Source organism: Amblyraja radiata, chromosome 2 (assembly GCF_010909765.2).
Source record: "Amblyraja radiata isolate CabotCenter1 chromosome 2, sAmbRad1.1.pri, whole genome shotgun sequence".
In the NCBI taxonomy this organism is placed as follows: Eukaryota; Metazoa; Chordata; class Chondrichthyes; order Rajiformes; family Rajidae; genus Amblyraja; species Amblyraja radiata.
The window spans coordinates 91,178,277-91,302,810 of record NC_045957.1 but is presented as its reverse complement, the minus strand read 5'-3'; the positions used below and the strand labels follow the sequence as shown (position 1 = coordinate 91,302,810).

The following is a 124,534-nucleotide window of genomic DNA, read 5'->3' as shown; positions in this document are numbered from 1 at the left end:
TGTGTCTTTTCTCATATTTTGTTAAAACTGGAGGCTCATTGCAGCTATGAGTAGCAATGTTACAACATTTTGAGATTTAAAAAATCAAGTCTGTAATTTATCCCATCAGATAAAGCATAAAAAGAAGTTTAATTTGACACCTAATTCACTTTCATATCTCAAGTGTTTAAAAAGTTATGGCCATTTTCATACTCGGAAATGAGCTTCTTGTTCCCTATTGATTTTCTATGGACATAACAAAAAAGCTGTGATCGTGGACAGTCAAAAGCCCATAACCTTCTTAAAAATTAAGAGAACTGAATGAAATTTTCAGTTATCGTAGATTGAACCATTCTGAAACAAATATAAAATAATCTTACTTGGATGACCTGAAATTAAAGCATATAATTAGTTAGTTACCCAAGTGTAGCTAATTTCAAACTTCAATTACTAGATCTAAACATCTATCCATTTCTTAATAAATGATTAACATTTTTAAATAGCCTAAGTGTCCAAATAATATTCATAAATAATTCACAATAAAACATGATTTTAAAATCTCATTTACATTAATTTATAGGCCAAATGGAAGGAATTTAGTGTTCAATTGCTGCAAATTAAAGTCCATTTTAAATCAGCTTTCTAGTGGGTTCCTGTGAACGCGCTGGTTTAGAACGTTCACATTGCGCTAGATTTGTGCCCTCAAATGCCCAGAAAAATACTGCGGGATATAATGGGCCCAAAATGAGCTACTCGCAATATTAAACTTTGTATAAAGGGATCTTAAGAAGCCCTTTTTAATGTAAAAATAAGCAGCTACCTTCAGTTGTTTGCTCTGAGACCCTGACAGCTGCTGGTGGTCGCGGGTTTAGAGATTGATTTTTAAACTATTATAACTATTATACAAGGCCTTTAAAACTAATAATAGCTTTTGCGACGGGGTCTTCCAGCGATTTTTCGTTAATAATTATCTAGGCTGAACATCTTCGATTGGAACAGCCTAGAGAAAATCGCGTTTTAAACCCGCCCCCCTCTAAATGGCGCCAAAATCGCGCACACCCGCAGCGACAGATTTTCAGCGACGCTTCAGGTAGGCTTTGCAACATACCTACTATGAGGAGAAATACTTGATTCCTGACTTTCCAGGCACAATTTCTGGAAAAAGGGAAATGTTACCTGAAACATAGAAAATAGGTGCAGGAGTAGGCCATTCGGCCCTTCGAGCCTGCACCGCCATTCAATATGATCATGGCTGATCATCCAACTCGGTATCCTGTACCTGCCTTCTCTACATACCCACTGATCCCTTTAGCCACAAGGGCCACATCTAACTCCCTCTTAAATATAGCAATGAACTGGCCTCAACTACCTTCTGTAGCAGAGAATTCCAGAGATACCTTGTAGCGGCGCCTGCTGGCGTACGCAGGGATCAAACCCGGTGTTCGGAAGCCGCGGTCACGTGACTCAGGGTCGCTTGTTTTTGTACGGTTTTTGCTTGCGCACGTTAGTTCAGCGCTGACCACCGTTGTGGGCAGACGTGTCTAAAGAACCTGTATATTTGCTTACTGACCATCGTGGACATGTTTACCAGGTGGGCGGAGGCAATACCGTTAACGGATACCTCCGCTGAGGCATGCGCGAGGGCCATTGTCTCCAATTGGATCGCTCGTTTCTGGGTCCCCTCAGATATCACTACTGATTGTGGGGCCCAGTTCATGTCCTCCATGTGGTGTGGTATGGCGCAGCTGTATGGCGCGAAGCTGCATCAGACTACCGCTTATCACCCAGAGTCCAACGGGTTGGTTGAGTGTTTCCACAGGCACCTCAAGTCGGCATTGAAAACTCGACTCACCAGCCCAGATTGGGTCGACCAGTTACCTTGGGTCCTCCTAGGCATCAGAACAACGCCTAAGGAGGACCTCAAAGCCTCCTCGGCCGAGTTGGTTTATGGCTCGGTTTTGCGAGTTCCCGGGGATTTCTTGCCTGTCCCCCAGGATCAAGAGGTCCCGGTTTCAGCGTGTTAGCGGACCTTCGCGAGCGGGCACGCGCTTTGGTCCCAGTTCCCACTTCCCGGCATGGTTCGTCTTCGGTGCATGTGCCTACTGTGTTACGGGATTGTGCTTATGTTTTTCTCCGTAGAGATACTCATCGCTCGCCGTTACAGCGGGTGTACGAGGGTCCGTACAAGGTGCTCAGTACTGGTGTCACGATGTTCACATTGGACATGGGTGGCAAGGAGGAGTTCGTCCCCGTGAGCCGCCTTAAGCCAGCACACGTCGACGAGGATAGCCCAGTGACAGTGGCTACTCATCGGCGTAGAGGACGTTCACCAGCCGTTTTACCGCCCTCTGCACCTGTTACCCCCGGTCATGTTTCTCCGGTCCCCTTTGTTACGCCCGTCCCTCGTTCACGTTTTTCACGACCCTCCGGTCCTGTTCTGCCGGTCCCTACTGTTACGCTCGTCCCGTGACCTCGGACTACACGTTCCGGTCGAACCGTCCGTTTACCCGTGTGTTTCCATACCACGGATTCTGGGGGGGGGATTCTAGCGTCGCCTGCTGGCGTACGCAGAGATTGAATCCGGCGTTTGGAAGCCGCGGTCACGTGACTCGGGAGGGGCCGCTTGTTTTCGCGCGGTTTTTGCTTGCGAGGGTTAGTTCAGCGCTGACCACCGTTGTCGGCAGACGTGTCTAAAGAACCTGTATACTGGAAATTGAACTTTTGAATAAAGATCTGTTGGAAACCCCAGTTGTCGTTCTTCAGACCGCCAAAACCTATTAATTTTCCCTTAAGATGCTGCCTGACCCGCTGAGTTACTCCAACGTTTTGTGTCTATTTCCAGACACATCAATACAAGAATAGATTAAAATGCAATTGCTGTATAGGGGGGTTGCACATAAGGTCATCGGGTCAAAGGGCGTGACGCACAGAGCAGCTCAATCCGTCTGGAGGACATGGCACCTTCCGGCATACACGGTTAACACACGAAACACATAATTTCTTACCTGTTAAAAACCGCTGAAATGGTCAATTTTTGCGCTGTAAATAATTGTGGAGGGTGACTGAGCGCTCTGAACCAAATGCTCAGATATCTTTGCTCTAAACCCGAGCACCAAGATGTAAGCGGCTGAAGGAGCGCATCCCTCGGGACAGCCCCCACTCTCCCTCCGGGGTCAGCGTTGTCCGGCCACGGCCACCCTCCACCCAGTCTCTCCCTGTGCGGCCGCACTGTCATGGGCTGTGAGTCGGCAGCGCCCATGCACGGGGCCGGATGGAGCAGGGCCACAGCTCCTGGCAGCGGACACATGGGGACGAAAACCCCGTCAGCTGCAGCAGATTTGGGGACAGTCTGGTCCCTCCACCCACCCAGAGCCACTGACCCCCCTACAGACCACCCCCCCCCCCCCCCCCCCCCCCCAACCGACCACCCCTGACCACCCGGCAACGTTCCTGTCAGCTGCAGCAGAGTTTGGGACAGTCTGGTCCCTCCGCAACCCAGAGTCACTGACCACGCTACATCCGTACCTCCCCACCCCCAGCCGTGGGGATAGACGGCCCGGGGTCCGCGCGTGGAACCAGTCAGCGTGGAGTCCGGATGCTGGGACAGAAGACGGGCCCGCTACACTGGAATCCATGGTAACCTGCAGTTCACCGCATGTACTCCAGTTGGCGTTGCGTGGCAACAGTATGGGCCATGGGTCGTGATCCGACTGCCGTGCAACCTCCCTATGTGTTACACCTACAACCTTTACTGAAATTCAGTTTTATCTCAGTTCTGAATTAGGTTTGATCAATTTTTGTTTATTCATTTTCCAATGTTCTATAGACTCAGGATCAGTTCCTGTGGATTGGAGGGTAGCTAATGTTATCCCACTTTTTAAGAAAGGCGGGAGAGAGAAAACAGGGTATTATAGACCAGTTAGCCTGACATCAGTGGTGGGGAAGATGCTGGAGTCAATTAGATGAGATAGCCGAACATTTGGATAGCAGTAACAGGATCGGTCCGTGTCAGCATGGATTTACGAAGGGGAAGTCATGCTTCACTAATCTTCTGGAATTCTTTGAAGATGTAACTAGGAAAATGGATGAGAGAACCAGTGGATGTAGTGTACCTGGACTTTCAGAAAGCATTTGATAAGGTCCCACATAGGAGATTAGTGGGCAAAATTAGGGAACATGGTATTGGGGGTAGAGTGCTGACATGGATAGAGAAGTGGTTGGCAGACAGGAAACAAAGAGTATGGATTAACGGGTCCCTTTCAGAATGGCAGGCAGTGACTAGTGGGGTACCGCAAGGCTCTGTGCTGGGACCGCAGCTATTTACAATATACATCAATGATTTGGATGAAGGGATTCAAAGTAACATTAGTAAATTTGCAGATGACACAAAGCTGGGTGGCAGTGTGAACTGTGAGGAGGATGCTATGAGAATGCAGGGTGACTTGGACAGGTTGGGGGAGAGGGCAGATGCATGGCAGATGAAGTTTAATGCGGGTAAATGTGAGGTTATCCACTTTGGTAGCAAAAACAGGGAAGGCAGATTACTATCTAAATGGCGTCAAGTTAGGAAAAGGGGAAGTACAACGAGATCTGGGGGTCCTTGTACATCAGTCTATGAAAGTAAGCATGCAGGTACAGCAGGCAGTGAAGAAAGCGCATGTTGGCCTTTAGAACAAGAGGAATCGAATATAGGAGCAAAGAGGTCCTTCTGCAGTTGTACAGAGCCCCAGTGAGACCACACCTGGAGTATTGTGTGCAGTTTTGGTCCCCTAATTTGAGGAAGGACATTCCTGCTATTGAGGGAGTGCAGCATAGGTTTACAAGGTTAATTACCGGGATGGCGAGACTGTCATATGCTGAGAGAATGGAGCAGCTGGGCTTGTACACTCTGCAGTTTAGAAGGATGAGAGGATATCTCATTGAAACATATAAGATTGTTACGGGCTTGAACACGCTAGAGGCAGGAAACATTTTCACGATGTTGGGGGAGTCCAGAACCAGGGGCCACAGTTTAAGAATAAGGAGTAAGCCATTGAGAACGGAGACGAGGAAACATTTTTTCTCACAGAGAGTGGTGAGTCTGTGGAATTCTCTGCCTCAGAGGGAGGTGGAGGCAGGTTCTTTGGATGCTTTCAAGAGAGAGCTAGATAGGGCTCTTAAAAATAGCGGTGTCGGGGGATATGGGGAGAAGGTACTGATTGGGGATAATCAGCCATGATCACATTGAATGGCGGTGCTGGCTCGATGGGCCGAATGGCCTACTCCTGCACCTATTGTCTATTTATAACTTTTTTTTTACGCAGCCTTAAATGTCTTTGAAAATGTGGTTATGAGCTGCCTTCAAGAACAGCTGCAGTTCTTGTGATGAAGATGGCAGCTATCAGATACCATATTTTCAAGTTGGTGGTTTCATACACCTGCTTGGTATGGGAGTTCCTGTCTAAGAAGCTGTGATGTGTTACTCGCTCCATTACAACTCATGGATGGTAAACAGAATAGAATAGAATAGAATAGAATAGAATAGCCTTTTATTGTCATCCAGACCGAAGTCTGAACGAAATTTAAGCAGTCATACATATAATATAATACAATACAATAAAAAACAACAATAAACACATATTAACATCCACCACAGTGAGTCCACCCAACATCTCCTCACTGTGATGGAGGCAAAAGTCTTAGGGCTGCAGTCTCTTCCCTCCTCTTCTCCTTCTGCGCTGAGGCGATACCCCCCGGGCGATGTTAAAACCTGTCCTCGCGGCTCAAACACCGCGGCCCGGGGTAGTCGAAGCTGCCGCTCACCAGACCTGCTGACGCAGCCGCTGGCCCGCGGCCGAACCCCCGGTCTCAGGCCACCGCCACCAGAACTGCCGTCCCAGCCCCCGGAGCATCGTTCCAGCCCCGAGCCGGATCGCCCTCACGTGAGTACTGCCACCGTCTCAGCCTCGCGCCAGGCCGCCGCTCCTCCCTCGCGCCAGGCCGCCCCGACCGGGCGCCGCTCCTCCCTCAGGCTGGGCCGCCCCGACCGGGCACCGCTCCTTCCTCAGGCTGGGCCGCCCCGACCGGGCACCGCTCCTTCCTCAGGCTGGGCCGCCCCGACCGGGCACCGCTCCTTCCTCAGGCTGGGCCGCCCCGACCGGGCACCGCTCCTTCCTCAGGCTGGGCCGCCCCGACCGGGCACCGCTCCTCCCTCGCGCTAGGAGCGCCGTACCTCCCCGAGCTCGGCTACTCCGACGGGAGCACCGTTCCTTCCTCGGGCCGGCCGTCACAGCCCCTCACGAAAGCCCTGTTCCAGCCCCGAGCCGGGCCGTCCTCGCGGGAGCGAGCTCAGTGCGAGTCCCGGCGGGCTCTGCCTCCTGAGCCTCGAGGTCGCCAGCTCCGCCATTAGGCCTCAGCGCAGACGGAGGCAGAGAAGGGGAATACGACATAAAAGTCGCATTCCCCCGCAGGGAGAGACAGCAAGCCCCGTTTCAACCCCCCCCCCCCAAAACACAAACTAAAAACCAAAAACTAGACTAACCAAAACGAAAATAAACAACCAAAAAACACAAAACAAACAGGACTGCCGGAGAGCCGCTGCAGCCAGAGCCGCGCCGCCACTAGCAAGTTTGATGTTTATCAACTGCCTAATTGTCTTGAAGTGAAGGATTTGTAATGTAATAAAGAGTCGAACCGTGGACAATTGGAATAGATGATGTTTCTTCCTTAGATTCCTTTCAAACATCAAAAATCTTACACTTTGTACACCTTTTGCATTTTAATATTCTTCCTGATCTATCTCCCCTTTCACTTTCGCCAGACCACAGTCTCATCCACTGCAGTGTTTTCATCCTCACTTCTGCCCTCCCCCTCCCTGGCTGCGGAGGGGCGAGATGTTCACTTTGAATTCACGCCTCATGTACCTTCTAATCTGAATGAGAAAGCAAGTAGTACAGATAACTGTGGGTGTCAGTTGATAGTATGCCCCCTGTGATAAAGACAATGATCAGGAAAGGGAAGAGAGGTGTTAGAGAGAGTCTATGTGAATTTGAGGAGTATCATGTGTAAAACATTTGAACTTAAAGCCTCGATCAGTGCTTGGAACAATGATGTTGTCACTGTTACGGAGACTTGGATATGAGAGGCACAGGACTATCAGAATGTTTGAGTTTTGATCTTTTGTACATGATTGAGAGGGAGGTAAAAGAGGTGAAGGAGTTGCTTTTTAAATCAGAGGGAATGTCACTGCAGCAGTCGGAGAGGACACATTAGAGTGTTCATCCACTGAGGCAATATGGGTGGAGTTCAAAAATAAGAAAGGTGCTATTACTCCATTGGGATTGTACTAAGTCCCCCCAGTAACCAGCAGGAGATAGAGGATCAAATATGTAGACAGATTACAGAACGATGCAAAGCAACAATTTTATCATAGTAGGCAACTTTAATTTCCCCAATATTGATAGTGTCATTCTCAATACAAAAAGCTTAAATGGTGCAGAATTTGTTAGAAGTGTCCAAAATAGTTTCCTCAAACAGTATGTTGATAATCCAACTCGAGGATACTTGACATTGTACTGGGAAACAAGCCTGGCCAGGTGACAGATGTTTCAGTGGGAAGTCTCACTGCATTTCCACAATGCCTACCACATCATAGTCTCAAGCTCCAATCCAGGCTCTAGGTTCATCTGCATTCCCCACAATACATCACACACATAATGCAGAAAATTACATTGTACAAAATATGTTGTATGATGCATAGGCTGTAAGGCTGTAATCAGTAAATAGAAAATACAAATGAATACCTTGGGAATACACCACTCTGTAAAACAGTATTTTGCCTACCTGTAATTATTCATACTCATATCTTGGAGCAGAGCTTCTGTTTTCTGTGTAGTCAGGAACAGTAAAGGGTTCTGGCAGATACTATTCAAATTCTTACTAAAATAAATCTTAATATTTGTAAACACACTTTCCAACAGTCAGTGTAAATTGGTTCAAATCAGTCTCTGCAGTGAATCAACATGTATATTGCTGTAAACTAATTTGGAACATCCCGATGAAAAGAAATGCAAATGTTTCCCTTTATGCTTTCTGAGCCATCTGGTAGTTTTGTAAACTACATATTATTTTGAGATGCACAATTGTTCAGAATAAACCTATTATTGTCTGCACATTTAAGAAAGTGGCATTTAACTATTCCTAACACATTCAGTTTGCAGAATCTTGCAACTCGCTTGCGGTTGTGGCCAACTTTGTGGGCAGGGCCTCTGCTGGGTCATGAAGTTTCATTAAAAAATTGGCATTTTATGAGCACATTTAAAGCACACTCTTTTATTTGTTTCAGTGTTGCTGAAATGACCACATTTAAGTAACCATGCGAAAGTCTTAAACTACTGAGGTTCATGTAATGAAGTTACTCCTGCAGTGGGTTTAGGTAGTGGTAACTGGCATTTTGACTCAGCTGCGAAAAAGAAACATAAATATATTTTCAGGCCAAGATGGTGTGTGACTTGGAAAGGAACTCACAGATGATGTGATTTTACAATGATTTATATACAACCTTTGTTATGAAATGTTTTTTTTTAACGGGATTGAAACAAGTTACCACTACTGGAGAACTATACCTGCATTACCCAAGTATGCAAAGCTTTGCCAAGTTACTACAAGGTCACGCAAGATGTTAATGTGTGCTGTACCATGGTAACCATGTAACCTGATTAACTTGATGAAAATGTGTTAAGTTTTTAAAATATGTCACTTCATACTCTGCCTGCACTCTTGGGTGCACTTTATGCATTTATTTGTTGAAGAATTTTGCACACTTGTCAGCAAATGCAAATTAAAATAAAAACACGTTTACTTATGCAAATTAAAATAAAAACAGGTTTACTTATGCAAATTAAGTGTGTGTATTCTCTTGCCATACTCCATGGCAATAATTCTCATGGAAGAAATAGATAAAATAATTTGGAATTACAGGTGGCTTGCTTTGTATGGTTGCTTCCTAGTCAATTTTCTGTTGATACATGATGTCCAGTGATGGGCTGCACATTCTCACTGGTATATTATTTTTTCATCAATATCACTTTTAAATTTTAGGTAGAATTTTCTAGTGTGGAAGCAGACAATCTGGTCTAACAGGTTCATGTTAGTGCTTACTCTCCATTAGATTTCCTTCCACCTTACTGCATCTGATTGCACACATTGGGCAAACTCATTCCACAGTCCTGGTTGCATGATGTCTCTATTTACAGGGGAATGATTTGCAAGACCACTTTGGCTTTATTCAGCTACATAAGGTAGGCTATCTTTTATCTCATTACAGTTTTCATTATGTTTAAAAAGGAACTGCAGATGCTGGAAAAATCGAAGGCAGATAAAAATGCTGGAGAAACTCAGCGGGTGAGGCAGCATCTATGGAGCGAAGGAATAGGTAACGTTTCGGGTCGAGACCCTTCTTCAGACTGACGTCACCTATTCCTTCACTCCATAGATGCTGCCTCACCCGCTGAGTTTCTCCAGCATTTTTATCTACCTATTGTTTTTATGATTGTATTTTTTAACTATTTATCTAATCAAATCAAACAAATGCCTCTCCAATCTGTTCTTTTTCTTAGTTTAGTGTAGTTTATTGTGGTTTAGTGTAGTTTAGTGTAGTTTTTTAAAATATTTATTTTATTGGAAGCAAGTGTACAAAAAACATGCCAAAGTTACAACTTTGTGAACAGCTTTAATTTTAACATTTTCCAAACAGAACATTAAATTAAAAAGAGAAGGTATCAGAACTGAGCGAGGAGGAGGACACAAATGCAGGCTCAGACACAGGGCAGATCAGTCTTCAGAGTTTAATCGGTCCAAGTCGGTACACAGGTAAGCAAAAACGGAGGCAACAGTACAATCTAGGAGCAGGCAAAAAACAGTGGTCGAAAAACAGGCAATGGTCGAGATCACAAGGTCACAAGAGTTCTAGAGCTGGAACGAGGTGATACCAAGTAGCATACACAACGAACTGGCAATGAGAACTAAAACACAAAGGGCTTAAATACAGACTAGCAGGGGATAACGAGACACAGGTGAAACACATCAGGGCGGGGCCAACAATCACATGAGGGTAAACGACCTGACAGGAAATGGGACCTGAAACATGAGGAGATGTGAGACACCAAAATAAAACAAGAATGCAAACTCTAATACTAAAAACCAATAAGAAACAGAAACTAGATCAAACGTGAGACCTGACAGAAGGAGAAGAGAGAGAGAAAAGAAAGAAAGAAGAAAAGAGAAGAGATATATCTGTCGACCCACGCATGCGCCCGCTCACCCAGCCCTATGATCAGTTTCGAATTTGTGTTCAACCATTGTGTTGCTCAAGAAATTCAATAAAAGGAGACCATATTTATTAAAATTTGTTCCAGTTTATCATTCAAGGCAAACCTAATTCTCTCTAGATTTAGTGTATCTGCCATTTCTGTAATCCACATCTTCACTGAAGGGACTGCAGTCTTTTTCCAGAATTTAACTATAACTTTTTTTACTGATATTAGACCATAATCGAGAATCTCACTAGGGCCCTGTACAACTGCAGAAAGACCTCTTTGCTCCAATATTCAACTCCTCTTGTTATGAAGGCCAACATGTAATTCGCTTTCTTCACTGCCTGCTGTACCTGCTGTACCTGCATGCTTACTTTCATTGACTGATGAACAAGGACCCCTAGATCCCATTGTACTTTCCCTTTTCCCAACTTGACACCATTTAGATAATAATCTTCCTTCCTGTTTTTGCTACCAAAGTGGATAACTTCACATTTATCCACATTAAACTGCATCTGCCATGCATGTACCCACTCACCCAACCTGTCCAAGTCACCCTGCATTCTCATAGCATCCTCCTTACAGTTCACACTGCCACCCAGCTTTGTGTCATCTGCAAATTTGCTAATGTTACTTTGAATCCCTTCATCCAAATCATTGATGTATATTGTAAATAGCTGCGGTCCCAGCACCGAGACTTGCGGCGCAGTCGTCCGCGTACTTAAGCTCCATGATAGCGGTGTTACTGACTTTGCTCTTGGCCTTCAACCTTCGCCGTCAGTTCTGTAGAGGATTGGGATCCCCTATGGCAGCTCTCCACCAATGAGGTGAAGTACGGCAGCAATGAAGATGACAAACAGGGTGGGTGCCATGATGCATCCCTGTTTGACCCGTTTCTACAGTGAAGGGCTCGGACTCAGAGCCGCAGTTGCTGAGCACTGTGACCATCATGTAGAAGCCTCAATATTCTGATGTATATCTGATGTAGACACTTCCGGTGGTGCCATGCTGGACTAGCAGTCGCAACATTTAGCTCCGCAGCTGAAAATTCGTGATTTTTCGCGTTAAAATCGGGTCTAGAGGTCGGGACCAATTCAAAAACTTACCGGAGTCCCTGGACGTCGCGCTGATGACGTCATCAGTAAGCGCTGTGAATTAAACGGAGGTTAGAAGCTTTTAAATGTAAAAAACATCTCCAGCTCAGAGCCCTCAGAGAACAGTCTCAAAACACCTCCTGAAAAGCCAGAAACCTGAAGAACTGACCTCTGAAGTGGCCTCTGTAATGGCTACAAGATCCAAGACTGAGATGGCTACTAAGGATAAAAATGAACTTGAGGAGATAAAGAATTCGGTAAGAGAACTGAGAAAGGATATTGAGGCTGGAAATTCAAAAATGATGGAATATATGATGTCGAACATGAATGCCGGCAATCAAAAAGTTATTGATTGCATTGGCATTTAAAAAAAACGAATTGATGATGTGCAAGAAGAGAGAATTGATAAAGTGGAAGAAGATTCCACAAAGAAGTTTGAGGCTGTGCATGAAACTGTTTCTTCATATAACCATATAACATATAACAATTACAGCACGGAAACAGGCCATCTCGACCCTTCTAGTCCGTGCCGAACACATAATCTCCCCTAGTCCCATATACCTGCGCTCAGACCATAACCCTCCATTCCTTTCCCATCCATATAACTATCCAATTTATTTTTAAATGATAAAAACGAACCTGCCTCCACCACCTTCACTGGAAGCTCATTCCACACAGCTACCACTCTCTGAGTAAAGAAGTTCCCCCTCATGTTACCCCTAAACTTCGGTCCCTTAATTCTCAAGTCATGTCCCCTTGTTTGAATCTTCCCTACTCTCAGTGGGAAAAGCTTTTCCACGTCAACTCTGTCTATCCCTCTCATCATTTTAAAAACCTCTATCAAGTCCCCCCTTAACCTTCTGCGCTCCAAAGAATAAAGCCCTAACTTGTTCAACCTTTCTCTGTAACTTAGTTGCTGAAACCCAGGCAACATTCTAGTAAATCATTGCATATCTAACTGCAATGAGAGGCATGGAACCATCTATGGTACAAATGTCTGAAGATATGCAGAGAATGAAGCTAGAACAAGACAGCCTCTAGAGTCACCTGGCGAAAGTCTCGGATAAGTGCCTCGATCTCGAAGCTCGCTCAAGACGCAAAAATTTAAGAATACTGGGAGTAACAGAGGGAGCAGAGGGAAACAACCCCCGTGAGTTTACTGCCAATTTAATTAAACATGCACTCAATTTACCCGTGGAACCGAAAATTGAAGTGGCACATCGAGTACCCAGATTTAAGTCAAGATCACAAGTAGGTCCAGCCCACCCATAACAGATCATAGTCAAACTTCGGGACATTTCAGCACTGGAAGAGCTGATGAAAAAAATCAAACACGGAGTGAAGATGACGTTTGGAAACGACTCTATCAAACTTTTCAGGGATTATCCCTATGAGATCGTGCAAAAGAGAAAACAATTCTCACAGACAAGACAGATTCTCCAAGGAGTTCAAGATGTCAGATACGGCGTTTTTTATCCAACCAGGATGCGAATTACTTACAAGTGAAAGGAGAAATTGTTTATTAATCTGGAGGCAGTGCACAAATATGCCCAAGAAATTGTGGCAGAAACAGATGATTAATGAATGCAGCGGGACGGTATGGACAAATTCTTTCTCTTTATTAGTTCACAGAGAACGCTCGAAGATAAGGGATGAAACACCATTCTCTAAAAGTCTAAAATGGAGGAGTATCTCCATGTGTGCTGGTCTAGACACCTTATCTCTTTCGGACGCTTTGGAATTTAACTCAAGGACATTCTTTGTTCAAAATGAAGGAAAGACTGATTAACAAGGGAGCGACGAACAGGAGAGCCGAATGTGGAAAACATCACAAGGACAAATGGCGGTTTAAGATTTTAAAATAGTTTCACAAAACATAGAGAATTAACAATAATTAACAACACTAATATAGAAATAGAAATGGAAACTAACCAGAACTATATAATGGGGCAAAATGTAATAATGTTTTATAAAGACAGACTATCCCGTATATAGAGGGTTAAGCAGGGATAAAGAAATAACAAATTTTAGAACTAACGTAGATAATATCATAAGTTTTAGTGCTATGTAGTTCGGGTGGGGAAGGGAGGAGAATCAGGCACCTGGCATAGTTCCAAGAGCCTGATTCTGGTTAACCCCTTCAGCCGACAGCTGACTATTATCGAAGGTATAACTATAAATAGTTAGCAGATAAAAGTGTTAGATATATAAGTTTCACAGTAGCTGAACATACGATTTGATAAGTCTTAATGAAATATATATATAGTGTAATCGGGTGAAATACAACTGATTTTGAAAAGGTCCCGCCCTCCTATGCTAAGAGTAATAAAGGGAGCGGAGCTAATTGTATAACATCAACAGTGGAAGTCGAATTGATGTCAAATTCCACAGACGTGTGGGACACTTACTACAGTGTCGACCACTCTAGACACTGTAATTTCACTTGTTCAATTTTTTTTAAATCACAATATGTCACAACCATGTGTTTTTTTTTTAAGGACAATCGCAAAAGGGATCTACCAAAGGAATTTAGTAGCGTAAACGTTCCCCAAATATCCAGAGACCTGAGGTATGGATGCACCATAAGAATTAAGGGTATTAAAATCAGTGAAAATGCAAGACGATAAACAAAAGAAAATGGGAGGAATCACATTCTGTAGCTGGAACATAAGGGGTATTAATGAACCAATCAAAAGGGGCAAGATACTAGCTCAGTTGAAATCATACAACACGGACATTACTTTTTTTTTACAAGAAACGCATATTAAACACCAAGATCAGATGAGATTGAGGGCGAATTGGATAGGCCAAACATATCACTCTTCACACACCTCGACATCCAGAGGTATCGCAATTATTATTCGCAAAGGAATACCATTTAAATCAAAGAACATTATATCAGATAAGGAAGGGAGATATCTTATAGTTACAGGGGAGATCCATGCTACGCCAATCACCTTGGTAAATATATATGCGCCCAATTTTGATAATCCTCAATTTTTTAATAAAATCTTGAATACAATCGCAAAGTTCAACTACCAAAATGTTATAATTGGAGGAGACTTTAATTGTGTTTTAGACCCGTACTTAGATAAATCGATGCAAAAACAGAGAGGTATTATGAAATCTAAAACTAGTGAACTCTTAAATACATACACAAAAAATACAAACATAACAGACGTTTGGAGGATCGCGAATCCGACTGGAAGGGAATACTCGTTTTATTCAATGGTACACAAAACATACTCACGTATAGATTTTTTCCTAGTGGATATAAAACTAATCCCTTATACTATGAACCCTAAATATCGCACCAATACGATTTCAGATCACTCCCCGCTAACCTTCTTTTTAAAACTGGAAGGAATGTCTACAAATAAATCGTTTTGGAGGTTTAACTCGCAAATTTTAAAAGACCCACAAGGGAGTATATATCTAAATAAACAGATGGACTTATTTTTTGAGATAAACGATACACCAGACATATCGCCCACTTTACTATGGGAATCCTTCAAAGCATTTATTAGAGGAGTCATTATCTCATACCAAGCTTTTCAAAACAAAAAGAATAAGAACGAACAAAGACAATTAGAAGAACAAATCAGACAACTAGATATAGATAATGCTAAAGATCCAACTATGGATAAACATAATAAAATATTAATATTGAAATTTAAACTAAATAAGTTATTATCAGATACAGTTATAAGACTATTCCAAATTACAAAACAGGAACACTTTGAATTCGGGGATAAACCCCACAAACTTCTGGCACGCCAACTGAAAAAACGGGAAAAAGACCACGCAATTTTAAAGATTAAATCAGATAGAGGTGAATTACTAACACTACCCAATGATATCAATAAAAGATTCGCTCAATTTTACCAGAATTTATACACATCCAAAACGCTAACAGACAATAATAAAATTTCAGAGTTCCTGGACAATTGTAATCTTCCAAAACTAGAATTGAAGGAACAAGAGGAACTGGGAGCACAAATTACATCTAAGGAAATAGAAGACACAATAAACACACTAAAGAATGGAAAAACACCAGGACCAAATGGATTCAGTAATGAATGTTATAAAAGTTTTTACGACATAGTTACACCACATTTACAGAAAATGTATACATATGCTTTTAAAGAACAAATCCTACCTGAAACACTAGCAGAATCAACTATTTCATTAATACTCAAAAAAGATAAAGACATAGAAGAACCAGGTTCATACAGAGCTATTGCATTGTTAAATACGAATCAAGAACAAGAGTTATCAATCATTTCATTGGATGCAGAAAAAGCATTTGATCAAGTAGAATGGGATTATATGATTAAAGTATTGCAAAAATTTCAAATGGGAGAGAACTTCATCGCATGGATAAAATTAATATATAACAAACTTTGCTCTGGTGATTGAACCTTTAGCTGAAATAATCAGAACACACCCGGATATTTACGGTTATAATACAAAATATTCAAATAACATAATATCTTTATATGCAGACGATGTACTACTGTACATCACAAAACCCCAAATTAGTATACCAAACATACTAAATCTAATTGAGGACTTTGGATCTTTCTCAGGATACAGAATAAATTGGAACAAAAGTTAAATTATGTCGATAAAACCGAAACTCAACACATCTCTTAAAATTCCCCTTTAAAATAGCCACAGAAAATTTTAATATTTGGGAATTGAAATTACTAGAAATTATCATGCTATGTTTAATGCCAATTATAGTCCCTTACTTAAGAAACTAAATACTCTAATCAAATTCTGGAAAACGCTCCCGATGTCTTTAATAGGTTGAATAAATGCTATAAAAATGATCTTTCTACCACAGATCCTATATCTATTTCAATCAATCCCTATATACCTTCCAAAAAGGTTTTTCAAAAAACTGGACTCAGACATTACAAATTTTATATGGGACTATAAATCCCACAGAATACAAAGAACACATCTGAGCAAACCCAAAGAGCTGGGCGGTCTAGCACTCCCTAACTTTATGTACTATAATTGGGCAGTAAATATTAAAAATATGATTCACCTGCTGGACAACTCTGCCCAGCAGGTGGACTGGATTGTAATGGAGAGAGAGGACTGCTCTCCGTGCAATATAGGAGCGACTCTCCTCTCTGATGAATCTGAATAACAAAAATTACAATAAAAATCCAATTATACATAGCACAATTAGAACTTGGAAACAAATAAAACAGAATCTAAAATTAAGAAATCTATCTCTTTTATCGCCAATAGTCAATAATCCGTCGTTTAAACCCTCTACTATAGATAAATCATTTACACAATGGGAAAGAATAGGAATCAAAACACTCGGAGACTTGTATGAATTTGGAAAATTACTATAATTTCAACAATTACAACTGAAATATAATTTGAGAAATAATCAATATTTTAAATATCTTCAAATGTGTGACTATCTGAAAAAATACACAAAAGACTATCATAACATGCCTCCAGACTTACTGGACGAAGCAATGAAGACAAAGGCCGAATCAGCAAACCTAATATCATACTTATATAACACTATTTTAAATATAGAAATACCTACAACTGACGGTATTAGAAGAGACTGGGAACAGGAATGAGCTATAAAAATTTCAAAAGAGAGCTGGGATAAACATTTACTATATGTGCATAAATGCTCGATCAACGTATGACACACTCTAATTCAATTCAAAACATTACATAGACTATACTATTCAAAAACCAAAATAAATAAACTTTTCCCTAACGTCTCACCCATTTGTGATAAATGTCAGTCTCAAGAAGCTACCATAGCGCACTCTTTTGTTTTTTGTATAAAAATCCAAAACTTCAGGAACGAAATATTTGAAATCTTCACAAAACTATTTAAAATAAAACTGATACCAAAAGCAGAATGGATTATCTTTGGAATAATGGAAGGTAGCCCTGAACTAAACGTGTTTCAAAAGAATTAATTTAATTACGGGTTAATAACGGGAAAAAAGCTTATACTCAAATTCTGGAAAAACGCTCCTATACCAACAATAAAAATGTGGATTTCAAACATGTTCGAAACATTACACCTGGAAGATATGAGATTCCTCCTCGCAGGCAAAGCAGACCACTTCCAAAAGACGTGGTCTGCATTTATGGACTTACTACAAGCATAAGGTGCAACAGTAATTTAAAAAATAAATGGTGCCAGGATCTGGTAACGGGGGGTGAAAAGTATGGTTGGTATATCCCCCTTTGCGGAGTTTTTTTATAATTGAGCGATTGTTTCTTTTTCTTTCTTTCTTTTCTAGGGTCTATTTCTTAACTTTCTTCTCTAACTTTCTAATGGGCTTTCTTTTCCCAACACTTTCCTGCACTATCACGACTCTTTCTCACTTTCCTTACTTCTTTTATTTCTATCTTTCTTAAAACTCAAAAAATGACGGGGTACAACAAATGTAATAAGATATATAATAATAATAATAATAAATTTTATTTATGGGCGCCTTTCAAGAGTCTCAAGGACACCTTACAAAAATTGAGCAGGTAGAGGAAAAACAGGTAAGGGGAATGAAATAAATAGTAGAGACATGACTAGTACACAAAGTAAAGACAGAATTCAATACAAAACACAGTATGAGGCAATTAATGCACAGATGAAAAGGGACGGGGACGTGGGGCTAATGATAGGCAGAGGTGAAGAGATGGGTCTTGAGGCGGGACTGGAAGATGGTGAGGGACACGGAATTGCGGATCAGTTGGGGGAGGGAGTTCCAGAGCCTGGGAGCTGCCCTGGAGAAGGCTCTGTCCCCAAAACTGCGGAGGTTGGACTTGTGGATGGAGAGGAGACCGGCTGATGTGGATCTGAGGGACCGTGAGGGTTGGTAGGGGGAGAGGAGGTCAATGAGATATGGGGGGGGCCAGATGGTGGAGGGCTTTGTAGGTGAGGATCAGGATTTTGTAGGTGATCCGGTGGGAGATGGGAAGCCAGTGAAGTTGTTTGAGGACTGGAGTGATGTGATGACAGGATTTGGTATGGGTGATGAGTCGGGCGGCTGCGTTCTGGACCAGTTGGAGTCGGTTGATATAGGTGGAGCTGATGCCAAGGAGAAGTGAGTTGCAATAGTCCAGTCGGGAGGAGATGAAGGCATGGATGAGTCTTGCAGCAGCGGGCGGTGTGAGAGAGGGTCTGAGTTTGGCGATGTTGCGGAGATGAAAGAAGGAGGTTTTAATGACATGGCGGATGTGAGGCTCAAGGGAGAGGGTGGAATCAAAGATCACGCCAAGGTTGCGGGCCTTGGGAGATGGGGAGACAGTGGTGCCGTCGATGGTGAGAGTGGGGTTGTTGATTTTGCTGAGTGTGGCTTTGGAGCCTATGAGGAGGAATTCTGTCTTATCGCTGTTGAGTTTGAGGAAATTATGTTGCATCCAGGTTTTTATAGCTGACAAACAGGAGTTGATATGGGAGAGGGGGGGGGTTGTGGGGGGATTTGGTGCCAAGGTAGATCTGGGTGTCATCAGCGTAACAGGGGAAGTCCAGATTGAAGTGGCGGAGTATCTGACCAAGGGGGAGGATGTAGATGATGAAGAGGAGGGGGCCGAGTACGGAGCCTTGGGGAACGTCTTGAGTGACTGCGGCTGTAGCAGAGGTGTGGTTGTGGAGAGAGATGAAGTGGGATCTGTTGGAAAGGTAGGAACGGAGCCAGCTGAGTGCAGAGCCTTCAATGCCGAGGTCTTTGAGTCTGGTGAGCAGGATGTTATGGTTCACTGTATCGAAGGCTGCGCTCAGGTCGAGGAGGATGAGGATGTTGAGGGAACCAGTGTCAGCAGAGGTGAGGAGGTCGTTGAGGACTTTGAGGAGAGCAATTTCTGTGCTGTGGAGGGGGCGAAAGCCAGATTGGAGGGGTTCAAGTAGGTTATATGCAAGGAGGTGGGAATGAAGTTGCGACGCAACGATACGTTCCAGGGTTTTTGAAAGAAAGGGGAGGTTTGAGATTGGGCGGTAGTTAATGAGAGAGGAGGGATCAAGACCAGGTTTCTTTAAGATTGGTGTAACGGCAGCAGTTTTGAAAGCGGAGGGGACAATTCCTTGGGGCAATGAGGAGTTGAAGAGATTAGTGAGGTAGGGGCAGAGAACGGGGAGGCAGGGCTTCAACAGGGGAGTGGGGAGAGGGTCGAGGGAGCAGGTAGTGGGTTTGGAAGAGCTGATGAGTTTGGAGATTTCAATAGGGGTGACCAGGTCAAACTGGGAGAGGAAGCAGTGTGGAGGAGGGGTAAGGAGGTCAGTGGAGATGTTGACAGGAGGGGCCTTGGTAGGTGGTGGAGTAGATGCTGGGGAGTCGGGTACAGGGGATAAAGATTGATAGATGGTGCTGATTTTATCAGCGAAAAAGTGGAGGAATGAGTTGCAGAGAACCGGAGTAGAGGTAGGGAGAGTGTTGGCTCGAGGCTTGAGGAGGTTGCCCGCTGTGGAGAAGAGGGTTCTGTGGTTTAAGCAGGGATCGGTGAATATGGAGGAGGGGTAGGCAGATTTTGCAGCAATGAGAGCATCTTTGTAGTCAGTGAGGTGGAGTTTGTAAGCTTCAAGGTGGACTGTGAGAGATGATTTATTTGTAAGTCGTTCGAGTTGGCGACCAGTCTGTTTCAGTTTACGAAGTGCAGGTGTGTACCAGGGTGAAGATGTGTTGAAAGTTACGGTTCTTGTTTTGAGGGGGGCCAGAGTGTTGAGGGAGGTAGACAAGGTGGAGTTGAGATGGTTTGTGAGATCATCAGGTGAGATGGGGGTTGAATCCAGGGGGAGAGTGGTGGAGAGCAGGTCAGAGAGATGGTGGGGATCAATGGATTTTAGATTACGGAAGGTGATTTCTCGGAGGAAGCGGGGGCGAGGTGTCGGAGAAGGGATGGTGAACCGTATAAGCTTATGATCAGAGAGGGGGAAGAGGCAAGGATGGAGGCCGAGTACCGGTTGATTTGTGGAGCAGACCAGTTCAAGGATGTGACCTTTGTCATGGGTGGGAAAGGTGACGTGCTGAGTGAGAGAGAAGTTGTCCAGTAAAAAGGCGAATTCAGATGCAAGCTTGCAGGTGGGGGAGTCCATGTGAATATTTAAGTCACCAAGTAGCAGCAGACGTGGGGAGAGGGATGAGGCAAGTGTGAGGAGTTCAGTGAAGTCAGATAGGAAGGAGGGGTTTGGTTTAGGTGGCCGGTAAATGAGGATGACTGACATGGAGGAAAGGGCTTTGAAGGCGAGGAATTCAAATGATGCTACTGGGGGGAAGGTGAGTTCAGTGATACGAAAATTCTGGTTAAAAATAACAGCGAGGCCACCTCCATGGCAGGAGGGGTGGGGCTTGGAAATGTAATTAAATCCAGGTGGGGATGTTTGATTGAGGGAGAAGAAGACATTGGGTTGTTGCCAGGTCTCAGTGAGCAGAAGGAAGTCCAGAGTGTTGTCAAGGATTAGTTCATGGAGGGCAAGGGCTTTGTTGTTGAGCGACCTGGTGTTGAGGAGGGCAAAGTTGGCATTATGAGAGGGTGGAGGGATGGGGGCAGGCTAGAGAGATCTGAGGTTGTCCCGGTTGACAGTGCGTGCGGTCAGCTGGGATGGGGGGTGACGCGAGTGAGGGGGGGCAGAGCGTGGTAGTGAGCAGATGGATGGAATGGAATGTCCGTGGTTGAAGCAAACAAGCCTGCGCCGAGAGTCTCTGTGGATGAAACGGGGTCGACGCAGAAGTCCAAGCTGTTGAATGACCTGGATGCAGGATGGGATGTGGTTGTTGCAGAAACCAGTCATCTGCAGAGTTGAGTATTTGAGCATGATGGTGAGGGTGCAGAGAGGTGTCCAGCGGTGCAGGTGCAGGTGGAGAGAGTATCCAGCGGTGAGGGAGCAGAGAGGTTGTCCAGCAGAGCGGGTGCAGCGAGGTGTCGAGCAGTGAGGGAGCAAAGAGGTTGACCAGCAATGCAGATGCAGCGAGGTGTCCAGCAATTGAGGGAGCAAATAGGTTGTCCAGCAGAGCAGGTGTAGAGGTAGTCCAGTGATGAGGGTGCAGAGGTAGTCCAGTGATGAGGGTGCAGAGAGTATCCAGCAGTGCAGGTGCAGAGAGGTTGTACAGCAGTGCAGGTGTAGAGAGATTGTCCAGCGGTGCGGGTGCAGAGAGGATCCAGCTGGTGCAGGGAGGTGTCCAGCGTCGATGGTGCACAGGCACAGGAGGTGTCCAGCATCCAGCATCGATGGAGAACAGGCACAGGAGGTGTCCAGCATCGATGGTGCACAGGCACAGGCACAGGTACAGGCAGGGAACAGACAGGCAGGTAGGTAACAGTTAACAGGTAGGTAACAGACGGCGGGGGGGGGAACAGCGGGCGGAGAAGCGGCGAACAGTCAACGCCAGCGTCCTCTCCGGGCAGCGTGCAGGGATTCTAGCGGTTCTGGCGGCTAGCTGTATAGACCGCAGGGGGACGATCGTTCAACGGCCGAAAACGGCCAAAAAAAACCACAGACCACCTCAACTGGAGCGACCCTCCAGTGGTCCCACGACAGGTGGTAGATCAAGACCTCGTCCGGGATGAAAATAAACCGCAGTCGGCAATTGAAGGAGATGAAGCCGATTCACGGTAAGGGACCGTTGTTAATTTGAAATTCCCGCCGCCGCCATTTTTTCCCCCAAAGTATATGTGGTGTGTATTACTGTGACAACCGTACCTTGATAGTATGCTCCAAAGAGCCTGGCGGTCTACTGAGTCAAAAGCCTTTGTCAGGTCTATGAAGGCCATGCCTTTGTTCACGGCATTTTTCTTGGAGTTGGCATGATGTGAATATCATGTCTGCTGTACCTCTGGATGGGCGGAGGCCACATGGTGATTCTGGGAGTGTAAATAGCTCGTTCTAAGCTTCACCCCCAGTCTAGTTTCAGTCAAAAATCACTGAGTCAAGCATTTGCGCATCTAAACTTTATTTTGACAAAACACAATTACAGTTCAACTACTGTACCTAACCACCGCGGGTTCGATCCTCGTATCTGCCTGATCAAGCCCTCTTAGCCTCGCTAAAACAGAAACACTCCAGAAGGTCACGCAGTCCTAAGCGCTCTCCCAGAAGATCGACACAGGACCTCGTGGCAGCGGACTTTTATAGGTCCCCGGACCTCGAGGGACCGAACCACATGGGTTGGTCTCTTTACAATCCAATTACAGATATCGATTAACCCCATACATGACAGACATTTCCCTAACCCAATAAGACAGTGGCTAATACATTGTACTCAAACAGTGTTTCATCCGATCCATTTTATACATTTTGGGCATAATTGTCAGGGTCTGCAGATGTTCCCATTCTCTTCCTGCAGCTCTGATCTAGGCTCTAGACAAACTGGCATCACTCTGCAGCTTGTCCCATTTCTACAGAAAGCACTTTTAAATTGACCAAATGGCCAAGCAGCCCTGAAGCCTTTACTGAATTTTAGGGTCCTGGCCTCCCCAATTTAACCAGGATTAACAGGAGTACCTCTGTAGACAGTGGTAGAAGTCGGTTTGCAAGGTCACGAACTAGGACTTTGCCTGTTGTTGACAGTAGCGATATGCCCCTAGAGTTTCCACATGCAGTCTTGTTCCCTTTCTTAAAATTGGTCACCATTCGAGCATCGCTGAGTTCTGATGGAAGTTCTTCTTTTTCCCAGACCATGAGGAGTAGGGTGTGGATGTGGTACAGGAGCTCCGGTCCACCTTCCTGTAAGATCTCAGCTGGGATCCCATCTGGACCAGTGGCCTTGTTGTTCTTAAGGCTCTTGATGGCATCTTGAACCTCTGTCACAGTGGGAGGTTCTTCCATGTCCTCTCTGGGGGATGTGGTGAGTAATGTCTGGTTCAGTTGTGCTGTCATGGTTGAGGAGTTCCTGGAAGTGCTCTTTCCATCGGGTGTTAATGAACTTATTGTCCTTCAGCAGTTCTTGTCCGTCTTTTGAGCGCAGGGGGGTTAAGCCGCGGTAGCTTGGACCATAGACAGCCTTAATAATGCTGAAGAAGCTTCTGGTGTCTCCCAAGTCTGCCAGTCTCTGAATTTCCAGAGCTTTATCTGTCTACCAAGAGTTCTTAAGCTCCCTTACCCGGCTCTGCAAGTTTGCCTTGGCTCTGGAGTGAGCCACTCTTTTGGCCTTGCAGGTCACATCATTTTGCCAGGCACAAAAGGCTTTCCTTTTCGTGGAGATGAGCTGTTCTAACTCTGTATCATTCTCATCAAACCAGTCCTGGTGTTTTCTGGACTTGCACCCAAGGATGTTTTTACAGGTATCAAGGATGGTGGATTTGAGCCGACACCAGTGCCCTTCAATGTCATCAGGATATTCCTGTTGGAGGCTTTCCCCAAGAGAATCCTGAAGTCGCAGCTGGGTGGCAGTTTCCTTCAGGCTTTCAAGATTCAGCCTTGGCCGGATCTGCTTTGTTTGAATCCTCCTCTTCCTCTTGAGTTTGATGGACATCATGGAGCAGATGAGGCGATGATCGGTCCAGCAGTCATCTGCATCGACCATGGCCCTTGTGATGTTCACGTCACGGCGGTTCCTGGCTCGTACAATGACATAATAATAATAATAATAATAAATTTTATTTATGGGCGCCTTCCAAGAGTCTCAAGGACACCTTACAAAAATTTAGCAGGTAGAGGAAAAACAGGTAGGGGGAATGAAATAAATAGTGGAGACATGACTAGTACACAAATTAAAGACAGAATTCAATTCAAAACACAATATGAGGCAATTCATGCACAGATGAAAAAGGAGGGGGACGTGGGGCTAAGGATAGGCAGAGGTGAAGAGATGGGTCTTGAGGCGGGACTGGAAGATGGTGAGGGACACGGAATTGCGGATCAGTTGGGGGAGGGAGTTCCAGAGCCTGGGAGCTGCCCTGGAGAAGGCTCTGTCCCCAAAACTGCGGAGGTTGGACTTGTGGATGGAGAGGAGACCGGCTGATGTGGATCTGAGGGACCATGAGGGTTGGTAGGGGGAGAGGAGGTCAGTGAGATATGGGGGGGGGGGGGGGGGGGGGGGCAGATGGTGGAGGGCTTTGTAGGTGAGGACCAGGATTTTGTAAGTGATCCGGTGGGAGATGGGAAGCCAGTGAAGTTGTTTGAGGACTGGAGTGATGTGATGCTAGGATTTGGTGTGGGTGATGAGTCGGGCGGCTGCGTTCTGGACCAGTTGGAGTCGGTTGATGTAGGTGGAGCTGATGCCAAGGAGAAGTGAGTTGCAATAGTCCAGTCGGAAGGAGATGAAGGCATGGATGAGTCTTTCAGCAATGGGAGGTGTGAGAGGGGGTCTGAGTTTGGCGATGTTGCGGAGATGAAAGAAGGAGGTTTTAATGACATGGCGGATGTGAGGCTCAAGGAAGAGGGTGGAATCAAAGATCACGCCAAGGTTGCGGGCCTTGGGAGATGGGGAGACAGTGGTGCCGTCGATGGAGAATGAGATAGTCAATGAGATGCCACTGTTTGGAGCGTGGGTGTCTCCAAGATGCCTTAAGTTTGTTTTTCTGGCGAAAGAGGGTGTTACTGATGATGAGGTTGTGGTGAGCACATTTGCTGAGAAGCAGAGCTCAATTGGAGTTGATGTTCCTGATGCCTTCCTTTCCTATGGTACCCTTCTAGAGGTGTTGATCCCGGCCGACCCTGGCGTTGAAGTCTCCCAGGAGAATAATGTTCTCCCTGGGGATTTTAGACAGTGTCTCATCCAAGCAGGTGTAGAAGGTCTCTTTTGCTTCCACCTCAGAGTCTAAAGTAGGGGCATAGGCACTTACAACTGTTGGCAAGCACCAGACGGATGGTCATGAGATGCTCACTGATTCCCACACGAAGTTCAGAGAGGTGGCTGATGAGCTGGTTCTTTATGGCAAGCCCAACACCATGGATCCTGGGCTTATCAGCAGCTTTTCATTTCCAGAAGAAAGTGTAGCCACCCTTCTCCTCCTTCAGTTGTCCTTCGTGTGTCTGGCTGGTTTCAGAAAGGGCAGTTATGTCAATCCGGCACCTTCTTAGTTCTCTTGCGATGATCGCGGTTCTCCCCTCTGGTCTGTTACTGGTTGCACTATCCATCAATGTGCGCACATTCCATGCTCCAAAGTTCATATTCATATTTCTGTGTTTCTGACCGCGTGTGGTGATACCTCTGGACGTAGTAATCCAGTCGGTAAGTTTGAGGCAGGCTATTTTTAGGACACCTTTTCTAGCCCTTTCCCCAAGTGGGGTGGTCAGAGTGGATCCTAAAGAGGACTGCTCAGTCGTTGGTATAGCTGCCGAAGGGCTCTTCTGTCTCGTTCCATGAGTTCAGCAATAGAATCTAGCACCCACCGCCTGATGTGCCAGCTCATGACTAGGGGCTTCCAGATCTCACAATCCTGCCCGCGTCACCACTTGCTGATCGCCATAGGACTTAATCCAGGGTGTTAGGGTGGATTCCCTATATGGAGGACACCTGTGCGTGACTTTGTTTAACTTGGGGAGACTGGCGCACAGACAGCCACCACACGGTTCTTGACAGATGTGGGTCAGGATCCAGTGGCATGGAGTCCAAGACGGCCGGAGATACTTTTTTGCTGCAGCTTTTATACGCTTTCCCAGCCGTTGTGACGCTCCACTATAGTGTGCCATCATCCTCCGCCTGTTCCACCGTTGAGGTCTTAGTTGGATTGCTCTTTATCAGAGACCTCCCCCTCGACCTTACCGCCATGGGTGGCCCTACCAGGAGCATAGCTCCAGACGGCATCGCTCTCAGGATCTCAGGACCACACAAGCTTCTCCACCACGACAAGGTGACAATCTGCTTACCTAAATAAGTTTTTACTATCCTCATTTATATTCTTGGCTAGCTTACCTTCCTACCTCATCTTTTCTCCCCGTATTGCCTTTTTAGTTATCTTCTGTTGCTCTTTAAACGTTACCCAATCTTCTGGCTTCCCGCTCATCTTTGCTACGTTGTACTTCTTTTGTATTTTATACTGTCCCTGACTTCCTTTGTCAGCCACGGTCATCCCTTACTCCCTTTGGAATCTTTCTTCCTCTTTGAAATGAACCTGCACCTTCTGTATTATTCCCAGAAATACCTTCCATTGTTGTTCCACTTTCCATCAACTTTGACCAGATCCTCCCTCATGACTCCATAGACTCCTTTGTTCAACTGTAATACTGACACCTCTGATTTACCATTCTCCCTCTCAAATTGTAGATTAAAACTTCTCATATTATGGTCACTACATCCTAATGGCTCCTTAACCTCAAGTTCCCTTATCAAATCCGGTTCATCATTACACAACACTAAATCCAGAATTGCCTTCTCCCTGGTAGGCTCCAGTACAAGCTGCTCTAAGAATCCATCACGGAGGCTCTCCACAAACTCCCTTTCTTCAGGTCCAGTACCAACCTGATTTTCCCACTCTGCCTACATGTTGAAATCTCCCATAACAACCGTAGCATTACCTTTACGACATGCCAATTTTAACTCTTGATTCAACTTGCACCCTATATCCAGGCTACTGTTTGGGGGCCTGTAGATGTCCCATTAGGGCATTTTTACCCTTACAATTCCTTAGTTCTATCCATACTGACTCCACATCTCCTGTTTCAATGTCACCCCTTGCAAGGGACTGAATTTCATTCCTCACCAACAGAGCTACCCCACCCCCTCTGCGCACCTGTCTGTCTTTTTGATAGGATGTATACCCTTGAATATTCAGTTCCCAGCCCTGGCCCTCTTGCAGCCATGTCTCTGTAATTCCCACAACATCGTACTTGCCAATTTCTAACTGAACCTCATGCTCATCCACTTTATTTCTTATACTTCGCGCATTCATATACAACACTTTGACTTCGGTATTCACCTCCCCTCTCACTCCCCTATTGGCCTTATTGGCTCTGACCTTACTCTCTTATCCCTTCTCGAACTTTCCTTCCCATTAATTTGGGAGTGTTTTGTAACTTTTCCTGTACTCACTTCCCCTTTAACTCCATCTCTATACTCCCAATTTGTCAACCCCCCCCCCCCCCGCACTATTTAGTTTAAACCCACACGTGTAGCCCTAGCAAACTTGCCTGCTAGAACATTGGCCCCCCTCCAGTTAAGGTGTAACCCATCCCTTTTGTACAGGTCACCCCTACCCCAGAAGAACCCCAGTGGTCTATAAAGCTAAATCCATGCTCCCTGCACCAGCCCCCCAGTCACACATTCAGATCCCCTATATCCCTGTTCCTGCCCTCACTAGCACGAGATACTGGAAGCAAACCAGAGATAACCACCCTAGAAGTCCTGCTTTTCAGTCTTCTTCCCAACTCTCTAAACTTGCGTTGCACAACCTTCTTCCTCTTCTTCCTGATGTTGTTTGTGCCCACGTGCACAACTACTGCCGGCTGTTCACCTTCCCTCTCGAGGATGTTCTGAATTCGGTTTGTGATATCTTGAACCCTGGCACCAGGGAGGCAACAGACCATCCTCGAGTCTCGCGTGCCGCCACAGAATCTCCTGTCCACACCGAGGACAATGGAGTCACCCACCACTATGGCTCTGTTCGACGTCGGTCTCACCGGTCGAGTCTCATCGCTAGGATTGGAGCCACCGACCTTTCCGCCGCTCAGACTCGGACTCGAACCCCAGGAGGAGTACCTGTTTTCATTAGGCACAGCCGCCTGGGTCTCCTGCACTCCACGTTTACTCCCCTTTCTCTCTGTCACCCACCTTAATTCTTCCTGTATCCTTGGCGAGACAACCTCACTGTAGGTCCTGTCCAGGAAACTCTCGTTTTCCTGGATGATCCTGAGGTCATCAAGTTGCTTCTCCAGTGCCCCAACACGGTCCTTCAGGAGCTGAACCTGGCCACACTTACCCCAGTTGTAGCAGCCAGAGGCACCACGAGTTTCGACGAGCTGGTGGAGAAGATCTCCTAGAGGGCAGTGAGGGTAAGTTAACGCAGCGGTGGCGGTGGAGACGGACAGTCGCACACATTCACCCGGGGGGACGGGTAGACGGGACCGCCATTGCCGCAGAGGGTGGGCGGGGGAGAGGGGAGAGTGAGGGAGAGAGAGACGGGACCAGGGCCTCTACTGACCCCCCCCCCCCTCCCGGGGAGATGGTAGACAAGTTACTGTGAGGAGGGGAGAAAGGAGTTTGTGAGTGAGGCGGGAGAGGGAGCAGTGCTGGAAGGGGCATCGCTGCCTCGGTTGAATGACAGGGCGCTGACTGACTAATCTGCGCATGGCGGTTTTTACGATTTTTAAACGATAACTTTTGTATTATACCACCGATCGGAACAAAACATGTTGCACTTGCAGCACAGGAGAATGATGAGTAAGGAGGCGAAAAAACATAGCGCTATCGGATACCGTTTCTGCGCAGATGTAAAAAAAACGCAAACCGGAAGAGCACAAGTTCAGTTTTAGTTACAGACAGACAGACAGACAGACAGACAGACAGACAGACAGACAGACAGACAGACAGACAGACAGACAGACAGACAGACAATAAGATCACCCCTCAGCCTCCTGGCCTCCAAGTAATAAAGTTTGGCCCACCACTCCCTATAGCCCCAATCCCTCGAGTCCAGCCAACATCCACATAAATCTTCTTTGCACACTTTCTTGCTTAATGACATCTTTCCTATAGCAAGCTGAGCAAAACTGAACACTACTCAAAATACGGCCGCATAAAGTCTTATATAACTGTAGCATACCACTTCAACTTTATACTCATGGCCCTGACTGATAAAGACTAACATGCCAAAAGCCTTCCTCACCACCTGATCAACCTGTGGCCCCGGCATCTTCAGGAAACTATGTGCTTGTACTCCTCGACCCCTTCGCTCTCCAATAAGTCCCTACAGTTCAATGTGAAGGTCCTATCCTGTTTGTCTTCCCAAAATGCAACACATACATTTAAAAAAAATAAATGCCATGAGAATTCTTTGGCCCACTTGCCCAGTTGATCACGATCCCACTGTAAACAACCTCTACAACTATCCTCTGCTTCCTATCATAAAGCTCATTCTGTATCCAAATTTGAGTGAAGGGCAAGGTGTAAGAAACTGGATAATGAGATAAATTGTGCCTCTGGTGAGGACAAAGGAGACATGGGTTAAGTAAAAGCAGTTGGAATCAAGTGTATCGCTGGGGACTGAGGAGACATAAGAAGGAAATCAGGTGGCAAAAAGGGGACATGAGGCACATAAAATCAAAGAGAATACAAAGAGATATATGTATATTAAGGACAGGGTAACTCAGGAGAGAATAGCACCCCTTAGAAACCAAAGTGGTCATCTGTATGTGGCATCACAGAAGATGGACAAGATCCTCAATGAATAACTCTCTGTCCTTGAATCCATTAGAATTGTGCACTCTAGTTTATATTATCTCTCGTTTCTTCTACCAAAATTTAATATTTCACTTTTTCCAGCATTAGTTTTAATCCATTAACTCAATTCCTCCACCTGAGTACAGAGAGTTGTGAGTCTGTGGAATTCTCTGCCTCAGAGGGCAGGGGAGGCCGTTTCTCTGGATGCTTTCAAGAGAGAGTTGGATAGAGCTCTTAAATATAGCGGCGTCAAGGGATATGGGGAGAAGGCAGGAATGGAGTACTGATTGTGGATGATCAGCCATGATCACATTGAAAGGTGGTGCTGGCTCGAAGGGCCAAATAGCCTACTCCTGCACATAATGTCTATTGTCTATCCCATTGCTCAAGACATATCCCTCAAGAAAAGCTATAATTTAACATATCTGCCTTGAAAGCCCCAAGGGACTGGGATTAAAGCCCTTGGATAACTAGAACCAACTTTCATCATTAGGTATGACGAGGCACTGAATGTTTTGTCCTCAGTTTTGCTGAGGTTCCTTGACTTGCACCTCATACATTCTCTCTTGTGAGCTTCCATCTCTGTGTTACAATTTCACATCACAGAAGCACTGACTTTTCTTGGCTCCATCTGCTGATTTAAAGTGATAGATTTTGTGATTTGTCTTCACTCCACTAGGTAGAGATTGTTAACAAACTGCAATGATTCATGGGAATACACGGAACAATTAATTTGTGGCGTCACCTAATGGTCAGACCACTTACGGTCGAACCCTCGTCAATGGTTACGAGGACTGTCACGTGACGTCATGGGCTAAGGAGAGTGTCCTAGTACTTAAGCAGATCTCAACTGGAGATCAGGAGTTGACAGATAGCTGAGCTCGAGACAACACCCTCGCTCAGCTGCAGCAGCAATGACAATATGTTAGAGGACCAAACGTGTATGTATTTCAAACCTATTATGTCTGAATAAAGCAACTGTTTATTCACCACGTTTGGTGCCCTTACATTGGTGACCCATGACGATCCAAATTTGAGATTTTGGATTTCTCCCAACGCACGCAGCCTTGGGAGACCTGATGTCTGCAGCCATCAGCCCAGCCCTGCTGAACGACGCTGCCACCAACCTGGCCCTACCGTAAAGGTGTGCCGTAGGCTGCCTGGGTCAATGGGCGCGGTCCGGGCCTTGTGTGACGGCTGCCAATCTCTCCCGCATGGCCTGCCCGGAGCCGACCACTGGGGCTGAGAGGCCGCGGCTGCCGCCACTCCCCCACCAGCTGCTGCTCCCATATCTAAGGGAACAATGACATGCCATGAGGAGCACATTAAAGCCTTAATTTCCTTCCTAATGTATGATGACTGTAACCATAGACATATAACATATAACCATATACAATTCTATTCTTATGATCCCAACAATGTATTATATTATATGACATCATTTTTTAATTTATATTATATTTATATTATATGACATCATATTTTATTTTTATATTAATGTCTCTGTCCAGCATACTATTTGCTTTATTAATTGCTCTGTCAACCTGCCCCACCTCCTACAAGGATTTATGCACCTGCTGTACATTTTTGGTTTTGTTCTTGTTGTAATGCATGCATGCTAGTGTAAGCAGTTTTTAATAAACTCTTCTACATTTAAGATAAATTGACATATTAGAAGAAAAATGCATCTTCAATATACATGTCTCTCCCCACCCCTGAAAACAATTTTTGCATTTAAGTGATATGTCGTCCAATCTGCCAGTATGCAGTTATAATTAAATTTGTTCTTATAAGTTAATCCTATATGATATTATTATGTTAATCTTATAATAAGATTGTTCTTATAAGTTAATCCTATATGATATTTTCTGTAATTTCAGAATATCGACAGTGGGTCCAGAATACTCATCGACAAGATCTCCAACACCGAACTACGGAATACTTGTCAAATAACTGCCGTCATTGGTTAGCTGATATTCGAAACACTGCATCCCTGTATATCTCGCACACAAAACAATGTCAACGATGTAAATCTTACCATAAATGACAGAAATAAAAAGTGTTATCCTTGTTTATGAATTTCGATGTTGAATTATTTAAAATTGAGTGGGTTGGTGCATAATCCATAAATCACAATAAAAAGGCACAATGTGCCTATGTTCCTTCCACAACGCATGGAGAATCTGGCCTGGGTCAGCACGGCTGGGCCACCAGAGGTAAAGTTGTGGGGAGGGCAGGAGTGTTGAGAAGGAGGGTTCGGGGGATCATGCCAGCAACTCACTCAGTAGCTCGGGTGGCTGCGAGAGTCCGCCGGGACCGGACAGCGGAACTGCAGCTACAGGGGCTCGCAGGTGACCTGGGCATTGCAGCTAGACCCGGGGCTCACAAGTGACCTGGGAGCTGCAGCTAGTCCTGGAGGGTCCTGGCCCCTTTGCAAAAAAGGTTGCCGACCCCTGGACGAAACCAAACCCTTGATCCTGTCCCACCAGCCTTTGTATTCATTGATATTTTATTCACAATATTAGGATTTCATAGAGGGAGAGAGAGGGAGAGAGAGAGGTTGAATGAATTAAAGAAAGAAAGAAAGAAAAAGGTTGCTCAACAAATAATTAGAGATCCCAAGAAAGAAACAAGAGAATATATATATATGTGTGTTATATATTTATGTACATATATGTCACACATATATAACATGCATTATATATATATATTATAACATGCATTATATATATACATACATACATACATACACACACACACACATACACACACACACACACACACACACATACATATATACAGTGGCTTGCAAAAGTATTCATACCCCTTGAACTTTTCCACATTTTGTCACGTTACAACCACAAACGTAAATGTAATTTATTGGGATTTTATGTGATAGACCAACACAAAGTGGCGCATAATTGTGAAGTGGAAGGAAAATGATACATGGTTTTCAAATTTATTTACAAATAAAAAACTGAAAAGTGTGGCGTGCAAAAGTATTCAGCCCCCCTGAGTCAATACTTTGTAGAACCACCTTTTGCTGCAATTACAGCTGCAAGTCTTTTGGGGGTATGTCTCTACCAGCTTTGCACATCTAGAGACTGAAATTTTTGCCCATTCTTCTTTGCAAAATAGCTCAAGCTCAGTCAGATTGGATGGAGAGCTTCTGTGAACAGCAATTTTCAAGTCTTGCCAGAGATTCTCAATTGGATTTAGGTCTGGACTTTGACTGGGCCATTCTAACACATGAATATGCTTTGATCTAAACCATTCCATTGTAGCTCTAGCTGTATGTTTAGGGTCGTTGTCCTGCTGGAAGGTGAACCTCCGCCCCAGTCTCAAGTCTTTTGCAGACTCTAACAGGTTTTCTTCCAAGATTGCCCTGTATTTCGCTCCATCCAGCTTCCCTGTCCCTGCTGAAGAAAAGCATCCCCACAGCATGATGCTGCCACCACCATGTTTCACAGTGGGGATGGTGTGTTCAGGGTGATGTGCAGTGTTAGTTTTCCGTCAAACATAGCGTTTTGCATTTAGGCCAAAAACTTCAATTTTGGTCTCATCTGACCAGAGCACCTTCCTCCACCTGTTTGCTGTGTCCCCCACATGGCTTGTGGCAAACTGCAAACGGGACTTCTTATGGCTTTTTTTCAACAATGGCTTTCTTCTTGCCGCTCTTCCATAAAGGCCCGATTTGTGGAGTGCACGACTAATAGTTGTCCTGTGGACAGATTCTCCCACCTGAGCTGTGGATCTCTGCAGCTCCTCCAGAGTTACCATGGGCCTCTTGGCTGCTTCTCTGATCAATGCTCTCCTTGCCCGGCCTCTCAGTTTAGGTGGACGGCCATGTCTTGGTAGGTTTGCAGTTGTGCCATACTCTTTCCATTTTCGGATGATGGATTGAACAGTGCTCCGTGAGATGTTCAATGCTTGGGATATTTTTTTATAACCTAACCCTGCTTTAACCTTCTCCACAACTTTATCCCTGACCTGTCTAGTGTGTTCCTTGGGCTTCATGATGTTGTTTGTTCACTAATGTTCTCTAACAAACCTCTGAGGCCTTCACAGAACAGCTGTATTTATACTGAGATTAGATTACACACAAGTGGACTCCATTTACTAATTAGGTGACTTCTGAAGGCAATTGGTTGCACTGGATTGTATTTAGGGGTATCAGAGTAAAGGGGGCTGAATACTTTTGCACGCCACACTTTTCAGTTCTTTATTTGTAAAAAATTTGAAAACCATGTATCATTTTCCTTCCACTTCACAATTATGCACCACTTTGTGTTGGTCTATCACATAAAATCCCAATAAAATACATTTACGTTTGTGGTTGTAACGTGACAAAATGTGGAAAAGTTCAAGGGGTATGAATACTTTTGCAAGCCACTGTATATACATTTATATATATATATTTATATATTTATATGTGTGTGTGTGTGTATATATATAATATTCCACCTCTCCACCAATTCCAATACTCGTGGCCAGTGGGGGGGGGGGGGGGGGGTGGCTTTCTGGAGCGCTAGCATGGGTGTTGTGGGATGAAGGGACTGGTTTCCAGAGGGTTAGTGTGGACATTGTGGGCCAAATGGATTCTTGGGGTGGCAGTCATTCAAGCCTGATGTGCTGGCAGCTCACTCACGGCTGGTGGGCTGGCAGTTGACTCATGGCTATTCCTTGAAATTCCACTTCAAGCAGGGTGTAAGGCCACCAAATTCAAATGCAGTTTCCTACCATTTCAAGCAGGGTGCAAGGCCACCAAATTCAAGTGCAGTTTCTTACCACTTCAAGCAGGGCGCAAGGCCACCGAATTCAAGTGCCGTTTCATACCACTTCAAGCAAGGTGCAATCAATCAATCAATGAAAGACTTTATTGTCATTCAAAAAGTTCACAATAAATGCAAGTCTGAACGAAATTTCGTTGCATCTGGCTCACCGTGCAACATAAAATAACAAAAGGATAAAATAGATAAAAAGATAAAATAGATAAAAAGATAACATAGATAATAGTGGCGGCACATTATATGGAATTCAAGAGTCTGATGGCTCTGGGGAAGAAGCTGTTGCAAAACCTGGCCGTTCTGATTCCTTTTGCCCGAGGGCAGCAGAGTGAACAGTCCATAATGAAGATGTGTGGGGGTCTTCTATTCCTAATTTGAGGAAGGACATTCTTGCTATTGAGGGAGTGCAGCATAGGTTTACAAGGTTAATTCCCGGGATGGCTGGACTGTCATATGCTGAGATAATGGAGCAGCTGGGCTTGTACACTCTGGAGTTTAGAAGGATGAGAGGGATCTCATTAAAACATATAAGATTGTTAAGATTTTGGACACGCTAGAGGCAGGAAACATGTTCCCGATGTTTGGGGAGTCCAGAACCAGGGGCCACAGTTCAAGAATAAGGAGTAAGCCAATTGGAGAGGAGGAAACACTTTTTCTCATAGAGAGTAGTGAGTCTGTGGAATTCTCTGCCTCAGAGGGCGGTGGAAGCAGGTTCTCTGGATGCTTTCAAGAGAGAGTTAGATAGGGCTCTTAAAAATAGCAGAGTCAGGGGATATGGGGAGAAGGCAGGAACGGGGTACTGATTGAGGATGATCAGCCATAATCACATTGAATGGCGGTGCTGGCTCGAAGGGCCAAATGGCCTACACCTGCACCTATTGTCTATTGTCTGTTCCTCGTCTATCCTGTGGCTTTTGCGTTGGACTCCTTGCACCCCTCGGCATACGGCCGGGATGCACCCGCAGGCCCCACCGTCCCGACTCATGGCCAGGGTGACCCTGACCCACAGCAGGAGTCATCCTCGACCATGCTTGCGCAACTTCCGGTAGAAGGTGAGCACGCTCTATCCCTTTTCGACATCTGCCCTCACGGTCTGCCTATGTGTTTACGAGTTCAGGCTGCCGCATTTTGTTGACCTGTTCGTTTTCCTGCCTCCGGTTCTGGGGGGGGGGGGGGTCCTGTGGCGGCACCCAGTGGTTAGGCCACTTGCTATGCGAACCCTCGGCAGTCGGGGATAGGTTCACTTGACTGGGCAATGGCGGGTAGGAGTTGTCACGGGGTAAAGGGATGTGCCCTAGTATATAACAAATCCCGGGTCAACCTTCCCTTGCTCTTCCTCTTCTCTCTTCGCGTGAGTGTCTTGCCACATCAGCAAGAGCCCAGCTCGAGCCCACGAGGCAACAGCCTCGCAGCAGCAACAATGACTTTTATGTTAGAGGACTAAACGTGCATATATATCTAACCTATAATGCCTGAATAAAGAAACCGTTTATTCACAACGTTTGGTATCTCAACAAATGTATGTTTATATACCTTTTATATAAGGTATGTTTTTGAGTGTTGTCTGAGACTTGGAAGTAAGATTAGGTGGGTTGGGTCTATGTTGTTTAGAATTTAGAAGAATGAGTGCTGTTCGGGCCACCTCATTACAGGAAGGATGTGGAGGCTTTGGAGGAGGTGACAAATGGTTTACAGAATGTTGCCTAGATTAGAGGATATTAGTTACAGGAAGAGGTTGGAAAAACATAGATTGTTTTCAAGAAGCAACAGAGTTTGAGGGGAGACCTGATAGGTCTATTAAATATGAGAGGCGCATATAGGATAGACCCTTTTTCCCAGGGTGGAAATGTGAGTTACTAGAGGGCACAGATTTAAGGTCAGAGTGGGTACGTTTAAAGGAGATATGGTGGGCAATATTCTCACATAGAGCTTGATAGGTTCCTGGAGCATGCTGCCAGAATAGTGGTGGAAGCAGATACAATATACTGTAGGTATTTAATGCAGGCAGAGGAGATTAGTTTAACTTGGTATCATGCTCAGCAAAGACATAATGGGCCAAAGGACCTATACCTGTACTGTACAGTTCTATGTTCTATATGGCATCTCTGGATGATCCCCAATAATATCCTCTCGTAGTTATCTCCCCCCCCATTCAACTCTTGCTGGGATGCAGTCCCCTGCCATTTGTTATAGTTTGAATTTGGGAGCAGCGCTATTGGCCAGGACTTATTTCAACACCTGATTTCTTACCTGTATGAAGGCAGGAACAAGCAAGCGAGAAGTTAGTTCAAGTTTATGTATGAGAGGGGTTCACCGACGGGCTGAGTCGCGATCAGCGCTGCGGATGGAGGCAGAGAGAGCGAGGGACGTGTGCTGCTGTAAAACTGATCCCGTGCATACCAAGACAAGTATTCTTTTTGTTCTCTCTTTTGCCAATAAATCTGATCTCTTCAGTACGAGAGGGGTTCACCGACGAGCTGTCGTGATCAATGCCGCGGATGGAGGCAGAGAGAGAGAGAGATGTGTGCTGCTGTAAAACTAGACCCCGAGACAAGTATTGTTTTTGATTTCCCTTGCCAATAAAACTGATTTGCAATTAAACAGACGAGTGAGTCTTTTTCAGTTCTACTAATCAGATCCTTGAACCTGTTCCTTTGTAACAGCCTTTCAACATTCATGCTGTCGGGATGCAGTTTTCCCAGGTGTAATATGAGGTGCTGTTTCCCAAGTTTGTATCCGGCCTCAACCTGGCAGTGGAGGTAGTTGAGAACAGATAGGCCTTATGGGAATGGGAAAAGGAATTAAAATGGCTTCAACTGGGTGCTCCAGATGCTTATGGAGCACCCACTCCATCTGTGCATCACCCACACACTCCTCCCACTATGTGCAATCCCCCCCCCCCCCCCCAAACACACACACACTCTCATTCCCTCATTTGGTTCCGTGTTTCACTTTCCGTTCCATCATCTGCAGCCTTTTGTTGGCTCCACCTATCACCTCTCAGTCTCCGTTGCTATTCCCAACGTTCCCTCCCCCACCTGATTCCATAGGGTGGCAGATGGCGCATCTGGTAGAGATGTTGCTTTATAGCACCAGAGACCAGGGTTGGATCCTGACCTCAGGTGCTCTGTATGTGGACTTTGCATGTTTTCCATGGACAACTTGGGTTTTCTCCCAGATCCCAAAGACATGCTGGTTTGTAGGTTAATTGGCCTCTGTAAATAGCCCCTGGTTTGTGGGGAATGGATGCAAAAGTGGAATAACATAGAACTAACCGGTGATCAATGGCTGGTGTCGATTCCGTGGGCCGAAAGCCTTATTTCCTTGCTGTATCTTTCAATCAATTCAGTCTACTAAACAATCTCTCTCACCTGCATCCACCTATTGCTTGCCAGCTCTTGCCCCACCCTCCTATCACTTCTTTATACCGGTTATCTCCACTCTACCCTTTAAGTCCAGATAAAGGGTCCCGACCCAATATGTCAAGTATTCATTTCCCTCCACAGTTGCTGCCTGACTCGCCGAGAGCCTCCTGCAGATTGTTTGTTCAAGTTTGTTCAAGTTCAAGTTCAAGTGAGTTTATTGTCATATGTCCCTGATAGGACAATGAAATTCTTGCTTTGCTTCAGCACACAGAACATAGTAGGCATTTACTACAAAACAGATCAATGTGTCCATATACCGTAATATAAATATATACACACATGAATAAATAAAATGATAAAGTGCAAATAACAGATAATTGGTTATTAATAATCAAAGTTTTGTTCGAGCCAGGTTTAATAGCCTGATGGCTGTGGGGAAGTAGCTATTCCTGAACCTGGTTGTTGCAGTCTTCAGGCTCCTGTACCTTCTACCTGAAGGTAGCAAGGAGATGAGTGTGTGGCCAGGATGCTGCAGATTGCTGGTTGCTCCAGGTTCCAGAATCTGCAATGTCCTGTGTCTTCATTTCCCACATTAAATTACATCTGACCATTTGTTGTTACTAATTTACTTTACCACATTGCTGTAAGTAACTGTAGGTCATTGTAAAATATAAATGCTGTACATTAAACATAAATTGGACATAATATTCAATCCATCTAGACCTGTTAATAACCAGCAATTGTACCTTTAAATCATCAGCATCAAAAGTAACTAAGCTGCTTGCATATTTCCAATATAGAAGTGGTTATGATTACTTACCTCTGCCCACCACAACTTCCTTTGCAATGAGCTGCACATTTTAAAAGTTGCTTCCTTATTAAATGTTGTTCCCTCAGCCCACACACCTTGTGATAGTATCTGGATGAGTTTTTCATATACCAGTGAAATCAAGAGGTGGGGCTTACAGAAGAAACTCAGCACCTCTCGTGTATTAAGCTACAGACACGTGTGTACATACCTGTGAGTGCAAAGTCATGTTTTCATTGAGATCAGAAAATTAGGTTCCACAGTTCTTTAAAACCATTCACAAAGTATCACTAGATGGCACTCTAACATTAAGTCCTGACTTGTAGTCAGGCAAACTCCAGCCCCATTTGTGCATACAGTACTTTTAAAAACACATTCATGGAATTACCGAGCATGGTCAGTCCATAGATAAATATTGGATTTATGTACTGTAGATCCCTCTATGTCTGTTCTAGATCAACATCAGAAAGTGGAATCTTCTGAGGTGGTCTGGATGCTAACAATCTGGTATGTAAATCAAAGCTGCCTTTTTCTTGTCGAATGGCTTTTTCTCAGAAACGTGTTTTTTACTGTATATGTGCCCCTAGGTTGTTTCTGTTCTTGTAATTTCCTTTGTTTTCAGAGACTACAAAACTCCCAGAATTATATGAGTTTGCTGATTATTTTGCAAGTGCTCTTAACCCAGCATTCATCTTTCCAGACTGAACATTTTACAGTATCCTTTAGAATATTTTGCACAAATTTTGACAAGAGAGCCATTTCTCAAGTACGTAATTTAACACAGATGAGGCTATTTCTGATCTATATTTCCCTCTCAACCTACTCTTCTGCATTCACCTTGTATTTGACACCTCTATTATTCAAGAACCTGTTAATCTCCTTTTTTAAAATACCCAATGACTAGGCTTCCACAGTGATCTGCGGCAATTAATTCCACAGATTCACCACCTTCTGACTGAAGAAATTCCTGCTCATCTCCTTTTTAAAGGTGAGTCCTTTAATGCTGAGGCTGTGCACTCTGGTCCAAGACTCTCCCACGAGTGGAAATATCCTCTTCATATTCCACTCTATCCAAGCCTTGTACTATTCGGTACGTTTCAATGGGACTGCCTCTCATCCTTCTAATCTCCAGTGATTACAGGCCCAGAGTCATCCAATGCTCATTACACGTTAACCCAATCAGACCCTGTTTCATTCTCGTAAAACTCCTCTGTACCCTCTCCAACGCCAGCACATTCATCCTCAGATATTGGGCCTAGAACTGCTCACAATACTCCAAATATGGTCTGACTAGTGCCCTTTCTATATTCTATATTCTAGTCCTTTCAAAATGAATGCTAACATTAATAGTAATACATTTTATTTATGGGCGCCTTTCAAGAGTCTCAAGGACACCTTACAAAATTTAGCAAATAGAGCAAAAACATGTAAGCGGAATGAAATAAATAGTAAAGACATCACCAGTACACAAATTAAAGACAGAATTCAATCCAAAGACAGAAATCAAAAACACAATATGAAGAGAGAGCAGCGGCAGCTAAAGCGCGCCAGCGTCCACTCTTCCTTCCGGCAGCCATCTTGGACACAGAGTAAAATAATCATTTACACACAAAAAAACATCCCCCCACAATGGTTACCACTGTGGGGGAAGGCACAATGTCCAGTCCCCATCCCCAGTTCTCCCATAGTCAGGCCTATTGAGGCCTCCACAGTTCCCTCTACGGAGGCCCGATGTTCCTGGCTGTTCTCGCCGGGTTGGTGTTGCTCCGGCGTCGGGAGAGTCCTCACAGCGGCTGGGATGGCATTTAGAAGCCGACAGGGCCGCGTCGGTTGGTGCTCCGAGGCTCCCAATGTTAAAGTCGGCGCCGCCGCCCGTGGCTGGCCGCTCCACAGTCCCGCAGCTTGACGGTGTTGATCACGGTGGTCTCAGCATATCGGAGCTCCAGCGCGGCGACCCAGCGCAGCGACCCAGGCAAGGCATCGCCCGCTCCGCTCCGCGATAGCGCTCCAGCGCTGTGCCGCCACCGAAGCTGAAGGTGCTGGGCGGTCCCCGCCAGGAAAACGCTGCTCCACTCCCGCTGGTAGGCCGCAAGGACGGGTCGACGGTGCAGCCCGGGGGAAAAGCTGCCTCACTGACCAGGTAGGGACCTAGAAAATAGTTTCCCCCTTCCCCCCCCACATAAAAAAGTCAAATTCCCCAACAAACAGGACAAAATTCACTAAAAACTAATAAAAAAAGTGAATTGAACGGACAGCTGCTGGTTAGCAGCCGTTCCCCAGGATGGCTCCTCCTCCTCCAACATTGCATTTGCCTTCCTTACTACTGATTCAACCTGCAAATTAACCTTTTGGGAACCCTGCTCTAGTACTCACGTCCCTTTGCACTTCCGATCCTTGAATCCTCTCCCTATTTAGAAAATAGTCTACGTCTTTATTCTTACTACCAAAGTGCATGACTGCACACTTTGCTGCACTATATTTCATTAGCCACTTCTGTGCCCACTCTCCCAACCTGTCCAAGTCCTTCTACAGACTCCCTGCTTCCTCTACACTACTTACTTCTCCACCTATGTTCATATCATCCACAAACTTGCCCACTTACATACTTGGATTTTGTGGCATGAATGTTACCTGAATTGATCAATCAGACTAAAGTGCAGAAGGAAGGGTCCTGACCCGAAACGTCACCTGTCCATGTTCTCTGGAGGTGCTGCCTGACCTGTTGAGTTACTCCAACACACTGTGTCTTTATTTTACTATCGCTAGAAGGGTTTGTACAATTCACCAGTTCTTGATATTCAAAAGTATTGCTGTCGTTAATATTCTGAGAATCATGATTGTTCAGATGCTCACTTGGGCCTCCTACACAAACACTGTGGCTACAAGGACGTTTCAGGGGCTAGGTACAGTAGCTTGTGGGCAATGATTCACCTCCTGACTGGCCAAAGTATTTCCTCTATGTATGTGGCACAAGTCAGGAGTGTGAAAGGATACTCTCCACTTGCCCGGGTGAGTGAGACTCCCACAATACTCAGAAAACACAGCAACATCCAGGACAAAAGAGCTTGTTTGATTGTCATATCTTTAACTACCCTTAATATTAATTCCTTCTGCTGGTGCACAGTGGCTGTAATGCGAAACACCTACAAAATCTAATGCAATGACTTGCCTGGGCTACTCTTCAGTGGCATGTAAACTTGTGACCTCTTCCACCAAGAAGTCTGGGGCAGCAAGCACATGGGAACACTGCAACCTCAAGTCACACTTTATCATCTCTGGATCTAAAGCCTGGAACTCCTTCCCATTCTCACTCTTGGACTATCTTCACCCGAAAGAGTGCAGAAATTAAGAACCTGTTACATTATCATAATCTCAAAGGAAATTAGAGATAGGCAATAAATGCTATTCTTGTTAGTATTTCCTCTATTCTGAAAATGAAAAATTAATTGCTACAGAAACAAAGATACCAAAACATTAACTCACAGTCTGGTATTTTATTTCCATTTGATAGCATCTTTGGTTTCTGGAGCTGAAATAGGGAAACAAATTAATACACAAAAGGTAAATAATAAGAACCAATTGGTTATGATTATTGAGATTATTATTTTTAAAAGAAACTTCAATTTCTCTGGTTTCCAGGTTTGTGAACATATGGAAGTACTTTCTTTTTGTGCTATTTTTAGAGCTAAGTGCTAAAAGTATACATAAATTCCTTCCTGGGTTATTTAATTGCAGTGGTTATCTTGAGCAAATTCAGTTTGCTAATACTGTGTTTAAAAATAGTCAACAGCAATGAACATACACATGATAAATACATTGAAAACAGCAAGAATAAAAAAATAAACTTACATCCTCTTGATTGACTAACTAGTATAACTCATTATCTTGCATTACAACATTATCTGCACATCTTGTTTTATTTGTATCGATTAACATGCAGATGTTCATTATTATATTAATAATGAGAATGAAAATTCTTCTGCTGTGTGCTTTAATCCATCTAGAAATATTTAAAGTAATTCAGATCTTTTATTGCCAAAGCAACAGCAAATGATACATTGATCTTATTCATGTTAACAAGCATCAACTATTTCTCTGACTTAATCCAGCTGCATTTACCAAGTAAATTTCTTTCATTTGAGTGTATGAGATATGTCAGTAACAGTAACCTGTGAAAAGTAATTGAATATGGAAAATTGAATAATAATTCATGCAGAAATACAAGCAAAGGAAGGATAAAAAGGTTGAACAGGTGGACGCTGGCATGGGCAGTCATTTCTGTCAACAGCTGCCAAAGTATCTCTGACCATTAGTTGTCACTAAGCTTTTAGTCAATTAGGTAACAAATACAAATGCATCTGTTCTATGCAGTGTTTTAGGACACCAGCAATGATAAAGTATAATGATAAATCATTAATTTTCAAAATGTATTTAATTAATTCATCTGATAAGCTTATGTTTCTTGAAGATTCACTACTTTCATCATGTTTGGATGAGAGATTCTTGCAAATTATGAATATTTATCAGATTTCTACAATTAAAATGCTGGAAACATGGAACAGGTAGCAAAAATGGAAAAAATGAATGACTTTTAAATGTCATCAATGTGAAATATAGGCTGTGATATTTACGCAGTTGTGAGTTCAGAACTTCTTAGAAGATGTCATTGTCAGACGAAATAGAATGCATTTCCCTGAATTCAATAGGATTTTAGACATTCGTTATTTCAATCCTGAACATCCTTCTGGGGAGCAATTCATTTCATGAAATGATGTGGTCTTGGAATGGTTGAAAATGGATGGAGATGAGGAGGAATTTATTTAGCCAAAAGGTGGTGAATCTGTGGAATTCATTGCCACAGATAGTGGTGGAGGCCAAGTCATTGAGCATTTTTAAAGTGGAGAGAAATAAGCTCTTGACTAGTAAGGGCATCAAAGGTGACAGAGAGAAGTCAGGACAATGGGCTGGAGAGGAAAAAATAGATCAGCCATGATCGACTGGCAGACCAGATTCAATGGGCCAAAAGGCCTAATTCTATACCTTTTTAGTTTTAGTTTAGAGATACAGTGCAGAAACAGGCCCTTCGGCCCACCGAGTCCACGCCGACCAGCGATCCTCGCACATTAACACTATCCTACACACACACAGGACAATTTACATTTATACTAAGCCAATTTACCTGCACACCTGAACGTCTTTGGAGCGTGGGAAGAAACCGAAGATCTTGGGAAGTATGGGAAGAAACATGAACACCTGGAGAAAACCCACACAGGTCACGGGGAGAACGTACAAACTCCATACAGACAGCACCCATAGTCAGGATCGAATCCGGGTCTCCAGCGCTGCAAGCGCTGTAAGGCAGAAAGTCTACTGCTGTGCCACCGTGCTGCCCCATAACCTTTGTTATGATCTTCTGGGCCAAATGTGGCATAGTGGGAAGCAGAGATATTAGGGTTGGTTTATAGGGAGGTGGGAGATTGTGGGGTAGCAAATATATTTTAGTGGATGTTGTGATGAACAGTTAGATCATAGAGAAGTGAAAAGATTCTTATCAGGGAGACCACCTGATGTGGGTGTGATAAAACCATGGGGGAGGGCAGAGTTTGCAACGAGGAGCAAAGGACATGTGATGGACCAGGGATCATAGAAACATAGAAACATAGAAAATAGGTGCAGGAGTAGGCCATTCGGCCCTTCGAATGAATGAATGAATGAATACGTTTATTGTCATTGCACAATACTGTGCAACGAAATTCCATTACATCTCCTCCGGTTAAAAAAAAAAAAACAAAAAAAAAAAATTCAAGCCTGCACCGCCATTCAATATGATCATGGCTGATCATCCAACAGTATCCCATCCCTGCCTTCTCACCATATCCCCTGATCCATTTAGCCACAAGGGCCACGTCTAACTCCCTCTTAAATATAGCCAATGAACTGGCCTCAACTACCTTCTGTGGCAGAGAATTCCACAGATTCACCACTCCCTGTGTGAAATTTTTTTTTCTCATCTCGGTCCTAAACGACTTCCCTCTAATCCTTAAACTGTGACCCCTAGTTCTGGACTTCCCCAACATCGGGAACAATCTTCCTGCATGTAGCCTGTCCAACCCCTTAAGAATTTTGTAAGTTTCTATAAGACCCCTCCTCAATCTTCTAAATTCTAGCGTGTACAAGCCGAGTCTATCCAGTCTTTCTTCATATGAAAGTCCTGACATCCCAGGAATCATGAGGGGAATGGTAGTCCCATGTAATGAGTAAAGGGATTGTGAGGTTGGAGTGAAGAGAATGGGGAAGAGATCACGGAGGGGGATTACAAAGGGTCATGAGAACAATTGTGAGCCTCATGATCATTGAGAGAGACGAGGGATTGGCAATTCTGTGGTGTCTGGCAAGATTATTTTGAAAGGATTGAGGGCAAGGGCTGGTTTATAAAATGGCTTGCTGAACTTCGATTAAATTCCTTTGCTCCTCTTCAGTGTTATTTATCCTTCTTTTCTCCTTTCACCTGCTGGTGTCCTGAAACCAGGAAACCCTTTTAAAAGTAGATGAAAATGGAAATCTTGTTAAGCGAGACATGCAGCCTCTTTTGCTTAAAGACCTGCATCCCAAAAATATATCAGTTTCAAGTTCCTCCCCAAATCTGCCAGAAACAGAGGTTGGAGGGTTTGGATTTGTTGGGAAAACCTGTCCTATCCATGTACCTGTCTAACTGTGTCTTAAACATTGGGATAGTCCCAACCTCAACTACCTTCTCTGGCAGCTTGTTCCATATACCCACCACCATTTATGTGAAAAGATTACCCCACAGATTCCTATTAACTCTGTTCCCCTTCACCTTAAACCTGTATCCTCTAGTCCTTGATTCACCAACTCTGGGCAAGAGACTCCATGCATCTACCCAATCTATTCTCATGATGTCATAATATTCCTCACATAATAGGTAGTTCCTATCTACCTATTAATTGTCTCTCTCTCCCACCCTCTCTCTCTCCCTCTCTCACACTTTCTCTCTCTGCTGTTGTTTTCTGATCTGCAGTGCATTATCATCATCTCCTGATTTCATTTGGACTGCAACAGTGTGAGAGACAGATCACTATCCCTTTCTCGAGGCAATTAAGGACAGAAACATTTGTTTCTCAGTATCCAAAAAATGTCTTCATAATAAAAGTTACTAAACCTAGGGGGACCCGTTGGATCCTGTCCCCTCAACACACAGTTGCGGGGGGAGGGGTGGGGGGTAGCCTGCAGCGTCATCCCCGCACACTAACCACCCCCCACACACACACTAACCCCCCTTCTTGATATTATATTAATATTATTAATTCGCTCCTTTTCCCCCATCCCCCGCCCTATCCACTCACACGCAGGCAAAGCTAGAGAGGGAGAGGGTGAGGGGGTAGAGAGGGAGGGGGAGGGGGGTATAGAGGGAGAGGGAGGGGGGTATAGATTGAGGGGTGGGGGGGATGCATGGCATCATAGGGGGGGGGGGGGGCTGGTTCCCAAATGCAATACTCCACCACTCACCCATAGGTCCCAATATTCACCACTGCCGATAAAGGGAGGGGGGGGGGGCAGAGAGGGAAGGGAGGAAGAGAGGGAGGGGGCAGAGAGGGGGGGGGGGTAGAGAGGGGGGTAGAGAGGGAGGGGGGTAGAGAGGGAGGAGCTAGAGAGGGAGGGGGAGGGGGTAGAGAGGGAGGGGGTGAGAGAGGGAGGGGGAGGGGCAGAGAGGGAGGGGTAGAGACAGAGGGGGAGGGGGTAGAGAGGGAGGGGGGTTGTTTGCTGCCTTTTTGAGCTGGGGTTTCTGATTCTTCTCGGTCAATTCGGCTGCCACAGTCCAGGTCCCGACTTCATCTCCTGGCAGGCCCCGACTTCATCTTTGTTCCATCGGCGGTGTCTTTTCCGGTGGTGCCATCATAGCTCAGAAACATTGCTTCGCTGCTTGGTCTCACTCATTTTCTTTGAAACGTAAGCCTGGAAAAAAAGTCCAATAGTCCCGACTTCATCTCTGGGCTCGTCCTTCCTTCCACCAGCGGCGTCTTTTGAATAACCCAGGCGGGGGTGAATAAACCGGGTGCGGGGGGGGGGGGGGGGTTGGGGGGTGACGTCACTCGAAGCACGTGGAAGATTCTGTGTGTGAGACGGCACCGAGCAGACCCATTGTGACGTCATCAGTGAAAGCTGGTCATTTAAAATTCAAAGTCTTGATATTTTTAAACATTTTCAGTAATGTCGAGAAATAAAGCATGAAATGTTCAGATAAGGTGCTCCCGGCCTCGACGGGAAAAATGTGAACTGGAATATGTAAAAATGTTATCGTTATAGTGTAGTTTTTTCGCGAAGTTGTAAGGACACACACATATACACACGTACAAGATCAGAGTTTTAGGGTTATATAGATGAGAAATTAATCACAAAACTTGAAGTCGAAGGATTGTTTGGACAATTAGGATACACTAGACCAAGTGGGACCCGTTGGGTCCCTGTCACACAGGAGACCTGGTCCCCCAATGCAACCCATTCCATCAATCACCCATTCCCCCAACGCAACCTGTTCCCCAAACACAATATTCCACCTCTCACCCATAGCCCCAACTGCGCAGGGGCGGCTCATTTTCCATTATCCCCCAGCAATCCCCCTCCTCTTCAGCCTCTCTGTTTTTAACTGGCACGAATCAGTGTTCTGTGATTGCAACATTGTTGCAGGGAGGGTCAGCAAGGAGTTGGATCCCATTGTGATGTCATAGCTGTAACTGCCAGTGGATCTCAAACTGGATTTTGTAAAGTTAAAAATGTGAATAACTTGTAAAATATAACATCAATCTGAACGAAGTTTGTTGAAAACACACCACAGGACAACTGTGAGTAAGGTGGTGGAAATATTGTAGCACTATTGAGACCATTTTGGCATAATTTCAGGATCTCACTCACTCACACACTCTCACTCACTCAGACGCAGACATCCACTCAACAAGATGAGAGTTGTTGGACCCGTTGGGTCCCTATCACACAGGAGGCCTGGTCCCCCAATGCAACCTGTCCCCCAACGCAATATTCCACCACTCACCCATGCCTCCAACGCAACCCATTCCTCCAATGCAATATTCCACCACTCACCCCTAGCCCCCAACTGAGCTGGAGCGGCTCATTTCCCCTTATGCCCCAGCACTCTTCAGCCTCCCAATTGCACTTGCTGCCAGAACTTTAAAAAATAATCCAATTGCACTTCCCCTGCCTCCCCCAGCACTCCAGCCCCCCCCCCCCCCCTTCAGCCTCCCTATTTTTAAACTTTTAAAACTTGCTGACAGGACTCAGTGTTCTGTGATTGCAACATTGTTGCGGGGAAGGCCAGCAAGGATCTGGATCCCATTATGACGTCCTAGCTGTAACTGCCAGTGTGCAGATGGAAGAACATTTTCTCAAACTGCATTTTTTAAAGTTAAAAATGTGAATAACTTGTAAAATATAACACCAATCTGAACAAAACTTGATAAAAACATAGCACAAGACAATTGTGAGTAAGATAGTCCAAAAATTGTAGCACTATTGTGTACTGTTTGGCATAATTCAGGGCATGACTCACAGACAGACAGACAGACAGACAGACAGACAGACAGACAGACAGACAGACAGACAGACAGACAGACAGACAGACAGACAGACAGACAGACAGACAGACTCACAAACAAACAATATGAGAGTTTTAGTAATATATAGATTATGTTCTAAGGGGAAAATATTAATAATTCGTTAATAATTAACTTTATTCAGGACAGTCACCGATTTAAGCCCCTCAAACAATGGAAACAATGTGCAATTACTTATTCTATAGAATTTCTTGAGCAGATGACTTACCTTAAAAAATGGACCAATTTGGCGGGAGAATGGGGAGGGGGGGGGGGGACATTAATGCTAGAGAATACTGTGTAACGTGTTTCTATTTCATGTACTATTACTACTTTAACCCCAACTCCTCTGATCCTTTCCAGACACTTTAGTAATTAAAAGCTCAATTATGCTTCCTGTACTTTATCCCAACAATGTGCTTGATTCCCAACCTACGGGATTTCTTCTCTCCGAGTGGAGCACTTTGCCCATTGATTTAATTGTACCTGGCAACCACAGATTATCAAGTTTTACGTTTTAACTGCCGAAATGGTGTCGTAAATCTTCATAGAATTGAGTTGGGACTATCCTAAACTCAAAACTTCTACATATACTTCCAAGTTTTTTAAATGTAAAAAAAAGCATATAATTTGGAACTGAGAGACAAGAGCCTGCGGATGCTGGAATCTTGAGCAAAGTGCTGGAGGAACTCAACCTGGCAGGCATCATCTGGGTAGCGAATCGACAGGACGTTTCGGATCGGGACCCTTCTTCAGATTGGTATGCATCATGGATTTGTTCCATGCATATAGTTAGTTGATTCCAACGCATGAAACGTACCTGACAGTATTGGTAAATCGACGAAGTAGTGGAAATACCTGATATTAACTACCTGTGCACTTGTAGTATTTTATTTTCATTTGTTTAGTTATTAAATGCAGACTATTATATTTGTAATGACATTCTTAGGGACATATACATGCGGGATAAAACCACACTACATGCACAAGGACGTAGATGGGGTTTCGTCAATTCTGACTCGGATTTCCGTGTTTGGCAGGATCTACAGAGCTACATTGTCAAAACTGGGACTATGCAGACTGATGATAGAATTTAACGTTAATGGTTATTTACTCAATCTGAAGAGTCCCGACTCGAAGCATCGCCTGTCCATTCCTCCCCAGATGCTACCTGACCCAGTGAGTTCCCCCAGCATGTTGCGCATTTCTTAACATCCCAGAATCTATAGTCTCTTGTGTCACCAATGTCCATTTAATGTTGGAGATAAATGTGGTCCAGAAGTTCTGATAATCCATCAACAGGTCATATATTTGTTTTAACCGTGCAACAGGCTTGGAGAAAACTCAGTGTTAATATTGCACCGAGATGAGGATCGCTAACCTTGTATCTTCCGTTTCCCAATCCAAAATCATGCCCATTTGTGTAGCGCCCGATATTTAGAAAGAATGACAATGGCGGTACCTTATTATCGCATGGAAGTTCCATAAATGTGTTGCAAGATTGGCCCGTTTTACTTACCAGGCCTTGGCATAAAAACAAAGGAGAAAGCAGAGAGCTATATGTGATTAATAAAGATATCAACAACTCTTCCTCTTCGGAACCCAGTGGCGCGGCAATGAAGCAGCCATCCGACTCAAAGCCAAGAACATCATTGCTGCTCTGCTCTTGGTGCTCCTCTGGGCTGTAGGGACCCCGGGGTTGCAGCGAGAAGTGAGATAAATGTAACTGGTGAGTCCATCTCACCCGCTTCTCCCCCTCCCTGTTGCTTTAGCAATATGTGAACAATTACTGTGGAAACAATTTCCATTGTCCTAATGCTTGGGAACTTGGAGTGGGGGTTGAGCTGATGAAAACTGTTGAGGCAGCAATGCCCGAGGTGAGATCCGAGCCCCTGTCCCGCTGGTGAACTGGGACTGGGGGGGGGGGGGGGGGGAGCGGTGGCTTTATTTTGACAATGGCCATGTGATCTTGCGCCAGCAGATCGATTGGAGAAGCGAGAATCGCAAGAGGGGGGAAAAAGGAAGCTCAGGCATCGAGGGCTGACAGCGAGCGCGAATAAAACAAAAAGCAAACACGGCGGTGTGATTTGGATTTACATTCGATTAAAAACTGCCAGCCTTGAGCCCGAGTGTTGGGGGGGATCTCGCTGCGCAGATCACTGGCAGCGAGCGAAGACTCGAGTGTTGGGACTCGGAGGCAAAGTTGCCGGAGCATCTTGGACTGTGTGGGAGGTGGACGGAGCGAGAGCGAGCGAGAGAGAGGGAGAGAGGGACCCAGACCTGCCCCCCTGCTCAATGCAGCCGGCTCATCGTGATGGACAAGGATGCCCTGCTTCTTGTGCAGTTCCTGGCTTTCGCGGTTTGGGGTAAGGCGGAGACTTTGTTTTGCCCTCTCGAACAGCAGCACTGAGGTGGGCAGCCGCCCGGGAACCGGCGACATCTAACCCTTGCCTCCCTCTCCCAGGGCTGCGTCCGGCCGACGGCAGTACCTCTGTCGTCCCGGGACAACACAGCGGGGAGAGGCCCAACATGTAGTGAGCTGTCTTACCTTTGTATTTGTAAACATTCAATTTGGCCATTCTGTTTTTCGTTTTCTCTTACCTCTCACTTGAGTTTCATTAGTCGTTCTTCCAATGTACACAACACAACGCGCTAAAGTAATTCAACGGTTCAGACAGCATCTCTGGAGGACGCGGATAGGCGACGTTTCCATATCCATGTCTTTTACACAGCCCACGTCCTCCAGAGATGTTGCCAGAACCGCTGATTTCTTCCAGTACTTTATGTTTTACTCAAGATTCCAGCATCTGAATGTGATTGCAGTTTATTGTCTCAGGGAAACAAACAAACAGAGAGCGAGCCAACATTTTGTGGGGCTTATCTTTATATTTGTAAACTTAAATTTTGGCCATTCCGGGATTTCTATTTGCTCTTGTCTCTCACTTCAGTAAATTAGTTTCATTCGTCCTTCTTCCAATATACACAATGCAGAGTGCTATAGGAACTCATAGGGCCAGGCAGCATCTGTGGAGAGAATGGACAGACAGCTAAGGGTCGGGACCCTTCTTCGGACTCTGAGTGATGCTGCCTGAGTGACTCGCTGAGTTCCTGCAGCTCTTTGTGTTTTGCTCAAGATTTCAACATCTGCAGTTCCTTGTGGCTCCAATGTACACACTTCCTTTGAGAGACAAAATAATTCATTTATTCTTCCTCTGTCCACATTAAAAATAAACCCTTCGATCAATTATTTTGTGGCTTCTCCGCCTTGGTTTTGTTGTCTTCAAATGTAGACAATCCTTCGCCCCGCGCTGAAAATGTCCCAGGTTTGTATCGGTGTCGTCCGGTAACGCGTAGGAAGGAACTGCAGATGTTGGTTTACACCGAAGATGGACACAAAAGGCTGGAATTACAACGGGACAGACAGCTTCAGAGTCTGAAGAAGGGTCTCGACCCGAAACGTCATCCATTCCTTCTATCCAGAGATGCTGCCTGACCCGCTGAGTTACTCCAGCATTTTGTGTCTATCGTCCTGGTTCGCGAACAGACCCGCACAGCAATGAACAAGGATCACAGAGATGCCTCTCCGAGAGAACATACCAACAGTATAATTGCGTTTACATCGGCAAAAAGAATCGAATCGGTCGTGTTCCGTTTTTGTTTTGTTTTACAAACTAAGTACTCTAGTAAACATCATCTTCTAATGTCATCTTCTAATGCTTTTTGTATGTTTTGTAGGTAATAGTTTGGTGACACCTGGCTTTGCAGGTAAGAGGAAACCACCGGATTGTCATTGACCTATAACGCGTAATGCATGTTTGTGCCTTCTAGCTTTGCAAATGTTCTGTTTTGTCTTATTTGATTCATTCCTGGATATTTGTAAGTTAGTGTTACGTGTATCAGAACTACTCCTGTATAAAACATTACTATTTGTAATAGTGTTCACACGACTGACGTCTGCAACATAAAGGCGTGAATTTAGTTACTGGTTCCAAAATTCATCATATTCAGTAACTGGTTAATAACTAAAATGTCAGATGTTGCAATTTGCACCTGGGATTCCGCCAGTTACGAATGAGTGTAAACTCCTGTACTGCACTTTTGTGTCTATCTAGAGATTCAGGTTGTTTTCTATGCAAAGTTAAACGTAGAGTGTAAGATTTCAGATGGGAATATAACATAGCGAAATGAACAGGTTATTAGTACTTATCCTGATGGGCACAATGTAATTGTAAATGATATAAATTTCTGTCAAGAGGTTCATGTTGTTTTTTTAATGCAAAGTTAAATGTAGAGAATAAGATTTCAGATGGAAATGTAATATAAAATGAACTGCATTTACTAGTAATTATCCTGATGGGTACAATATGAATAAAAAGCTAAGTGTTTGAAAATTATTGCAAAACTCCTCATTATTTTTAAAGTTCTGAAACTGTCAACTGAATATTTACACAGCATCATTAATTTTATGAACAATGCAAGGTCTAGCTACCCAATTTTTCTTACCCAGATACTGGAAATGGCCATTCTGATTGGAATTTATTAGAACAATAACCTATTTCGGTAATTAATAACGTAATTAGGATTATTGGCTTTTGTTGCAAATTGGGTTGGGATTGGTTGGATGGGTTGGATAATGCAGGAAATGGAACATCATTGATCATAATTATAATGTGAAAACTCTCAGGTATTGCTTTCAAAAGTATTTCAATTCTTAGAAAATGTTAATTAAAAAGTTTTAAATGCTCTAATCAAATACATTTTCTTGTTTGTTTTCAGCCAAGGATTTTGCAAACTCGCAGAATCAATTACAATCAAACCAGTCAGATGAAAAAATTTTAAGGATCTGTAATGGGACAGCTATGCTCGAAAAAGTGTACTGGTGTGGAGATCTGTTTGCAAGTCAACTCAATGAAATGAATTCCAGTGATTGGTGCAACTTCACACTCATTGCAGAGTAGGATCTTTTTAAATACCTTTCTGATTTGCCATTTTCAAGCTTTTAAAACCCGATGCACAAATTAGGAATAATTGTTGCATGTGTATTTTTTTAATGGTGATTGATGCAAAATGTTTTGACATTTAAAATGGCTTGATGAGCTGAAGGGCCTGTTTCCATGCTGTCTCAATGACCCTTATGCCTAGCATCAGAGGGCAGCATAGTGGCGCAATGCTAGTGCTGCTGCCTTATAGCTCCAGAGACCCCGGTTCGAACCTGACTGAGGGTGCTGTCTGTACAGAGTTTGTACGTTCTCCAGTTTGGGTTCTCCAGTTTCCTCCCACACTACAAAGACGTACACATTTGTAGGTTAATTGGCTTCTGTAGATTGTAAATTGTCCCTGGTGTGTAGGATAGTGTTAGTGTATGGGGTGATCGTGGTTGGTGAGGATTCGGTGGGCTAAAGAGCATATTTCCGCACTGTATCTCTAAAGTAAATTAAAAGTCTAAAGAATGGAATCTACACATCTTTAGATATAATTAAATGATGCATCATTGTGAAAATTAAATTCTAGACCAGAAATTAATTTTTCAGAGCTTTACCTAAACGAGAGTAGATTTTAGAAACCCGTATTGTACCAGTTTATAAAATAATTGAGTCTCGTCATTTTCTGTGATGGAGGTTGCTATGGTTTTATAATTAAATTGTATGGCCAAGAAATAATAACTGAAAGATCATGGAAAAATAAAAGTATTGAACTGAGAAATAATTAATGAAATATGTCATGTACAAAAGGTGCAATTATAACCCTTTCCAGTAGAACAATTCTAAATGGATCTGATCCTAATTAAAAACCAGGATGGCTGATTACTTCTAGAGCTTGACTCTGCTAAATACATTCTATTTGCAGTTAGGGAATATAATCCTAATTCTATCACATTTGTGTTAAAATATGTAATCACTTTGTACAGCAATGGCCTCTACTCTCCCTGCGTTTATTGCCTCTCCTTTCAGAGGATCCATCCAATCTCTTTATCACCCTTACTCTTGATAGTGTTCATTAAAGCAGATTTAGGCATCTAGAAAATACATGCTGGAGGGACAAGTGTAAAATATGACAAACTCTTCTGTAAAATGTGCCTTTATGTCTGTGAACCCTACAAGAGATTTTGTGTATATTGCAAAGTTTAAGCTCTGCCATTTGAAATGAAAGTTTGTCATATTGAGCAATCAATATGTGCTCAAGTCTATGCAGAAATCTTGGTTCTTGCACTTGTATGTTTTTACATTCAGATGCACTTTATATTGATTTTCCTATATTAGAGGAGTGGTCACTTGTCAAAACAATTTCATATCCAGAAATCTTGAAAGATGTTACATAAATGTAGGTCATTGTTTTTCTTTTTGTGAATATATAAGGAATGTTGCAGTGAGGTTAGGATCAAGAAGTGTGAGAGAATTCAAGGACGGGTGACTGATGGCCAGTGTGGATCACGAGGATGGATGGACTGTACTACTGTATTTTTCAAGGAGGGGAAATGGTGGTGTTCATGGCTCCCTTATTCTAATTTTTGTCAGTTTATTAGTACTTGGGTATGTGGGATAGATAGATAAGAAGATCTCTAGAACCAGAGACCACAGCAAATATTTAGGTAGGATGTGCTTTGCTCAGTTTGAAACATGGTGAAATTAAGATCACACGGACACTCATGTAGTTTGTTTGCTTTCTGAATAAGAATCTTGTTGTCATCCGTCTTTTGAATTTAATTGGGTATAAGTACATATCATTTTTACATAGCATTTTTATGAAAGCCACTGCATGTAAATGGATAACTCATTCTTCCTGATCATGCAATATTTATATAAAACACTGGGCTGCCTACAGTAGGCATCGCAAGGAACTGCATTAATACCACCACTGTTCTGTCCTCCAAATTCACTGGAAGGATAGGGAACTGATGTCAGTGTCCTTCCCCAGACTAATGTCCCAAAACTGAGGATGTAGTTACACTCTGTAGGCTACTAGGATAGCTCTTGTTTCCCTTCCTATGACTCTCAGTCTAAAGAAGGGTCTCAACCCGAAACTTCACCTATTACTTTTCTCCAGAGACGTTGCTTGACTCATTGTTACTAGCTTTTTGTGTCTATTCTTGTGCCCTACATCAGTTTCTGGAAATGGAGACTGTATTCTGAGCTTGATTGTGGGAAGAGATTGTTTGGGAATGGTGGAAAAGGTTCAATGATAATCTCAAAGTCTCCTTAAAAAAAGTGACATCTCCACTGGGAATCGCCACTCAATGTGGAGAAGGAGCATTGAGGATGGTATTGAGAACCAAGGATTCTGACTGCAAAAGAGGTCAGTATGCAGCCAAAGGAGTACACCACTTCACAAACTGCCCATTGGCCTCCCCATCGCCATCTCCTGCCCCATCTGTCGAAGAGTCTCCGATTTCCACATTACCAACTTCAGAACCCACAAAGGTGGCCAGGTAATAAGACATTCTCAATCAAAAGGAATTGCCTAAAATAAAAGTGTATACAGCATCCTACCTTTCAACCAAGAGAATGATTGTTGCTCATGGAGTAAGTATCAAAGTTTAAAAAAATGCTTTATGATTCCCATTATTATTTTATTTCATGATATTCAAGAGAAACAAGACAATTCATAACATATTTAAACACATACATTTATGGATTGCCATGAACACATGTCAGTCTAGGCAGAGGGCTTTTGATCAAAGATTCTTGTTAAAAAACTTTGTAGCCAATATAATAGTTCATGTTATTTGAAATATTTCCTTTGTTAACACCTCAGGAAAAATGCTTAAATTTTTAACCATCTTAAACTATTTTATTTTTACACTGTTAATCATACAATAAATGTAAATAGCAGATTCTGGCATTTCTTTAATTAATATATTTCTGTTTGCACAGTTTTTTGGGTGTTGCTCATTTTCTACATATTTTGCAAATTTTCTCTATGAAATCATCTGAATGTATTTCCGGAAATCAATGAGCCAATTATTGTAGCAGGTTGCAATTATTTTGTTTTTGGAGTTAGTTAATGGATATCTAGGTCAAGAGTATTGTTAATTTGTTATGGGCTATTGAGGAAAGAGAGAAGACTGCTTTCTTTTCATGGATCCCACTAAATTACCACATTTATTTATGTTAAGTCTAACATCGTATGGCAGAATTCTTATACTATACTCTTAAATATTTCTGAAGGCGGCACTGTTGTTTGACCAGGCTGTGGTTCATACTCAGCAGTTGTTTATTTGTGGTTAATTTTGTAGTGTATTGGAAGAATTTTTGTATTACATTATGGTAATTCTATGAACATCCATTTTAGTTTTGTGCTATAATCGTATGGCAGTTATGTATTTTGCTGAAGTAGTATTAAGCTACAGTTTTATCCAATGTATTTGTTGAGCCCCATATGAAATTATGGGTTTTGGTGTGAAGGAGTAGGAAATTTGGGAGATTTAGGAGTGGGGTTCAAAGGAGAAAGGGGGATAATTAGTGACTGGATTAGTCGCAGATGATCCTATCGACACCTATTGTCCTGACCCAATCATGTGTCTGAAATATATCTGGTGTTCTTGGGATAAGTGATGCATTTTCCTTAAATTAGTCATGTACTTCCATTTTCTGCCTGAATGATTATGTTAAGAGAAGGAAGTTCTCCAACCGTAGCTGCTTGTTTAACCAGAGTGTACTGTAATCTCTCTCTTCCGGAGACATAGATGGAAAATTCATGACATTTTATTTCACCGAGGGCTGGAGTAATGATTTGTTTCAATGTAGTTCCCAATGTATTTTTTATTGGAGTCACCAGATTGGAATTCTATTCAGCCCTCATCTGTGTTGTGCATTGCTTCAATGATAAATGGAAGATTAGCATTTGTACGCCCAAAGGAGTGATATATATTTGTAACCCAGAACAGGGTTGTAACCTTCTGTTTTGTCAATGAAGAGAAGGAAATTACAAGTTGACATACCATTTAACAATAGCTCTATCATTAGTAGCACCTCTAGCTTAGAAAGGGTTTGAAAATAAAATCTAATGTTAATACCTTGTCCTGATCTCTCATAAATAGACCAAATGGCACATAGCTAGTGAATTTCCTCCTTTTAGTGGTTCATAATTTCCTCATAACTATCAAGTTTCTAACATCTGATTCTAAATTATTAATATTCGGCAGTGAACTCTCTGTTGATTATGTAAATTCGCTCAGCATTCTGTTAAAGTAACATTTGCCTTTACAATTTAAAAAAAACATTTAATAGGTTAATAGGCAGTCTATTTATAGATCAGTTCTTTGCATTAGATTCCCCCAAAATGAGTATTCCCAGTTCAAATGTGATGTATCCTGTGCCAAGAAAGTGTTCAGATACTGTAACAAAAGTAGGAAGTTGGATACAATTGCTTTGCCAATCCTTTTTAAGCAAAGAAACATGGTCAGGTTTAAAGTAGTAAAATAATTAGAAACCTTGAATTATGGATAATGAGTATGTCTCTCATGTTGTTTCACACGGAAAAGTTACTGTATGTGTCTATCTTTAAAAATAATATTTCACTGTAGTTCATTTCTGGTATCTTAGATTGATTAAAATATCTCTTGAGTATCACAGTTTAATTTTGCTGTCCAGTGTGTTTTGCTGCAGTGCTAAAAATAATTTGCTGAATTATGATGTCAACATGTTTTAATCTGAGAGAAACTAGCAGAAGTTAGACAGCTATCTGCAGAGAGAATTCAATACTGCAGAATATTGAAGTGTTAATAAAACACAAAGGCAGCCCAAATTCTACCTGATGCGTAACCAGTGATTTGCAAAGGGTGTTTGCAATATTTTGCACCTCGATTTACAAAGTCAAGTATCCCCTTAACTTTGACACCTATTTTACCAACTTGTGTCATCAGCTTGAAAACATTTTGAATTCATTGCCTCTATGTGCTTTTGCATCTTCAATGTAGCACTCTTCAGATTCTTCCCATATTCTTCTTACAGAGCGTCAATTGAAACTTACCTACGTGAAATGCATCTGTTACATGTATGTCCATGTGGCCATTTTGATGTATCCTCCTGTAGTCATTGAGAATATGACTTACTACTTTCTGTGCAGATGATGTGAAAGTAAGCTGTTGCAGGCTGATAAAGCATGACAGTAAGACAGAGGTCAAAGCAATCACATAGGTTAAATTGGCAATTTTAGCATTGCAGCTGTATTTATAAGAAATCAAAGTTATTTTCTGCCCCGTGTGTAGCCAAGTTTTGGTTCACCTGCAAAAATGTACTCCTTTCATCAAATTGTAGACCATTTATATACGACGAGAGAAATAATGGCTCTAATATTGATCTTTGGCAATTCCACCGTATACTTCTCCCCAGAGTGAACATCCATTGTTCTGTCTCCTTTTCTTTAGTAAATTGCACAAATTATCTGCATTGCTTTAATAGCACATGCTTCAAATGTATCATTAAATCTGTTGGTTTGCTTTATCAATGCATTATTCAAGCCAATATAAATGACCAGTGGCAGCACGTTTACAAAACTTTTATTCATCAAAATACTTAATCAAATTACTTAGACATGGCCCAACCATAATTTATAGTCAATCGTTTCCACATTGATACTCCATATTAATATTCCATATTAATCATTATCTGTCATAGATGGACCCCTCACCCGCATCTCCTGTGTCCTGGTTCTGCACTTGCTTCTCAGCTTTCACCATCCTCCACGTCCATCACATCATCTTCTGACATTTACAATAGACAATAGACAATAGGTGCAGCAGTAGGTCATTTGGCCCTTCGAGCCAGCACCGCCATTCAATGTGATCATGGCTGATTATCCCCAATCAGTACCCCGTTCCTGCCTTCTCCCTATATCCCCTGACTGTGCTATTTTTAAGAGCCCTATCTAGCTCTCTCTTGAAAGCATCCAGGGAACCTGCCTCCACCGCCCTCTGAGGCAGAGAATTCCACAGACTCACCGCTCTCTGTGAGAAAAAGTGTTTCCTCGTCTCCGTTCTAAATGGCTTAATCCTTATTCTTAACATTTTTGTTGCCTCCAACATGTTGCCTCCAACATGATCCAAACACCTGTCACATCTTCCCATCGCACCCCTTTCTACTCTCCGTAGTGAGTGCTTCCTCCACACCTCCTTGGGTCACTCATCGCTTCCCACCCAAATGAACTCCTCCCCAGTTATTTTCTCTGTAATTGGCTTTGTTCCAACCATCTGCCCATCAAAAAACTCTCTTGCCCGTGTCCATCTATTACCCGCCACACATTGTCTTGTGTCTCCTCTCCCAACTTTATTCCCCCCCAACAATCAGTCTGAAGAAGGGTCCCGACCTGAAACATCACCCATCCATGTTCTCCAGGGATGCTGCCTGACTGCTGAGTTACTTCAGCACTTTATGTCTTTTTACATAAACTAACATCTGCAGTTCCTTGTTTCTTCTAATATGGCATAGCCTTTAATAAATAAATTCTGGTTGTGTCTTATTAACTCAGGGTTCCTGAAGCAAGAATTACTTTGCCCTTGACAACATTTTCTGGTAATTTTTGCACTTCTGATATTAGACTCACTGGACTAGGTTTATCTTCCTTTCACAATAGGGATACAACATTTGTAATACGCTATTTGATAGTCATTCAACATGCAAAAAAGATTGCCAGAGTTTTCCCCAATGACTTTGGACATATACATTGGTTCCAGATGACTTGCTAAATAACACCTCTCCTTTGTGCCTGATTTTCTAAAACAAGATTGATGTATTTTGGTCTTTAACATGGATAGGATACTTTCTTCTTTCATACATAGAATGAATTACCATAGCAAGCATGAATAGGACCCCTAATTTGGTCCCCTATTTGAGGAAGGACATTCGTGCTATTGAGGGAGTGCAGCGTAGGTTTACAAGGTTAATTCTTGGGATGGCGGGACTGTCAAATGCTGAGAGAATGGAATGGCCGGGCTTGTACACTCTGGAGTTTAGAAGGATGAGAGGGTATCTTATTGAAATATATAAGATTGCTAAGGGTTTGGACACGCTAGAGTCAGGAAACATGTTCCCGATGTTGGGGGAGTCCAGAACCAGTGGCCACAGTTTAAGAATAAGGGGTAAGCCATTTAGAATGGAGACGAGGAAACACTTTTTCTCTCAGAGAGTTGTGAGTCTGTGGAATTCTCTGCCTCAGAGGGCAGTGGAGGCCGGTTCTCTGGATACTTTCAAGAGAGAGCTAGATAGGGCTCTTAAAGATAGCGGAGTCAGGGGATATGGGGAGAAGGCAGGAACGGGGTACTGATTGGGGATGATCAGCCATGATCACCTTGAATGGCGGTGCTGGCTCGAAGGGCCGAATGGCCTACTCCTGCACCTATTGTCTATTGTCTATTGTCTATTGACATTACCGTACATGGATAGAACAGGTTTAGAAGAATATGGGGCAAACACAGGCAGGTGGGACTAGTGTAGATAGATGTTGGTTGGTGTGGGCAATTTGGGCCGAAGATCCTGTTTCCATGCTGTATGACTATAACATTGATTTTATTATTTTTTTTTGTAATTTTCCAATATTTGTTAGCCCTCAGCCATCACCAACGTCTCCAGTTGGCCCTGCCATTCCTTTAACTTATAATAGGTTTCAACAAACAGGAATAGACTGAATCACACCAATTGCCTGGGCTCACTGTGCATGACTCCTGCTTGCCTAGACATGGTAATTTTTCATGTGGAGGGCAAAGCCACTCCCATGAGGCAGATGGAACCCTAGGCCACAACTTGGCTTCAGGTGAATTGTCTCCAGAGCGTTCTACTATTTAGAGGCATTTAAAAACTCTTTATATATTGTAAATAAAATGTAAAACTAAAAGCAATTCATCCTAAACACTATAAAACACTGACAAAGATATTTTAAGTAAAGTAGTTAGAGCACATCTCTGACCTCTTTCCATTTTTACACTAGCCACTTCTACTATCAATTGAAGTGGCAAGTGTAAAGTGCTTCTGTCTTCTCTCCCTATCATCACCATTGAGTCCATTGTGAGAGCAGAAGATTGGATGCATGGTATCTGGCTTCCAGGTCATTTTGGGCTTGTGCATTTGGCCAAGCCAGCATATAAATCAAAGGCAAAATTGGCTGTGAATGACTGATAACTGTCCCTGGCAGTCAGTCTGTTTGATTTGACCCAATGAGATATATCATAGATAATGTATTTTCGGTGGTGTCAGGTAGAGTATAAAAGTTAACCAGGATTCTGGTTGAACATCCCAATCTAAATAAAAAATGTTATATTTTGTATCCACCACCATGCTTGCTACAGTCATTAAATTCAATGTGTGAAAGAAGTTGTCACCCTTTATGATATGGCTTCTGAAGGATTTTGACATTACATCAATAACCTAGGAGTATTATAAAGGATGATTTACGTTAACACTCATTAGAATTCATTACATCGTAGGAATTAAGGTCCTTAGCACTGTCTGGTTTGCTACATTTTGGATCAATGATATTCTTACTCATCTGCTATTTTCAGCATTTTTCCTTACACATGAATGCTGAATATTATTAAAATGACTTAAGTGGAATAACATTTAATCAAGCAATTTGCATACTCAGAAAAAAAAGTGCTGTGCTATAATTTAGATGCAGTCGAAGCATGTATTGGATAAATATTGAAGAGATGTAGAGGCATTAGAAGTCATATTTTAAATGAAGCATAAAATATTCATAGGATCAAAAATATATTCCTGCAAAGATTTAAAGCTCTATTCACTCTGCAGGTTGAACAGATCATTCTTAAGTTTAGTGTTATAAATTTTCTTTTTTTTGAACTGCAATCATTAAAGTTAAGGAAAATGAGGATTCACCTGTCACAGTGACATTAATGCAAATTATTTTTTTAATTTTTCCAATTTAATAATATTGAGCCTGATTTCAAATTCATAATATGGTTTTATACTCCAGCAAATTGCCCATTTTGAAAGACTGAAAATAGTTTGTACTTTCCTCTGCCTCGTAATTTTTTTAAATGTCTTTGCTAACACTGATATGATCATCAACTAAGTGGAAGAGATAATCTTTCCAAGTATTGCCAGAAGTAACCAGCGGTTCAAGCAGCATCTGTAAAGAGAGAAACACAGCTATCATGAACTTGAAAAGTTTATTCTGATTCTCTCCCTACAAATGCTAACTCATCCACTAAGTATAACCAAACACTATTTGTAAGCTTCACACCATTGTAGTGTTTAGCTTTAAAATCGATCTTTACGACCTTTATTGCATTATGCTTTTTAAGTAAAGGGCCTGTCCCACTGTATGAGGTAAATCAAGAGCTCTCCCGAGTTTAAAAAAAAATCAAACTCGTGGTAAGCATGTAGAATGTACGTAGCGGGTACGTCGGAGCTTGGGACGTCTCTTAGCGGCTCGTAACGCTAACGGCAGGTACTCGGGAAACGCGGTAAGCTCGTGAAGACTCGTGAAGATTTTTCAACATGTTGAAAAATGTCCACGAGAGCCCCGAGTACCTACGAGCAGCTATTACCGTAATTCTCCGAGTTCAAATCAGGGGAAACTCGGGAGAACTCTTGAATTAGCTTGAATTAGCAGTGGGACAGGCCCTTAAGGAATGTAGGGTGTGGAAAGCTGGTGCTGGCTTGCATTAGTTGTCCTCTCCTTTTACGGAACAAATCTAATATTGTCAATACGTCTTCATATCTAATTGTACTAATAGTTCAGATTACAGTATCATTTTCATTATTACTCCATGTTCTCAAATTAAGTTCAGTGTTCAATAGTAAACATTTTCTATTTGTTGTATGCACTTTTGCTTTTTATTGCTGGTATTTCATGTTGCAATGACATTGTCAAATGCACAATGAGAAATCTTGCTTAGTACAGGAACCTGGAGCTGCAGAGAGAGCAGTCAGGCTCGGACTGCTGCCTCCTCACAGCCTCAGTGATCTGAGCTCAAACCAGATCTCTAGTTTTGTATGAATTTTGCTTGCTCTCCTTGTGACCACATTCAGGTGTTCCAATTTCCTTCCGCATCCAAAAATCACGTGTAGGTGTTAATATGCCATTGTAAATTGTCTCAAATGTGTAAAGATGTCAAAAGGCATAATTCTTCAATAATGAGCTCAGAAATCATAGAAAGAAAAATGTGGGGTTAGGTCATTCGGCTCTTGCACTTTACCTCCACCAGTCAATTTGATCATGGCTGATCATTTTTTCATTTTCATTCCTACTCTTTCCGCTTATCACTGTGTATTTTGTATCTATAAATATACAGTGCCCAACATAATGTTTGGGCCAAAGACCCATCATTTATTTATTTTCCTCTGTACTCCACAATTTGAGATTTGTAATAGAAAAAAATCACATGTGGTTAAAGTGCACATTGTCAGATTTTAATAAAGGCCATTTTTATATATGTTGGTTCACCAGGTAGAAATTACAGCAGTGTTTATACATAGTTCCCCCTATTTCAGGGCACCATAATGTTTGGGACACAGCAATGTCATGTCAATGAAAGTAGTCATGTTTAGTATCTTGCATATCCTTTGCATGTAATGACTGCTTGAAGTCTGCGATTCATGGACATCACCAGTTGCTGGGTGTCTTCTATGGTGATGCTCTGCCAAGCCTGTATTGCAGCCATCTTTAGATTATGCTTGTTTTGGGGGCTAGTCCCATTCAGTTTTCTCTTCAGCACATAAAAGGCATGCTCAATTGGGCTCAGATCGGGTGACTGACTTGGCCACTCAAGAATTGACCATTTTTTAGCTTTGAAAAACTCCTTTGTTGCTTTAGCAGTATGTTTGGAATCATTGTCTTGCTGTAGAATGAACCGCCGGCCAATGAGTTTTGAGGCATTTGTTTGAACTGGAGCAGATAGGATGTGTCTATACACTTCAGAATTCATTATGCTCCTACCATTAGCAGTTGTATCATTAGATTAGATTAGGTTAGATTAGATTCCTTTATTTGTCATTCAGACCTTTCAGTCTGAACAAAATTTTGTTGCCTGCAGTCATACATATAATAATAAATAACAAAACACGCAATAAGCACAAATTAACATCCACCACAGTGAGTTCACCAGGCACCTCCTCACTGTGATGGAGGCAAAAGTCTTAAAGTCACGGTCTCTTCCCTCCTTATTCTCCCTCTGCGCTGTTGTTACCCCACCGGGCGATGGTAATTCAGTCCCGCGGCTCAACCGAGCTCCGCGAACGGGCCGGTTCAAGCTCAGCGGCCCGGGGTGGTCGAAGCTGCCGAAGATGTCGCCCTCCAGTCCAGCGGACGCAGCTGTTGCCGCGGGAGCTCCGTAAAAACAGGTCACCAACCTGTGACCTGTGAGCTCCCAACGATGTCGTCCACTGGCCCATGGCCGAGCCCCGGATTCAGGTCGCCGCCGCCGGAACGCCGCCTCAGCCACTGGAGCACCGCCTCAGCCCCGAGTCGTGCCGCCGCCACCGGAGCACCGCCTCAGCCCCGAGTCATGCCGCTGCCACCGGAACGCCGCCACAGCTCCGAATTCGGCCAGCCTCGCGTTGGTGAGTCCTGGCTGGCTCTGCTTCCGGAGCCTCGAGGTCGGTCGCAGTTGGAGGCCGCCAGCTCCGCCATTAGGCCTCAGCGCAGACGGATGCAGAGAAGGGGGGATACGACAGAAAGTCGCATTCCCCCGAAGGAAGAGACAGAAAAACATGTTTCACCTCCCCCCCCACACATAACACAACCTAATAAACTAAAATTTAATTAAAACAAGGCAAAAAAAAACAACAAAAAAGTAAAAACAGACGGACTGCAGGCGAGCCGCAGCTGTTCAACAGCGCCGCCACTATCATCAATGACGATAAGTGAGCCAGTACCTTCAGCAGCCATACATTCCCAGACCATAACACCCACACCACTGTGTTTCACAGATGAGGTGGTGTGCTTTGGATCTTGGGCAGTTCCTTCTCTCTTTCATACGTTGGTCTTGCCATCACTCTGATATAAGTTAATCTTCGTCTCATCTGTCCACAAGACCTTTTTCCAAAACTGTGGTTGCTCTTTTAAGTACTTCTTGGCAAACTGTAATCTGGCCATCCTATTTATGTGGCTAATCAGTGGTTTGCATCTTGCAGTGTAGCCTCTGTATTTCTGTTCATGAAGTCTTCTGCAGACAGTGATCATTGGCAAATCCACACCTGACTCCTGAAGAGTGTTTCTGATGTCGGACAGGTGTTAATTGGGGATTTTTCTTTATTAGAGAGAGAATTCTTCTGTCATCAGCTGTGGAGGTCTTCCTTGGCCTACCAGTCCCTTTGCGATTAGTAAGCTCACAGTTGAATTTGGTAAGCCTAAGGTTTGGCTGATGTCTCTAACAGTTTTATTCTTGTTTCTCAGTCTCACAATGGCTTATTTGACTTTCATTGGCACAGCTTTGGACCTCATGTAACAGCAATAAAAGTTTCCAAAGGTGATGGAAAGACTGGGTGCTGAGAGCTCTCTTATACAGGGCCGGATTTACGTATAAGCTAGCAAGCTTAAGCTTAGGGCCTCGAGATCTAGGGGGGCCTCGGCCCGCTCCACCAAGGTGTATAAAACTTTTGACATAGTGGCGTTGTTACAAAACCTTCCATCGGTGGCGCGGTTTCTACGCTGCAGACTCCAAATCCCCTGAGTTTGACTGCGTTGGGTCCTAGTGCTAGGCCCCCCCCCCCAACCCTGGTAACCTCAGTGGCTGCTCCACTGGGTCTTCCCCATTCCCCTCAAAACATGTGACCCCAGCTCTTCCCCACCCACACTACAGTCCTCATACCCCCCTACCCCCCCCCCCCCACCACCCCCCCACCAGACATCGCCTCGGCCTCAGTCCACTCACCTGCCTTCCTCCGGCCCCATCCCCAATCCCTGCCGTGTGTTCACCATCCCCCCTGACCTCCCCTCTCAGATACCGAACGGTCTGTCCTCAGCAGAGGCCTCACCTTTGTTCCCCTCCATCCTCACCTCAATGAGTTCCGCTCCCGCCACGATTTGGAGCTCTTCTCCCGTCGCCTCCGCCTCACACTGTTCTTCCATGGGAAGGAGTCCTCGCCCCCCATTAATGATCCTTTTACCCGTCTCCAACGGACCCCCTCCTCTTGGACCCCCCCTCATGGCCATCTTCCGGCTTTAGACCATTTTATTTTAAACTGCCGGCGGGGCATCAACCGCCTCAACAGTATATAACACCATGTAATTCTGTGTTCAGGGAAGTGGAGAGAGGACAGCCACGTGTCTGTGTTGCTCTCTTGGCTGGGGTTTGTTTTCCTTGCCACCTCCATCGGCCGATAATTAGTAAAGTTTTGAATGGTCTACCAAACTGCTTTGTGAGTTGTCTGTTTATTAAGAAGTGAACCTGTTTGTTTAGTTATGTTAGCCTTTTTCAAGCAGATTTGATTCAGATTTGAATCAGGTTTGCAATATAATTGTCAATAAGGAACAATTCTTTAAGAAATAGTTCCCAATGGGAGGCACATGCAAAAGCCATAGAAGCTATTTTGGAATGTTACAGCGCTATCACTGATGCCCTCAGTCATTTGTACTCTGATGTTAATGTGAAGGGTGATACCAGGCTTCAAGCTAACAATCTTTTGCAGAAAATGGAAGAACTGGAATTTGTGTTTATGCTACATTTTTGGACCCATCTCAGATTCAGATTCAGATTCAAATTTTATTGTCATTGTGCAGTGTACAGTACATAGACAACGAAATGCAGTTAGCATCTCCCCAGAAGAGCGAACATAGAATAATAAATATATATACGTACATATAGTTGTAGTAGTGTAATTTTTCTGGGGGAAGGATTATCCGGGCGGTTGACTAGCAATCACCGAGGTACAGAGTTAAGTAATGTAACAGCTGCAGGGAAGAAGCTGTTCCTGGACCTGCTGGTCCGGCAACGGAGAGACCTGTAGCGCCTCCCGGATGGTAGGAGGGTAAACAGTCCATGGTTGGGGTGAGAGCAGTCCTTGGCGATGCTGAGTTGCCCTTCGCAGACATCGCTTGCTTTGGACAGACTCAATGGAGGGGAGCGAGGAACCGGTGATGCGTTGGGCAGTTTTCACCACCCTCTGCAGTGCTCTCCGGTCGGAGACAGAGCAGTTGCCATACCATACTGTGATACAGTTGGTAAGGATGCTCTCGATGGTGCTGCGGTAGAAGTTCACCAGAATCTGAGGAGACAGATGGACCTTCTTTAGTCTCCTCAGGAAGAAGAGACGCTGGTGAGTCTTCTTGACCAGTGCTGAGGTATTGTGGGTCCAAGAGAGGTCATCGGAGATGTTGACCCCCAGAAACCTGAAGCTGGAAACACGTTCCACCTCTGTCCCGTTGATGTGGATGGGGGTGTGCGTGCCGCCCCTAGACCTTCTGAAGTCTACAATGAACTCCTTCGTCTTCTTGGAGTTAAGGGCCAGGTTGTTGTCAGCGCACCATGCTGCTAGGAGCTGGACCTCCTCCCTATAGGCCGACTCATCGTTGTTGCTGATGAGGCCAATCACCGTTGTATCATTTGCATACTTGATGATGGTGTTAGTAACATGTACAGGTGTGCAATCGTAGATGAAGAGGGAGTAGAGGAGGGGGCTCAGCACACAGCCCTGTTCAGGGTGAGGGTTGAAGAGGTGTGCTTGTCTAACCTAACAGACTGGGGTCTGTTGGTTAGAAAGTCCAGTATCCAGTTGCAGAGGGAGGGGTCGATGCCCAGGTCGCTGAGTTTGGTGATCAGTTTTGAGGGTATAACGATGTTGAATGCTGAGCTATAATCGATGAACAGCATTCTTACGTAGGTGTCTCTGTTGTCGAGGTGGGAGAGGGCAGACTGAAGTGCCTTTGAGTTGGCATCCTCCGTATTCCTGTTCTTGCGGTAGGCGAACTGATAGGGGTCCAGTGTGGGAGGTAGGCAGCCTTTGAGGTGTGCCAGGACTAGCCTCTCGAAGCACTTGGTGATGATGGGAGTAAGTGCAACTGGGCGGAAGTCGTTGAGGCGCGCCGCTGTGGAGTGTTTTGGCACCAGGACGATGGAGGTGGTTTTAAGGCACGTGGAGCCAACTGCTTGGGCAAGTGACAGGTTGAAGATGTCAGTCCAGACGTCTGCTAGGTCATTTCCACAAGGTCAACAAAGCCATTCAGAAATCCAAACTGTTATTGAGTACTTGTGCAAGTTTGTACAGTTCACCAGCATTTTGTAAGCAAAATTAGAAAAGATTTTGATGAGCTTGAGCAATAAGCAAAGGCCACCTTGCCAGATGTTAACTACAGAACTGTCACAGGGAGACAAATAGTGAGGAAATGGCAAGGAAATGATGGAAGTGCACCTGGTCCTGATGCTTTAGATAAACTCTCTTCAAGAGATAAATTTAGGATAAAATTATTTATTCCGATACGAGATGCACTTGAAACCAATTTAAAAAGAAGAGGTACTGTGTACAGTGAAGTCGCACAACAGTTTTCCTTTCTTGCTAATCTGACCGCATCTAAGCAAGAAATTCAGCAAGGTGTTGAACTGTTGATGGAAGCATACCCAGAAGGTTGTTGACCTGAAACTTACTGATGAACCTTTGCACTTTCACTCGTACGTGAGACAACCATAGGCATACAGAAGAGCACTCTCTGTCTCATACAGACCTTTATCAAATAATATACAAGGAAACAATTCAGATGGCCTTCCCTAATGTGGAAGCAATCTTGCGGCTGTTTCTTAGCTTAATAGTTACCAACTGCTCGGGAGAGAGGTCTTTTTCAAGACTCAAAAGAATTAAAAATGAATTAAGGACCACAATGTCTCAAGAGAGGTTGTCTGCAATCAGCATTCAGTGCATTGAGAGTGTCAAACGTAAACAAACAGATCTTGGTGAACTTCTGGATGATTTTGCTGTGAAGAAGGCGAGAAAAAACAATTTTGCTCTTAGTGTATTTGTAGTTTCTTTATTTCTTAATATTCAAGATTCAACTCAAGAGACACTTATTGTCACATGCACCAATTGGTGCAATTAAATTTGGGGGTCACCAACCGACGTCGGAACGGGAGAACATTCTCAGCGGCTTGGACTTCCGAATCGGCCACTTCCTACCGGAGGTCGCGGCTCCCGAAGTCCACAGGCTGTGCTGGGCGGAGATTCATGCTGGCGGCCCTCGGCAAAGGGATGTTGAAATCAGCGTGGCCCGAGACTGGGAGCTCCGCAAACCACAGCTCCATGATGTTGAAGCAGCAGGCCCAACACTCCAGAGCTTCAAACGGCGATCCAGGTAAAGCATCGCCCGCTCCGTGGTGAATCCAATATGTATTTTAAAACCAACTGTTTAATGACAACATACAGTAGGATCTAAAAGTGTCACAATGTCACTGTCGGCTAGACATGGTCCTCTAGTCGTGGGGGTGGAGGATTGGGAGGTGGGGGGGCCTCACAAGTGAAATAGCTTAGGGCCTCTTTTCATCTAAATCCGGCCCTGCTCTTATACCTGCATTAAGGAGGCAATTAAACACACCTGAGCAATTACAAACGCCTGTTAAGCCATGTGTCCCAAACATTATGGTGCCTGAAATGGGGGGGACTATGGATAAAAACTGCTGTAATTTCTTCATGGTGAAAACCAAAATGTATAAAAATACCCTTTAACAATGTGCACTTTAACCACTTTTTTAATTACGATTTTTTTAATTACAAATCTCAAATTGTGGAGTACAGAGGCATATAAATAAATGATGGGTCTTTGTTCCAAACATTATGGAGGGCATTGTGTCCATCTCCTTCTTCAGTGCCTCGTCCATGGCCCCACATGATAGTGTCCTTCACGTTCATTACCTTTTGAGTGAAGAAATTTTTCCTTTTCTACGTCCTAAATCATGTGTCTTCTTCTAGAACCCCAGCTAGGAGCAACATCATCTTCACAATGCCAAGAGTATTATGTTTCAGTGGCTTCTCCTATAATTCCTCTACGTTTCAGTGAATCCAAACCCAGTCAACCAAATCTCTAGACACACATATCTGCAGATACTGGTTTACAAAAAAAGACGCAAGGTTCTTGAGTAACTCAGCAAGAGTGGTGAATCTCTGGAATTCTCTGCCACAGAATATAGTTGAGGCCAGTTCATTGGCTATATTTAAGATGTGGCCTTTGTGGCTAAAGGGATCAGGGGGTATGGAGAGAAGGCAGGTACAGGATACTGAGTTGGATGATCAGCCATGATCATATTGAATGGCAGTGCAGGCTCGAAGGGCCGAATGGCTTACTCCTGCACCTATTTTCTATGTTTCTATGTTTCTATGTTTCTTGCTCTCCCCTTCTCTCCCCCTTCTCTCTCTCCTCCGTCTCTACCCGCGGGAGCGTCCCACAGTCACTGACCGTAGTCGAAGGGGGGGGGGGGGGAATCGCCCTGGTGTGGAGGTTGGGGTCCGATGGCGGTGCATCGCGGTCAGTGACTGTGGGACGCTCCCGCGGGTGGAGACGGAGGAGAGAGAGAAGGGAGAGAGAGAAGGGGGGTAATCACCCTGGTGTTGGGGTTGAGGTCCGATGGCGATGCATCGCGGTCAGTGACTGTGGGACGCTCCCACGGGTGGAGACGGAGGAGAGAAGGGAGTGAGTGGGGGGTGGGGAGAGAGAAGGGGGAGAGAGAGAAGGGAGGGAGAGAGATGGGAGAAAGAGGGGGGGGGAGGGAGAGGAGGGGAAGAGAAGAGGAGAGAGAGAAGAGGGAGAGAGAAGAGAGGAGAGAGAGGAGGAAAGAGAAGGGAGAGAGAGAAGGGAGAGAGAAAGAGAGAGAGAGAGAGAAGAGAGGAGAGAGAAGGGGAGACGGGAGCGTGGGGTTCATTTTCGCACACAAGCCATAGGTGACTGGGCAATCTGAACCCAAGCACCAAGTTGAAAGCGGCCGAAGGTGTGCATCCCTCGGGACAGCCCCACTCTCCCATGGCCACCCTCCGCGGGCTGCGGGTCGGGTGGAGCGGAGGTTTGGGACAATGTTCATGCCTTCACAGTGATGCGATGGACACGGGGGTCTGGACCAATCGCTGACAAGTCCCGCCCCCTGGCAACGTCATGTCCGTTATTGGACTTGTCAACGTCATGTCTGTTATTGGACTCTGTTGAGCGGCAGTCAGTCCTTTGGCTTGTAGGCGACGCCGCCTTTCGGGTAGGTGGCGTTTCGACAGAGCGGCCATTTGGTAAGTTTGCTTTTACATGACGCAGCTTTTCGGTTTGTTGGCTTTTAGGTGTCCCGCCCTTTCGGTTAGTTTGCATTTAGGCGTCCCATCCTTTCAGTTAGTAGGCGTTTCGTCTTCGGATTCTTTTGGTTTATTGCCGTTTCGGCCTCGTTTCCATTCCATTCTTTGGCTTTGACTTCTTTGCTTCGGCTTCTTGTCTGTCGGCGACACGTCCGGGTACTCAACAGAGTCCAAGACCAAGCTGAAGTTATACCAGAGCTGTGTCATCTCCACCCCACTGACAGTGAGCGACATCAACCAGCTCTCAGTCTTCCATACTAAGAACATGAAAAGAATTATTAGAATCTTTTGACCAAACACCATATCCAACCAAGATCTCCTTGCTCAATGCCAACAAAAGAGCATGGGCACCATCATCATGAGAAGGCGCTGGAACTGGATTGGCCATATACTGAGAAGAGAACCAGGCAGCATCCCAAGAATAGCCCTGCACTGGACACCGGAAAGGAAAAGGAAAAGAGGGAGACCCAAAACCACCTGGCGTTGAACTGTTGAGGAGGAAATGAAAACAATGGACCTGACCTGGAGTGGTGTCCAGACGCTAGCCCAGAACAGACAGGAGTGGAGGACCTTCGTTGCTGCTCTACAAGCCAGGAGGCATAATAGGCAGTAAGTAAGTAAGTAAATAACTGCGGTCCCAGCACCGAGCCTTGTGGCACCCCACTAGTCACTGCCTGCCATTCTTGAAAGTGACCCGTAAATCCCTACTCTTTGTTTCCTGTCTGCCAACCAATTTTCTATCCATGTCAATACCCTACCCCCAATACCATGTGCTCTAATTTTGCCCACTAATCTCCCGTGTGGGACCTTATCAAAGGCTTTCTGAAAGTCCAGATACACTAAATCCACTGGTTCTCCCTTGTCCATTTTACTAGTTCCATACTCATAAAATTCCAGAAGATTTGTCAAGCATGATTTCCCCTTTGGAAATCCATGCTGACTTGGACTGATCCTGTTACTGCTATCCAAATGCTCCATTATTACATCTTTGATAATCGATTCCAACATCTTCCCCACCACCGATGTCTGGCTAACTGGTCTATAATTCCCTACTTTCTCTCTCCCTCCTTTCTTGAAAAGTAGGATAACATTAGCTACTCTCCAATCCACAGGAACTGATCCAGAATCTATAGAACATTGGAAAATGATCACCAATGCATCCACGATTTCTAGAGCCACCTCCTTGAATACTCTGGGATGCAAACCATCAGGCCCTGGGAATTTATCAGCCCAGTCCCATCAGTCTACCCAACACCACTTCCTGACAAATGTGAATTTCCTTCAGTTCCTCCATCACCCTAGGTCCTCTGAATGCTATTTGATTTTTGGGGCAACTTTCTGCTTCCGAGTAGTATGATTTGACAGGAAAGGTAAAATAAAATTTTAAAAAGACAGCTAAAGCACAGGTTACGGTAAGTCCTTTAAAAGAGGGAGGAGAGGGGGGAGAATTTGAATTGAATTGAATAGATTACCTTTATTGTCATTCAGACCTTACGGTCTGAACGAAATTTCGTGCCTGCAGTCATACATACAATAATACAATAATAAACAACACTAAACACAAATTAACATCCACCACAGTGAGTCCTCCAAGCACCTCCTCACTGTGGTGGAGGCAAAAATCTTAGGGCTGCAGTCTCTTCCCTCCTCTTCTCCCTCTGCGCTGAGGCGATTCCCCACCGGGCGATGGCACAAACAGTCCCGCGGCTCACCGAACCCCCCAAACGGGCCGGCTCAAACACCGCGGCCCGGGGGTGGTCGAAGCTGCCGCCCTCCAGTCCAGCGGACGCAGCCGCTGCTGAACCGCTCAGGTCACCGCCGCCAGAACGCCGTCCCAGCCACCGGAGCACCGTTCCAGCCCCGAGCCGGATCGCCCTCACGTGAGTGCCGTTCCACCCTCGAGCTGGGCCGCTCCGACGGGAGCGCCATTCCACCCTTGAGCTGGGCCACTCCGACGGGAGTGCCGTTCCACCTCGGGCTGGGCCACTCCAACGGGAGTGCCGTTCCTCCCTCGAGCTGGGCCACTCCGACGGGAGTGCCGTTCCACCCTTGAGCTGGGCCACTCCGACGGGAGTGCTGTTCCTCCCTCGAGCTGGGCCACTCCGACGGGAGCGCCATTCCACCCTCGGGCTGGGCCACTCCGACGGGAGTGCCGTTCCACCCACGGGCTGGGCCACTCCGACGGGAGCGCCGTTCCTCCCTTGAGCTGGGCCACTCCGACGGGAGTGCCGTTCCACCTCGGGCTGGGCCACTCCGACGGGAGTGCCGTTCCACCTCAGAGAGTCTCAGCCCCTCGTCAGGCCGCCCTCAAGGGAGCGAGCCCAGGGCGAGTCCTGACAGGCTCTGCCTCCGGAGCCTTGAGGTTGCCAGCTCCGCCATTAGGCCACAGCGCAGACGGAGGGGGGGGAGGAGTGGAGACAACTTTTAAGAAGCCAGAGATACACGGCTGTGAAGCTCGGCGGACATTTAACATTACCGGTCGGTTATCCTTAATTCTGAAAACTACCGCTTACCTTTTTTTCCCCAATGAGCCAATGAAGTTCACTGGTCAGCACCGGCTACAACCTATGAGAACCTCCGAGAACCTTTGACCTCCTGCCAACCCACTACGACATCCTGCCGACCCACCTACGGCTCAAGAATTCTCGCTACTCTCCATGGCGGCTTCATTCTAGTCGCCGCTAATTTTTCAACATGTTGAAAAATTCACGGTGACCATAATGAAGCCGCGACTAGTTCCCAGAATACGGGAACTCCTCACGACTCACGAAGGCGACTGCCCGGCAACCACCCACGAACATGTGGCGACCATGTGGCAACTGCATAGTCTCCTGCAGTCGCCTAAAAAGTCGCCTAAGTGGGACAGGCCCATTAGAATCATTTCAAGACTTTTTTTCTACCTTTGTAGGGCAGTCAAAAGGAATATGTAGAATTTTTCACTCTCTTTATTTGCACTTCAGTTTGCAGGTGTGACTAAAATATAATAACTTGCAATATTTGATATTTCAGTTACTGGTTATACTCTTAGTTACAAAAATATTCATCAAAATGTATTAAGTCATTTTTTATTTTCATTGTGGTCATAAAATATTTCATTTTGCTTATTTGTACCATAAAATAATAACGTTGGAAAACATGCAGTCGTTTAAAACTGAATAGAAGCAATCTCTGCATATGATCTAAGTTAAATGCTGAAAATGTCAACAACAGTCACGAATGTCAGGCATGGGTGACCACAGTAATCCCAACTATTGTTCTGCAACAATATATATTTGTTCGAGTTGCTGATGCATACTGTGGCCATTTCACAAGTGTTCATTTTTTGCACAGGCAACTTATCAGTTAAATTGTTGATTATATTGAAAGTATTGTAAACATTTTATCTTAATCATGTCAGCTGCATTTGTTTGATATATTGCCTGATGCTTTGGGTCCTTTGTTGCTGCTTGCTCAAAACCAATTAAAGTAGAATATTTTAAAGCATAAGAATTGTTGTCACGGAATTCACCTCTGGTTGATGGTTATAAATGTGCTATGTTGCTATGTCAGCACATTGCACTGTAACTCCAAAGTTTATTTAATTGACATTTCAATGCATACATTTTGGATTTCGAGCAATGTGCTGACATGGCTGCAAAGCATGTCTAATATTAACAAACCAAGATGGATGTACTAATCTTCTGGCTCTAACATTCTCCTTCGAAGTATGACAATTGTTTAGCTTTGAATTAATTTGGACTTTCAACACTTTTGAGTAGCAGATGGTGCTCAGGCTTTTTATTTATGCTTACATAACAGAAATGAAATGCTTGATGCCTCCTGAGTATACAATAGTATGGTTAGTGAGTTTATCCAAAAAGATTGCTGTTTTATTTAGTAATATGTGACTATTCTGATGTTCATTTATGCTTCTTATGCATCATTGCAAATTATCTTTAAGTCATGTTTGTGCAAATTGAAAATCTCCACCTGGAGTAGAAAAAAGAGCAGTAGTTAATCCATTGTTACATTGAATGCTGCATCTGAAATTTTATTTTTATTGATTTCAATAGCACTGAATTTCTGAAACTCGCTTCCATACTCACATGACATTGTACCACAGAGCAAGAATTTCTATTCTGAAATTATTGATCTTCACTCAAATAATTTGGCCTCTAATGTTTTAAAATCTGAATATAAATATGTAATTATCATACCGATGTATAAGATACTGCCATGATTAGTTAGAAAACATACATTTAGTATAGTAACAAAATAGAAGAAACATTTGATGAGGTAATATCTGGGTATACAGACATTCAAATACTATTTTGCTATTTTTTCTTTTTAAGATGAAATTTTGAAATTCTAAGCATTGAACATGTCTTTAGTACTGTACTAAACATAACTGTGGATTCATCAGTGTGCTTGTCAGCATATGTTACCTTAAGAGGCAAAGTTAATTTTGATGGATACAAACATACAGTTCCTCAATACATCTTTTGGATGAAATGTGTATGTTAGGGGAGTACAAGGTTGTGCCGTCTCCCAATCAATGATAAAATGATTTAGATTTGTATAGTATTTATTATTGGCATTTGGCATAATGATTAGATTCAATACCCTCAAACTATCCATTTGATAACAACTTAATTTTAACTGGATAGAGGAGCCCAATTTCTCAAGTGGCTTGAGACTGAAACAGTGGATTTTTGTAAATGGAAACACCCTATGAAATCAGTTTAATCAGCCATCTTTCATAATGAACAGGCCACGCCTACCATCATTTCGTGTCAGCCCTGAACAGCAACTCTTGCCCGATTACCGATAATTCTAACATGTCCCAAGACAACTCTTGCCACAATTCTGACCTGCCTTGAAAGACAATAGGCCGGCACTGCCATAGATTCGGCATCCCCATTAAGCAGCCCTGTTACAAGCTGCTGCTGGCGCGGGCTCCCATATGCCCCTCACTGCCATAGACTCGGCATCCCCATTAAACAGCCCTGTCCAAGGCGCTGCTGGCGCGGGCTCTCCCATAGTCCTGCGCTGACACAACATCCTGCTGTTGGAGTGTATCTAGATGGAGCCTCCTCTCCATTAGGAGCTCCATCCTGGCCAACCTCCAAATTTTCTAATTACCGGAAAGGAACCCTCCTGGCACCAGGGCTGACCATTTTGGTCGGTTTACCCCATATCTTGGGGACTACTGTGGTCTGGGCACCGCATTGCTGCTGCATTTCCCCTCCCTGGGAATCTATTACCAGAGGGAAACACTACTGGCACCAGGGCTGACCGTTCCGGTCCGTTTAACCCCATATCCTGGGGACCCCTGCGGCCAGGCAGCCGCATTACTGCTGGATTTCCCCTACCCGGGAACTCCAGCATCTATATGTATATCAGAGGGAAAAACCCTCCCGTCACCCGGTCTGCTGGCTGTCCCCTCCCCGGGAACCCCAGCGTCTATATTCATATCGGAGGGAAACCCTCCCGGCACCCGGAGTGCCTGGAAGTCACTGACCACCTTGTCAGTGACTGAATTCGCGAAACCCGACATTCCCCAGCTATCAGCTTCCGCGGCGAGAACCGGGGTTTCCCCACAGCCCATAGCTGGTTCCCTCGTCGGCCCTCGCAAAGCATCTGGCAAGAAACCTCTGCAACAAGAGGTTCCTGCAAGAAAACAAAACACGTAAGAAATACAAGCTTACCTGAAGTTTAAACTTACCGCTGGAAGAGCTCTGCTGCTCCAACCGGTCGCCTGCACCAATGCGTCTGATGTAATGACGCACGTGCGGCTGGACGGGGTTCTTCACGTAGTCACTCACGTGACTCCGAAGTAAAATCTACAATTTGAGAGGGAGAAGGGAAAATTGGAGGTGTCAGTATTACAGTTGAACATAGGGGACAATGGAGCCATGAGGGAGGAGATGGCCAAAGTTGACTGGGAAGGTACACTAGCAGGGATGACAGCGGAACAACAATGGCAGATATTTCTGGGAATAATACAGAAGGTGCAGGATCAGTTCATTCCAAAGAGGAAGAAAGATTCCAAGGGGAGAAACAGGTAACCGTGGCTGACAAGGGAAGTCAGGGACAATATAAAAATAAAAGAGAAGTATAACATAGCAAAGATGAACGGGAAGCCAGGGGATTGGGAAACTTTTAAAGAGCAACAACAGATAATTAAAAAGGCAATATGGGGAGAAAAGATGAGGTACGAAGGTAATCTAGCCAAGAATATTAAGGAGGGTAGTAAAAGCTTCTTTAGGTATGTGAAGTGGAAAAAAATTAGTTAGGAGCAAAGTTGGACCCTTGAAGACTGAAACAGGTGAATTTAATATGGGGAACAAGGAAATGGCAGATGAGTTAAACAGGTACTTTGGATCCGTCTTCACTAAGGAAGACACAAACAATCTCCCTGATGTACTAGTGGCCAGAGGATCTAGGGTGACGGAGAACTGAAGGAAATTCACGTTGGGCAGGAAATGGTGTTGGGTAGACTGAACAGACTGAAGGCTGATAAATCCCCAGGGCCTGATGGTCTGCACCCCAGGATACTTAAGAAATCGTGGACGCATTGGTGGTCATTTTCCAATGTTCGATAGATGCGGGATCAGTTCCTGTGGATTGGTGGGTAGCTAATGTTATCCCACTTTTTAAGAAAGGTGGGCGAGAGAATACAGGGAATTATAGATCAGTTAGCCTGACAGGGGAAGGTGGGGAAGATGCTGGAATCAATTATAAAAGATGCAATAGTGGCACATTTGGATAGCAGTAACAGGATTGGTCCGAGTCAGCATGGATTTACGAAGGGGAAGTCATGCTTGACTAATCTTCTGGAATATTTTGAGGATGTAACTAGGAAAATGGACAAGGGAGAGCCAGAGGATGTAGTGTACCTGGACTTTCAGAAAGCATTTGATAAGGTCCCACATAGGAGATTAGTGGGCATAATTAGCGCACATGGTATTGGGGGTAGAGTGCTGACATGGATAGAAAATTGGTTGGCAGACAGGAAACAAAGAGTAGGGATTAACAGTTCCTTTCAGAATGGCAGGCAGTGACTAGTGGGGTAGCGCAAGGCTCGGTGCTGGGACCGCAGCTATTTACAATATACATGAATTATTTAGATGAAGGGATTACAAGTAACATTAGCAAATTTGCAGATGACACAAAGCTGGGTGGCAGTGTGACCTGTGAGGGGGATGCTATGAGGATGCAGGGTGACTTGGACAGGTTGGGGGAGTGGGCAGATGCATGGCAGATGCAGTTTAATGTGGATTAATGTGAGGTTATCCACTTTGGTGGCAAAAACAGGAAGGCAGATTATTATCTGAATGGTGTCAAGTTGGGAAAAGGGGAAGTACAATGAGATCTGGAGGTCCTTGTTCATCAGTCACTGAAAGTAAGCATGTAGTGAAGAAAGCAAATAGCATGTTGGCCTTGATAACAAGAGGAGTTGCGTATAGGAGCAAAGAGGTCCTTCTGCAGCTGTACAGGGCCCTAGTGAGACCACACCTGGAGTATTGTGTGCAGTTTTGGTCTCCAAATTTGAGGAAGGACATTCTTGCTATTGAGGGAGTGCAGCATAGGTTCACAAGGTTAATTCCCGAGATGGCGGCTGTCATATGCTGAGAGAATGGAGCGGTTGGGCTTGTACACTCTGGAATTTATAATGTGAGGGGATCTTATTGAAACATATACGATTATTAAGGGATTGGACACGCTAGAGGCAGGAAACATGGTCTGGATGTTGGGTGAGTCCAGAACTAGGGGCCACAGTTTAAGAATAAGAGGTAGGCCATTTAGAATGGAGATGAGGAAAATCTTTTTCACCCAGAGAGTTGTGAATCTGTGAAATTCTCTGCCTCAGAAGGCAATGGAGGCCAATTCGCTGGATGCTTTCAAGAGAGTGTTAGATAGAGTTAAAGATAGCGGAGTCAGGGGATATGGTGAGAAGGTAGGAACGGGGTACTGATTGTGGATGATCAGCCATAATCACAGTGAATGGCGGTGCTGGCTCATAAAGGGCCGAATGGTCTACTCCTGCACCTATTGTTTATTGTCTATTGTCTATTGTCTTAAAGCCTCTTGAAATGAAAATCAATCGAAGGAGAAATATAGCAAGCATCTGATTTTATATTGGTTTAGAATATGATAAAAAAATTCTGAAGAAGGGAAACGACCCGAAATGTCACATGTCCATGTACATAAGGTTATAAGGTCATAAGGATTAGTAGAATTAGGCCATTCGGCCTATCAAGTCTACTCTGCCATTCAATCATGGCTGATCTATCTCTCCCTCCTAATCCCATTCTCCTGCCTTCTCCTCATAACCATTGACACCTGTACTAATCAAGAATCTATCTATCTCTGCCTTGAAAAGATCCACTGACGGCCTCCAGAGCCTTCTGTGGCAAAGATTTCCACAGATTCACCGCCCTCTGACTAGAAATTTCTCCTCATCTTCCTAAAATAACATCCTTTAATTCAGAGGCTATTACCTCTAGTCCTAGACTCTACCACTAGTGAAATATCCTCACCACATCCACTCTATCCAAGCCATCAGTATTCTGTATGTTTCAATGTGTTCCCCCCTCATTCTTTTAAACTCCAGCGAGTACAGGCTCAGTGCCGACAAATGCTCATCATAGATTAACCTCCTCATTCCTGGGATCATTCTTGTAAACCTCTTCTGGACCTATTCCAGAGCTAGCACATCCTTCTTCAGATATGGTGCCGAAGTTTGCTCACAATATTCAAAATGCGGCCTTATTTACACATCAGATCTAGTTTTGAATACATCTGCAATGGAAACAGACTCTGGCTATCTACCCCATATATGTTTCTCATAATTTTAGATCTCTATCATGTCACATCTCAGCCTCTTTTGTTCCAGGGCAAACAGATGCATTTGTTGCACTCTCTCCTTATAACTTGAGCCCTCTAATCCACCTAACTTCCTTGTGAATCCTTTCTGCATCCTTTATCAAGCTTAATTACATTTTGGTTAAAGTGTGGGCAGAACTGCATACAATTTACAAATACAGCCTAACCAATGGTTTGTACAAGTAACACACTAATTACCAAGTAACATTTATCAGCTCTAGAAACATAGAAACATAGAAACATAGAAATTAGGTGCAGGAGTAGGCCATTCGGCCCTTCGAGCCTGCACCGCCATTCAATATGATCATGGCTGATCATCCAACTCAGTATCCCGTACCTGCCTTCTCTCCATACCCTCTGATCCCCTTAGCCACAAGGGCCACATCTAACTCCCTCTTAAATATAGCCAATGAACTGGCCTCAACTACCCTCTGTGGCAGAGAGTTCCAGAGATTCACCACTCACTGTGTGAAAAAAGTTTTTCTCATCTCGGTTTTAAAGGGTTTCCCCCTTATCCTTAAGCTGTGACCCCTTGTCCTGGACTTCCCCAACATCGGGAACAATCTTCCTGCATCTAGCCTGTCCAACCCCTTAAGAATTTTGTAAGTTTCTATAAGATCCCCTCTCAATCTCCTAAATTCTAGAGTATAAACCAAGAGTAGGAAAGATAAGCATTTTTGTGTTGCAAAAATGATTCTGATTTTGTGAAAAAATATGAAATTTCTCTCAAAATATGTTATCTAATGAATCGGTCACAAAATGAGAATAGTTAAGAATTGTAGTCAACTTAATTCTCCAGTAAGCTTTAAGTTAATACAGAATCTTGGCGATTGAATAATAGTGCACAGAATCTAAACTACAGAATCTAGACTATTGATTGATATGAATGGTCGAGGTGGATAGCTCTACTTTTAGACTCAATGGGCCAAATGGCTTCATTCTGCTCCAATGCCTTGTGTCTTATATCACCAACCAAGCTGACCACCAACTTCCAGCTTTCTTGCACAACCTACTTCTGCAGAAATTTCAAAATTAGTCTGCTCCCTGTGATTATCAGGATTATTCAGATTAATATTCCAACGCATTAAAATAAAACCCTGCCATTTGCCATTGAAGTGAAGTGCTGCTTTCTCCCATTGTTCTCATTAGGAATTACTTTTTTTGAAAGGCAAGATGGAATTTTGTTTGGCATTCACCATCAACTAGCTCCCACTGGGAGATGTGTACAAATGCAGCACGGTCATGTTGGATTCACAACATTCTTACTCTCCTGGTAAGCAATTAGTGACAATCAACACCATTCCATTGACACATTAACAACCAAGTGAATTTGCCGGATGTGAGCCAGCTTTTATTGCCTAAATTGAATAGCAATAACTGTGGGCCATCTTTTTGAATCTCAATATGGATTTTTATGAAGTATTCCAACAATGCTGTTGGATAGGGAATTGTGGGATTAAGCAGGGCTCGAAATTAACAGTTGCCCGGGTGCCACAGACCACTCAAAGTGCCGCTGGGCAACCTAAAAGGCGAGTCATTTTGCCCGGCTTGGCAACTTGGTTTATACCGAAGATAGACACAAAAAACTGGAGTAACTCCGCGGGTCCGGCCGCTGCTGCCACTCCGCCGACGGCGATTTCACAACAGACCCTTGGTGGAGGAAGGTGTCGGTCAGAGGCGGAAGTAGAGTAGGAGGGAGGGGAGGCTGAGGATAGAGAGCGGTGATTGGAGGAGGGAGACGTGCCATAACACCCTCGGCAGACCTGCACCGCAGCCAGGATCGATCCCGGTCTCCGGCGCTGGAATCGCTGCCGAACCGACACTGGATCATCTCCCCCCCCACCCGAGAGCCCCCCCGGGGGTGGCCAGAGGCATTGGGAGTCAGACGGGCGCGGCGCCCCCAGCCTGCGCAGAGAAGCAGCGTTAAACCCAGCTCACTCTGCCTGTCCCGCCAGGTTAACCAACTGTCTGGATTGAGACAGGGCTGTAGGCGAGACAGGCAGCTGAGCTGAAATTACCATTCACAGAAGCCGCCGAATCCTTGTGCGTGTGTGTGCGCATGCGCGCGCGGCCGCCAAGATATTCTGTCCCCTGGTCCCCTCTATATTTTGGTTGCGATTTCCGTGCCTGACAGGTCCGTAAAGATGGATTAATTAAATTGTGAACACGTGAAACATTAAAACCGCAGTGTTCGATTGTCACTGACACGTTATTACAGAATTCATTTTAATGGCAAATCAATGCTCTATATATGGAGTATCAGTACTGTAGTTATTTAATGAGCAACATTCACAACTATACGTTGGATTTATCCAGGTTTTACTTCTACAGTCAGTCATATACATCACAAATTTAGTCAGGAGATATTTCAGTTGAAATTTTAACATTGATTCTGAAGTGGGAATGATGGAAAAAGCGTTTATCAACAATTAAAAAAAAAAAATGGTGCTTACAAACTGGGTATCTTCATTGCCACATACATCTAATCTGAATGTCTGGTAATGTGGCGTCTTGACACCTTTAAATATATTACCAAACATTTGTTGCATTTATGTCCTTTGGCCATCTCTTGTTAGTTAGTGCAATGTTTAACCTGTCAGATGGGTATAGTCAGTTTTAACAGCTATTATCATAAAATGCCTTTCCAAAATTCCTTGCAACCTGTATATTTTGTTGTGGATAAATTATGTGGGAAGCGAGAGTGTTTCTGTACCAATAGCAATAACGACCCATGCTATGGCCATGTCATGATAATTTTCGGTCCTTCACAGAAAACATGCTTGCATCAATCTGTAGTGTGCATGGTTAAGCATATATGTTATCAATGTCCAGGATTTATTGACACAGGTTGATCATACGCTGAATAATCAAACCACATTTTTGTTTGGAAGTGGAAAGAAATAATAAAAATTGCATTAATTGCAATGTGTAAAAAGAGTTGAGATACCGTATTATAATTTTGCTGCATGTCATTGTGGTATATGCAGGGATCAAGCTTTTCCCTTTGAGAATAGGGAAGACTCAAACAAGAGGACATGACTTCAGAATTAAGGGACAGAAGTTTAGGGGTAACATGAGGGGGAACTTCTTTACTCAGAGAGTGGTAGCGGTGTGGAATGAGCTTCCAGTGGAAGTGGTGGCAGCAGGTTCGTTGGTATCATTTAAAAATAAATTGGATAGGCATATGGATGAGAAGGGAATGGAGGGTTATGGTATGAGTGCAGGCAGGTGGGACTAAGGGAAAAAAGTTGTTCGGCACGGACTTGTAGGGCCGAGATGGCCTGTTTCCGTGCTGTAATTGTTATATGGTTATATGGTTATATATATCATGTCTTGATTGGTGAATATGTTAGTTTGTGACTTTATTTGAAGCAGAAATAATATGTGAATGCTTTATTGAACATAATTCCGACTGGTAACTACGCACTTCGTCCGAGCACGCGTCATGCAAGCCATCTTAAATGACCACCTAAAATTTTATTTGGCAACCTAAAAAGCTGCCAAGGTTGCCCGGCTGGCAACAGGGAAAAAAAGTTAAGCGAGAGCCCTGTTAAGACTTGGCGCTGATGAAGGAACAATGCTTGGGTTGCAGTTCAGAATGCCATACAATTTAAACGGGAACCCACAGGTTGCTGTTACCTTAGGCATCACCTGCTCTACATCTTGATGGTAGATGTCAGGTGTTTGAGATGTACTGGTGGATTAGCCCAGCCGAGTAACTCCACTGTATTTCTAGTTGGGACACACAGAAGTCAAGGTGAGCAGATGGTGAAGGGCATGAATGTTTAGCACAGTTTATTGAATGCCAGGTACGCAGCTGTTTTATCCTAGGTCAACACAAGATGTTGGTTAGTTTTGTTAGTGCACTCATCTAGGCAAGTGGAGAGGATTCCACCACGCTCCTGACTTATGCCTTATAGCTGGTGACAAGGTTTTGGGGAATTAGGATGTGAGTTGCTGACTGCAGGACACTCATTGTCTGATGTCTTCACTTCACATTCATAAGCTATAGGAGTAGAATTAGGCCATTCGGCCCATCGAGTCTACTATCATTTAATCATGGCTGATCTCTGCCTCCTAATCCCATTTTCCCGCCTTCTCCCCATAACCCTTGACACTCGCGCTAATCAAGAAATTGTCTATATCTGCCTTAAAAATATCTACTGATATTCCACTGCCTTCGCTTATAGTCATAATATTTATATGGTTGAGTACCTGCTGAACAGTGACTTCCTCAGTATGTTGCGTCGGTGGACTTGGCGATGATAATGACATTGAACAGTTATTTTCTCATTTGTTGGGTTTGGTCATTGTCTGGCCCGTTTGTGACATGAGTGACATCATGTCACTTACCTGTCCGTGCCTGAAGACTGTCTAGGCCTTGCTGTATGCATGCAGGGACTGCTTCATTTCCTGAAGTTTATGAATGGAATTGAACATTACACAATCACCAATCAGCATCCCCACATCTGATCTAATAATGGTAGAATGCCATTGATACAGCAGTTGAAGATGCTACTCCTAGATCACTGCTCTAAGAAACACACTGTGGTGAGCTGGGATGGGATGATTGACCTCTAATAACTATAACCATCTTCCTTTGTGCAAGGTATGACTCCAACCACTGAGTCTGAAGAAAGATCCCAACCTGAAACATCACTTATCCATGTTCTCTAGAGATGCTGCCTGACCCACTGAGTTACTCCAGCACTTTGTGCCCTTTTTTATAAACCAGCATCTGCAGTTCCTTGTTTCTACACTCTAGCCATTGGATTATTTTCCTTTTACCGGGGCTCCTTGGTAATTGCTAGTAGAGTTGCTAACTCACAGCTCCAGAATGTTGTCAAATCCTGACCTCTGCCGTTTTCTGCGAGGAGTTTGCACATCCGATGACTGTTTGGGATCTCCTGTTTGCTCCCATTTCCCAAATGTGTTTGGATTGGTAGTTTAATTGATCACGGTAAATTGCCCCGAGTGTATAGAGAGTGTGAGAATCGGCAGTGAGGCAGCAAGTTAAACCGCTGTACAATGAGGTGATAATCTTTACTTTAGATCTTAGAGATACAGCGCAGAAACAGGCCCTTCAGCCCACTGAGTCAGTGTCAACCGATCACCTTGTACACTAATACTATCCTACACACTAGGGACAATTTACAATTTTGTTTAAGCAAATCAACCTACAATCCTGTACGTCTTTGGAGTGTGAGAGAAAACCAGAGCACCTGGAGAAAACTCACAAGGTCACAGGGAGAATGTATAAATTCCATACAGACAGCACCCATAGTCAGGATTGAACCCAGACCTCTGGCGCAGTAAGGCATCAGCTCTACTGCTGCACAACTGTGCCGCCCCTGTTGTTTGTGCACTGAGACCAATTGACAATTTGATATTTTTAACTGAATTTCACAGTCAGCAATCTGGGGTTTGAACTTGTTATTTCCAGATTAGTTATCTGGAAATTTGACCACTGAACAACCACTGAACATGGTGTTAAATTTTACCTGAAGGCAATTTCATATTTTTCCTGTGTGGGAAGGAACTGCAGATGAAGGTTCAAACCGAAGATAGACACAGAAGGCTGGAGCAACTCAGCGAGTCAGACAGCATCTCTGGAGAAAAGGAATTGGTGACGTTTCTGGGTCGAGACCTTTGACTCTCAGTCTGAAGGATAGTCTCGACCCGAAACATCTCCTATTTCTTTTCGCCAGTGATGCTGACTGATCCGCTGGGTTACTCCAGCTTTTTGTGTCTATCATCAACTTTTTCCTGTCAGGTGCTTTGAGGAAGCACAGTTGTGCACTGTCGTTTTGGGGTGTGGAGTCGGAGAACTTACTGATGATCTTTTGTGCTCTCATGCAGAATTCTATGAGCTTTGCATGTAGGAAGTAATCTATCAATGCATAGCTTCTCAGTGGTAAAACTGTCAAAAACCGCAACTCTGAGCTTAACCACTAAGTCAAATGTGCTAAAGTGTGGGAGGGCAAGGGTCATGCTTGTTTTATTTGACATAAATAGGTTGCAGAGATACTGTGGAAGACTGGGGGACATGATTAACTGGATTGCAATCATCACAAAAGCCCACGGGTTCCTTCTATGTAATGCTCTTCAGTGATTCTATCATTTTTATTTCCAAAACTCAAACCTATCAATGCCTGTTATCCAGGTCTGGAATGAAATAGAGGGCTATGATCTCAATGAAACTTCACCTCAGGGTAAATTGTGCCCTTCAAAAACTAGAAGAAAATTTAAAATAGAAGTTTGTTAGAAGTTTCTTAATGGCAAAATGACTAAATGGACTGCGTGGTCTGGCGTTATACTTCTCAGTTTCATTTTTTGATTATGATTATGTGAGTCGACCTTAGCACAGACAGCAGTGGGGTGACAACTATTGACAACTGAGCTTTATTCCAAGGGAACAAAGTTAATATCTTTATTGAATTTATGTTTCTGATTTTTTTACTCTATTAACTTAACACTGAAAAATCTTTGCAAATGAATTTAAGGCAAGGGCAGGAATGGGCTTATTCAGGGTAGCCTTCCTAATCAAATAGCCATCTAACGGTTTAGTTAGTGTGCTTGAACAAAGAATAGCCATTTGCAGCAAGCATCATTGATAAAATGCTCGCAGAGTTTTGCTTCAGTTGAAAACAATACCTTCACCAAAAAATATATCGCTGTGATTTTGTGACCTGCGAACAAATGTCTGAAGCGGGGAGAGTTTCTCACGTTCCTATTAGTTTATTGTGCACCAGGATGTTTCCTCTAAAAATAGAACAGCTACTTCCTTCTGCACAAAACTCGGGAGAAGGCAGCATTTTGGCCACATGCTTTGGCAGTTCTTTTATTACTCAAACTGGCTTTCCTAGTTCAGTAAAACCTGGGGGAAGGGAAAGATAGGTTTTAGACAATCTGCCAGCATCACGCCTGCAAAGAGACGGCATTTTGTTTGGGAGGTTTCCCTGGCATTGCTGCTATTATTACACCAGAAGCGGAGAGTACAGTAAATCTACTTTCAGTTGTAAGCAGGACTTCCAATGCTTTTGTCTTGTTTTGTGATGTTATGGACAAGGAATTAAACAGCCTCCGTCATGTGGACAACTTCTACTTCAATGGTTTTTTCCACTATTTCTTTATTTCATTACAGAATGTAAGGAGGCCATTCAGCCTATTGAGTATGCTAGCTCCTAGCGTGATCCCATTCCTTCTTCACAAATTTTTGCTGTAACCAGTTCTCCCCTCATTCCAATTAACGGCCCTCCAGATTCTGCCACTTACTGACACACTGCGAGTTAATTTACAGTGGCCAATTCACCCTTACTTCTGTGGGATGTGGAATGAAACTAGAACACCTGGAGGAAACCCACACACAGTCACAGGAAGAAAGTGCAAGCTGCAAACAGATTTCACCATAGGTTAGGATTGAACCTGGCTAGCAGATTAAATGTGTAGGAAGGAACTGCAGATGCTGGTTTATGCCAAAGATAGACACAAAGTACTGGAGTAAAACATCACCCATTCAATTACTCCAGAGAAAACGCCTGACCTGTTGATGTACTCCAGCTTTTTGTGTCTGCACTGGAGTAACTTAACGGATCAGGCGGCATCTCTGGAGGAAAAGGGTGGGTAATGTTTTGGGTTGGAACCCTTCTTTAGATTAGCAGGTAGCAGATTTACCAACTACACCATTGTGTCACCACATATCTGTTTCATCGTTGCTTAGGTCATGAGGACATCATGACTTAATGCTCTGACCTCACGATCACACTAGGGGAAGTTGCCGTGACCAATTGACTTTCCATGGTCTCCTCATCACAAGAAGAAAAGCAGTTTTATACCCTTCGCCTCATGCTGGTGGGCACCTGGCGACTTGTGAGTGTGGTTTCCATACCAATGCTGTGTGGAGAGGCAATCACTGGAAAGGAGTCTGGCAGAACATTCCTTTTCCTAATTTCACAGAGAGGTTTTAAACTTCTTGACTGTAGGTGACTGAAGAATCCTGAGTTTGGAGCATTCAACGGAATGACCATTGAATATCAATTTAAAATAATACACCTCCACCCCATTCCCTCTCTTTTTCCTGAGCTCTCCTCACCCTGCTTCCCACCCATTTCTCCCACTATCCCACTCTTAACCTCCCCCTCCTCCACAACCCAATATCTCCTTCCACCTTTATTATCTCCTTATGGTTTAACATTTCACTCATCTTCTCACCATATCTGACACCCTTTTGTCTCTTTTTCATCTGTCACTTATCCCACCCAACCCCTTGCCCCTCACCTGTATATCCATCTATCACTTGCCTGGCTTTGTCCCACCCAGAATAGAATAGAATAGAATAGAATGAATATAATATAATGCCTTTTATTGTCATTCAAACAGACCAGGTTTGAACGAAATTTCATTCCTACAGTCATGACATTACAACAAAAAAAAGACACACTCTTAACACAATTTACACAAACATCCATCACAGTGAATCTCCAACACCTCCTCACTGTGATGGAAGGCAAAAGTCTTATCTCTTCCCTTTGTGCTCCTCCGTGGTCCAGCAGTCCAACTGCAGTGTCGAGGCGACTGGGGGACATGATGTTAAAGCCCCCGGCGGGCGATGGTAAGTCCCGCGGCCGTTTAAGCCACGCCGGGCGATGTTAGTCCCCGCTCCGTGTCATTTAAACCCCGCGATTCCGGCGGGAGAAGTTGCCGTTGTGGGTGCTCCGAAAAGCGGTCTCCCACCAGGGACCTGCGAGCTCCCGATGTTCCTGTCCACCGGGCCTGCGGCCGGAGCCTCCGAAGCTCCGAAGTCGGGTCACAGCCGCGCGCCACCACAGCTCTCCCCGCTCCGAAGTCGGCCAGCTCCGCGATGGCGAGTCCACAGGCTCCGCGACTGGAGCCCTCAGGTTGGTTCCGGTTGGAGGCCTCCGCCGGTTCCACGATGTAAGGCCCATCGACACTGGAGACCCGACAGGAAAAAAGTCGGGTCCCCGTACAGGGAAGAGATTTAACGGTTTCCCCCCCACATATACACAGCTAAAAAATAATTAAAATTAGAACAAAAACATACATCTAACGGGACAAAAAAACCCCACAGACGGACTGCAGTCGAGCCACTGCCGTTAGGCACCGTCACCCTCTCTTTTCCAGTTTTCAACCCCCCCCCCATTGCAATCAGTGTGAAGAAGGGTTCTGACCCGAACTGTCACCCACCCATTCTCTCCACAGATGCTGCCTGACCCGCTGAGTTCCTCCAGCACTTTGTGTTTTACTCAAGATTCCAGCATCTTCTGTCCTTTGTGTCTACATCTTACACTAACTATGCTCATCATTAAACAATATGGTTGAAGGATCCATCAATAGGCATTATGTCTCTCATTTCTGCCCTAAAAGGATAAATGGCAGTTTTAATAGCTATCCAGTCAACTAAAATATGCAGAGTGGAACCATTTTGAAAGGAGACTGTGTACTTGACACCCCACTGCTAAATCAATTAGTTTTCAAACTACTCTTCCCCAATAAGAAAGACCCAATGCTCAACAATTTTTGCATCGAGATTTAGAACAATCTATTTTTCACAGCTTTTCCACTTGCTGGTGAGGTGGAAACCTCTGTGATTTGCTCTCGAGCTTTTGATGATGGTGCCTTATTATGTAGAATGATGCCACTCAGAAAGCTAAAACTCTAAATGCTTATTTCATCAGTCTATCATGAAGCAGTGCCGATTACAGATGAAGGGAGGTATTTAGGGATGACCATTTTGCACACCTGAGAAATGACACAGGTGTGGCGTCAGCTGATACACAGACCACTTATGGTCGAACCCTCGTCAGTAGCTACGAGGGCTGGCACGTGACGTCACGGCCTAGGGGGAGTGTCCTGCTACTTTAGCTTATCTCACCTTGAGACCGAGGGAGTCAACAGGCAGCTGAGCCCGAGAGAACAACCTCGCTCAGCTACAGCAGCAATGAAAATTTACGTTAGCGGACCAACTTAACATGTAACACCTGAATAAAACTACTGTTTGAACCTGCCTGATGTCCGGCCTTATTCACCATGTTTGGTGCCGCTACACATGATATTCTTTTATAATGAAAATACATTTTTAACCCGAATTGAACTCAAAAGGAACTAGGCTAGAAATTCCACCACACCATACCATGTTTATGTATGCCAAAAGTTTAATTGTAAAACCAACTGCTAAAAACAACTGGCGCTTACAGTATATTGCCACACAAATGCATTGGAATTTCCCCAATAGGCAGAGTTGCATACAATGCAAATGTGGATGTCTCATCAGCTAAATCCAGTCACATGCATATAGTCTGTGCTTAGTTTGGCCACTCACATAGCATAACAAATGTGAAAATTGCTTCCATTACAATATAAGTACGCGAGTATGAGGATAGCTCCTCTCCTTGCTATTTGTTTTACTGGCTTTATGATTCATGGCTTGTTACCAGACTCAATGTTGTCTGTCCTGTTAGTGCCGGTCATTAAGGACAAAGCTGGTAAAGTAGGCAGCCTAAATAATTACAGGCCCATAGCTTTAGCCAGCATATTGTCAAAAGTTTTAGAAAGAGTTCTGCTGGATAGAATAAATAAGTTTGTTAACTTCACAGATAACCAGTTTGGCTTTAAAGCTAAACATGGCACTGACTTATGCATATATGCCCTAAAGGAGATTGTAAACAAATATAGAGGCAAAAACTCTTCAATCCTTATGTGCTTTATTGATGCTTCCAAAGCCTTTGACCGTGTTAATCACAGAAAGCTGTTTGGTAAAATGAGTCAAAGAGGGGTGCCTAAATTGAATTGAATTGAATTGAATTGAATACCTTTATTGTCATTCAGACCTTACGGTCTGAACAAAATTTCGTGCCTGCAGTCATACATACAATCATACAATAATAAACAACAATAAACACAAATTAACACCACCACAGTGTATCCTCCAAGCACCTCCTCACTGTGGTGGAGGCAAAAATCTTAGGGTTACTGTCTCTTCCCTCCTCTTCTCCCTCTGCGCTGAGGCGATTCCCCACCGGGCGATGGCTCAACAGTCCCGCGGCTCACCGAACCCCGCAAACGGGCCGGTTCAAACACCGCGGCCCGGGGGTGGTCGAAGCTGCCGCCCTCCAGTCCAACACACGCAGCCGCTGGCCCGCGGCTCAACCCAGGACTCAGGTCACCGCCTCAGAACGCCGTCCCAGCCACCGGAGCACTGTTCCAGCCCCGAGCCAGATCGCCCTCACGTGAGTACCGTTCTCCCTCGGGCTGGGCCACTCCGACGGGAGTGCCGTTCTCCCTCGGGCTGGGCCACTCCGACGGGAGTGCCGTTCTCCCTCGGGCTGGGCCACTCCGACGGGAGTGCCGTTCTCCCTCGGGCTGGGCCACTCCGACGGGAGTGCCGTTCCACCCTCGGGCTGGGCCACTCCGACGGGAGTGCCGTTCTCCCTCGGGCTGGGCCACTCCGACGGGAGTGCCGTTCCACCCTCGGGCTGGGCCACTCCGACGGGAGTGCCGTTCCACCCTCGGGCTGGGCTACTCCGACGGGCCACAGCCCCTCACGGGAAAGTCTCTCAGCCCCTCGCCAGGCCGCTCTCACGAGAGCGCAGTTCCAGCCCCGGGCTGGGCCACCCTCACGGGAGCTCAGGGCGAGTCCTGTCAGCTGCCTCCAGAGTCCCGAGGTCGCCAGCTCCGCCATTAGGCCTCAGTGTAGACGGAGGCAGAGAAGGGGGATACGACAAAAAGGTCGTATTCCCCCGAAGGGAGAGACAGCAAGCCCCGTTTCACCCCCCCCCCCCCACCCCACATAAACACAACCTAAAAACCAAAAACGTAACTAGACAAAACGAAAAAAATACATCACAAAAAAGTAAAAGACAAACGGACTGCAGGCAGCCGCAGCCGTTCCCGGCGCCGCCACTTCCGGAATACATTGTTAGAATTCTGGCCTACTGGTATGCCCACCAGACTATGCAAATAAAATGGGGCAATAGGGTCTCAGCCCCATTTGGGGTTAGCAATGGTGTTAGACAAGGGGGAATTTTGTCCCCAGTCCTTTTTAATCTATATATTGATGATCTGTCTAAACAATTGAAAGCCTGTAACACTGGGTGCATGATTGGTAATATTTTAGTGAACCATATTATGTATGCAGATGATCTTGTGGTCTTTAGTCCATCTAGCGCTGGTCTCCAGCAGCTCCTTACTATATGTTCTGTGTATGGTGTGGAACATGACATTAAATATAATGCTAGTAAGAGTGCTGTTATGATTTGTAGAACCAAAGAGGATAAATGTCTAAAATATCCTGATTTTAAATTGTCTGACAATAATCTTAGTGTCTGTAATAAGGTAAAATATCTAGGGCATATTATTACAGAACAAATGACAGATGATGAGGATATCTATAGGCAACGACGCATGCTGTATGTACAGGCGAATATTCTCTTGCGTAAATTTGGTGCGTGTGCAGATGTGGTGAAGATGTCGCTATTTAGAGCATACTGCACACCACTCTACACTGCGCACCTGTGGTCGAACTATGGAAAGACAAGTATGCAGAGACTAAAGGTGGCATATAACGATGCCATGAGAACACTGCTAAGGCAACCTAGATGGTGTGCCAGTAATATGTTTGTGGCTGCAGGAGTCATTACTTTAGAAGCTATCCTAAGACATCACATGTATAAATTCATTTGCAGGATAAATGACTCTAAAAATGTGCTTATTGTGGCCCTGTCAAACATAAGGGTTAGCACTACACGCTACGAATCCCAGCTGTGGAGACACTGGTATCGTTGTCTCGTTGTAGGACATTGATCATTCTTTTAATCTGGATTTTTAACTTATGTATTGTGCTTTTAAAAAATATATAAATTATGATGTTTTTATAAGTGATATACCAAGATTTTATATGTATTTTATGATATTTAATATGCAATGCATTTTTAATGTAATGTTGCCCCTTGTCTGGACCTTGAGTCCGTAATAAAGTTTATTATTATTATTATTATTATCATAGGGAAGTAGCCCACGTAGATCTAAGGCCATGAAGTCTGGCACTTGAAATGAATTGTGGGCAAATCCTTTTTAAGTTCTGAACGTGGTCGTTACTAGAGATCACTCTTGTGCCCACCGGTATCATTCACTGATATGATGATGATTTCAAAACCCACCCTACCCCAGCCCAGACTTTGCCCTCAGCTGTCTCACTGCCCAGGCCTCATTCTTAAAATACTATTTTATCCTTAAATGTAGAATCAAAGAACTGCAGATGCTAGTTTATACCAAAGATAGACATAAAGTGTGGGACAAGCAGCATCTCTGGAGAAAAAGCCCTCTGAGTGGAAGCATTCTACATAATAAGGCACCACCTTCAAAAGCTTGAGTGCAAATCACAGAGGTTTCCACCTTACCAGCAGATGGAAAAGCTGTGAGAAATAGATTGTTCTAAATCTCGATGCAAAAATCTTCAGAAGGGTCCTGACCCGAAACGTCACCCATCCTTTTTCTCCAAGATGCTGCCTGACCTGCTGAGTTACTCCAGCAATTTGTATCAATCTCATTTTTCTCTAGGAAAGAACTGCAGATGCTGGTTTAAATCAAAAGTAGACACAAAATGCTGGAGTAACTCAGAGGGACAGGCAGCATCACTGGAGAGAAGGAATGTTTCCTTCAGAAATGCCGCCTGTCCCACTGAGTTACTCCAGCATTTTGTGTCTACCTCATTTTTCTCTACTTCTGATCACTTTGTCTCTCCCCCTGCACCTCACCTCAATCTCCTGCAACTTCTCCCTTCCACCCATTATTACGATGGTTGATATGAGGTTCTACTTGAGCATTGCAATGCAGAGACAAGGGATTTGTGCATGTTGGGTTGGGTTCCTGCATTGGCACAGACATAAAATGTTTTGGCCCTACTGTGGATTGCATTTTCTCCAGAGGGAAGTTTTTCCATGCCTATTTATATACCATTGGATCAAAATGAGTGCTTGTTGCAATCAAGACCTTTGCCTGGAAATTTCTCTGCTCATAAAGTGCAACATTCTTACTGTACTACACATGGGGCCAGGATATTGCATGTAGTAGATTTGATTTGCTCTCAAACACGTACTGCAGCTTTGGTGATAGGAGTAGCAGAGCAACTGCGGAAAAGTGGGAGGTCATGAGTCAAAGTTTGCAGGTGGTGTGGTTGAGAGAGAGGGGTGATGGTGGATGTAATAAGTGTTTGATTCATGGGGCATCATGAATTAGAGGGTTAGGAATGGGCATCAAGAGGGAGGCTTGAATTTGCCTGTGGTGCAATGGGGAGTTGAGGTCACACAAGCCTGTTGTGGCGCCTCTTGCATGCTGGATCAGTAGATTATTTCTGTGCAATTAGCAATTGTCGTTCAAGCGGGTATGTGCTTAGGTACGACAATACTCCACTGGACTGTATGATGAGAAAGATATTTCACTGTGCATTTGCACCGCCCATGTGTCAACAAAAGCACCATTCAACCATTGGTGGATTGGTAGCTGTTTGCAAAAGTGCCAGGTGAAATTGTGTGGGGCTGCGATGACAGTAATGGCATAAGCACACAACATGACCAAGACGTAAGTAACAATCTCACTGGTTATCCACCAGAATGAAGAATCTTGCAAGGACTTTGTGTAAATGAATGGCCCTTGCTAGTGATTTAGTTTAGTTTAGAGAAATAGAAACAAGCACTTTGACCCACTGTCCACCAACCATTGATCACCCTCACACTAGTTTCATGTTATCCCACTTCTCAACCTACACACAATGGTCAATTTACGCGTGGGTTTTCCTCAGGTGATCCGGTTTCCTCCCACTCTCTAAAGACGTACGGGTTTGTAGATTAATTGGTAAATTGGTAAAATGGTAAATTGTCACTAGTGTGCAGGATAGTGCTAGTGTATGGGGATCATTGGTCAGCGCAGACTCAGTGGGCTGAAGGGCCTGTTTCCATGCTGTATCTCTAAACCAAACGAAACTAAACTAAACTACTGAAGCCAATTATCCTACAATTCTGCACATCTTTGGAATACAGGAGGAAACCAGAGCACCCTGAGAAACCCCACGTGATCATAGGGAGAACGTACACCTGCGCAAAGACAGTACATGTAGTCAGGATCGAACCACGGTCTCGGACACTGTGAGGCAGCAGTTCTATTCCTGCGCCACTATGCTGCCCGCCCGAAGGGTGACTTGTGCCAGTAAATATCACCATGAATGTTTAAATGCCTTTGTGCATAAATGATTCATGCACAAGGACGACCTGGAACATATGTAGCTCTTAGCAGCCATCAGAGCAAGTACTTAATTCTATTTTTGATTAAATTCCTTTGCAGTGCACACAATAACCTTGTGCCCTGTGACTGAATTTTGAGACCTACTTTTAAGTGGCGACCAACCTTTATTTCCTGTTCTGGGAATAGACCTCTGGTATGATTGGGAATGGCTGGAACTGGCATAGGATGGCATTTTGATACAGTTCACTGAAACATTATCTTAGTTTGTGTGTTCAGTTCCCTGCGGCATGTCTCGAACCATTACATTTTGCCTGAGAGATGAGACTTGTTCATGAAACTGCACTGATGAAGATAAAGATGGTTGGGAGTTTCTTCCCCAAATTGGATAGGAGGTTGAAATCTGCCCAGCCATGGCACATTGAAGCAGAAAGTCTATAAATAAAAGCATGAGTTTGGCATGTCCAGCCCTCACCCAAGCTTTGAAATGAATGAGGGCTTGGGCTGGAGTTTCCTGATAGACACAAAAATGCTGGAGCGGGTCAGGCAGCATCTCTGGAGAAAAGGAATAGGTGACGTTTAGGGTCGGAACCCTTCTTCAGATTGAAAGATAGAGAAGGCCAGAACAAAACATGACTGGCATCAGCGAAATATGAGGTGTTGTATTTTGGGAAGACTAACATGGGCAGGACCTATACAGTGAATGGTAGGGCTCTGGGGAGTGTTGTAGAGCAGAGGGATCTAGGAGTGCAAGTGCATTATTTCTTGAAGGTGGAGTTGCAGGTAGATAGGGTGGTCAAAAAGGCGTTTGGCACATTGGCTTTCATCAGTCAGAGTATTGAGTATAGAAATTGGGAGGTCATGTTGCAGTTGTATAAGACGTTAGTGAGGCCCGTATTTAGAGTATTGTGTTCAGTTCTGGGCATCATGTTCTAGAAAAGAAGCTGTGAAGTTGGAAAGGGTACAGAGAAGATTTACAAGGATGTTGCCAGGGCGAGAGAATGGGGAAGAGAGGAGGAGGGGGGAAGGAATGCAGGAGTTACTTGAAATTAGTGAAATCAACATTCATACTGCTGGGTTGTAAGCTGCCCAATTGAAATATGAGGTGCTGTTCCTCCACTTTGTGTGTGGCCTAACTCTGACAGTGGAGGAAACCCAGGATAGAAAGGTCAGTATTGGAATTGGAAGGGGCGGTAAAATGTTTGGCAACCGGCAAACATTTGTGATTCCCGAGTTTCCTAATGTTGGTACATGCGCAGCTGTAGTGCTCCATGACTGGTGGTGTCTCAGTTGAAAGCAAATGTACCGACTCATAAGATGACAAAGGTAGCAGATCGTACGCCCTTCAGACCTGCTCCACCATTCAATAAGAACATGACGGATCTGAACTTTGGTCAGCCCAGTCTCTTTCAGTTAGATCCCTTGTCATCGAAAAATCTCTCTATTTCAGCCTTTTGACCTTTCATACTTCAGCTCCAAATCTCATCAAATGGCTGCAGTGGATTTCAGGTTGGGATTGCAACCTATGTTTTCTGAAAATAAAGTGATAGAGCTTTTTCAATCTTTGCAAAATGAATGGCTGGCAACAGTTGTTTTTCAGAAAACATCCAACTTGCTAGACTTCTTCTGATGTTTATAGACATTTCAGATCGCTAAATATTGAATTGGGGCTTTGGCGGCATGAGTTTCCATTCGAGGTATCAAATTAAGGGATCTATTTGGCATTAATAAGGAACTGCAGATGCTGGAATCTTGAGCAAAGCACAAAGTGCAGGAGAAACTCAGCGGGTCAGGCAGCATTTGTGGAGGGAATGGACAGACAATGTTTTTAGCTGGGATCCTTCTTCAGACTGATTGCCAGATTCACTGGCAGATTATTGATTGAAGCCCAGTGTGGGGTAGTTTTTCTTTTAAACTATTCAAAAGTTCTGCTTCCACATCTCATTGATGTAGGGTATTCCAAAGTCTCATGGCACTCTCAGAAATTAAAAAATATATATATTTTTGATGGGTGACCTCTTATTTTTAAACAGTAATACAGTTCTCATACCTAGGTCTAGATTCTCACACAGGTAGAAATGTTCTCTCGACATCCACCCCGAGGATCCTACATGTTTTAGTCTTCCCTTCCTACACTTTTAAACTGGCATATATAAGCCAGCTTGTTCAACCTTTCATCATAAGATAACCCAGTCATTTCAAGAAGAAACAAGGAACTACAGAGGCCTAACTCAGTGCGTCAGGCAGAGATGCCTGGGAGTTACTCCAGTCATTTCAATATTAGTCCAGTAAGCAATTCGCTAAACTGTTTTGATACAGGTCTATTATTGTCACATGTAACAAGGTATAGTCATAGAGTCATAGATTGATACAGTGTAGAAACAGGCCCTTAGGCCCAACTTGCCAACATTGGCCAAAATTGTCCCAGCTACACTAGTCCTACCTGCCCGCGTTTGATCCATATCTCTCCAAACCTGTCCCATCCATGTACCTGTCTAACTGTTTCTTAAATGTTGGGATAGTCTCTGCCTCAACTACCTCCTCTGGCAGCTTGTTCCATACACCCACCACCCTTTGTGTGAAAAAGTTACCCCTCAGATCCCTCTTAAATCTTTACCATTTCACATTAAACCTATGTCCTCTGGTTCTTGATTCACCTGCTCTGGGCAAGAAACTGTGCATCTGCCCAATCTATTCCTCTCATGATTTTATACACCTCAATAAGATCACCCCTCATCCTCCTGCGCGCCAAGGAATAGACTCCCAGCCTACTCAACCTCTCCCTATAGCTCAGACCCTCTAGCCCTGGCAACATCCTTGTGAATCTTCTCTGTACCTTTTCCAGCTTAAAAAGCTTTGTTAAAAAGCTTTGTTTTGCATACCATCCATCAAGTCAAATAATGCTGTACATACTATGCATAGAGTGAAAGGAAAGAAACATAGTGCAAAATCTAGTTTTCATTGTAGCGCAACAGTTCCAGAGATAAAGTCCAATATTCACAATGAGGTAGGGGAGAATTGGACAGTACCCCAGCTTAGAAACTAACTGTTCAGAAGCCCGAGTGGTTGAAGCTGTTCCTTAGTCTGGTGGTGTGTGCTGTAAGCTTCTTCAGCATATTTACGCTTCGTTGAATAAGGAGATCAACACTGTTTGCATCACTGCAGATGTGGTCTCAGCAATGCTCTCTGTAATTGAAGCATAATCACGCTACTTTTGTATTCAATTCCCTTAGCAATAAACTGTTAGCTTTCTGAATAATTTAACGAACCTGCTTGCTTATTTTTTGAGAAACATGCTCTTGAAGAACAATGCAAACCAATGCTCCTTTTTAAAAGATTTCTGGCAAAGTAGACAACTTTAAATATTCACAGGTACACAAAAATGCTGGAGAAACTCAGCGGGTGCAGCAGCATCTATGGAGCGAAGGAAATAGGCAACGTTTCGGGCCGAAACCCTAAATATTCACACACTATGATCCACTTGTCAGATTTTTGCCAATCTAACCTATCCTTTTGTCGCAGTGAGAAATGATTATAATGCAGCCCTTTGGACCCAGTCGGCACAGGGGTGAGATTTTAAAGCACAGCTGCACATATTGCAACATCTTTTGCTTTCACGTTTATTAATAAATTTGTACATTTATAATCAGATGGGAAAATATAGCTGGCAGTTCACATGTCAGGATAAATGATCAGGCATTTTTCACTTTATGAAATAAAACAAAAATATATAGCTCTGATAATGTATTAAATCTTTTTATATTGTAATCTTGCAGAATGTAATCTTAAATTCCTACAGTTTCTTCCTCCTTTCAAAATTGTGAGGAGCAGAACACTTTAAATTGTGAACATTCTAACATACTGAAATCATATGATTAAATAATCTAACTGGAAATACTTCTATGGTTGCATTATGGAAAAGGCATGTAAGATTTTTCGTTGTGTCATCTCATCATAATGGTGATTACAAAATGGCTGGAAATTCAAACTAAAGACTATCTTGGACTGAACAGGTAAATAAATAGGAAAGGGTTGGAGGAATATGGGCCAAACATGGGCAGGTGGGACTAGTGTAGATGGGAGCATGTTGGGCTGAAGGGCCTGCTTCCATGCTGTATGATTCTATGACTCTATAAAGACTATTGAACTCACTTCCAATGGAAACAAAGGGAAGTCATTTACAAACATAAACTACTACTCCACTAACAAGGTTTCACAAACCTATACCCACATCTCCACCTGTGGTGGTGCAAGAAGCAAAACAAATTTGGCCCAGTAGGTGAGTGGTGCACCCTGATGGAAGATTCATCTCAGTAGAGTGTATCTCAGAACAGATAACATTATTGGCACATGCCCCCGCTATTTGTTTTACAAATCAACAAAATACAGACGCTGAGTTCGAAACAGGAAATGCTGGAAACACACAGCAGGTCAGGCAGCAACTGAAAAAAAGAGTTATATTTCCAGCTATGTTAAATAGCTGAATAATGCACTTCAGTGGAAGTGCCATGGCCTGAAACATTAACTCTTTTTCTCTTTCCACTGATGCTAACTGGCCCATTAAGTTATTTTGGCATTTTATTGTTTAATGCAGTTTCCTTCTTGCAATGAAGGACTAACTTTCTAATGTTAGCTTTCCCAGTTACTCACTGAACCTGCTTAATGGCTTATTGTCAATCGTACAGTAGGAAACACAGATCCCTTTGTATCTCAGAGACAGATCTACAATCCCTCGCTATTTAGATAATATGCTTCATTTTTTTCCCATGAAAGGTTCCATTTGCCAGAAGGAAGAGAATGCAGACAAGTTACAGTAATGTAATGTAGTTACTAGTCTTTCCACTGAAGGTAACATAGCTACACAGGTGCCTCACTACATGTAGCACCATGTGATGAGCCCATAGTAAGCCTGAACTTGTAAACGTGCTCCAGCAATCGAGCTTCCTGGCCTTTGGTCTTCTTGACTTGCTTTCCTTGAAGCCTACTCATTCATGCTTCAGAATATTATTAAAAAACATTAGCTACATTAGAGTGTACATTTTGGATAGAGGCTGAGTATATTTACCTGTCTACAGTTGATATTAACGGCTTATAACAAACCTTTGATAATTAAACATAAAAATATATATTGTGCAGATTTTGGTAAAAAATGTCCCCCCTCTTTGCAAAATGACTCAGTGGATCAGACAACATATGTGGAGGGAAAGGATAGGTGCCATTTTGGGTTGGGACCCATCTTCAGATCCTTAAGAATGATCCTGACCTGAAACATTACCTGTTCATTCCCTGCACAGATGTTGCCGGACCCGCTGAGTTACTTTGTGCTTACTCAAGAGTCCAGCATCTGTAGTTCCTTCTGCTTATTTAATGCCTATTTATTGTAGATAGCAGGTATTCAGTTTAGTTTAGTTTAGATTAGAGATACAGCGCAGAAGCAAGCCCTTCGGCCACCAAGTCTGCACCGACCAGCGATACCTGAACACTAGCACTATCCTACGCACTAGGGACAATTTACAATCTTTACCAAAGCCAATTAACCTACGAACCTGTATGTCGTTTGAGTATGGGAAGAAACCGGAACACCCAGGGAAAACCCATACTGTCACGGGGAGAACATACAAACTCCGTACAGACAGCACCCATAGTCAGGATCGAACCCGGGTCTCTGGCACTGTAAGACAGCAACTCAACCGCTGCGCCACCATGCCGCAGCTTTATCATAAAGTTAAAAAAAAATCTAACTTGTTCAATGTATTACTTTTCAAAATATGTCTGTTAATTATCTCTGTCTTTATCTTTTCAGCTATTACAGTTCATTCTCATTCTGCATGGAGCTTTCAACAGAAAGCGTTTTTTGCTACTGGCCAAATCCACAAGTGGAAAGCTATGTAATTAATATTCATAAATTATTTTTTTCAAACTGCACTTCTGAAATACTAATATTTCAGGACCCTCCTGACAACATCCTCTTTGCCCTCATTGCAGTGCCTATCTGTCTGACTGTTGTGGTGATAGCTGTAGTGGTGTGGTGCAGTAAGAGGAGCGATGTGCTGGTGTAGATTTAAGGAACAACATTGTGCTGCAGTACCAAGCAGTTACTTTACCTTAATGTGATTTAAGTCGACTGTACATCAATGTTCATCAGCTTCAGTTGGAAGACAAGGGCCATTTTGAAGTTCACAGAACTATAATATCATTGGCCTGCAACAAATATGTGTTAAAAATATGAACCCGACTGGAAAATCGATTGTGTCTGATTTACTGAAAGACAAAGGGTTGACTCCCCAAACAACCCCACCTTGGACTCGTGCTTCAAGCATACTGCACCTTAAAATGAGTCAACAATCTAGCATCTTACATTCCCTAGTCAGCATCATTAATAGCACTTGTAACAGACCCAGATCTCCGGTACTGTAAGCCACGAACAGTAAATCAGGAGGGACATTTCCTGGAGATAATTGTACGAAGAAGATATTAGCACTTGTTGAAGAAATCTTTCCCAACCCACCTTGGGATAACTTCTTGGAGTTGCTGGGTGTGGAGCAAGCACCAGGAAGGATGTTGAGAGTGCTTCCTGCAGCAGAGAAGAATGAAAGGAAATAGGTCGACTGGTACGGGAACAGACAAGAGCTCTGCGTTTCCTAAACCCTTTATTATGACTTAAAACTAAATTTGCTGCTCATCCCCTCCCAGTGCATTTTGCAGCAGAAGGAAAATGATCAAGGATAAAATATGATGCCATTAAGAACACTGTATAAAAAAGACTTTACAAAGTGGATAATTGTTACTATAAAATTAACAATTGCAGAATACACTAGCTTCAGCCCAGGCTGAGATTGCAGTGTTACAAAGAGAAGTGAAGGTTGCTGAGCAATTTGCTATTTTCTGTCTGAAATGACATACCTGTATACCAGTTTGTATATATTTTAAACTAATGACCTTGTCAAACAATGGTAGGAAATTAGTGCGTTCCACTTAGGGCTAAAACATGTCTTTTTGGCAATCCCTGACATCCAAGCTTCACGCAACTACAAAACATCTGAGTTAACATGTTTAGTGATTGCCTTAACAACTTGCAAAGCTTTTTTTTTTTTAAAGACCAGAGAATCATGGTGATTTGATCTTGGTTATTAAAGCTAATGGCTGGGTGTAGAGATGTGTTATTACTGTGGACTACAATGGAATCAACGGGATCTTAATAACTCATCAACAAAACGTTAAACCCAAAGAGGTTTAATGAGCACGCTTTAAGGACACTGCAATCTCATGTGACTCAGCAATCCAACAGATGTGTTCACTCGTAAGCATCATGAATAAAACCTGTAACTAATTCAAATCTCCATTACAAGGAACAAGACAGAAAGGACAACTTTGGAGATAATTGTAAAAAAGTTGTTAGTACCCACTGTGAAAATGTTTCTTAGTCCACCCACCTGTAATTTTTGTTGTTAAATTCATCATTATGTATTGGGGAAACAAAGAACAAATGGCTCTGATTTGGATATACCTGCCACTCAGGCGCTTCTTGGGAACTCGCCTTCTAATGAAGACAGTCAAGTCCTTGTAAGGAGACAGATTTATCATAACCAAGGCTACACTGCCTTGGAGTCATTTGGAGTCATCTGCTGATGCATCTTATACCAAAGCTGGGATGTAGACATTTTTTTCGATTGAAGAGAGTTGCCTTGGCTCTGGTCCCACCCCAACACATTAATGTTATTGTTTAGGACAACTGGAGGAACTTCTATTAGATGAAGACTATAAGAAACATCAAGGAATGGCTAGAACAAATATTAAGGACTTCATTTAATTTTTGATTTCCTGCTGCACTTCACTTACTATCATGATTACAGTAGAATTTCACCAAAGGGCCAAGGTGCTTTTTGTTGCTTCTAACTCCAGTGTATAAAGAATTCCATGTCCTATGAAAGAGAATTGGTTGTTGTTTACAAAATTTCAAATGATCTTTTGAAGAAATTTTATGTTTATGTTGCAAATTTTAAACCACCTAGGGCATGAATGGTATTTGTAATGGTGAAAAGTAACATTTACACCTATTTGTGAGGATATATTAATTATGTTTAATTTGAATTTTGCATCTGTGCTGACTTGGTGTAGGACACAGGTTTATTGAGGGAAAAGGTCAGTTTCTTGGGTTTTGTTCCAGATTTAGTTTTGCAAAAAGCACCCTTCTTCAAAAAGTATTAGATACAGAACAGAGCAACAAAATATACTTGAGAATAATATATTTTTAATATTCATCGTAATATTATTTAAATATACTTCAGTCCATATTGGATTAGGATCCTTAAATATCGGGAACAATGTTAGCTTATTTTCTATTTTAAAGAAACTATTTTAAATCCTCACTGACCATGAAGAAAGGACTGGCTGGCTTCTGAGTCTAATTATCCAAGTTGCACAGAACAAGATGAGGGGTGAAATTGGGCAATCATTCAACTTCAGTACTACTTTTTAATTTAGATAATGGTAAAAAATGTTCCCTGTTTTATTACTAAGATATATGTTCTGGATTTGGTTATGAAGTTTGACAACAGCCACCTACATGATTCTGATTTAAGTTGCAGTAGTAAGAAACATTGGAAAGTGGCATCTGTGTGACTTCCATGATTAAAATTATTTTCTCCTTATCCTTTATTTGTTGACCCTTCACCTCATCCCCTTCGTAAATCAAATCACCTGTTTCTGGACTTCTGCTGGTGGTACTCCAAAGTGTCTGCTGAAATTATGCTTGAGAAGTTTCCTATTGTTCTTGAATTAGCCTGCTATGTTTCTGTTCATTGAAAATTGCTAATTGTTTAGTTTAGAGATACAGCATGGAAACAGGCCTTTTGGCCCATCCAGTCCACGCCGACCATCAATCATCCGTTCACATTATAGTTCTCTTATCCCACTTTTGTCTCCACTTGTGGGTTTTCTTTGGATGCTCCAGTTTTCTCCCACATTCCAAAGATGTGAAAGTTTGTAGGTTAATTGACTTGTGTAAATTGCCCTTGGTGTGTAGGATGCAAAGGTGGGATTACATAAAACCAGTGTATGGGTAATCGATGGTCAGCATGGACTCGGGGGCCAAAGGGCCTGTTTCCACACCATATCTCTAAACTAAACTTCCTACAGACTAGGGACAATTTACAGAGGACAATTAACCATGCATGACTTTGAGATTTTGGAGGAGACTGGAGCACCCAAAGGAAAACCACACAATCACAGTGGGAATGTGCAAACACCACACAGACAGCACCAGAGATCAGGATTGAACCGGCGCCTCTGGCGCTGTGATGCAGCAGCTCTACCAGCAATGCCACTATGCTGCCCATGCATAGACTGTTTTCACAGATGAAGTCAAGGTTGCTATGACTCTCAAATTCCTCGTCTCATTATAATTCCACACCACCTGCTGCTGATTTATGTCACATCTCACAGTTTGCTGTATGATGCTGCAATAAGAAAGTCACAAAGGAAAAATGCATGAAGACTTTCCCTCTCCGTCCGAATGCACAAGGATTTGCGGGCTTCTCTAAATTACATGTAGATCGAAGCGTTTCCCTCTGAGTAGGTATCCCAAGCAATCTCCTCCCCTGCTTGTACACCTGGAGAGTGTCCGTGGATTGCTTTTCATACGGTACATCTCCCTTCCTGCATATTGTTCAACCAGTCTCTTCAATTCTTCCCTCTCATAGTTTAAAGGTCGCCGTTTTTCACATAACATCACTCTATACAGATGGTCACAGTAGTAGAAAGGAAAAGCCATTGCTGGTATATACCGAAGATAGTAACTAAGTGCTGGACCCCTGACCCGAAATATCACCTATCCTTTTTCTCCAGAGATGCTGCTTGATCTACTGAGTTACTCCAACACCTTGTGTTTATCTTCACCACAATAGTACTTGGGCATTGCATTTACCCTTTTAAGCACTGGATATTTGATGAATGACACCATATCCCACTAATGATGCACATTCCAAGAGCGCAACCATACCAACAATTTGTTAAAAAAATGAGCATTGGCATTCCATGTTACACTTAATTTCAGAACTGAAGTCAAATGGAGTAAACTCTAGGCCTGGTTATTAACAAACTGTCAAGAACGGATGAGTGGTCATCCATGCATTTCCTCTCATGTCTATGAGGCTAACTGTACAGTCCTTGTCTGAAATTAATCAGGTCAGTCCAGCATAGATGTCAAACAGATGTCCCTCCTGACCTCTAGATACGAGCACTGTGTCACAATGAGCCCTTAAAATGGCAAGGTTATTTTGGACTGCCGTTGTGTTATCAGGAGTACTGTGCTTCATTTGGACAGATCCAGTGAATGTATTAGCTGTTAAGTAATTGCTCAGCAATTTACTTATTACATAAAGACAAAACAACTCTCCTGTTTGACATAAGGTATTTGTCATAGGGTTTTGCAGGCTCCGTATACGTTATGAAAGATGCCAAATACAAAGTGAGTTGTGTGGATCAGAAGTTCATTGGCAACAGGAAGAGAGTATTGGATGGGTGATGAGTGATGGACCGACACACAGGCCTGATGCAGCAAGGTTGAAATATAGAATATAGGTGCAGGAGTAGGCCATACGGATCTTCGACCCAGCACCACCATTCAATATGATCATGGACGATCATCCGAAATCAGTACCCAGTTCCTGCTTTCTCCCCATATCCCTTGATTCTGTTAGCCCCAAGAGCTATATCTAACTCTCTCTTTAATACATCAAGTGAATTGACCTCCACTGCCTTCCGTGGCAAAGAATTCCACAGATTCACAACTCTCTGCGTGAATTTTTTTTTCGTCATCTCAGTTCTAAATGGCCTACCCCTTATTCTTAAGATGTGATCCCCTAGTTCTGGACTCCCACAACATCAGGAACATTTTCCTGTATCTAGCCTGTACAATCCCTTAAGACATTTTTATGTTTCTGTAAGATTCCCTCTCATCCTTCTAAAGCGAGAAAGTTTAGATGAAGTGTAGAGGAAGAAAGGGATTGTGTAGCACGTGCCCACAGATTCCCAGAGGATTCAGGAGGTTAAAAAAGTGGTTAAAACAATCCATGGGTATAGCCGTTATTGGTTGAGGAACAGAATATAAAGGCGGGTAGATTCTATTAGAATAGTACCTCACAGAGCTGGAGATTGGAGACATTCTAGTCTCAAGATTCCTGTATTATAGAGGGTGCAGAAGAGTTTCACGTCTCATTTTTCAATCAGTTTAAATTAATGTCATCCATTTTTTAATCCCTCTGCTAAGGGAAATACGGTCCTTCCATTTATTCTATTAGGTCTCTCATAATTGTATACACCACAATTAAGTGTCCCGTCTGTGATTTATTCTGTTTTCTTTATGGATCTATCAATGTCCCATGCAGGGTCTCTCTTCTACATCACTCAATACCCTCTTCTTTACTATATCTTTCCTTGTTGCACCTCCCCAAATGCATTAACTCTCATTTCTTTAGATTTGCCATTTTTCTCCTCAAATGCCTCAACTTTCCACATCATTCTGCATTCTGTAGCGTTCCCCCTCACTGTCAATCACACAGTTTTTGAGTTATCTGCAACTTCCTTATCAGGCGCTCTACAATTAAGGCTAAATTATTAACATTACAAAAAGCATGGGGATGAGCACTAAGCTGAATGCAACTCTATTGATAACAACCTTCAAATAACAACAACACCCATCAATTATTCCTCTCTTGTTGAGCCGATTTTGGTTCTATATTGCCACTTTCTCTTGGATCCCATTGCGTTTTCCTCTTGATGAGACTGGCATGTAGACCCTGTCAAAATCAAAGCCCATTATCCCTTCTTGTTACCATCTGAAAGTTAGACAGGTGCATTAAAATGTAGTTGGCACTAGTTTGAGTCCTCAACATGAACAACATCATAATTGTATCTATGAATATTGGAGCGGTGATGTATTCCTACATTACTGTGCTCTGGCCTATTTTTCAGGTTGACAATAAAAAAAGTTGTGGAGATAGTCGTGAACAGATTATACATAACACTGCTAAGTGGCAATGGCTCAATTTATCAGATATACTGTATATACCGGTGAATATTGGTATCTTCATTTCCATACTTGCCTCTCTCTATTTTATGTAAATCCAAATACAGGAGGGTTGAAAACAAAAATAATCAGTTTTTAGTACAGTTCATCTGTCGTTAACCATGTGAAGTCATATGGAGTCAAACTCATGATTGCCATTTTCAGTCAACCTCCTCTGGGCGAAACATTTGAGCGATATCCAACATCATTCCGTTATGATATGCTTGAGGTCAAAAACCACATCAGAATCCATTATTTGCTGGTATAATCAGTTTATACTCCAATAAGCTTGTTCCCGTGGCACAATAAATGATTTGAAGTTCAATCTATCATCATCAAGCTCTTTCACGATTTTCTTTGCCTGAAGACAATGACTTGTAACATATAATCAGAACTGTCATCACTCCTCCATTATCTCATCCAACATGGTACTTCTTCATATACTAGTTTAGAGAATGAACATCAGATGGCAACCCAGTCAAGGAAACATCACAGCTTTGATCACTGTTGGCCTTAATTGATGATGCACATATCACTGACAGAACATAGAACAGTTCAGCACAGAAACAAACTATTCAGCCCACAACATCCATACTGAACATGATTCCAATTAAACTTATCGCATCTGCCTGCACATGATCCATATCCTTCCATTCCCTGCAGTTCCATATGCCTATCTATAAGCCTCTTAAATGCCACTATCATACCTGCCTTCATCACCACTCCTGGCAGGACATTCCAGGCACTCACCTCTCTCTGTGTACAACACTTACACCTCAGAACTCCTTTAAAAATTGCACCTCTCGCTGTGCATTCCAATCTTTGATATGTGGAATAGTGGATAGCAACCAGGAAAAAGAACAGTGGCTGTTTTTTTCCACTTAGCCATGGGAATTGTGGCTAATGAAGCTGGCCATCTCTCTGTGATTGAAATCAGCCAACTTAGTGCAGAGCAAGAGTCAAACCATACATTCCCATGGTCTGCTCAACATAATACAGTAACCTATGTTTGCAGTTTGCATAGATAGGTGATGTTTCAGGTTGGGGGCCCCTCTTTAGTCTGCCCATTGTGTACATGGTAGATGGGAAAATCAGTGAGGGGGATATTAATGGGCATGGGTAAGTGATTGGGTTAGAAGCAAACAAATGGGGCAATGGGGCTGATGATTGCTCTAAGGTCCATTCTGGACTCAATGCACCTATATTGTGAGGAAATATGAAAATCCAACAAAAACTACTGGAATAATACTTACCAGCTTCAATTATTATCAATGGATGGAATGCTCTGTCAACAACAAAATGGTGAGCTGCCTGAAAACAAGATCTTGCTGCAGATATTTTTAGTGCTTCATCTCTTAATGCTACATCTCTGCTTGACAAAGAGTACAGGGCTATCTGGTGCTGGCCCCACTTGCAGAGTTTGAAAATGCCCGTTCTTTGTAATTATCATAGAAGCAGTTTTGTTCAGGCATGTTGCAATTTAATTCACAAAAAAAAACTGCCAGTAAGTGATTAGGTGTATATTAGTGCACATCATGTTCACGGTCATAACATGTTAGAATTTAAACACGGAAGCTTGAAAATTATCTCTGTATATATTAACTTCTCTATGGAAAAATGGTCAGAAATTGAGCCCAGTATTTGGCAAATAACAAGAAAGCTGGACTACATAAAAAGAGATGCTGTGCATCTTTAATATTGAAAATGTCAAAATACTGCCCAAATGTAAGTAGTCGATGGAATGGTGAAAATCTAACTTTGGCTTGGTTCTGCTTTATATTATTTAAAATGGAATTTTGGAATAAAATGTGAATTGTTGAAAAACGTGTGGAAGATTTTGCATTTTCATTTTAAACCCATTTTAAAGTGTTATAAGAATTCCAAGTGTGATGTTTTTAAGAAGAAATAGTACGCACATTTCACATGGAGAGGTGTAGTTCTGCAATATAATGTATTATTTTTTTTTTCCTCTAGTTGCACAACTTGACATTCCGTATATTGTGAAATTAGATATCTTTCCAGCTGTTCACATATTTTTATTTCCAACTGTGTTTATATTGAAACATGTACATGCAGTAAAGTAATACAGTACGTTGGTCTGAGAAGTCCCTTGTCCATGTCAGCAGTATTATACCAAGAACATCTCCACAACAAAGACAGCTCCTGTGCCAAGGTGGTCAAAGGCTATTAAATTCTGGCCTGGATAGAGTGGTTGTGGAGAGGATGTTTCCACTAATGGGAGTCTCGGACCAGAGTTCATAGCCTCAGAATTAAAGGATGTGCCTTTAGGAAGGAGATGAGGGTGGAGGGAGAATTTAGTCAGAGGGTGGTAAATCTGTGAAATTAATTGACACAGAAGGCTGTGGAGGCCAAATCAACGGATATTTTATAGGCAGAAATAGATAGATTCTTGATTAGCATGGGTATCAGAAGTTATGGGGATAAGGCAGGAGAATGGGGTTAAGAGCGAAGATAGACCATCCATGATTGAATGGCGGAGTAGACTTGATGGGCTGAATGGATTAACTCTGCTCCCATCACATGAATTTATGAGATTCAGATTTTGGCCATCTGTAAAAGGGTATGTATCCTCTTGGGAAATGTTAATTCATTTTCTATCTACTGCATTTTCTGCAGAAGGGCTGCTTGGAAAATATAGTGCCATTCATAAACCCACCCTGCAACTAGTTATTTGTGCTCTTTGCATCCCTGCCAGCAACTGAGGTTTGCAAACTCATCCGGTTCGAGATTTCAGATGCCCGATTGGGGACCTCTGTCTCTCTCTTGCCCAACTCTCCAACTCCACTTTAACCACATTGCTCCCTCCCTTCTCCCCCTCACACTGATTCCACCCCACACCGTTGTTGCCGCAGACCCTACCGTCCCCTGCTGACTCCACCCTGTCCCCTATGTTCCTCTAATCCCACATCTCAACACTACCACGACCCAACTTCCCCCACACTCTTTCCACCTCTGTTTCCCCTCACTCCAATATGCTCCTTGATCCTCCTCATCCTCCCTCCTTCCTCTGACCACATCTCACCCCACCTTCAGCCTCTATCATGCCTTCGCTATTGTCCCTGACCTCCACCTCTCAGATGCTGAGCAGTCAACCCTCAGCGGAGACCTCTCCTTTGTGCCTCTGTGGCTTTACCTCAGTAAGTTCCAGGCCTGACATAATGTTGAGCTCAGGCACAGAAACAGCGGAAAAAAGAGCTCGGCAACATGTCAAGCCTGGAACTCACACAGCAATGCCCACTGACAACCCTTTACCCCGTCTCCACCACACCCCTTCCACATGGACTTCCCCTTCTGGCCTTTTACCCCTCTTGTCATTTCTAATTGCCTACTTCTACATGCCCTCAACTACTCCAAACTTATCTCCTCCAAATGTGCATTACTCCACCCCTTCAGCCAATCCCGTGGACAAGCGGAGTGCCCTTGTAGTCTTGTGCACTGCCCTCCACCTTGCAGGCACCTTCTCCTTATCTCCTTCTGGAGCAGGAACCAAATACAAGCACAAGGCCATTGTCTCTCAGAATGGTACAGATCTCATCACACAAGGAGACCTCCCCTTCACACCCTCTACCTCATTGTGCCACAACCATGCACTACCTGCTTCTACCCCTTGGCCAAGATCCTGAAACAAGACTACCTTGGTAGGCACATTGTGTCTGCCTGCTTTTGCCCCACTGATCTTATTTCTTCACACCGGGCCTGCCATTGTCCAACCCCCTCCCACTTACATCTCAAGCCTTCCACCATTTTGATAACTTCCAATTTCTTGGTCCCACCGGTTAGTCATTATCATGGACATCCAGCCTCTATACACCTGCATCGTCTTGTGGGGCTCAGTTTATTTTCTGGAAAAAAGATACGTTATCTTCCACTAACATTTCCACCCACTTGGCAGAACTTGTACTTACCCTCGACAACTTCTCTTTCAAGTCCTCCTTCACTCTACACATCAAATGTGCCGCCATGGGCACTCACATGGCCCTGCCTTTTTGTTGACTACATGTTTCAGCACATCCCACCCCCTCACCCCCTCTGCCAATCCACTCTCCCCTCCACCCCGCCCACAATTCTTTCTCCACTATTTCAATAACTGCATTGACACATGGCCCGGACTTCAGACTTTCTGTAAATGGCACCAAAATATGGCGACTCGTGCATGTGTGATCTATGCAAAAGTAATTTCACTGTGCAGTGCACATATGACAGTATAGCTGAAACAATTGAACCATTGTTTCCTGTACATAGACAGAACTATCAATTTCATCACCTTTGTCTCAACTCCCACTCTGCACTGGAATTTACCTGGAATATCTCCGACTGTTCCCTTCCTTCTTTGGATCTCTCTGTCCCCATCTTGCCACTGACATCTTCCATAAACCTAGTGAAACCACAGCTGCCCAGACTCTACTCGTACTACCCTGCCTGCTGTAAGGATACCATCCTTTTTTTCTGCCACATATGTTCACAAGATGAAACTTGTCCCAGGGCATCTGAAATGGCCTCCATCTTCCTGAAGCCCTTCCTCCATTTCGCACATGTCTGCTCTTACTCTCTTTCTCCTGTCAGAACTGTGATAGAGACCCCATGGTCCTCACCTTTCCCTCAAGCAGCCTCTGTATTCAATATATGATCCTTCATCATTTCCTCCAAGCCAAATGTGACCCCACTGCCAGTTACATCTTCCCTTCTTTGCCCCTTTTTTGCATTCCACAGGATCTTCATTCTGGTATTCGCCTCCCCAGTCCCCATCCTTCGCAAAGGTTCCGCCTGCCCATCATTCCCCCTCGTCCGGTTTCATCTATCACAAAGTAGCCTCTGTTCCAACCCTATTATGGGTCTGGGAAGGAACTGCAGATGCTGGTCTAAACCGAAGATAGACACAAAATGCTGGAGTAACCCAGCGGGACAGGTAGCATCTCTGGAGAGAAGGAATCGGTAATGTTTCAGAGTCTCAAAGTTACTCCAGCATTTTGTGCATATCTTCTATTATTGGTCTATATTGGCTGTCTTTTCTCTTACATCCCAGTCATGATATAGGGATTCAACGCAAAATATCAACTTACACCTTTTGTTTCCACTGCTGCTGCTTGATCCATTGAGTTATTCCAGCATTTTGTTTTCCACATTCAGTGTAATTTTGTGGAGCGTTTATTAATGCATGGAATCCTTTTAAAGGGAGGCTGCAAAACAAAGCATTGAGAACATACGGAGACACAGGAAACTGCAGATGTGGGAAACTGGAGCAAAAACTGAACTGCTTGAAGAACTTAGCAGGTCCAGCAACATCTGTAGATTCAAAGGGATAGTCCTCCACAGTTCATGCTTGATCTGCTGTGTTCTAATGGCGGCTTATTTTTTGCTCCAGGGAGACCAGTCTCCAGTGGTGTCCTGCAAAAATTCCCACTCTCCAGCAAAGATTTAACGAGTGGACACTTACACAAGTTACATGTGTAAAATGAATCCAGCCAATTACTACATTGCAATCTCCTGGGATGAACGATGGGCAAATTATCCATCTGATTATGAGTGCTGCTATTATGCTTTCATAGCAGTACTCAAGAACTTAAATAATGTCAATATTGGCTAATGCATCATAATGAGTAATAATACCCAGATAACATTATTCTGCTGCTGCAAGTAAAAACATGGACCATTAGAGTTTTTTTTTAATGTTGCTGTTCAGTTTGGAAGGAGTACACAATTGATGGCAATAATACATTGCTCTGCATGCACAGTTTGCATTGATTATCAAGCACCTTATTCAGCATCTACTTCACATAGTACATTGGAGATCAGGAATTTATTAACTTTCCTAAAGGCACAACGATAGTTAAGAAGGTCCATGGACTAAATTTAGCAAATGACACAATTGGTGATAAACAGGCTAATTGGCTAGCGATGGTTTTGTTCCTAAAAAATTATTAAGATGTGTCAAGTAGCTGCACATTGGCTGTTATTTCATTATTGCAGCTATTAACAAACCCTCGCAGCTGTACTCTATCAGCAATTTGTCCACATCAGCCAAGGCAACTTCAATGACTGTGGTCTGAATTAAAACATACCATTATCATAATTGCTTTCTGCTTGTGAAACAGAGGATTGGGGAAGCAAAGGAAGTTCAGCTGACCAAGGCATCCACTGTTATTAGTTGCTGTATTAGCAATATATTGCCCGACAAAATGACCTTACAGTGAAGCTTCAGGAGAATGTTGAAAACAACAGCCAAAAGCATTTTGTCGGTTTGCATCACAGCATGGTTAGGGAACAGCTCCATCCAAGATTGCACAAAATTGCAGTGTTGTGGACATAGCCCAGATCATCACACAAACCAACCTCTTTTCTATTGACTCCATCTACACTTCAAGCTGCCTTGCAAGGCCAGCAGCATAATCAAGGACCAGTCTCACTCTGGTCACTCTCTTCTCCCCTCTCCCATCAGCCAAGAGGTACAGAAATTTGAAAATGCATACCTCCAGATTCAGGGACAATTGTTATCAGGCAACTGAATAGTCCTCTCATCAGCTAGAGTGTGGTCCTGACTTCCCATCTACTACATTGGAGACCTTTCTTCAATTTAATTTTATTGGAACTTAATGTTATATCTTGCACTAAATGTTGTACCCTTTATCCTTTACCTGTGCACTGGACGGCTTGATTGTATTTATGTATAATCTTTGACTGGAAAGCACGCTACAAACTGTACCTTTTCACTGTACCTGTGACTGTACATGGGACAATAAACTAAACTAAACTAAACTATGCAATTAGACAGTGCAAATACATCAAGTCAACCAGTTTGCCTTTATTTATTAGTCGAGTTACAACCTCAACAAATTACAAAGGATTTGCAAAATGTAAGCATATCACCAAGATGATGAGATTTTAACCTCAACTATACATTCCCATCCACTACTCATTGTAACATTTATCCATCTTATCAAAAATCTATCTGCTGTACATCTGACTTCAAAGTATTTAAAGAATGCCTCCACCACATTTTGCCCCAGTGACTCTGACCCTCAATATCTATCTTAAATTGCTCAATATCTGTCGTAAATGGATGACCTTTCCTTTATAAACAGTGATTTCCAGTTGTAGACGCTCTCACAAGAGGAAACAATATTATACCCATCCTGCTGAGACCTCTCAGTATTAAATGAGTTTCAATTAATTGCCCTCTCCTAAACTCCTGCGGTTTCAAATCTATCCTGTTCATCCTTTCCTCTGAACACAGCACTCCCGTCCCAGGTATCAGTGCAGTAAATCTTTTCTATACTGCTTCCAATGCTTTCCTATATAATGAAACCAATAGAGTGCACAGCTTTCTCGACATGGCCTCATCAATTCCCTTTATAACTGATGCATAGTTTCCATATTTTTTAATTCAATTCCATTGGCCATGAATGCTAACATACTGTTAATTTTCCTAATTGTTTGCTGTACATACAAAATGGCCTTTGTGAATGGCGCACTTGGATATCCAGATGTTTTTGTATCTCAGAGCATTGCACACTTTCACCATTTTGCTAATATGTATATATTTTTTCTAATTTTCATACCAATATGGACAATTTCACTTTCCCTGCATTTTATTTCATTGGCCAGATCTTTACCCACTCACTTAACGGGTTCCTGCATTCTTTGTATGCTGTTCATAACTTAATTTATTAAATCCTAACCATACAACCTGAGTGGGAGGAAGAAGCGAGGTTGGTGTGTTCTCAAGTAACTTCAACTCTGACCATGTGCACCTGAGGTGTTTTGGCATCATTATCTCTCATTGACAATTTCATTTTGGGAAGTTAAACCAAACAGGGTCTGGTCCTACACAGTGAATAGCAGGACCCTGGGGTGTGTTGTCGAACAGGGATAGCTAGGGAGAGAAGTACATGGTTCCCTGAAAATAGTAACATTTCAGGTGGTGAGGTGGTGAAGAAGCGATATGGCAGAGAAACATAGAAAATAGGTGCAGGAGGAGACCATTCGGCCCTTCGAGCAAGCACCGTCATTCATTGTGATCGTGGCTGATCATCCCCAATCAATAACCTGTGCCTGCCTTCTCCCCATATTCCTTGATTCCACTAGCCCCTAGAGCTCAATCTAACTCTCACTTCAATCCATCCAGTGACTTGGCCTCCATTGTCCTCTGTGGCAGGGAATTCCACAAATTCACAACTCTCTAGGTGAAAAAGTTTTTTCTCACCTCAGTCTTAAATGGCCTCCCCTTTATTCGAAGACTGTGGCCCCTGCTTCTGGACTCGCCCAACATTGGGAAAAAAATTTCTGCATCTAGCTTGTCCAGTCCTTTTATAATTTTATATGTTTCTATAAGATTTCCCCTCATCCTTCTAAACTCCAGTGAATACAGGCCCAGTCTTTTCAATCTTTCCTCATATGACAGTCCCACCATCCCAGGGATCAATCTCATGAACCTACGCAGCACTGCCTCAATCACAAGGATGTCCTTCCTCAAATTAGGAGATCAAAATTGCACACAATACTCCAGATGTGGTCTCACCAGAGCCCTATACAACTGCAGAAGAACCTCTTGACACCTATACTGAAATCATCTTGTTATGAAGGCCAACATTCCATTAGCTTTCTCAACTGCCTGCTGTACCTGTAAGCCAACTTTCAGTGACTGGTGTACAAGGACACCCGGGTCTCGCTGCACCTCCCCCTTACCTAACCGAACCCCATTGAGATAATAATCTGCCCCCTTGTTTTTGCCACCAAAGTGGATAACCTCACATTTATCTATATTATACTGCATCTGCCATGCATCTGCCCACTCACTCAACCTGTCCAGGTCACCCTGCAGTCTCCTAACATCCTCTTCACAGTTCACACTGCCACCCAGCTTTGTGTCATCTGCAAACTTGCTAGTGTTGCTCCTAATTCCCTCTTCCAAATCATTAATATATATGGTAAACAGTTGCGGCCCCAACACCGAGCCTCGCCACTGCCTGCCATTCTGAAAAGGACCGGGTCACTCCTACTCTTTGCTTCCTGTCTGCCAATCAATTTTCTATCCATGTCAACACCCTACCCCCAATACCATGTGCTCATTTTAGTCACCAGTCTCCCGTGCGGGACCTTATCAAAGGCTTTCTGAAAGTCTAGATACACTACATCTACTGGCACCCCTTCATCCATTTTGCTTGTCACATCCTCAAAAAATTCCAGAAAATTAGTCAAGCATGATTTCACTTTCATAAATCCTTGGACTAATCTTTTTACTGCTATCCAAATGCCCCATTGTTACCTCTTTAATAAGTGACTCCAGCATCTTTCCCACCACTGAAGTCAGGCTAACTGGTCTGTAATTCCCATGTTTCTCTCTCGCTCCTTTCTTGAAAAGTGGGATAACATTAGCTACCCTCCAATCCACAGGAACTGATCCTGAATATATTGAACACTGGAAAATGATCACCAATGCATCCACTATTTCTAGAGCCACCTCCCTGAGGACCCTGGGATGCAGGCCATCAGGCCTAGGGGACTTATCATCCTTCAGTCCCATTAGCCTACCCAATGCTATTTCTAGCCTAATGAAAATTTATTTCAGTTCCTCTACCCCCTTAGATCCTCTGTCCTCCAGTACATCTGGGAGATTGTCTGTGTCTTCCTTAGTGAAGACAGATCTGAAGTACCTGTTCAACTCTTCTGCCATTTCCTTGTTACCCATAATAATTTCACCCATGTCTGCCTCCAAGGGACCCACATTTGATTTTGCTACTCTTTTACTCTTAACATATCTAAAGAAGCTTTTACTGTCCTTCTTTATATTCCTGGCCAGCTTCCCTTCGTACTTCATCTTTTCAGCCCGTATTGCCCGTTTTGTTTCCTTCTGTTGTCCTATGAAAGTTTCCCAATCCTCTGGCTTCCGGCTACTCTTTGCTGTGTTATACATCTTTTCTTTTAGTTTTATTCTATCCCTAACTTCTCTTGTCAGCCACGGTTGCCTCCTACGCCCCTTAGAATCTTTCTTCCTATTTTGACACTGGACTCATACTTAGGTTATACTTGTTATTAATGTAATCCTGATCCCTATGTATCAATATCACTGTTATGTTTATCATCATTTTTTTTTTTTTTTTTTTTTGCTATTAAATAAAATTAATAAAAAGATTTAAAAAGAAAGAATTTTTCAGAGTAATGAAATGATCCTGCGTCTTCCGGCTTATGCCCAGAAATTCCTGCCATTGCTGTTCTACCTGCTAGGATACCTTTCCAGTCTACCTTGGCCAGCTCCTCTCTCATGCCTTCATAGTCCCCTTCGTTCAACTGCATCACTGACACTTCCGATTTAACCTTCTCCTGCTCAAATTGCAGATTAAAACTAATCATATTATGATCACTACCTTCAAGCGGTTCCTTTACCTCGAGTTCTCTTATCATATCTGGTTCATTGGACAACACTAAATCCAGAATTGCCTTTTCTCTGGTCAGCTCCATTATAAGCTGCTCTAAGAATCCATCTCGTAGCCACTCTACAAACTCTCTTTCTTGGTCCTGAACCAACCTGATTTTCCCAGTCTACCTGCATATTGAAATCCCCCATCACCACAGTGGCATTACTTTTGTTACATGCCAGTTTTAACTCCTGCTGCAACTTACACCCTACATCCGGGCTACTATTTGGGGGTCTGTAGATAACACCAATTAGTGTCTTCCTGCCTTTGCAATTCCTCAACTCAATCCACAGTGACTCTACCTCGTCAGTCCCTATGTCTTCCCTCGCAAGGGACTGAATTCCATCCCTCACCAGCAGAGCTACCCCTTTCTATAGGATGTATAACCCTGAATATTAACTTCCCAGGCCCGATCCTCCTCCAGCCACGTCTCAGTAATCCCCACAATGTCATATCTACCAACCTCTAACTGAGCCTCAAGCTCATCTACTTTACTTCTTATACTTCGCGCATTCATATACAATATTTTTTATTCCTTACGCACCTCACCTTTCACATCGATCCCTATTACACTTGGCCATACTCTCCTATCCCTTTGTGAGCTTTCTTTCCCATTAATTCTGGGGTCATGAACAATCCCTTTACTCAGTTTAAAACCACCCGTGTAGCAGTGGCAAACCTGCCTGCCAGAATGCTGGTCCCCCACCTGCTAAGGTGCAATCCGTCCCTTTTGTGCAGTTCCCCCTTACTCCAAAACAGATCCCAGTGATCTAAGAATCCAAATCCCTGCTCCTTGCACCAGTTCCTCAGCCACACATTCAGGTCCTGTATCTCCCTGTTCCTGCTCTCGCCAGCACGATGAACTGGAAGCAAACCAGAGATAACCACCCTGGAGGTCCTGCTTTTCAACATTATTCCGAGTTCTCTAAAGTCACGCTTCAGAATATTCATCCCCTTCTTTCCGATATCATTTGTGCCAACATGCACTACCACTTCCGGCTGTTCACCTTCACCCTTGAGGATTTTCTGCACTCTGCCCATGACATCCTGGATCCTGGCACCAGGAAGGCAGCACACCATCCTCGTATCCCGTCTGTTGCCGCAGAAACCCCTGTCTGTACCTCTCACAATGGAGTCTCCAACTACAATGGCATTGCCTGACGTCGGCCTCTTTGGATTTGGCTCAACAGCCCTTTTTGCTTCGCAAGCCAGTCCGCCGCTCAGTGTGTTAACGTCTTCTGTCCCGACAGCTTCTATGTGGGTGAAGCTGTTCTCAAGAGGTACAACACCCGGGACCTTTGCATTCCATGTTTCCCTGCCTTTCTCACTGTCACTCCCCTTCTCTCTTCCAGTACCTCAGGTGTAATAATCTTACTGGAGGACTTGTCGAGGAACGACTCTCGGACGAACCTGAGGTCATCCACTTGTTTCTCCAGTTCCCCAACACGGTCCTTCAGGAGCTGTACCTGGATGCACTTCTCACATTTGTAGCAGCCAGAGGCACCAGCAGTGTCCTTGACCTCCATCATACTGCAAGCATCGCACTGAATCAGCTTGCTTGACATCTCCTTCTTTCGTCTCTCCTTCTCCAGCTTTTGGTGTGGCGTCCTCCCTCAGCCTCCTCGCCGAAGACTCGCAGCCAAAGACTCGCACTTTCACCACAGGGCACTTCCCTCGACAGGGCCACATCCCTTGAGCAAGTCTTGCTTATATCAGACGCTAAATTGCCTAATTGTCCAATTTACCAATCTTACAATCTAATTGTTTAGCCAATCCCCACACTCACTCCTAACCTTCCTTTCACTGATGAGCTTGGAAGTATGTGCTTTGTCCGACCTGCACTCAAGGACTGCTAAAGTGCTGTTTGCGCACTTTTTAAACCTGCACTCAAAAATCACCAAGTCCAGCCAACGGTCGTTCTCACTGCTGCTTTGTCCGACCTGCTCTCAAAGATGTTTGCCATCATCAGCCAAGAGTGAGGACATTGTGTTACAGTTGTCCAAAATGTATGTGAGGTCACGGTTGGAGTATTGTGTGCAGTTCTGGTCACCATGCGTTGGGAAGAATGTGATTAAGCTAGAGAGAGTATAGAATAGATTCACTAGGACATTGTCTGGACTGGAAGGCTAGAGTTATAATGAGAGACTTAACAGGCTTTGACAGTCTTCCTGGAGCGATTAGAGATTTATAAAATTATGAGGCATAGATAGGATAGTCAGAATTATTTTCCGTCTGGGGCATCTAAGAGAGCCTAAGGTGTAGGTTTAACAATACAATACGGTTTACAATACAATACAATACAGTTTTATTCGTCACATTGCACATAAAGTGCAAGTGAAATGAATTTGCCAGCAGCAGTACAATGAGAAAAAACACACAAAAACACAATAAAATTTAACACAAACATCAACCACAGCATTCATCACTGTGGTGGAAGGCACAACATTTGGCCACTCCTCCATTTTCCCCCGTGGTCGGGACCTCAACCCTCCGCAGCGGGCATCCAGATGAATGAAAGTCCAGGTAAGTCCTGAATCGGTGCCTCCCCCACCGGAGACCGCGGCTTCAGATTGGTGTAGGCCGCAGGCCGGCGGGCCCGGTGATTTAAAGTTCGCGCCGCAGCCAGAAGCACCGCAGACCGCAGGACCGGCAGTCGAAATCGAAGCTCCCCTCCAGGGATCCCCAGCGAGGGACGCCGCTCCCGATTGTAAGTCCACGCTGCGTCCGCGGTAGAAGTTGGCCGCGGGCCGGCAGTCGGAGTGGAAGCTTCTTCCTCTCCCGGGTCCCCAGCGAGGGATCCCAGGCTGCGGAGAGAGGTATGAGATTTAAGGGGAGAGGTATGAGATTTAAGGGGGACCTGCAGTGGCAGGTTTTTCACACGGAGGATAGTGGGTAAATAAAATGTCAGAGAATGTGGTAGGATAGGTACAAATACAATGTTTACAATGGATAGGAACGATTTAGAGAGTTATGGGACAAATACAACAAATGGGATTCGTTTGAATAGGCATCTTGGTTGGCAGGGACAAATTGGGGACATGGGCCTGTTTCTGTGCTGTTTTACTCTATGAATCTGCTTGCCTGTACTCTAATGAGTTCACAATGCAGTAACACAGAGTGTTTGCAGGGTAATGCATGGGAATTGTGGAAAACTCTGAGAAATGTATCTTGTATATTTGCACAATTATGTAAACAAACATGAGCAATACCATACCTATTTACATATAATACATCATTATGTACATATTTGCATTAAACTCCTTTTACACCATATTTCAAGAATTATTCTTAGATTAAAGTAGGTAGAGTATTTCATGTTATTATATCTGTTGCTCAACCTACAATGTTAAAACAAACATCTGGTTTTCACTGCATTGTACTGGTGGGAGAGTGCTGTGTACAAATTAGCAGCACTGTTTCTTAAGCCCCTGTCCCACTTAGGAAACCTGAACGGAAACCTCTGGAGACTTTGCGCCCCAACCAAGGTTTCCGTGCGGTTCCTGGAGGTTTTTGTTGGTCTCCCTACCTGCTTCCACTACCTACAACCTCCGGCAACCACCTGCAACCTCCGGGAACAGCACGAAACCTTGGGTGGGGCGCAAAGTCTCCAGAGGTTTCCGTCCAGGTTTCCTAAGAGGGACAGGGGCTTAAAAACTCTACAACAGTGATTACACTTTGAAGTACTTAATTGGCAATAAGGCATGTAACTTGCAGTATCATTGTCTCCATTGTTCACTTTTAAGTACTTTTCCTAGTCAACATGGACTAATATTTGCTGGGTCTTTTTATAAAGATCCATTACATTAAGAGGGTTTTTGAATGATTCCCAAGAAATTCTGACCAAAGAAATCATTGAAACAGAAACACCTTTCTGTTCCATAATAGCTGTTAAAAGCAGATTTGTTACATTTTCAAAACATTTCTTAATATGCAGAAAGGGTGGACTCAAAATGTTGTATCATATACCACAAATGATGCATCAGGTTAATGGGGAAGTCATGATTTGGATAATCATGTTTCAGCACAAGACTTAAACTGATTATGTTCACCCATGTTAATTAAAAATGACCACATAATTGTCCTATAATTCACTTAGTCAGAAAGAGATAATGGAAAAAAGTAGAAACATAGAAAAATAGGTGCAGGAGTAGGCCATTCAACCCTTCCAGCCAGCACTGCCATTCAATATGAGCATGGCTGATCATCTAAAATTAGTACCTCGTTCCTGCTTTTTTCCCCATATCCCTTGATTCCTTTAGCCCTAAGAGCTAAATCTACCTCTCTTGAAAACATCTAGCGAATTGGCCTCCACTGCCTTCTGTGGTCACAAATTCCACAGATTCACAACACTCTCGGTGAAAAAGTTTTTTCTTATCATTCACAACTCTCTGGGTGAAAAAGATTTTCCTCATCTTAGTCCACTGAGACCATGCCAACTATCAACCATCTATCTATACTAATCTTGCATAAATCTCATTCTCCCTGCATTCGATCAACTCCCCCAAGATTGTGCCACTTGCTGTTGACTTGTGGTAATTTACAGTGGCAATTTACTTACTGACTCACAATTCTTTGGGATGTAAGAGGAAACTGCAGCATTTGGGGGAATCTCACGCAACCTCAGGGAGAGTGTACAAACTCGCTCCCAAGGTCAGGATTGAACCTGAGTCTCTGGGACTGGGACTGTGAGGCAGCTGATCTGAGCTACATCATTGTGTCAGCTTGTCTGAAGCAATCCTTTAGAACTGATGGGCAAGGGTGATAAATAGATAATTAGTTCTTATTGAATCACATCATTAGTGGCTGTATGACTATTGATTTATGTTAGTGGATTTAGTCTTTGAATTTAGATATGAAATTGGATGGTAATGTTCCATTGTGATATTCAAGAGGAGCAATCGCAGGACATTTAGAAATGATCACCTTATTGGAAAATCCAAAAATGGGCCGTTATTGCTCTAAACTAGAAGCACGCGAGGATTTATGTTCTACATGAAATCCTTTTCTGAAGGTTCTTGATGAAAGTTCATTGATTTGAAATGTTAACACTCTTCCTCTTCGCATGCTGCCTGACTGAATATTTCCAGAATAGTTTGTTATTATTTCAGACTTACAGACTTCACACTAATTTACTTTTTGTACCAAATATTAATGGAATAGATAGGGTGAATGCACAGAGTCTTTTACCCAGGGTTGAGGAACCAAGAATCAATGGAAATAGATTTAAGGTGAGAGGAGTAATATTTAATATTAACCCGAGGGGCACCTTTCTCCACACAAAGGGTTGTGGGTTTATGGAACTATCTGCCAGTGGAGGTAATGGGGGCACGTACTATAACAGCATTTAAAAGACATGGATAAGAAAGGTTTAGAGGGATATGGGCTAAACACTGGCAAATGGGACTAGCTTTGATGGGGCACCTTGGTCGGCATTGACATGGTTGAGCATGGAAATGGGCCCTTCGGCCCACCGAGTCTACGCAGACCACCAAACACCTATCACACTGGTTCTATGTTATCCCACTATGGCACCCACTCCCTACACACTCGGAGTAATTCAAAGAGAACAATTAACCTATAAACTCGCACCTCTTTGGGATGTGCGAGGAAACTGGAGCATTGGAGGAAACCACTCGGTCACAGGGAGAACGTGTAAATTGCAGGCAGACAATGGTACAATGGCACTTTATTTCTCACATATGTAACAGTGAAAATCTTTTTGCATATTTACACATTCGGGGCCGCCACGTTTTGCCGCCATTTCCAAAGTCTGCCCGCGCGTTCGGTCTACCTCAGCAGCTGAGGTCAGGATCGAACCCGGGTCTCTACCAGCTGCGCCACTGTGGTGGTGATTTTTCATGAGTTTAATTTGTTTTTCAATTAAGGTTTCAGAAAGTCAGGAACATGAACAATCCATTTATCTCATTAAACAGAATACTAATCATGGACTCTCGCTGATGGAAGGTTATTCATTCGGCTCTGATCTCTCCACCGCCCGCATGTGTAAATATGCAAAAATAATTTCACTGTTGCATATGTGAGAAAATGCTTCAAAATATTTAGTCATCATGACGATTCCTGCAGCCGGTGATCATCTTCCAAATGATACTGCCTTCTGGGTTCAACGGCACAGGAAGGTGAGGCCTGTTAATCAGTTCCTGGTGCTCTGACTCCAGAGTTGATGCTTCCTGCTGATCTCCGCTGTAATGTGAGGGCAGCTCATTTTATCAGTCATCTCGGAACAAAGAATATTAAAAAAATAAAAGAATAAAGCCTCGGGTCTGACACAGGGTGCAAAGGCTAATATTTATTGTCCATTTCAGGCTGCCCTTAACATTTGTCACAGTTCTCAGGATGTTCCAACATACTTCACAGTGAACTTCATGAGATGCTGTCACAACATAGGAACCAATATGCTAACCAAGGCAATGTGATTCGTTTATAAGAC

At 43.7% G+C, this 124,534-nt stretch overlaps 1 protein-coding gene across 1 annotated transcript; it reads left to right on the top strand.

The window, feature by feature from the left end:
- The first annotated feature begins 49,848 nt into the window (after positions 1-49,848).
- Positions 49,849-104,237, top strand: ramp3 (receptor activity modifying protein 3). Its single transcript, XM_033050230.1, has 4 exons — positions 49,849-50,625; positions 51,995-52,024; positions 53,036-53,213; positions 101,390-104,237. The coding sequence occupies exons 1-4, from the start codon at positions 50,574-50,576 to the stop codon at positions 101,643-101,645; spliced, it is 516 nt and encodes a 171-aa protein (XP_032906121.1). The 5' UTR covers positions 49,849-50,573; the 3' UTR covers positions 101,646-104,237.
- The last annotated feature ends 20,297 nt before the right edge of the window (positions 104,238-124,534 follow it).

Coding starts and splice junctions, on each gene's coding strand:
- ramp3 (XM_033050230.1), top strand. CDS start 50,574: ATGGACAAGGATGCCCTGCTTCTTGTGCAGTTCCTGGCTTTCGCGGTT. Junction 50,626..51,994: donor CCTGGCTTTCGCGGTTTGGG/GTAAGGCGGAGA, acceptor TATGTTTTGTAG/GTAATAGTTTGGTGACACCT. Junction 53,214..101,389: donor AACTTCACACTCATTGCAGA/GTAGGATCTTTT, acceptor TTATCTTTTCAG/CTATTACAGTTCATTCTCAT.